We start from the raw sequence: 144,179 nt of genomic DNA, 5'->3' as shown, positions 1-144,179 counted from the left end.
TCCTATGATGGCTTTCCATGTAAAAGCAAATTTTAAAGAACTGCAGTGTGACAGGCTATCTTTTTTCCCCCTCCAAGTACAAATCTTTATGCCAACTTATCTTATACCCCGCCGTTCCCTGGGGAACTTGGGTTCACTTAAATATTGCTGGACAAGAGATAAAAAGGATCTGTTGAACACATGTAGAGCAGCTGCTTAGGGAGAAAAACAATCTTCTTGTTCAATGGCTGTATTACTCATTTCCGCTGTCTCACTGTCCACGCAAGCACTGACCTATATGGAGCTAGTCTTTGGGATTTTCTCATGTCAGCAGCAAAAAGCCCACCCAGGAGATCATTGCTGTAAACATTCATGTGTCAAAGAAGTTGACACCTGCTTCCATATAGAAAGAGGGCTATGCAGAGAAACAAAATGTGAATAGAATCAAACAGTGAAAGGGGTCAATCCTGCAAGATACAGAATAGGGTGTGCGGCAGCACAGAGGTGAAAGGAGCACAGTTGCTCAGCACCAACATTGGCTCAGAAGGGCGCTCGGTGTGGTATGCATCTAGGTGCACCTTGCTGAGCAAGACTTGCTGTTGCTTACTGCTACACAGGAGAGTACAGGGTTGCTCAGCAGCCAAAGTGGACATTCCAGTGGGTGGAGTTGGGAAAGGGTTAGGAGTCACATACTTATGTGATGATCTTAGGCATGCATGTAAGGTGCTTAGCATTGGCCTAAAAATAACTTATTTTTTCAATGCACAGTGACTTCTTAGGCAAGTGTCCTCAGCTACAGGACTTAGTGATTCTGAAGAGCACAGGCAATACTTCCTCACAGAAAAAAGTAATTAGGATGTGAAATACCTGAAGGTTAGTGAGGGATTGTCAAGTGGGAGGGGGTCTTCTTGCTTGGTATTATGAGGGAGGAAGTATACTGCTAGATACAGTTTTGTAGTTTGCCTCAAGGTCCTTATTTGAGAGGCCAACTGCAGCATCTGTGGCTCTTTAATAGCTATCTCAGTAGGGCGTAGATGGTGGAACAAAACTGCTGTGCATTGGTATATGGAAACATGGATTACAATTGGTTATGAGGACTGTGATCTCTGGGGTAATAAAGATGAGGCGAGAAGGCAGGAAGAAATTTTATGAGGCATAAATGAAGACTGAGATCTTGCATTTTGATTACATTGGTTTCATCTGTACACTCCTGCAATAATGACTGAAAAGCAGAGTTTGGCCAATTTCTGCTGCTAATTAACATATAGAAAACAATATTTAATTTATTGTGCCACCTCAGCCAAAGCAGCAAATACTCTCTCCACTGCAAAGCACTATAGTATCAAAAACTAAATCCAAATGAAAACACAACCCACTGTTACATATCATTGGTTCCTAGGCACAACTCACACACCTAATCAGTGGAGCAAACAGTCAAACCAAAAAGATGGCGAAGAAGCCGAACCACTACCTAAAATAGCAATATATGAATCACTTGGAAGAACTAATCAAAAACATCAACGAGTAGACTGCTATAGATCCCACTGCAAAACTATCGTATTAGCAGACTACTGACCAGAGTGGAATATGCAAAACTAAGGTTCTAACCAAATACAGAACCTGGGAGGCACAAAGCAAAGATTAAATCCAGGAAAAGTAACTATCTACTCAATGTGACAAAGGAGACTATACAAATGAGGTCTCAAAGACTCAAGTATGAAGTCACCTGATTTCTCTCAGGAGGGCGAGATGTTAGTGGACAAGATATCTGGTCTTTGGTCCATGTTGGTAAATGTAAGGTTACTAGTTAATTTTATTTAACCATGATTTTATTTAAAGGCAAGACCCTTAATTCTGCAAATATAACCAAGATCTAATTGGATAGCACTATGGTATGAGGTTTGGCACCATTGCCCCAGCCGGGTATTTGTGCAGCATGATACATAGAAGCCATGTGACTCCTGCCCCAAAGATAGATCTAATAAAGTGTCTGTGTTGTGTTTATCTTGTATGTGAATAGTCCTGTTAAGTATGTGAGTAATCCATAAAGGTTTAGTAGGACTACTTTGTCCTCAGCAATTGACACAATGGACAGCTTTTTCCCCTGACGTAGCTTTCACAGTTCATCCTGACTCATGGATGACCTATGGCAGCTGAAGCAAGCTGAAAGATGGCTGGATAGCTGGTAGCTAAATTTTTGTGTTGAAGCTGATTGATGGTAGCACAATTATTTCTTGAGGAGTTATGCTGCCTAAAGAGGTAAGGAAAAGTTCTGGATCCTTTTCTGGTGGGGGTTGCCAATGCCTGTTTGAAGGAGAGTAGTGTCCCGGTTAGGTTTGAGGAAGTACTTGTTTGGTCTTTACTTTGCAGTTAATAACTTGTCCAGTTTTTGCCCTATCTCTAATACTGTATTATATTTTTGGTTACAATGATAGAGAAGGATGAGTCAAGACAGCTTCCTCAATATTTGCATACCTTGGAATTCCATGACCCATGTCAATCTGGGTTCAGGTTTGCGTAACTCACACAGACTGCACTTCTTGTGGAGCTTGAGAGACGCTTTCTGCCAATGGATAATCAGATGTCCGTACTGTAACTGTTAGCTCTATCTGCTGACTTTGTTATTGAAGGTCACAAGATGGTGTTGACTTATAGTGATCTAGATGGGAATAAGTGAGAATACTTTCAGGCAGTTGCATTCCTCTCTTTCTGAGATATCCTAAAAAGTAATGTTGGATTGCAGGTCTCCTATCCCAGTCATGTTCTCATGTGCCACTAGATTCCATCTTGTTGCCAAAAGGGCCATGTTAGGTGCTGAAGAGTTCTGGGGAGAGGGAAAGTCCTGGCCATATTTCCTTTCCCCAGTGACAAAGGCAGCAGGGAGAGGCATTAGCACGTAAGGTGCTTTGCCGGCACAAAATCCTTAGAAGATCCCTTTGTGCTCATGTGGCCAGTTACCCAAGCTTTCTAGCTACCTTGCACTAGCAGCACCTTGCAAAGAGGTCTCAATGCAGGGGAAGTTTTGGGTCATATATTTTGCATGCAAACAGCATTTTAAATAACGCACCAGCAGATCAGGTAGCTGTCTTAGTCAATTAGCTTGTCAGAATAGTAGTTGACATGTGCAATTTTTGCTTTTTGTGGGCACAAATATGGACAAAATTGCAGGCATAAGTGACAGTCCTTCAAAGTGTGACCATAGTAATCTGGTGTATTCAGTAGCAGTGAAATAATTTAAAAAGCTGTATGTCTTCAGATGAATGATGTAGTCCAACAAATATGCCATACTGCATGGCTGAACATCATATTTTATTGCTTCCTGTTAAGTGACTTACATTTGCTTGTCTCAAGAAAATGAAATGTATAGTAGCTATAATGTTGTGATGAAGATCTTAAATATAATATGAATAGTTCCCAAATCAAGTGACCAAATGGCAAAATAGTCCAGGTTCAGACATGAACACATTACTGATGACTTTGGTATCTTTTTCTCTCCTTCCCTCACTGGCACTGAAATTGCTTACTGCTTATCACTGAAAATGTTAGTTACTAAGTTTAGTTTATTTCCTAAAACCATTTCAAAAATAAACTTGTTTGTTTCTACAGACATCTCTACATCACTGGCTATCAACCTTTTCAGACTAATGTACACCTTTCAGGAGTCTGATTTGTCTTGCTTAGCCCCAAGTTACACCAGACTTAAACTATGTGCTTACAAAATCAGACCTAAAAATACAAAAGTGTCCCAGCACACTGTTACTGAAAAATTGCTTACTTTCTCCTTTTTACCATATAATTATAAAATCATGTGGAATATAAATATTATACTTACATTTCAGTGTATAGTATACAGAGCAGTATAAAGAAGTCATTGTATGAAATTTTAGTTTGTATTGAATTCACTAGTGCTTTTTATGTAGCCTGTTGTAAAATTAGACAAATATCTAGATGAGTTGATGTACCCCTAGGGGTCTGCGTATGCCTGGTTGAGAACCACTGGTAAAAGAAAATAATAGTAAGGAGATAATGACAACTGCAACAGACATGGCTAACGAAAATGGAAAGAAAAGCTGTAATATGTCAAGAAACACAGGTTGCAACACCCACATTTTGTTGAACACAAAGGAACCTTATAAACTCATGGCATAGATGTATATACATGTGCATTTTTCTGAAGACACTTGCATGGAATAAATAACATGGTCAAGTGGCTTTACTTTTTTAATAGTTTCCAAAACGATTGCTATTTTAGAGAGAATAGTTCCACTTAAGTCCCAAGTTTCCTGTTTTTATTATCCACACTTCACATGGTGGTTTAAAGTAAATTACCCATTGCAGACTTTGGAAAGCATTCTCTTCAGCCCAGTGTAGTGTATTGCTACTTTTCATAGAAATCTCTCTGGGTTTACATTTTGAGAGCAGTTATTTAGAAACATAGGTTTTAAATCAGTCTGTTCTTCTGTGCATATACATTCAGATGCTGCTTTTTGCTACATCCTGGAATCGTAGAGCTATTCATTTCATAATGTCTAATTCAGCTTTGTTTTCAAAAAGAAAGTAACCTCAAGCACAATCATTTGAATACAGAACTTGGTCCAGATTGAACAAGGTACTTAAAAGAATACGCCTAACTTTAAGCATACGACTATTCTCCTTGACTTCAATGGGGGTACTCACATGCTTAAAGTTAGACATATTCTTAAGACCAGAATTGGGGACCTCTGTTGTGTTCCTAGACATTTAACAAACTTCATATGCTACAAAATTTTCAGATATTTAATATCAGTTATTCTTTTCTATGGTTACGAGTACTCATATATCACCTACCTTTTTATAGTATATTAGTTAATTTAATGCAATGAAAATATATATCTCAAAGAACCCTGTTCATACACAGGGATTCTAGACAGTCAATATTTTTAGTACATTGTGGGGGGGGGGGAAAGAGGAGGTTAGCATAATTTCCTTTGTTCTTTCCTGCACTCCTGCTGTATTGTAAGTGGATAGTAATGCACGTTAAAAATGTAAAAAGAAAAGGAGTACTTGTGGCACGTTAGAGACTAACAAATTTATTTGAGCATAAGCTTTTGTGAGCTACAGCTCACTTGATTGAATGCATCCGATGAAGTGAGCTGTAGCTCACGAAAGCTTATGCTCAAATAAATGTGTTCGTCTCTAAGGTGCCACAAGTCCTCCTTTTCTTTTTGCGAAAACAGACTAACACGGCTGCTACTCTGAAACCTGTTTAAAATGTAGGAATTGTTAGAGATCTGAATATATTTTCTTTAGTATGGCTGTGAAAATCCCTCCCTCACCACCCTCTTACCTCAAGGATTAAAAAAAGGTTAATCTGAACCTAAAAATCTAAATGAGATTAAAAGAAAGAGATGGATTATCCTATCATCTACAAAAGCACTACAATATGTGAGCTGTTATGCCGTTTAACGGGAATGCTGTGGAAATGATAATGTGTGCCATCAAACACTGAACACAGATGGTCATCAGTATTTTTTTTCCACAATGAGATGGTGAACTATCAATGACTTTTACACATTTGATGTTCGTGCTTAGGTAGGGCTGAGACTGAATTTTCTGTATGCATTTTGTCTTCCCATTTCTTATTGTTTTTGTTCAGTAACAAGTGAGGCGTCCTTGTTTTAATAGGTAACAAAAAGAGAAATGGCACAGAATAAGATAAAACCCATTTTTAGACTCGTTTTATTTCTAAGTCTCTTAACATAAAAATTTTTCTCAAATTTATACCCCTCTTGTATGGCCATCCCAAATTTGGTTTATTTAGTGAATGTTCTTCAGCTATCATGCCCTTTCTCTTCAAGAACCTCTGCTCATTTTCTCTTGAGACCCAGTTCTCTGTTTTCTGGGTGATGTCTCTCTCTCTCCTCCTCCTCCTTCTCCTCTCCTTTCAGGTTATTGTCTCTTTATTTCCTTCTCTTTCTGACTCAGTCCCAGATGGTGGTTCCAGTCTTGCCTTTCTTTTCCCCAATGAAGACTCTCCATTCAGCCATGAGAGGATGTATCTTGTTAACCTTAGTTTGCTGCTAGGTTTTAGTGAAAGTAGCATGGCTTTAATGGTATGATGGAACCTCTCAAATGATGTGATCATATAATCTATAGACTGAGCATTTCAAAGTCATAGCGCCAAATTGTGCTCTCAGTTGCCCCCATGGTTTGTCAAGTCAGTGGGGTTAAATAAATGCAGCAGGGGGAAGGATTTGGCCCAAAACATTTTATGTGGGTGCACAATGTACTACTATTCTGACATCCTTGTGTTTTATACAACAGTCTGTACCATTCCGTAGTGCAATAACAGTGTATAATTACCTACACTAATATAATTCTTGGGGTCTAGATCAAGTAATGATTTATCTTTCTCTTGATGGTTAAAAATCCTTATCATACACCTCAGCATATGGTAATATTCTTCCCAGATTCTCTTACACGTTTTCTTTTCATGCATTTATCATAGTATTATACATATATTCTTACAACAGGTATTACTCTTAAAAATAATTTCAACTCCAGCCAAGGGTGTCCCTCTCCTCCTGTATATATTTCCATCTACTTGTTACACACATAGAAGTGCTCATTGGTTCTTCACCAAATTTTGATTTCACATCAGATTACATAAGCAATGTGAAATCTCGTCCATTTCGGGGGTTAGGGTATATTTAACAACAAAAATCACAAACTGGATAAATGTAGCAGTTTACATTAATTTAATATCTGAATTTAATCATTTAATTTAATATCTGGGGCTGTCTCCTGATTGGCAAAAATGTTAATCTTCATCTGTATACATTCACACCAACTTAAATCTAGAGTTGGTAGAAATTTTGTGAATTTCAAAATTTCAGTGAAAAATTTTATCCATGTTTTAATGAAAAAATGACAAGAGTTTAATACAATTTTCTCAGGCCTCTCTATATGTTCGACCAGTTCTACGTAAATCTTCTCCACCTCCGTTCAAAACTGTCACCGGATGTCTGCTATCTGAACAAGACAGAAGGAGGGAATTTAAGACCACTTTTCATCCAGACTTGTATATGGTATTCCATTGTACAAATGTGCATGCATTGGCACAATGCAAATTTATGTCACAGAGAAGGTGATGTAATATGTGGAAATGTAACTTAGTTTATATATTCGTAAGTGATCTCAGTATATGCTGCGATTTTGGTAGCCCTGCTAAATATCCTGCAGTCATATTCTTGATATAATAGAGACCGGTGAAGTGCATTAAAAGGGAGGTGGACATTTTCATTAATAACATTTGTCTTTATAACGTAACTTTCGGGTTTGAAAGAAAAGCACTGAATCTTTTTCATCTTATTAGTCTTTGTAGTAAGCTTTGCTGTCAAAATTGTTCAATTTTGAATTTTATTTTTTAAATGGGCTGTTTGCCTTCAGTCCAGATATTAAATATAGCTTGATCAAACTCTTGTTAAGTATGTGTCTCAAAAATAGTTCTCTGCTTGCTTTATATTAGCATATAGAGACATGTCTCCCCAAGTAAGCCCAGACACAGTCATAGAAAGCTCTATATTATACCAGGATTTGACTTACTAGGAGAACGACGTTATTAATAGAAATAGAAGAAAAATGAGGGGGACAAGCTATGCTTCTAATGGACAGAAGAAGAAAGAAAGAGAACTTTGATTTAATCTATTGATTTGATGTTAAGTAACAGAACAGATGTTTTCTGTTATGTCCCTGGCTAAAATTCAGTAGGTGCCAGTAATACTTTTGGACTGGTGGCTTCTGATAAGACTGAAAATTGACATCTGTTCTATTGTTACTAAATGGATATGGCAGGTTACTCTGCTGTAGGTGGCTCATTTCATGGTATTTTTAATAAAGAAACAATATCTCTCTTTTCCTAGACCAAGACAAAACCAAAAAATATTTAGCCAGGAGTTTTTTCACTCCAAAGACATGTCAGACAGGATTTGAAGTCTTCCCATGAAAAGTTTAACATTTACAGTATGTAGTTTCACGCACAAATTTGTTTTGCTCTAAGGCTGCATCATTCCTGGTGCCTAGAGAAAGAATAGCTTATCTTTGTTTGCCTTATTTCTACCTGTCAGCTACCTCTTTGAATGTCAAATTCAATAATTATCTATAGTGGTTCTCAAGGTTCCATGATTGAAATGCTAAGGTGTTAGAATGAGGTTGTATTAACATTGTCTTAGTTTAACCAACTTCCTCTCCTTCCTTCATACCCAAACATTAACCAGATCACCATTTAATGGAAGTTCAAAGGCTTCCCCAAAAGGTTCGGAAGGCTCTGTGATCTCTAAAAATACATGAGTTTTGTTCACCTTGGAAACCACTTGAAGCAACGTAATTCCAGAACTGACTGTTTCCTGGTGCTTATGTTTGGGCCTGATGTAATGGGCTTTAGACTGAGCCCTATGGGGAAAAAATTAAGCTGAATCATCCATGTACACATGAATGAGACACAGAATACAAATGCTTATATATATTTACACATATAATTGATACAAAGAAGATGAATTTGTGTTTTAAGTGCAAAATACAACTCAGTCATAACTCCATCATTCCAGTCTGTCAATATGTACCTAGTGTGGGTAACCTTGCTGAGGTGTCACAAGTGACTCTATAATGAATATATATATATATATATTTATATATATATATATATATATATATAATTAATATAATACAAAAGCAACCTTAAAGCAGGATTAAAATTCCTGTTTCGTGTATTGATGACAAAAATTAGCTCCCACATTTGGTAAACTTTCATAGGTAAACTGAATTTTCGCTGTAACTCTTTAGTAAAGAATTTTCTAACTTTTTTCAGAGGAAACATTTGAACATATTCCCAGTGTTAAGTTTGGCCCCATTTTCATCACTTTTTCTTTGAGTTCCTGTTGCTAAACAGTCCCACTCCCCAGAAATTGCAAATTTTAAAACACACATTCTTGTATCACTTAGGAAATTGGCCACTTTTGAAATTTTGAACTTAAATGCATAAAGAATTATGCTCCTCATTCATGATAACCTAAATGAGCTATGTAAAGAATATCCTTGAGAATAGCTGATAAAACTAGAACTCGAAGAGGAGTGAAATAGTGAGGTGGTTTGCTCCCGTAGCACAAAGGGGCATAAAGCTGCCCTCAGTGGGCTGCTGCTGGTTCCCCTGCTGGCATTCCCTGACTGATACAAGGCTAGGATATCCAGCTCTGCATGACTGGGGAATTGTATAGTTGAGGATAAACTGAGTTTAACCACTTCTGATTTGGGGAATATGGAGTTTAGTTTTTTTAAAACCACTATGTGACTGGATCGCTACTTTACTCCAGCACTCCCAAATTTACATAATGGTCCTTTGAGGGCCTTTATTAACTGTCATACTTTAGAATAGCCCTGGACTTGCTCTAACTTACGTTGAGGGCAGAACCAGTCTATGAATATCATGGGGATCAGGGAAGCTCTTTCCATCCAATAGGCCCTCAAAACCTATTCCCCATCACTTCTATCTTGTTGCTTTCTTTCAGGGAAGGACTAGAGGCCCACTTCTCCTTCGTTGATGTTAGGTGAGTGTCCCACTTCCCATACCTGTCAGAGCAAGACAGGAGGAGGGGAAGATTTGTGCCTTAGATGGGAGTCTCTAAGTCACAATGCCTCCCAAGGCTACTCCAGAGTCAATGCAGCGTATACACCAGCAATTGCTCAGGGCTGTGCACAATCAAGGCACAATCAAACCTTGTATCTAGGTAAAAGGCAACACATAAAATCACATTGTGAGGCAAACCTTGAGACATGGTAAGAATGGCAACGGAAGGAGTTAATTTTGAACTAAACGAGGAGGAACCACTTGGGCAACCTTGTCTGTGCAAAGCTGGAATTTGAATAAATTCAAATGCAAATTCAAGCAATTCTAATTTCACCGAGATTAAAAAGTTAGTCTATGAAAGAGCCCCAAAGTACTACAATTAGATTTCTAATAAATATCAGAAATTTTCATTTTTTAAAGGAAACTAAATTTATCCCTGATTTTAGCTGAAACAACCCAGTTAAATCTTGGAGTGCTGACACCTGGGATTTTTCCACACTGTACTATCACCATCTATAATGTTACAAAAATTTAAGAGGAAAAACTATGCATAAAACAGTGGTATTTCACCTATTTTTTTAACATACTGTGGGTTGTCTGATTCTCAATATGGAAAATAAGCATGTTGTGTAATGTCTTTTGTGGTATTGGAAAGAACAGATTTTTCCCAGATGTGGTGATGTGTAGCAAGCAATTAATAGGCTCCCTATTTTACATGTTATCATAAGGTCATTTTGTCCTATGCTGAAAGCACAGCTAATTCCATATATTGTACTATATTCAGAAAAAAACTCAGGATGATGAAGAACTTAGCAATAAGAACTGGGCTAAAATACAAATACTATACTTGGAATGCAGCCTTGACACTGTAGTTACTCCCTGTGGGTGAAGTTCATGGCAGTGCAGACAGCTCGTGAAAGGTCCTGCACACTACCTTAACCCCTTGATGGAGGATTTAAGTGGCAAGACAAGAACTACTTTCCATTCTTGGAAAGAAGAAAAGAGACTGCAAGCAGAACAGTACAACTTTTGAAACCGTAGCTTGTTCATGATCTTGTTTGTGTAACCATCACTGATGATGCATTAGGGCAAAAATTATTTGGCCTCCTATGCCATATTATTGGGCCCACCTGAGTTGCCCCATTTAAGTCACTGAGATTAGTGAATGGAGATCTATATTGCTAGATTTCAAGGCCAGAAGGAAACTACTGTGGTGATCTTGTCTAATTTTATCCATAATTCAGGCCACACAATTTCACCCAGTAATTAGTGCATTTAACTCAGCTCTTGTTGAGCCAGACCGTATCTTTAAAGAAGATATCCAATCTTGATTTAAAGACTTCAAATTATGGAGAATCCATCACATCCTTAGAATAGTTGTTGTACTTGTTAACCCTCACTGTTAAAAATTTGGCATCTTATATCTAGTCTGAATTTGTCTATCTTCAGCTTCCAGTCACTGAATTTCGTTATGCTGTCATCTGCTAGATTAAACAGACCTATTCTATCAGAACTCATTTCCCCATGTAGGTATTTATAAACCAGGATTAAAACATCTCTAATCTTCTTAGTAAATAGACTAAGCATTTTAAATCTCCAGTGGTAAGGCTGGACTTCCAGACCTTGAACATTTCTTGTAGCTCTATTCTCTATTCTTTCCCGTTTTTCAATACTTACATATACTTAAGTGCTTTTCTGAATTGGAGCCATTCTGCCTAATCTGAATCAGCAAACTTTCTAAAATGGTAGCACCCTATCAAGCCTCAGAATGTTCAAAAATTTGATTTGGCTAAGAACCCAAAAGTCTGGTTTCTTAATCAACCTTATCCAAACTTTCCACGCATTTTAAGTCTGGAAAGCCAGGCTAGAAATGCTCAAGTGAACAGATTTTTTTTTTTTAACATAAGATTTGTGATGCTTCAGGGGAGACCTTGGAAAATGTCAATGGAAAATGTTATGGGAGAAAAATAAATATATCAGAATGTCTAAAGTCACACACATACATCCTCTTTTTGTAAAAGAATAAATTAAGGTTCCTGCCCTAGATGTGGTTTAAATCCCATCAACTTTCATTGACATCAGGAGAGATTGAGGGCATACAGCAGCTTGCAAACTGTGCCCTAGGACAGCAACAGATCTAAAAGAAAAAGTGGTTGCTTTAAGGACTGGGATAGGAATCCATTAAAAATGTGCATGCTAATCTGTAAGCATTTGTTTACTACTATATCTGTGTAAACAATATTGCTGAAATGAACTCAGTCACGTAACTTTGTTTTGGTATGCAAGGTTAACGTGGGACAAATCGAACTATCATCATCCAGATTCCAGAATGGAGATTTCAACATGCAGACATCCAGGCAATCCTTACTATCTTTAGAGTTTTTTCCGTGGAGGTCACTTAGACAATTTATATCAGATTTTCACTAGGCACTAGTTGAACTGACTCTGCATGGTAGAAATATAAATAGATTATCATCAAGGCTATTAATGTTCCAACCAATGGTCACAATTATAGATTTGCTCATCTGACCAGCTGAGGGTCATCTTTAAATCAGTATCAACCTGGTATATTCCTTGGGACAGCTACAAAAATATACAGTGGTGATTCACCTAACCTACCACTGGATGTCAGTGTTTACTGTACACAAATACAAGTGTATTAAAGTCTACAGTCTGGCAGTAAAAAAATGAACTCTTAAAGAAATCAGCTGAAATGTTAAAGTTTAATTCATTTAGTCGGTGGTAAGAATTTGATACTTTCATGATGATTAAGATCAGACCTTATGGTAGTGCTTTGTGTCAGAGTAGCATCATCTGTGATGCATGCAAGGTGAACATAAATCTCCCTATCCCGTTATTCCTCGCATGAAAAGCTGCAGATCCATGTCATCAAATCAAAGAGTCACATTATAATGATGTCATCATGACATAATGATGGTTGGTAGTGTGATGTTGCATCAGCAACAACTCAATATTGTCTCACGCTGATTGAGCCTTAAGCATCAGAATGCAGATACCAAAGGGACAAAGCCTTTGAAATATCTAAAGATGTTTAGGTAGATAATGTTAGGAAGTTGTGCCATGACTGTTTTGTAGCTCTAGGTCCAGGACAATATCTCCCACCCTCTCTCCCCATCTTTCCTACTCCTCCTAGCTTCTGGGAGGGAATTAGGGGAGGTGTTTCTTTTCTGTCTTCCTTCTGCTTTTCCCATCTCCTTAATTAGCTGCTGGGAAAGATAAGAAGGGTTTCTGGATGTTCTACTCTTTTTTTACTCAGCACTTCTTTCACAGCCAGGCAAATCAAGAGTAGCTCTTTTTGGATCCACAGATTCATGAAAATGGCACCTGAGACCTCAGCGAGCTACATGGCCAGCTCTACAGTCAACAGGTTGAGTATTGAAGCTCTAGCAAACGTACTGGCCTATAACTTATTTTTGTTTAATTCATTCTATAAACGTCTGGAGACAAAATCTGCAATGATTTTAGAAAGATTACAGAATGACAATATTCTGCTGGGAAATTAAGAGGCTCAATTCCATGAATGCTCTCTTTGATTGAAGAAAAATCTTAAATTGGGGTGGAATGAATCATTTAGGAAAAACAAGTCCAGTGGCAGTCATCTAGTTTGAGACTGACGAATCCCTGAAGAGGACTCAAAGAATTACTGTGTATAAGCTAGACTGGGAACATACTACCCTAATGAAGTATTTACAGACTCCCTAACATTTAGTTGGTGATTTTAAAACACAATCTTTAATTTCTTGATTTTTATGTATTTTGGTTTTAATTAAAATGTTGTTTTACCAGAAATCTATACAAAAACTTCTTAACTATCTTAAAGTTCTTACTCTGGGAATTTCTGTATTGTTTCCAAAAAGGAAAGTAAACCATAAAATGTTTTATTTATATGTCTGATCATGGAATGCTGGATACGGTAACCTTAACTACAGTCTGTACTATAGCTCATGTTTATTTTTTACCATTAGTTTCATGGTATAAACCATTAAGAGTTTATTAATGCCCATTTTGCACTTGATGACATAGTTTGTAATTTTTCATAGGGAGAAGCCCCCTTTGGTTTATGTGAACAATAAGTTATATGTGTGCATTTTTCAATAAAATTATCATTTCAATTCCCCCTTTAAGACAATCCAGGAACTTTTTGGAAAGTGTATGGGACAATTTCCTGGTGCAAGTGCTGGAGGAATCAACTAGGAGCAGAGCTCTTCTTGACCTGCTGCTCACAAACCAGGGGAGCTGAAGTGGATGGGAACCTGGGAGGCAGCGACCATGAGAAGGTCGAGTTCAGGATCCTGACACGGGGAAGAAAGTAGAGCAGCAAATACAGACACTGGACTTCAGAAAAGCAGACTTTGCCTCCGTCAGGGAACTGATGGGCAGGATCCCCTGGCAGAATAACATGAGGGGGAAAGGAGTCCAGGAGAGCTGGCTGTGTTTTAAAGAATCCTTATTGAGGTTACAGGGACAAACCATCCTGATGTGTAGAAAGAATAGTAAATATGGCAGGGAACCAGCTTGGCTCAACAGTGAAATCCTTGCTGATCTTAAAACAAAAAAGAAGCTTACAAGAAGTGGAAGATTGGACAAATGACCAGGGAAGAGTATAAAAATACTGCTCAGGCATGCAGGAGTGAAATCAGGAAGGCCAAATCACACTTGGAGTTGCAGCTAGCAAGAGATGTTAAGAGTAACAAGAAGGGCTTCTTCAGGTATGTTAGCAACAAGAAGGTCAAGAAAAGTGTGGGCCCCTTACTGAATGAGGGAGGCAACCTAGTGACAGAGGATGTGGAAAAAGCTAATGTACTCAATGCTTTTTTTGCCTCTGTCTTCATGAACAAGGTCAGCTCCCAGACTACTGCACTGGGCAGCACAGCATGGGGAGGAGGTGGCCAGTCCTCTATGGAGAAAGAAGTGGTTCGGGACTATTTAGAAAAGCTAGACAAGTAAAAGTCCCTGGGGCCGGATGCACTGCATCTGAGAGTGCTAAAAAGGAGTTGGCGGATGTGATTGCAGAACCATTGGCCATTATCTTTGAAAACTCATGGCAATCCAGGGAAGTCCCGGACGACTGGAAAAAGGCTAATGTAGTGCCCATCTTTAAAAAAGGGAAGAAGGAGGATCCTGGGAACTACAGGCCAGTCAACCTCACCTCAGTCCCTGGAAAAATCATGGAGCAGGTCCTCAAGGAATCAATTCTGAGCCTCTTAGAGGAGAGGAAAGTGATCAGGAACAGTCAGCATGGATTCACCAAGGGCAAGTTATGTCTGACTAATCTAATTGCCTTCTATGACGAGATAACTGGCTCTGTGGATGAGGGGAAAGCAGTGGATGTGTTCCTTGACTTTAGCAAAGCTTTTGACACTGTCTCCCACAGTATTCTTGCCAGCAAGTTAAAGTATGGGCTGGATGAATGGACTATAAGGTGGATAGAAAGTTAGCTAGATTGTCGGGCTCAACGGGTAGTGATCAATGGCTCCATGTCTAGTTGGCAGCCGGTATCAAGTGGAGTGCCCCAAGAGTCGGTCCTGGGGCTGGTTTTGTTCAATATCTTCATAAATGATCTGGAGGATGGTGTGGATTGCACCCTCAGCAAGTTTGCAGATGACACTAAACTGGGAGGAGAGGTAGATACGCTGGAGGGATAGGATAGAGAGGGTCCTAGACAAATTAGAGGATTGGGCCAAAAGAAATCTGATGAGGTTCAACAAGGACAATTCCAGTGTCCTGCACTTAGGATGGAAGACTCCCATGCACTGCTACAGACTAGGGACCGAATGGCTCGGCAGCAGTTCTGCAGAAAAGGACCTAGGTGTTATAGTGGACGAGAAGCTGGATATGAGTCAACAGTGTCCCCTTGTTCCCAAGAAGGCCAATGGCATTTTGGGATGTATATGTAGGGGCATTGCCAGCAGGTCGAGGGACGTGATCATTCCCCTCTATTCGACAATGGTGAGGCCTCATCTGGAGTACTGTGTCCAGTTTTGGGCCCCACACTACAAGAAGGATGTGGAAAAATTGGAAAGCGTCCAGCAGAGGGCAACAAAATGATTAGGGGACTGGAACGTACGACTTATGAGGAGAGGCTGAGGGAACTGGGATTGTTTAGTCTGCGGAAGAGAAGAATGAGGGAGGATTTGATAGCTGCTTTCAACTACCTGAAAGGGGATTCCAAAGAGGATGGATCTGTACTGTTCTCAGTGGTAGCTGATGACAGAACAAGGAGTAATGGTCTCAAGTTGCAATGGGGGGAGGTTTAGGTTGGATATTAGGAAACATTTTTTCACTAGGAGGGTGGTGAAACACTGGAATGCGTTACCTTGGGAGGTGGTGGAATCTCCTTCCTTAGATATTTTTAAGGTTAGGCTTGACAAAGCCCTGGCTGGGATGATTTAGTTGGGGATTTGTCCTGCTTTGAGCAGAGGGTTGGACTTGATGACCTCCTGAGGTCCCTTCCAACCCTGATATTCTATGATTCTATTATTTGGCTGTTCCTTACTGGGACAGTGTGTACATGTCCCAAAAATGTAACTGAGCATGCTGATTTTAGGTGTAAAATTGCACAAGTATTTTTGCATGTGCACCTTGGGCCTTTCTGAAAATTTGAACTGCTTTATTCAGAATTTAGCTGGCAATTTTGCTGGGGTGATATACAAGGTAGAATAAAATTCAGTTATCTTTTTCATACCTGTATTTACACTTCAGGGCTAAAGTTAGTAAAAATACTTAGCTCCTAACAGGTAGGGCCCTACCAATTTCACAGATGTTGAAATAAGCCCTTCCCTATGAAATCCGATGTCCCTTTGTTCCTAGTAGCGCCCAAGCAAAGGAGGGGAGGGATAGGACTTGTCTATCTCCTACACTGCTACTCTGGAGGGACGGAGGAAGGAGATCAGACCCACTTCCATCTCCAGGAACCTCCTGCGGCTGCAGGAAGCTCTGCGGTTGCTGCTTTCGGAGTCCCGCTCTGAAGGCAGCACAGAAGTCAGGGTGGCAATTCCATGACTCCCCTACAAAGGTTTGCAACACCCCACCCACCCTCAATCCCCTTTTATATGGGACCCCCATGGTTACAACAATGAGAAATTTCAGAATTAAACATCTGAAAATGTGAAATTTACCAATTTTCAAATCCTATGGACATGAAATTGATCATAGTGGACCATGAATTTGGTAGGGCTGTGTCTCTGAACTGACTTCTTGTCAGCAACATAAGAAAATATGAGTAGAAGACATACGAAAAGCAGATGTGCTAAATATTAAAGTGCCAATTTTACACAGACATTTTCCTGACCATAACACACTAGAAAAATATTTAACGCATTGAGTTTGTGGGGAAAACTTTTCAAAAAGAATGCAGAACATATACTGACAAATTTAGAAGGCTGGCTAAAGCTGCTTTGAAAATTTGGCCCACAATCTTTTTTGAAATCAAAGTGGGATATTTCTATTTGCTTTAATTTCAAAATCCCCAAGATACTTAAAATATAAAAATAAATCTTTTCCCTCTTCCATTTTTAAATTCCATATTGAATCAATTTTAGTTAGTTGCAAAATCTTATAAGGAGGATGTCCTTAGATCTCCCTTGAATTAGTTAACATGTGAATCATGCCAACATTTGGTTTCAGTTGTGTAAGCCATTTGATGAAAGCTAATGAGTAAAAGGAGAAAACTGAAAATTCAGATGCATTTCTTAACACTATTGTGAGTAATTAAAACTGGCAATAAAGTAATGATTATCATGAGAATCAAATGCTCAGAAACAGTTTATTCTCTTTGTACTTTTGAGCACTCAGTAAATTAAATGATACATTCCATTTTAATATGCATTTAATTTAGTTGCAGTTCACACTTGTAATAAAAATATTTGAAATTGAACTAAATGTTTTTGTTGTCTCATCACCTCTATAGATTTGTTATGTCTGAGTGAAAGACTGTCATGTTGCACGGTTTGCCTTAGCCTGTTCTAACCAACATATGTGTGATTCATTTAGGGTCCAATCCAAGTAGGGTAGTAAGTAAGAATAGATAAACTATTTGGATAAAATAAGAATCCATCCTACCCTTAACTTTTGTTGAAAACCTCTCTGAGGCTTTTTGAGTGTCAAAAAATTGGCTCTCTTCCTAATACAAATTTTTAGCAATACTTAAATAATAAACCATTTGTTCATACAACTCTTATTAACTCATCCTTAACTAAAGAGGTAAGATATATTAAATACACCTGTCTAATGCCAGAATTTATTTAATGGATAACAAAATTATTACCACTGATATATGCATGGGAACCTTATTGAGGGACTATCATAAATCACATCTTAAAGGATGGTATGGCCTACACAGTTCCCATACACACTGGCCTTTTAGGGGAGATATGATTCTTCGTTGCTCCTTCCTGGTCCAGGGGTTAAATTACATACTTTGGTCCATTGTGACCATGGTTGCTGGGAGACACCACTCTGAGAATGCCCAATCAGGGCAAACTGCCAAAATAGGGCAGATGATCCCCAAAAATGGTGGTTTATTCTATAATTAGATTCACCAAGCCAGTAACAAAACAGCTTCTGGAATACCTTACTGGTTACCGAGAAGTTAAAATACAGTTCCCATTAAGCAATCCAGCCTTTGGCTACCATCCAGACAGCCAGTCTAATATAGTGAGGATTACTTAAAATCTTATTTATCATATATAAAATTTGATCAGTCTCAAGAGATCAGACACATTACCCACCAGATCAATGAATATTTTGGATCTTACCCGAATACAGACTTACAGCCAATTCTTATTAACTAATTTAAGTTTTATTTTAAAAAGGAAAGAGTTACTATGGTTAAAAGATCATTATACATACAGGTATGAATAAAGTTCTTGGATCAGTTCCTAACAGAGATGGTGAACTGATTTTATAAAAGTCCTTTCAGAATCAGCTTCACAGGTTATAGTCCATGTGAAGAGTTTATTCAAATTCTTCCATGAGAAATAGCAGGGATACTCCACATGGACCTGCAGACCTCAGTCTTGCGGCTTGAACTTCCCCTGACAAAATTTAAGCAGATATGAGATAAAAAAGGATCAGGCCCTTTATAGTTCTTAAGCAAGCTATGCTAGCCTCTCGACAACAGACATCACAGCAGGCATTCCTTGGATGAAGACTAGGTAACCTACATTGTTGCTTTGAAGTAAATCTCTGTTTCCTAGGCACACACCAGTATCTAGCTGCATTCATTAGCATATGGTAATTAACCATTCAAGTGGTTCATAGAGAGTTTACTACAAACTTCAAAGAGAAAAATAGACAATGATATTATTACATCCCAAGTTTCATCAAGATGTTAATATTCCCTTTTGATCTCTGAATCAGAATATAGTAACAGGAACAGAAGTTTATCAATGCAATCTAACAGATATAGGTAAACACAGACAAATACAATTAGTATCTACTTGTTGTTCTCTGACAATACAGGTTTAGATTTCAAAGAATGTAGTGTACTTAATATGGCTTCAATAACTCTACTAGAAATGGTCCTGTTTACCATTTCAATACTTCTCTAATATGTCTTTAAAGGTTGATTTTGGGTCACTTAGCCTGCTGGCTCAATGTCACACCTATAATGGAGCATACTGTTAGAGCCAGTAAAATCAGAGCTCTATAGAAGGTAGACTCTTTAAAGGAACCCACCGTTGATGCTTCAATACCATTGTGAAGGGCACTGTAGAAGAGGCAAGATAGACAGGCATGGCACTGCTAAAGATGCACATTCTTAATTGGCCATGTTAGGATCTGAAACTGCTGACACATGTTACTAGTTTCATTCTTTATTATTTCTACTGAAAACAATAGCTTCTAATTACCACAGCATGAAATATCATGTAACATCTTGTGCCAGCTCAGATTAGTTATGGAAAGGGGATCAAATAAAGAGAGAGTACATAGTTCAGTCAACAACATTTGATGTTATTAGTCTCTCTTAATTCTTCACTCATCTTTGTTTCTCTTCTCTTTCGTTGTCATTTGGAAGTGGTACTGAATGCTGATAAGACCATTTATTTTGCTTTGTCAAATCCCAGCCAATCATTTTTAGGCAATTAATTTAGTTACCAAGTATTTTCTGAGGTACCAGATGTTAGCTGCCAATAGGACAATAACAGATTACAAGGCTGGGTGCTATTTCCTTCCTGCTGTGTGAGGTTGGGCAAGTCACTGTGTGCCTCTTTCTCGCTCTCTCATGTCTAAACTGCAAGTTCTTCAGGGCACGATTTATGTCTTTATTGTATAGTTTGTTCAGGGCCTAATGCAATGAGGTCCGGACCTTGACTGGAGTCTCTAGGTGTTAAAATAATACAAATAATAATAATTACTTACATGTATTCTATTTTTGACTCTAGCCCATATTGAATTATTGATCCTTTAGCGATCATCAGTTTGACTGACGTATATCAGCTTTGTTCTGATAGGAATTTCAGTGCAGGCTTGTTATTTTAAGTATCTTCATTGAGTTTCAGTTTCCAAAACATCATTACAAGTGCATTTAGTCACCCACCTCTTGCTGTACTTACATGTTTCTTAGCCTTCTGTATGGCTGAATATATTTTTCAGGACCACATAAAAATGCTACTGTAAACTCATTTGCCCTTCAGCTCACAGTTTATGCAGACTAAGCAAGACTTAAGGCATCCAGAGTGTTGAGGTGGGTTTTTCGAAAGCATTTTTTAAACATTCAAGTACTGTTCCATCTTTAGCTCTGTTAGAGACAGCATGTTGTTTAAATAAAACAGACAAATTTAGAAAGTGGGATTTTTGCTCTGGAGAGAGCTAATTTGATCAGACAGCTTCGCATATTGTAATCGGTATTCAGTTTTTCCAACTGTCAGACATGTTATCCCTTTGAATTAAACCTAAATTTAAAGATATTTTTTCCAAAATTAAGAATACCAAAATAGCTAAATTTCTGAATTAAGTCTTATAGAACCTTAAGCATAAAAGGAGAGTGATAGGATGTCGTGCATGAAGTTATTTCCTAATGAAAGACACATTGCTTGTATGATGGAGTGATGGTTAACGTTTAAGACAATTTAATATTTCTGTTACTAACAAGTACCACCTATACCAATTACATTAGTTTGATCCCCTAGCTTACTATTAATTGTACTGTTTAGCCACAGTGTCAATGTACAAATTACTAATACTCTGAATTTCAGTCTAGTCTTAAATGTTTGGATCTGGAATTTTGATTCTGCCTCATAAAAAGCCCATAGGCAAACTTTCGATCTGTTGCAGGTTCAGATGTAGAACACTTGATGTAGGATTTAAATTTGGGCCTGTCTCTATTTATTTGGGCCAAATCTAATTAACTGTAGCATATACTATCTGTTTGAAGTGAATAGAAAAAAATGCTATAAAACTGCTTAAATCAACCTACCAGTGATTTTTTCAGCTGTGTGTATAGGCTGACTGAGTCTGGAGAATGATTCCAATATAGACAAATTCACATTGCTCTCCCTCCCATTAATTTATGAGAATTTAAGATTTTATTTAGCTTTTCTCTACACATCAAAATTAATTTTATTGTGAAGTGGTCCCCTGGATTAACTCTGCCAATGACATCCACCTTGATCGCCCATTTTCCCCACAAGCATCTGAGTGCTTTTTCCTATGCCAGCCCCTCTGGGAGAAAGTAAAAAGCTGCTTTTGGTACAAGTCCTTTTTGATTTTGCTTATTGAAATTAGACAGTTTTATTTGGAAATAACTGTCCACACAGACACTTTCAGTAAGATAACAAAAGATGTGGATGAAATCTGATTTAGATATTTCAGTGCGAATTTGCGTGTGGACCAGCCTTGAATATGTTGAGACTTGGTTACCTCAGAAGCCACCTCATTCCTTGAGTAAAGTGGCTGCTATTGTGATGTCAGGATGAAGGTGTGGTTGAAAAGACCAAAGACCAACCTCCATTTTGGAAGGTGGGCTCTAAACTACAGGGAGCCCTACAGTCAACACGAGGCTCTGGTTGCTGTTATGTTATATAATATTTAAATAAAAGTAATTTAGGTGCTAAATACAAGGTCTCCCTACGTTAATATGAATAGCAATACACTCTTTGTATGATGATGAGGAAGCTTGAGATCATCTCCAGTGCTGAGCTAATCAGGAGGGGGCTGGAAGCAGGACATACTCAGTGAGGAGGCCTTTAGTTGTGGAAATTGCATCATTCATCATTTTGTCAAAGCCCATGTTGTCCTTTGGGTCACTGCAAGGCCAATTTGTTATCCAAAGCTTTTCCTGGAAGGGAAAACATAGTTACATTTTGAATGTGGAGATGTGGTAGATTTCAGAGGGTTACATTGGTTACTGATTGGACGTAGCTATTTATAATTTATATTTATAGTGAATACACTCAGAACTCCTAACTGGACACACATTTATAAACTGAAATAAATATGCTTCTATTTCCTTAACATAGGAAATCTCTGTTTTAGCCCTAAGAACTTCTTCATCAGAAGGTTTGCAACAGCATGCATGCTCTCTCCCTCCCCAAACCTAAGGGCTTGTCTCCACAGCGATTTAGTGGAGCAAGCGGGTGTGCTATTTGAAACCGGAGTACATCAAAGTGCACTACAGAATTTTTAATGCACTGTAGCAGTGTCCACATGTTGAGTTAGCATATGGCAAGCTAGTGCACTGTACAATTATACTCTGGCTTGTCATGCACTAACAGTAACCTGATGTGTAAACAAGCCCTAAGAAGGCTTTTCTCGTGTATATCATGAGACACCTATGGAATTAGTGGCAGCTTTGCTTATAGACGTGTTATTTCACATATATAGAAATTTCCTCCATGAGCCCTATATGCCTTTTTCTGGCTTCACCATTGCCTCCTGGATATTGAGCTGAAACATATGAAATGTAACTAGATGTGGCATTTTATTTCTAAATATATATAACTATATTGGTCACACTTTATCTTAAGGTTCCATGCATCAACAGTTTATAAAGGATTTATAAATGGTTAATCAATTGTTATAGATTCTAGCAAGTCAATAGGTTGTTTATAACCATAGTTTATAATCATCTATAGCAGTGGTTCTCAACCTTTCCAGACTACTGTACCCCTTTCAGGAGGCTGATTTGTCTTGCATACCCTAAGTTTCTCCTCACTTAAAAAAGACTTGCTTACAAAATCAGCTATAAAAATACAAGTGTCACAGCACACTATTACTGAAAAATTGCTTACTTTCTCATTTTTATCATATAATTATAAAATAAATCATGAACCCACCCCAGGTTGACAAAGACTGATAGAGCATTGACAAAACGTATCATTGTATGAAATTTTAGTTTGTACTGATTTCACTAGTGCTTTTCATGTAGCCTGTTGTAAAACCAGGCAAATATCTAGATGAGTTGACATACCCCATGGAAGACCTCTGTGTACCCACAGTGTACACATACCCCAGTTGAGAACCACTGATCTATAGCACCTTTAACTGATCTACTTCTAACCATCTGTAATACATACTACTCATGTCAATAACATGCTTAAAACAGCTGTTGATAATTTATTAATTAATTTATAAACCATTTATTAATGGAACTTAATATGAAGTTTGGCTGATATATAATTATAGCTGCATCATTTATATTAAATCATAGTGTTTATATGTTGAACTTTATGAGCTATTGTCTATATTGTGTCTTGTAAGAATTCAGTAAAAATACTATTAAAAATAAGGCTATTGCAGTATGGATAAGTTTTGTTGCAGAAATATATAGGGGATGCTTGACTGGCATCTCAGTCACATCATGTGCTCTGAAATCAGTCTTTGAATGGACAATCAGTGGGTCCAATAGTTTCTGAACAACAAACCACAGTGATGGAGAATGGGGAGTATTTGGCCTGTCAAATATTTTCTCAATGAATGTCAAGCAAAGGTATTCTTAATCCCATTCTTCAGCTATCACCACTTAACAGGTGTTGCAGAGAATTAGAATGACTGTATATAGCAGCATGTTTGTTCATTTATGCCCAGATGCTATATTCACACACTATATGCAATGGCAAAACTCCAGTTGGCTTCAGCAGAAAGGGATCAGGGCTATATTACCATTAATTCTACAGACAAACACTTTACCTTAGGCCAGATTTTATCCATATATCTGGATGTGATTTGAGGCCTGTAATTGGTGCTATGAAAGTTTATACATTAAAGGCAAATAATATTTATTATGTGAGTAGCTGAATGAATGAATTTTGTTATGCAACATAATGTGTACTGGGTATGTTCTTTTGCTGGCTCCATTTTGACAGAGGTATAATGAGTCAGGGAACTCTGTTAGATAGAGTGCAGCACTGTTTAGTGATATTGAAGATTTAGGATTTGATCTTGCATTGAGAACTGTGCTGACATATCTCTGTGCCCACTTAGTTCTCAATGCTGGATAGAGGCCTATAGACAGTACTTGATTACATAATTATCCATTAAGTCACATGAAAGGCATTTTATGATACTGGAAAATGAGAAGACTGAAATCATTTATCCTAAATTAATGTTTTGTACCAGCTCGGTCCTGCAAAGTACGGAGAACTCTGGTCCCAACTGACCAAAGCACTTAAGTATGAGTTTAGCTTTAAGTACGCTGGCTCTGCCTAGGCATACCCTGTGCCTGTTCAGATGCCCATTGAAGTCCACAGAACACCACACGAGTGCAGCCGTACACCAGCATGAAGATCATTGCAAGATCCAGATGTAAATCTAAAGAAACCAAGCTAAGTTCATGTTCCATGCTTCAGAAATGTTGTCCTTATACCCCCCAAGCAAGTGTGTTACCCTTGTCTTCAAGCAGGAATTTTCATTTTGAGAGAGCTGAAAGAGATGATTGTACTTCTCCGGCATATTTTCCCCAAATGCCATGCTAGGAATGTATTAATATCTCTTTGATACCACAGAGGAATGTGGAATGTGAATTCTGACAGGATTTCCTGTGCTCATTGGAGGAGAGGGCAAATGGGGAGAGAAGCTGGAGTGATGGAATCTCTGCTCCCTGTGGGAAGTAGAAATGGAATTTACTTCATGCCACTCTTTCATGCTGGGACTCCTCACAGTTCTGCCAGTGGCATCACGGCATGATATTAAATCATCTGTTCCTAACCATAAGCCAATGCTCACATCTTTCAAATGACCTTGGGACAGTTATGAGTAAAAGACAACCAGGATTTGAAGATATGATGCTCATAATAAATAATAAAAATAGAGCAAATATCACATCAGTTTGGGGTTAGTATTAGGTATGTTCATTTTAACTGTGAGGTTAGCTTTCATCTAATCTTGCTTAAAACCTCATTGTATGATCACATTTTCTTACTGGTAATTTTGAGCTTCTTAAATATTATGGTCCAGCTAATCATATCAATTATATGCCACTGCAAAACCCAAAGGTTTCCATTTTTGCCAAAGGAAAATTCAAGTTGTGCTTTGTAATCATGACCCTTTATGACTGGCAAAATAGGAGAAACAGAGATTTTATGACTGCCTGAGTTGCAGAGGTATTGACCGTTGACCTCAGTGGGAGCTGAGGTACCAGTGCCTTTGAAAATCAGGTTATTTTAAAATGTGTATCTCTTATTTTGCTGACTGTGGCAATCCTTGAATTTCAGTTGGGTGAGTGCTATGGGATGAAAGGTCCTATAAAAGTTTGATTATTATTATTTTGTTTATTATGACTGTCACACAACTGGACAATTTAGCAATTACCTTAATTCTTGCCCTTTCCTTCCCAGGACCCTCTTGTGCTCTCATTCCTTCTTTGTGTATCCTTCTCTACTCCCAGGGTAAACTCACATGCGTATGCACAAATACACACATATACAAACACATATGCATGCTCTCTCTTTCTATCTAGCTTTATTAACACTTACCAAGTACTGACATTTCTATTTATAAGAATCAATCTCTGTGACTATGTTTATAGTCTCCATTAATTCTAGCTCTTGGTGCTTGTCCTTTGCTTCTTTCTTTAGTGTACAGACACTAGTAAATTAATACTCTTCCTATTCTTTCTCTTTTGTTTCATATGTGGCTCTGTGCTGTACCTTATTTTGTATGTTGAAAGCATGTATTAGTTTTGAGTGAAGTGAAAGCTCCCTTTTCCCTTCTTTCCTACTTAAACAACCCATTTCAGTTTTAGATAATGACAGGTTTCAGAGTAGCGGCCATGTTAGTCTGTATCCGCAAAAAGCTGTAGCTCATGAAAGCTTGTGCTCAGATAAATTTATAGTCTCTAAGGTGCCACAAGCACTCCTTTTCTTTTTCCAGTTTTAGTATAATTCTAGATCCTTCTGCTTCGGTGGAGTCTGTCTCTGAGATGAAGACGTATCTGTACATACAATAAGAAATAACTAGGGTGCCTTAGTAGTTATGTCATGCTCACTGTCAGTAAATATTTACTTTTTAATGTAGATAAATAATACAGCAGGGGAGATGGCTTTTCAATATATGTAAACATGTAACAGTGTAGATGGCATCACTCATGACTAGATGCAGACACATTTGTCTTTGCCAGAGGGCTTCCACTAGAACCCATCTTAAATACTGTGGAAACCTCTTAAAATGAATTTTAATGGAGTTCCCATTAGCAATATCATTGTGGCCCCATTTCAGCCAGGCACTTAAATGCATGCTTAATTTTAAATAATGGGGTTATCCATGTGCTTACTGATGTCAGTGGGACTGCTTGCGTGCTTAAAGATAAACATATGCTTAAATGCCTTGCTGAACTTGGGCCTAAATCTGGGGATTTGTTGCAGTATAACTCTGAAGAGGAATGGTTTTTACACTTCATTTTAAAACATGAGAAAAACATAACAGATTCATGAGCCCATATGCAGTATTTGGTTTGCTGGAGTCTGTCCCCAGACTTTCCTGAGCGGCAGTGCACTTTTTCCAGTAATAATATATCAGCTGAAGCCTTTACTAAAACCTTTCCTCAGGTAAAATCCCATTGACATCAATGGGATTTTTTCATTTAAAAGGAATTTTCAGGATGTGGCCTTATGACAGTATTTGTGAACCAGTGGTCCCTTTATTCCAAACTTGAATGCTGCCTAATTTCATAATTTTCATTCTCCTCTGAGAATAATGGGTACTAGAAACTTTATATACTGTTATAATATAATTTATCCAAAATTTTGGACGGTCACAAACCTTGTGAAGCCAATTCAGTATCCCATCTTTCCGCAACATGACTTTGATGCTATTACTCTCATGTTATTACCTTTCAGCATAACTCAAGCTCCTTAATGCACCTGCCCCTCTCTGCTTTTTGGAACACACCTCAACTCCTCAGACCTGTGAGTCCCTCCATCCCACCTACCTTGGAAGAGCTGCTTTGAAATACATTTTCTACATTCTGGCCTGTTCTGGGGCTTCCAGGCTGAGATGTCTCCCCCGACTACACTACTACATACAAAGTTGAAATTTGAAAATTGTAGTTCCCAAGAACCCAGGAGAAGGCAGCCAGATTGTGAAATGGATCCTCAAGTATAGAAGCTACAAGCTTTAGGTAGGCCTGGTCAAAATTTTTCCATCTAAAACTGTTTGACAGAAAATTGGGTTTTCGGATGAATGATAGATGGCATGTTAGAGGGATTGTCTGACGGAGAAGCAACCCACAGCGTAGCTGAGAAGAACTTTTTGTTCTCTGGGGAAGGAGGCTTGGGGCTGGGTTGTTGTGGCAAGAAACTCTCAGCATGTTGAGAAGTCACATGATAGGAAGCTGGCACATAGACAAGTTCTCCTTGACCAAACTGGCCCTTAGGAAGGTTTGATTTGGAGAAAGAAATGAGGTTTGAGCTAGCTACTGTATGATAACAGATTAGCTATCCTTAGAATTCTTTTCCCTTCTCCTGCCATGGGAGAGGGGTTGGTGAGGGGGGAGAGACAAAGGCAGCATTTTCCTTTTAAGTTTGAAATTATAAAAGAAACTTTTGAATGAGGAATTTTAAGCTGTTGGCTTCCCCCACATTAGTGGTACAGGAGACATAACTGTAAGTGACTGCTGGCCAGCTGAATGCTGTTTGTTTGTTTTTACAGCACTGGAAGCTCTTTGAAAACTCTAGGAGTAGGGATGTTTCTGAAGTTTTATTTCATTGTTTAGCTATCTATCTGTCATCCAGAAGTGCAGTGTTTACTTAAACATTACAAGTTCAGTGTTGTAAATTAACAAATCCTGTTGTAAATTAGAAGTCTTGGCTTTAAACTGTTGGACTATTAATATTATAATTGAAAACAGCTCAACAAATGTTTAGCTTTTGAGAACTAACTTTACAGAAATACCTATGCTTTATAAAAGAAATATGTTCCAAAGGAAGTTTTCAAAGTGTGTAAAACCATATATATTTATATATATATATATATATACATATATATATAGTCCCTCTAGCCAAGTATGCTGTCTTCCAACAGTGGCCAGTGCAAGATGCTTCAGAGGGAATGAACAGAACAGAGCAATTTATTTAGGGATCCATCCCTGCTGTCCAGTGCCAGCTACTTTAGTGATCAGAGAAATTTGCCACGTAAAGGTTTGGGATATCCAGAAAATCAAGGCTTTGATGTCAATCATCCTCTTGAGCTTCTGTCTATGCTGCTCAAACATAGGGTTTTGTTAATACTATTAAATGTTGACATGTTTCCAAGAATTAGACTGCAATTTACAGAGTATAGTTAAAACATATTCTCTGCTCCAAGAAGCTTATGAGGAAGGCAGATTAATTGTGTGCTAGTCCTCAAGAGCTGGGCAGGGATTTAATGGTCACTCTGACAGTCACAGTTCAGGTCACATTTCTCCCTTGTTCCATGAGAGAAGAGCCCAATCTAAATAAGACAAGGCAAACTCATGGAATGTCAATTTGGGAACAACAGGTCTTGGGTTAACCAGTACAGAGAAGAAGGGAGGAGGGACTTTCTGAAAAGGTTTTTTAAAAGCAGGGACTTGAAGGAGGAGAGGGCGCTTGGCAGATCAGAACAGTGAGACTGTTCCAGGCATTATAATAGAGGGCACTTGAAGAGCGGAGACAAAAAAAAAATGACTAGGGTAAGAAGATTGGGAAATGCTTAGGAAGTGGGAGAGGAATAATGGGAAATGAGTAGGAATTTAGACGTAAATGAGCTTATGTATTGATGTATGGATGAGCAGTTTTATGCATAACCAATAGAGGGATTTATGGAGGGTGGTAATGAAGTATGGAGCAATGAGAATATGGAGCAATGAGAGTGAAAATGATATTAGCAGTAGCAGGACACACAGGAGTTTCACCACGTGGACACCTCTGCTGCAGTACAGACGGAGTAGCAGCTGTTAAGAACTGACACTTCAGGCAGGCGGTTATCAGGGGATGCAATGAGTCCATCATACATGAAGAATAATACCTCAAAACAGGTACCTCCTCCATCCTGTTGCGCAGGTCACTTAAACAAGCAGCATCACTGCTAGGTAGGTCTTGTTAGGGAGAAGGGACTCCTCTAGGTATATGTCTGATGGGGTTGACAGACCCCATACTAAGATAAATGGGGTGGTGGAACAGTGTGGGGCCAAGAAGGCCCTGCCCCTCAGCAGCTGCCAGGCATGCTCTCTATGGAGGGCCTGCTTAAAAGGAACTCTGGCAGTCTTGTGGGAGGAGCATGGAGGAGATAGTGGCTGCAAGAAGGCAGGCAGCACAGTCTACAGAGGAAGTATTGGGACTGTAAGTAAGGCTTGGCTGGTATCCCCCCTTGCACCTGACTAAGGGAGTTTGGGAAAATGGACACGGAGGGTGGGTAGGTAAGCATTCTTCACCCCAGCTGAAGCCCTGAACTACTGAGACTGTGTAAGCAGAAGGCTCAGGCCACTCCCCAAACTGAAGGGAAACAGGGAAGATAGGAAGTGGCTCAGGAGAGGCTGATCTGGAATGGCAGCCACAAGGGACTGAGCTACCCCGTTGCCTCTCGCTTCTTGAGCTGTGGGCTGAAAGTCAGAGGGCAGGGAGGGCCTGGATCTCCATATCCTTCCCCTTTTCCCCCAACCTACTGAGAGATTCTAAAGGACTCCACGGGGGCAATGAACGATGGACTGGCTGCCAGGGCTCCGAACTGCCCAGAAGAGCGGTGTCCAAGCCCAGAGACAGTATTGGGCTGTGGCCTGACCACGAGGCATGCTGGCCCCGGAGCAAAGCTTGCAACAGGTGGGTTTTATATTTTATCCTTTCCTCCTGAAGAAATGAGTTCCATATCCATGGCCCCATGTGCTCTGTGGCAAGCTGGAGGTAAGTTCTGGGGCAAGAGTCCGAGCTTCTAGTATTGTCAACCGGAACATCTGCAACATCAAAAATCATGAGATAGACCAAAAAAAATGTTTTAAAATCCCATTACTTTTTGGTTAGTTTTTTGATATTTGAACTCTCAGGGGGAATTGACTCTTTTTTGGGGGTAGGGGGAGGATGTATTTCAAGAAACTCAACCAGAAATGTATAAAACATACACATAGGGTGTGAGGGGGATCACCTCTTTTTTTACTTTTCACCGATGGGAAGGACACTTTCCCAGCACCTCCCAGGGTCTAACACCTCTCTTCTGGCTGCATCTCAGTCACTGTCCCCACCTTCCATGCTTGAAACCTGGGTAGTTGCTGTCAGTCTCAGAGCAGGAAGTGGCTTTTGATATAGGTCAGGCCAAATCCACTGATGGTTTTGAACGTTGGGATCAGGACTTGGACACAATTGGCACAGATATTGCCTAACTATAGCAGGAAAAAATGGTTCTCACTAAACGTTGGCAAATGTTGATTTTTTTTAATGGTGAATATTTGCACATTGGAAATTCTGATTCATGACTATAAATAAATAACAATAACTACAAATAACCAATTTTTCAATTTGGTTTGGTGCAAAGCAATATTTTTGAACTTTTTGGTGAAAAGCAAAAGTAAAAAATAAATTCATTTTAGATCAAATGTAACATTTAGTTCAATCCAAAACGAAACATTTCATTTTGATTTTGAAATTTTAAAAAGTTATTTATTTATTTTAATAAAATCAAGGGGAATTCCCAAGTGAAATATGTTTCAACTTTTCATTTTTCAAAAGATTTGAGCATTTCTGATTTTTTTTCCCAACTGAAACAATTTGTCAAAATTGACCCAAATTCACGACCTGTTTCAGTTAAGCCAAATCTTCCATTTTCAGTGCAAAAAGTATTTACACACAAATTTTTTCCTGGTTCTACTGAGGACCTCAAAGTGATACAGAATTTTTATACTGTTCCCAAGCAAGCTACTCTTACATCATTTCTGACTTTCTTGTTTTTCTTTGTGTCGTGCTTGGGCCTTAGGAGACTGAGAAATTCAGTTTTCAAAAGCTGTTCATTGTACTGTGGTTTGATATATTATGCAGCATTTATGTGACCTCTTACATTAATAGATCTGCTGGTGACTTTATTCCACGGCCAAGGACGCTTTTAACTTCTTGGATGCTAGTGTTTACACCACGGTTGACCTTTTTAGACCACCATAAACATTTCCATTGCCTTAATTCTGGTTAGCAAAAGGGGATAGCATGTTATGGAATAGATTAAAGGGCAAGAGTATGAATTTTGCTCAACCTGAGTCTAAACTTTAATTAGGTAGAAAGATTACGACCATTATAAAGCTGTTACACTGTTCTTAGTATTTTAAGGGTTTATTTTAATTGCTTTTGACTTTTCTGAGCCAGTGTTGTAAGTAGCCCTCTTGCTAAAAAATGATGTCATTGCAGTAAGGGACACTAGTAATCAAGTGAATCTGCTTTTAATGTTTTAATAGTGAGAAAAAAACATTTAAATATTATACATGTTGATTGTTAAATCCTTACTAAAGCAGGTTGGAAAACTGTTTGTAATGCTGGCTCCACAAACTTAGATTTCCTTATTCTCATACTAGGCTAACAAACACTACAGAATGAATTTTTAAAAAGTGTTTCTTACTGTATGGGCTGCTTTGCTGATCAAAATGGGTTTTATTTTCCTATACTCAGTTACTGAAATATATGCACTGTTGATATACATGCCCAGATTGATTGTACTTGAGGCCTGATCTAGAAAAACACTGTATGTGCTTATCTGTGGTCAATGGGATTACTCGTGTGCTTTAATTTGAGCCTGTGCTTAAATGCTTTACTGGATCAGGGTTTTAGAGCCTGAATTTCAGAAGTACTGAGCACTCACCACACTAATTGAAGTCAATGGGAGTGGTGGTTGCTGATCACCTAGAGTTTCATCCTGCAAGGTGTGCCTTTTGGGAGGCGCTGAGCATCAAAACGTCACAATACTCTCAGACCTGCTTTCGGGCCCTGATCCTGGAAAGCACATGGGTTTTGATTCAGCATGTGCTTTGCTGAATCAGCGCCATAAATCAAGTAATAGCATTCTGTGCATTGACACTTCATTTTTCTTAACCACGTACACGCTCAAAGCTGTAACACACTGAATGCCCTGGCAGCGACTGTCACCCTCATCTCTCAATGACTCCAAGGATCTGCTCCTGGAATAGGTAGTACCTGTCTCACTAGGAATGACTAGGATACCGTTTTCCAGTGTTATTGGTGGCTGAGCTCGTGACAGTACTTACACCTTACAGTGAGTGAGTGTAGCACTTTAAATTGATCTGCAGGCCCCCCACCCACCCTCACCTTGTGTGCATCTTTCTGATTTGACTTTTCTGTCTTATATCAGGCTCATGTAGATCTTGAAATTTAAGTGAGACACATTACAGACACCCTCTGTTATTGTACGTTGCAATAATATAGGTGGGCACTTGATTTATAGTTCTGGTGCACCTCTACTCTACTGTTTTGAGCTGTTGGTTTACTAGTGTTTGTACTTTTATCTAAGGGTTAGAAAGTTCATGTATATTTTGTTGAAAAAAACCTAGTTTCTAACCTAATACTAGGTATTGACATTGACCATTTCAGCTCTTTGACATTGCCCAGCTTTGTTTATAGCTGAGGAACAGCCTATGTATGGGTGGAGGATCTTACATTTCTGAATGCTTATATTAACCATTGTCTCCAAATCAGGAAACATGTGAACAACATTTTCTAAATCTGATCAACTGCAGACGCATAAGTTCATGTCACTTACATGAACATTCTTCCATTTAAACTTAGTTCTCCCTCTTGTGAGTCAGGATCTATAAGATATCATAACCTTCTAGCATTTGTATATTTATGATATTAAAGAGATTTGGGACTGCTTAGGGTACAGATGGTCTCAGACCAGCTCAGGAGATCCCAGCCTGTCCAACCCATGAACAATGAGGGCATTCAAATCACGAGATGAACTTTGTGGTTGGGATCACTTTATAGTAGGCTGAACTAGATCATCCCTGCTATTTTGGATAACTCAAGCCCATCTCTAGTTTAAAGAACTATGGAAAACTTTATAAATTCTTCTCTGTAGAGTCAGTTCTCCTTAGATATCTTACTTCTTGTACTTTCTGGATCTCTCTCCATTTATTACTAGAAATGTCTTCATGGAAACAGGATCTTTGTGTCTTCAGGTGAGGACTAAACAGAAGGAAAAGAACTTTGAAGTCATAACCCTCTCTACAGCAGCTAGTAGTGATTTCACAAAAAGTTATACGGCTTCATGTGAGGAAAAAGCCAGTGAAAGCAACAAACTTTTAAACCAAACAAAAAATGTAGAGCCCAGATATTGCTTGGGTATAATGTGGGTGGATGTGCCAGGGGAGCAAGGACACAAGTCCCTCTGCCACCCATCCATCCCATGAAGAGCAGCTGGGCACAGCTGCAGTCACTTTTTGTGCTCTCAGAGTATAAGACATCCCAAAGGAGACTGAGAGAGGCAGAGTCAAGGCAGAACTAGCCAGAGGTACAGATGTGAATGCTGCATTCTCCCAAAGGGATGATGTAGTGGGTGCGCTTCCCCTGTAAGCCAGAGACAAAGCCCCCTTGGGTAGCATGGCTCTGCACTGCCCTCCATGTGGGCCAGTCGCTAACATTCACAACAGAAACTATAACATACAGTCAAATGCTTTTTTAATTTTTCAAATTCTCCAGAAGGTGTTGGCTGCTCTTTTAGCTCAAACAATATTGACAGGTCAGTAATGAGAGACAAAGGACAAATTCCTTTAAAAAAAAATCCAGATAATTTAATACAAATAAAGAACCAGAAACATCAGAGCAAGCTGTATACATTGCACAAAGCATCAGGAGTTTCTGGTCTCTTTTCAGAATTTTGACACGTTATATAGTTCGGTTACAGCTATTAAGAAAATACAGTGCAGAGATATTTCCAAGCAGTCCTCTTGCCATTTAAGACAATCATTTATGTCTTTTTGAAGCTGCACATGCACATGCAGCATGGGTCTCAGTACAGGTAGGAAGGATGCTTCTGCCTTGTACTAGATTACACTAAGTAATAGTGAGGCTACCTCTGAGGACTAGGCACGGACTAGACATAGGTGCAGCGAGAACTTTGTGTATGTAGTAAACTTTCTATTTCTAATTCAGTATGCCTAAAACTGAGAGAAAAACACATTGACTGATAATAACAATGGAAAAGAACTAGAACTTATTTCAAAAACAAAATGATGGAAACAAACACAGGATCATAGGTAGGGCTGGGAATAGTTCTAGGAAGTCACAGGTGCATAATCAGGCTGTTCTGTGATTATGTATGTTAAGGTAAGAGCTTAATTCAGGTATATTCTTGGAGGCTTGTTGTCTAGAAAGTATGGAAAGGCCTGTAGTTATGTGGTATATTGCTTTAAAGCTGGTAGTATAAAATAATATACATTCTATGACAATCACTTGGACTCCATATCTTGGATGCAATTTTTTCTCATTTGTCACAAACATTTCAATTAACATTTCAAGAAGGCATTTTATGTTTTTTCATATGAGACAGAGTCATATTTTAATTTTTAGCTTGGCTGTCAGAAGCTAATTTGAGTCTGATGTATTGTACAGTTTTCTGAGCCAATCAAGAGAAACCAGGATAAGATTTAGACTTTCTGTATCTTTGTTGGTTTCAATAGACTATTAATGCATTTATTGATTCTTTATATACAGAAATGTAGTGTTTTGTATGAGTTTATCACAAAATACTGAACAAGTGCCATTGATGTTTACTCTGAGTAACAGAGTAACTTTCATAGTCCCAGTGTTTCTCTTCACTCCAGATACTGTTCATCACACTGAACACTCATTCCACTGAATGTATAGGCCAGAACATATGATCATTTAACTTAAACCTGCAAAATAAAGCTTTCCTGGGATTTAAGTGATGCATAGGACTTCTGCTTAACATGCATGAAAGAAAACTGTCTGTGAGAGTAAAGAAAGAAAATGTTTCTTTGTAAATATGCACCTCTTCAATTTTTAGAAATGTGTTTAAAATTCTTCATATGACAAGGTGCAGTTGCTAATTAGTCACTAAAGGGCATTTGACTGTCTTGTAACTAAAGCTGTGGAAGGTCTAGCTAAAGTGAATGCAGCAGAGAAGGCTGACGTAGCTGCATTGTAATCAAGAAATGTTAGAATTACACTGTTTATGATCCTAACTCACTCACTTGGCATACCATACAGTGGAAGGGAGCTTCAGCCCAAACTCATTGGTGAGGCAGAGAGGTATTCTTTGTAATTCATTCGGAATTCATTTTCTCCAGGTCTTCATTGCACATCAGTTTTTCTTAATGTTTTTGAGATCTTTCAAAGCAAAACAGATGCCATACTGATCCCCGTCCCTATGAAAGCTGCCAAAACAAGCAGCCCAGCTATTATGAAATATCAAGCATTTCTATTTGTAACCACTTAATCTTATACACATGTTAAATGAAATTAGTTCTTGAACAGTTATTTTAGATTTAGTTATTTTAGATTTCCATTTTCCATAGGCAACAGAGCCTAGAGAACTTGTTTATTTTTAATATAATAACTATTCCACTTCTATAGTGCTTTAAAATATACAGGTATGCTTGTCTAATGCTACTGTCTTCACCTGCTCTGGAAACAAGCAAGAAATTCTCCGCATTTAAAGTATTTTCTCTGCTTTCATTTGCCAAAAGCTTTTGGGATTAAAAAATTTAAATACCAGCATGGATTTCTTTTTCCAGTTTTCTGTTACATTCAGGCATAGTATGAGAAAATGCATCAGTCATTTATAAATATCTAACATCCTAATATAACCTCCAACAAGAACACTCCGATACTACCATGATTGGTACAGCATAAAAAAGAGAATGGAATAGAATCAAAGATTCCAGATTTCCTTGAATTGAAAGTTCTGGGTCAAATGAAGAGGTGATTAATCCAAACTCTCATTGATGTTAATAGGATTTACCCAAGCTTTGGTATTTTATATTTTTAAATCACCGTCATAATATATGTTGAGGTTAGTCTCAATTACATTCTAGTTCCACCAGTTTCATCTAAAATACTGTGCTGGAAAACACTTGGATGACCTTGCAAGCCCATGGCAGCTCCAGCTACAATGGAAATTCTGTGTTGCTAGTGTACTTTTGGACTAGGCAGTGTAGAACCCATGCAGAGGGACTCGATGCCTTGGATGATGTCACATCTCTTCTTAGTTTGTAAAGAGGCATGGAGTGAAATGACTGTATGTAAAGTTGTCCATGATGGATGAGTGGCCAGTTAGTCATGGCATTTTTATATTATCCAAGAACCACCCAAAAAAAAAAAGTTTGACAAATACCTAAATAAGTAGGAGTACAATTTTTTCAAATTCTGATATTTCAAAGGATAATTCTTTTTGAGTACTGGATAACATCTTAGGCATAGTTTTTATAAAAGAGCTTATAATGCAAGTGCCTGCTCAACTCGTCCATAATAATTATTAAAGCTAACAAAAAGAGTATTGGAAAGGAGATAAAGCCTTATGTTTTAAGGCTTAAGACAAACTCCATTAGGATTTAGGATGAGAGATTCATGGGACAGAACACCCCAAATCTGCCTAAAAAGGGGTTTCTTGCATCTTTCTCTGAAGCATCTGGTGCTGGCCGCTCTGGGAGGCAGGATACTAGACTAGATGGACCTTGCGTCTGATCCAGTCTGAAATTACTGTGTTCCTATATTGCATTGCTAGATGAGAACTAACTGTGTTAAATTTACAAAGGCAAATGTATAGACTGTACCTTTTCTAGCTACCTACCTTTAGATTACAGTTGCTCATCTTGGAGATACAAAGCCTGATCTTGCAATCCTTGCCCACTTTAAACTTCCACTAACATCTCAATGGGAGTTTTGAGTACCAAAGGAATATCTGTTTAAACACACAAATCTTTTTACCTGTTTAAAGATTAATATAATAAAGGTTCATAGGTTTTTAAAAGAGTGTTATCATAGTGGACCTTTATGATAAATGGCCAAATACAAGGGTCTACTCCATTCTACTCCTCCTTGACTTCTCGGTTTCTTCTGATGATCTCAATCACACACTCCTTAAAATATTGTCTTTTCTTGGCTTTTGTGACTCCATCCTCTCCTGTCTCTCTTCCTACTCCTTTGAATGCTACCTCTGCATCTCTATCAATCATTTCTTTTTCTCCTCTCTCCTATTTAGTTATTGACTCTCTCCTTGAGTCCTTACTTGCCTTCTTCCATTTCTTCCTTTACAATCTCATCTAACATTTCTACTCCCATGACCCACAAATCTACCTCTCCATTCTTGACCTCCATCCACTATCCATTCTCTCCATACAATCCTCCATCTCAGCTAAACTCTCTGGCATCTCTTCCTGGATGCCTTACTAGAGACTCAAACCTTAGATGCAATGATTGTTGACAACATTATGAAACGCATTGGTGCAGCCAGCCATGGCTTTGGAGAACTTCAGCATTGACACAGTGTTCATTCCAGAAACAGACAGAAAACAAAAATTGATGTTTACCATGCCATTGTTATAACCACACTCCTCTAAGATGGTGATATGTGGACTACTGACCAATGCCACATAGAGTGCTTGGACCAATTCCACCTGTGATGTCTATGGTGGATAAAGGGAATTAAATGGCAAGATTTTGTTCCGAACACAGTGGTCCTTATTGATGCACCATCACAGGCATTGACACTTTTACAGTGAGCGTGCAGCTGAGATGGTGCAGTCATGTGGTCTGTATGTCTGAGAGTAGCATACCAGAGGTCGTCTCTTTTTATGGAGAATTGAGGGCTGGAATTGCTTTAGGGGCAGACCAAGAAAACATCATAAACTCAACACCTGGGAGTTCCTAGCCTGTGACAAGATCCAATGGCGGCAGCTCTGCCATCTTGGAGTGAAAGATTTTGAGAACTTGTACATTCTTGTAATCAAGAAGATATGTGAGGTGTAAAGCTAAACCCAGTGCACATTCATCTACAATTGTCTTTACTCATGGCACTTGCAGATGGGGCTGCAAGTCCAAAATTTGTCTTTGGTCTCATCTCAAGACTCAGAATAAGTGATTGACTGTAGATTATCTGTTGAACTCAATGGGTTACTCCATCATCAAACCTTACAAAACTAAAATCCTATTCTTTCCTCTAACACACTTTTTACTCCCCCATTCTCTGCCACTTATGAAAACACCATCTTCTCTCAGGCATGTTAACTAGGATTTACTTTTGATTCCTTCCTCTCTTTTGTTCCACACATCCAGGCTGTGTGTAAATCTTTCCAATTCTCTTTCTCTGTAACATTTCTATGAGCTATCCTTTTTACTTTCTCTATGGGGAGTCAAAACTCTTGTCCAGACACTCATTGCTTCCCATTTTGATTAACATAACCTCTTCCTCTCTGGCATCCTTCACAAGCACATTCCCCTTTTACTCCAGTTGAAACACAGCTGCTAAGGGCATCATCCTTGCTTGCCTCTCTGATCACATCACTGCCCACATTGAATCTTTCCACTTTCCCCTCCCCTCCCAAGTTACACCACATCAAGTTCAAGCTCCTTGTCTGGACCTTCAAAGCCTTTGCTTTGCCTCCCCCCCCCCGTACTTTTCTGCTCATGTATCTTCTGTGTTTCCCAGACCCCACCTCCTCTGTTCCACCAATGGTGCAAGCCTTATCCATCCATTTGATGGCTTCTCACACAACCTTCTCTGTGCTTTCTTCTGTGCGGCCTCATATACATGAATTTCCTTCCCTGACCTGATACCTGTAGGGCCATTACCTTCTTCTCCTTTAAATCTCTCCTCAAGACTCACCTCTGCCACAATGCCTATAAAAATCAGATAATTAATGAGGGTGAGCCTTAGAGGCAGATGGGAATAGATGATACTTTGTCTATTTATTATCCTTTAAAAAACTGAAAATGAATATCTAAGAAAAATGACTATATATGATTGTATCCCCTCCCCCATCTTTCTTGTGTCATTTGTCTTTTTAAGCTTTGCAAGCTCCTTGGGAAAGAGACTGTGTTTCTATATGTGCCGACCACAAGCGGGGCCCCGTCCTGATTGACACTTGTGGACACCATGGCAATATGAATATTAAATAATCTGATACAGAAGACAAAGATTTTTGTTAGGCCACATCTCAGAAGTGTTTGTAAAATTCATTCACTAAATTAAATCCTTTGAAAAAATTACTTGACAAGTCTTGCTTGTATTGAAAAGGAAAACAGCTGTTTTTAAAGCTGAAACCCTTCAAAACCATATTCTATGGCAAACAATTACATTGAGGGACATGACACCAACCTTCTCCCGAAGTCACTTGATAAACCCAACAAACTGAAATTTGTTCAATCAGGATTAAGCAGACAGACTTCCTTCTACAGAGAAAAAAAACAAACTTGGGGTATTGAACTAACAAGATTTTTTTTTAGATTGTTTTCTTTATTTAAAAATACATCTGATATTCAAGTTTGGTGGCTTAAGACCACAATAAAAGTCAGGGTGGGCTTCATTAGAAAGTCACATTTCACAGAACATTTGTTATTGATATGTTGGAAAAGTGTCAGACTTGTGAGGGGATGGGAGAGGACTTGCATGATCTAGTAATAAGAAACAGTTTAGTGTACTAGATTACTAAAGCATGGTTAATTTTGAAGCCAAAACCCAAACATTCTTAACTGTGTTTCTCTGCTTTAGAGCCAGTATCTGCATACACTGTACAGGATTATTCTTTGAAAGCAAACCCAGTGTTTAGCAAATCTGAAATTGAACGAACAGCACAATATATTGTTTTAAGTGGTAATATAGCAGAATCATAGAATCACAGAAGATTAGGGTTGGAAGAGACCTCAGAAGATCTAGTCCAAAACAGGTTATATGTATTCTTGCTTTAAAGTTCTGCATTACTTGGATGTTTAATTTGTCTTGGGAAGTTCAAGGTCTCTCAAACTGACAGGAGTTATATTAAAGATCCTTTGGAGCTCTGACAATGACGAATGTACTGTGTTCTCTCCCAGTTTACATTCTTCCCAGAGATCTGCTTTTGCGAGTGAAGTTTTGATAATCTCAAGAACATCCCTGAAAGGACAAGTTAATTTCTATGAACTCCATATAGTTGAACTCAAACTGCTCTACAACATTCCAAGTTATCATTCTTGCCTTCCAGAAACATTCATCATCTTCCTATATATTAAAAAGAACAGTAGTACAATACATAAAATTGGGTGGGTCAGAGAGGGTGCTATCCAGAGGTAATTGTAATTGGGGTTGAGTAGTTTTCCTATGTATTCCCAGTTATTCCCAGTACAGAATACAGTAATATACTTCTGTTCTGCTCTGTCTAAATGGGCTGTCGCATTCTGTTCCAGATGAAGCTTTTGGATGGCTTTCAAAGTTAGCTATGAATGGATCAGATTGCAGAAGTTAAGCCTTGAGATGTCAAAGATATGGGTTACCATAGTATAGTACTTCATAACTGAGAGGCGTTAGGAAGGAATAGTAGTTGCATAACACTACTTTCTGTGACGTCTCTAAAAGGAACAGGAGAAAACACTTTAAGGCAAGTCGTTCCAACCCACTACTGTCAAGTAAGTAACAGCAGATGTTCCAGGGCACTGAAGGTTGCACGTAGATGTAGCAATATCAGCCTAGATGACTGATCTCTATGCATTGTCCTGAGTATGTCAACAACCACCAAAATAATGCATCTTCCATGTCATAGCCTGATTGAAATCTGAGTGACTGGAACATAAAAATTTGAGGATATCAGATGTTGTAATTAACTAGCCACCAATTTCTCAGTGATCATCCCCAAAATGGTAAGGTTAAAAACTGAGTAGCAATGTAATGAATTTGTTAAAGTCAAGCATTTTCTACAGCCTGTTATATAGGAAGTCAGCCCAGATGATCACATATGTCCCCTGGTCTTGGAATTTATGAAAAAAGACAGTCATTACTTTTTTTTCCCCCCTGAGGGTCTTGACTCTTGGCCTTCTCTCAGTGAGACACTTTTTATCTCCCTTAATAATGAATGCAGACAATATCGAATGGCTTTAACTACAAGAAGCTGAGCTCTACCTCTTCGATACCTGCATAGAAATCTCCCTGTGCATATAGAATCTTTTGATGACTGTGAAATTGGGCAAAAGGAGGAAGGTGCATTTGTTCTTTTCTATGGTAGTGTTGCCTCCATTGGTCCAGTGAGATTTTTTCTAAATCTCACCAATCTCCTCTTTTTTTTTTTTTTTCATTTTTACACTCAGCTCTGGAACTGAGATGGTCTGGAACCTTATGGTAGATGGTCCACCACTCTCAAGAGTTTACTGGTTAAGAAAATAAACCTCTCTTAGTCTTCACTACAGCCACAAATAGCTTCACAAAAAACTCCATGCAGGGAAGTAAATTCAAATCTTCAGCAGTCCACCACCATGAACACTCTCCTTTCCTTTCCTCTCAGTAGTTGATAGTCATTTGTAAACTTGGGTATGGTCATCTGTAAGGGGATGGTGAGAAGGAAAGGGTTCTGGAACAGCCTTCCAAGGGAAGCAGTGGGGGCAAAAAACCTATCTGGCTTCAAGATTAAACTCGATAAGTTTATGGAGGAGATGGTATGATGGGATAACATGATTTTGGCAATTAATTGATATTTAACTATTCATGGTAAATAGGCCCAATGGCCTGTGATAGGATGTTAGATGGGGTGGGATCTGAGTTACTACAGGGAATTCTTTCCTGGGTATCTGGCTGGTGAATCTTGCCCACATGCTCAGGGTTCAGTTGATCGCCATATTTGGGGTCGGGAAGGAATTTTCCTCCAGGGCAGATTGGAAGATGTCCTGGGGTTTTTTCGCCTTCCTCTGCAGCATGGGGCACGGGTCACTTGCTGCAGGATTCTCTGCACCTTGAAGTCTGTAAACCATGATTTGAGGACTTCAATAGCTCAGACATAGGTGAGAGTGGATGGGTGAGATTCTGTGGCCTGCATTGTGCAGGAAGTCAGACTAGATGTTCATAATGGTCACTTCTGACCTTAATATCTAGGAGTCTATGAATCTAGGGGAAAGGGCATATACGATTTGATGAATAGGCTCTGTAAAAAGAAGACAAATACTGGTAAGCAAATATTAGAGCAGTAAACATCCTTTTTATTTCCTTTAGGGCCAATGTAGAAAAACTAAGTCTTTTTCAGGTAAAGCAATACAGTTAAAATGGAATGATACACATTTGTGATACTTAAGGATGATACATGTATATAGGACTCTGACAGGCTAGACTGGGCTCTGAGGCCCCCTGCTAGAGGCCTTGTGGCCCTGCCACACCCTGCTTCAGAAAAGGGCAGTAGAGAGGTCCTCCAAGCTGCCTAAAGTGGCTGTGTGGGAAGCAACCAATCAGGGCCCAGCAGGCTAGTATAAGAAGAACTGTAGGGCCAGACTGAAATCAGTTCCCTGCTAGAGCTGGAGGAGAGTGGATGGTGCTGTGGGCTGGCTGCTAGGACTCAACTGGACAAGGCCCTGAGGTAAGGGTGAAGAATGTGTTAGAGCCACGGGGAAGTGGCCCAGGGAATTGTAGCAGCAACACAGTTTATTTAAAGGGATATGGCAGACAGCTATATCCATAGGGCCCCTGGGCTGGGACCAAGAGTAAAGGATGGGCCTGGTTGCCCCCTCTCTGCCACTAGGAAAGTGATTGGACCTTGGATGCATCCCAGAAAGGGGACTGAACTCTTTTAGTGGCCCAGCTGAAGAGCTGTGACCAGAAAGGCTCAGAGGGAAATGGTCTCCAGGGAGGGAGCACTGGGGAATATGCCCCATACTAGGACTACTTGAAGAGCAGGGGCAGTTTAAGAAGGCCCAGAAGGGGCTGAGACAGTTCAAATAAGGGTACTGTGATAGGCCCTTCTGGACTGATTGAGGAGTAAGCTCAAAGATAGGGCTGTAGATCAAGAGACATTACTGACATAGGCCCAGTTGGACTTGTACCCTGGAAGGGGTTTGCTTTGTTTGTATTTCACATACAGACTGTGTGTGACTTGGCCAGAGGGCCGAGTCAGCAAAGACCCTCCACAAACAGGTAGAGAGTCTGCAGGCCCACAGTCTTAGCCAGGGGGCACTCACAAGATGTGAGTGCAACCCCATTAGGAAGACTTTTGATGTAATTTACAAGGAATTGCAAAATTGTCAAACATCATTTATCTACAATAGGAAACGGATCACACTCAGTCTTTCTTCTTTCTTTGCAATATTTCAGTATCGGTGACCCTTTATCCTCAATCTGCAAGAAATTCTTTGAGTTAATGGCAGAAGAAACATGAAAGACCATTCTAATGGTATATCACCAACAACTTATTTACATATAGTTGGGGTGAAAGTAATATAAAATTCTTACTGGTACAGGGGCCCAAAGCAGGCCCCTGGAAGGGGTGGGGCCTCGAGTGGAAGTGGCGGGGCTGGGGATCTGCATCCCCCAGCCAGCCTATTCGCGCTGTCTGGTCCGCACTGCCCGTGGCTCCGGCTTCAATTTTAAAAGGGCCTGGGGCTGCTGCCACAGTAGCAGTGGCCTGGAGCCCCAGGTCCTTTTAAATCGCCGGCCCTGGGGGCAGCTGCCCCTTTTATGTCCCCTCCTTCCCCCCCCCAAGTCAGCGGCCCTGCTGGTAGGAACCCTACCAGCAGGCTGCCGACTTGTGGGGGGGCGGGGGCAAAAGGGGCAGCGAGGTTATCGGCCGCGTATGGGCCAGTACTGGTTTTTTACCGGTACACTGTACCGGCCCACTTTCACCCCTGCATATAGTCAATAAAACATTGGGTGGATTCTATGGTTCAGGTGTGTGTGTATGTCTGTGTTAAAAAATGAAAGTGCTAAATGCTCTTCATATATTGGCGGCCAAGGCTCAGTTCGAATAGTGAGCTATCAACATTTTGGAAAAAAACAACCACAACCACCAAGGGTAATACTTGGCATCTAAAAGGGATCAGATCTGGCTTGTGAAAATGTTCAGAGTTTTGTCTGGGTTTTTTTAAATTGTAAAGCCTAATAGATAATTAAATACCCCTCCCCAATTCTTATTACAATATTTTTTCTTTTTTTTCCTGTGCTGTTTATCTTATTTCTTGATGTATATTTGTTCATCAAAATCCTTAATTTTTTTGCTCCCAGGATTTTCTTTCTCCATTCTTGGGGCTTTATAATTGTGTAGGTAGGTAACAAAGCTCTAATGCCTTGCTAGTGCCAGATACTTCTGTGATGATTCAAAGTCAACCAGGGTTGAAATGAATTGGATAGTCTGAGTGATTTGAGTGCCTACCCTTTGAGTGCCTACCCTACCAAGTTAATTTTTTGGACTTTGAACTAAAGTTCCAAAACTTCAGGGAAGCTAAAGAAGATCTAGCAGGAGCTGAAAGAATCAAAAACATAAACTGGAAATAGTCTTTAAAACTAATTTCAATGTTTTCATTAACACATTATTTTGCTTTAAAAAAAATTAGAAAATCAAAGTCAAAGATCAAAGTCTCCATAGCCATCTAAACAAAAGTTAACATTTCTTCTAGATTAAACGTGTAAATATACTTGCACTTTCTCCTAGGACTAAAAAGCATGGGTCAAATGATGGAAATAAAGGGAAAAACATGTAAATCTGTTTGTTCTGCATTTCTTGGCAGCTGTAATGTTTCAGTATTCTGGTACTTGTTAGGCAGAAGCATGGAGCTGCCCATGGTGATATTAGTGAAAAAGGCAAGGGACCAAATGCACCCTGTTGTAATTCCACTGATTTCAGTGGAGTTCTCCAGGGATGAATTTGGAAGAGCTCTTCCATCAAGTGACCCTGGGAGAGAAGGAAACTGGGCAGGGGAAGAGGGGGGGAGGGCGGCGGAGAGGAGAGAAGGGACTGGATAAACAAATCAGATGAGATATAGCAATTGCACCTTCCCCACCTCTTAGACTAGCCAGGCATTAGCTAACCCTGTTTGAAAGACAAGCTCTTCTCCTTACTGCCCTCCCATCCACAGCCACAGGGTGATACAGACAGAAGAAAGTAGCTGTGGAAATAGTGGGGAATGGAGCAGAAATAGCTCATTGTGTTGGTATCCTGTATTTGGACCCTCTGCCTAGAAGATAAAAACAATCTAAAAACAAACAATCTAAAGTAAGACCAAAGTTGGAATTTTTGGACCCCCTTTTACTTGCTTCATCTGGACACTGCAGATAAATCCGTTAAAAATATATATATAGTTTGACATTACTGTCTGGTGCCCTCTTGTAACTGCCCATCTTGCTGACTTTCAAGGAAGGATGAAAGAAGTTTTTGGGTTGAATGAGAACCAGCTTGAACCTTCTCCACAATCTTGAACCAAACCCAAACTGAGCCATTGTTCATACTTCTATTTTTCTTGGTTTCATTGTGAACAATTATGTTTCTTTTTCCTCATTCACATCAAACAAGTTCGTCCACAGTGACCCGATCTACACCTATATGGGTCTCACAAGGCAGTCTAACAAATTATAAATAACAAGTAGTTTTAGCAAATCTAGTATAGAGATTAAATATCTGCATGGGATGGATGGATTAAACCTATTTTATCTATTTAATGAGCTCATGACTGTAGTATCTACTCACCAAGGAATTTTCACACTTTGCTTTTGATTTCATTAAAATATATTTAATGTGAAAACATGTTAACACATTTTAGATAGTTACGCTCACTACAATATCAATTTAGTCCTATCTTTAAAGAAAAATAGGAAACAGAATTGAGCATGATCATGCAGAAAGACTAGAGAACTGCATGGCAAAAAAGAGACACTGCTAGATCTCTATACCTGAGATGTTTCCAGATTACACACTCTTTAGATATAATGTACTACGTCCAAAAATTGCTGCAATTTATTTCAAAGCCTTGTCAGAGTTTTGAATGCTGGGCTTTTAACCTAGTATTTTTCATTCATTTTATATTTCCTAGTTTCAGCTTGGAGAGGATGGGGAAGAGCCAAAAATCCTAAGGATGACATTATCTCTCTACCTCCCCGAAGTCCCTCCTTAAGTCCTAAGAACCAAAAATAGGACTTAAATGGTGCATAGATAAACCTTGTGCTGGCTTTCTGGACAACAGCAAGTTTATCCCTATAAGAATGGCTGTCCTTACAGTATTGTTGGCCTTCCAAGTACAAGAAATAGTGGAAACATCATAGGAGAACCTATTTTCATAGCCTTGTTTTGCAGAACTCAGGACAGTCTGGTTAGGTGTAAATAAGCATTTACACGTTTTTCAGAACCTTTTTGAGATGGCAGCACAACTTTTAAGTCAATTTTTCTGATGTGCCCTGGGCAGTCCTACTTTCCTATTTGCTCTGAACTGTTAATCCCCACCCCTGAGTTCTGGCTTCTGGATTTGTTCTTGAAACTGACTTGACATCTTACTGCATTCAGTAGTTCTGTGAAAATATTGGGGGACTATTTTTTTCACTGTTAATTTTTTTCCCCCCTATTTTCACATTTTGCATTTGACTCCCAAAATTATATAAAGAAAAATCTTTTGCCCCATCTAGTTTTAGGTAGAAAACATAATGACCTTATGAGTTTACTTGATGTAAAAATGTTCAGATCTGATTCCACATATATCAGAAAGTGTGAAAATAACAGTTTTCTTAGTTTGTATTATAGCTAATTTCCTTCTAACCCCTGTTTTCCACCCCTCATAACTTTCTGAAGTTTTCATCCTTGAGGTTTGAGTTTTATTTAAGGTTATTTTTCTTTGGGAATTTTGAGCGAAAATGGTTTAGCTGCTTGAGTATAAGGAAAGTTGGGGTATCTAGACTTTCCCAACTATAAATAATTATTCAAACTTTTTTTAGCAACTTTGCAGCTGGGGATAGACAGTTACCTTTTGGTGAGGAAACAGTCATTGTTGAGAAGTGGCTTTGAGTGTTACAGCAAAATTAAGTTTTGGTTTGACTGTTATGATCTTTGAAAATTGCATGTGGCACATAAATACCATATTTTGCTGTTAAAGTGATGCTCAGGCATTCTCTGAGCTCAGAAGAACATCGGTTCAGCCATAGTCCTGCAGAGGGGCTTCTGTAAGGTCAGGGGAGGAGCAGAACATGCCACAGAACCACTGCTTCTTCCCTTCTGCTGTTCCTGGTCCTAGTCTGTTGCCTCTTTCTTCTCTCTCCAATAGAGATAGATGAGAGAATCCACTCTATGGTGATTCCAAGAGACCAAGGATGAATTTCTGACCCCACTGAAGTCAATGGGAGTTTTGCCATTTACTCAGAGCCAGGATTTCATCTCAAGTTTATCCCAAGTTTTTATCCCAAGTTTAAGTATTTAGGCTGGGATCCATCAACATGCTTCAGCTGCCACCAGGTCAGCAATGCCAAACAGCTGTAAACATGGCTGACTGGTCAATTTAGCCAGATTTATAGATTTTTTTTATTATTATTTTCAGGCCAGAAAGTACTACTGTGATGACTAGCCTGACCTCTGTATGGTTACTTTCCATCACTGGTACAGCATAAAGCAAAAAAACTGGTCCTTTAATAGTGAGAAATACACGTTCTGCATCAAATTCATCCCTGATGTAACTCTGTGGACTTCAGCGGAGTTGTAATTATTTGACTTGTAACAATATTGCCTGATCTTTACATTTAATTACCATAACATAGTTTTCTTTGCCACACAGTACAATAAACTTTTAGGGAATAGAAACCTTTCTTTTTCTCTGACTGGTTATGTCACTAAATAAAAGTGACTGAATCTTCCTTTCATGTAAATTATAAACTTCTACTGACCAAGTTCACCTTTGGCTGATCAAAATGCCAAATCTTAAATAGTTTCCATGTATGAGTAATGCTTGTCCTGGAAAAGATCAATGATAGCCACAGGGTGGACATTAACACACCCTTTTATCTGCTGCTTTCTTCTGATACCTAATGATTACCGTTAGAGTAAATAAGACCTTTCAGTTTTGCATCCCCAACAATGGAATGGAACTAGCTTGTTCTGTACCAAAATCTTTCCTTTTGGTTCCTCATGCTCTCTGATAGGATCTGAGATAAACAAAGTAGTGGAAAGGGTAATCAATGCAACTTGGATTCCACTTTTAATTCAATGAATGGGTGAAAGTATATTTAAGAATATTTTGGGATAATTTTATTTAAATTAATTGGGAACCCAATTTTAGTTTCTGAAAGCAATATTTGTCGATACTGATCATTTCTTTTGTGTGTGGGATGGGGTATAGTTAGAAGCATTTCCTTGTGATTAGTCATAGATTCATGGTTTGTGACCAGGAATGATAATACTCCATGACTGGCTTAATTGTCCTGACCTTCCTTTCATGTAAATTATAAACTTCTACTGACCAAGTTCACCTTTGGCTGATCAAAATGCCAAATCTTAAATAGTTTCCATGTATGAGTAATGCTTGTCCTGGAAAAGATCAGTGATAGCCACAGGGTGGACATTAACACACCCTGTTTCTGGCATATTCCTGGCCAACAATTTTTGCCCCAGGGAAATTGTGATTCCCAACCCTGAAAGGTTAACAACTATTAACAAATGAGCTATGTAAATCCTGAATTGTGATTGGCCAAGCCTGTCAGGCTACCATGCAGTTAGTTAATACTGCTACACTGTTCTGTACTGTTTTTAATCAAGGAGGTGAACTCATGTAATGACCAACAAGAATAAAACTCAGAACACACCGTCTGAATAAGTCAACATGGATTTTTAACCCATTTTATAAATTACTGCATCCTTTGCCTCCATTCCGATGTGGAATGAGGTGCTAGAAATTAGGCAGAACTATCAGAGAACATGACATCTCCTGTTCCTTTTCCAGGAGCTACATTCTGTAGCTAGGGCACTCTTGTGGCAAAGAGGGGAATGGAACTAGGATCTCCCACAACCCATGTGCATGCTCTGACTACAGGGCTAAAAGTTAAAAGGCATGAGCTGCCGCCGCCTCCTCCTCCTTTTACTGCCTTTTGAATAGGCCCTGACCTAATAGGCATATGCTAAGCACACCTATTGGATTAGGCCCTAGAGGCAAGATAGGTGTTACCCCACCTACCTTCACCTAGTTTGAGGATTCCTGATGTAGGGTTGGTCTGGAGTCTCCGGGAGTTAATCTTTAATTCCAAGACTGTCATGTGACTAACTCTCCAGGAATATGTCCAACCAAAATTGGCAACCCTACTCTGAAGGGCAGTCCTGTAATAGGTCTCCAGACACCTATTATGTACAGGCAGAAACATAGGCACTTTTACAGCAACACTTTAGCTGCAGGGTAACGTTAGGTGACAGCCAAGCGGGGGTTTTGTGAATTGCAGTGGTATCTGTGATTTAGGTGCCTGTGTCCTGTCTCTGGATCTGAGCCCCAGTTCTATAAGCACTGAGGGCCCAATTCAAAGCTTACTGAAGATGGTGGGAGTTTTTCCATTGACTTCAGTGGACTTTGGATCAGACCCTTCATGCTAGTCTGCCATGAGTATTTCTATTGGCGTTTATATAGAAAGTGAAAGTGCACAGCTATGTTCAAGTATAAAATGTTCCTAGGCAGCAAAGGTGCTAAGGCAGCAGGGGCATTTGGAAGTCAGTTTATTTTCCTTCCTTTTTGGTATCCAAGTATTACTTCTTACTTAACACTCTTCAGTGAGTCCAAACAAAACTGGGAACTGCTTAATGACCATGATTGTCTTTTTCAGTAAGAAATTAAACTGCTGAGTTGGCCCTAGTGGGAGTGCTAAGGGAGGCACTGGCTATATCTGGGCTGCGAGAGCTGTTGCATGGAGTGGTGGAAATTCAGTGCAGCTGGAGAATCTAAAAAAAAAGCACAAACAATACACCTTTATTTTATATAATGTCTTTCATATAATCTGTATCCCACAATGCTTTACACAGAATTAAAAGCAGATTAGAACAGGTAATTTTGTTTGTTTAAGGGAAATAAAAACCTAGGACCGGAAACTGAACTCAAGCTGGTATAAATCAGGAATAGCTCAATTCAAGTCAATTGAGTTATGGTGTAACTAGTGTAAAATGTGAGATTAGAATCTGGCCTGTAATATTTTTCACATATAGGTTGTTACCTTTGCCAGTTAAATGCTCTTTGAGATCCGTTCACTCAAAAAGTTTGCAACATCCTTGAAAGAGCTATTTTCCACTTTTGAACTAATATATATCAGAAAAGACTACATCAGCTGTCAAAATATGGACCAAATATTAGTACCTGTAACTAAGCAAAATGAGTGTTTAAAAACTTTTCCCTTTTGTCATTGAGTAAAATGATTTCCAGGATTTTTTTTTAAATTTTCCTTCCTTCTTTCCAATTTTCCTTCTGCCAGTCTAACTTTTTCAGAACATCCTCATCTCTTAGTTTCAGAGTGACAAAAGGAAAAATGAAAAGGAAAGACATGGAAAAAGTGGACAAACAAATTGGCCATAATTAATGCATTCTGTGACACAAAGAGGGAGAAGGAGGGGGGAATTCAAAATTATGAAAAACTAACATTTTAAAATACATATAGTTGAAAATTCATTTCTTTGAAGTTTTGGGGAAAAAAATCATAAAACTGGACTCTTTTTTCCAAGTTTCTAGGTTTTAAAAAAAGCCCATTTGTTGGTAGGGGAAAAATGTGTTGAATGAAAAATACACGACCAGCTGTAATTAAAGAAAACACCCTGATATATTTCTAGAACAAGTCTAAAGTATTTATTTTTTTGTGCAACAGTATGTTTAAAAACCTTCATACAACTAAAATGGCTTCCTAGTACCCAGAGAATGAGAGGCTCAGTGAAAGTTGCAAACGTTAATGTCCAGAGACAAACTTGAGGGATAAATCCATCAAGGAGATACCTTCATACTTCTTTAGAAATAAGAGCTTTAGTTAATCACATTTCAACTTCTGAAGCTGTCCTCTTCCCAGAGGGGAAAATGGAAGCTTACTTTCCCCTCACTACTGTTTTATTTTTGTTTGCTTGTTTTTTGTTTTAAGGTTTGCTGACTGAATCGAAAAGCAAAACGTGTGTTTCGGATCAGCCCAAAACAAAGTGTTTGCTTTCTTGGTGAAACAAGAACATTCACGGGGCAAGAGAAAAAGTGAGAATGACTCCATAGCCTGATCCATTAGGGAACTCCAAATTTTCTGTGGAAAATAGAAATGGTGAAAAAAATTATTTGAAAATCCAATTTACTGTCAAAAATAGCTTTGGAAAAATTTTGACCAGCCCTATTGTTACCTCTCAGCCTAACTTGCATCTTGCTGGGATTCACTATTTGAGTTTTCAGCTGTTTCTGTGTAGAGCAATATTCTTAGTATTATAGGTGGCACTAGCAGCCTATACTTAATGTTCTCCCAACACTTTCCATTGTGAAACCCAATTTCAGTTGCTTATAAGTTTGCCCCATTTGGGCAGAAATTTTCCATGACCTGTTTGCTGCATGCTGATTTAGTTTTTTGTGTGGAGGAGTGTAAGATAAATCAGTTCAACTGTTTAGAAAATACATTGTTTTCTGCATGTTTTTAAAACAAAAAGTACAACTGTTTAATTGAGAAGCTTTAGCACCTCCATGCTTTGAGCAGGGACTTGACAGGGGTATGTGGGAAGTGGCATGTCAGAAGGGTTCCTTTTGCTGTCCCTGTGAAAATTTCCTCAAATTTGGTCAAGGTATAAGCTTTTGAAAAATCTGTTTGCACATGCTCAGTAGAGATCTTAGTTTGGCTTGTAAATTATCTGAAGATTCCATTCATATTGAGCGTGCCCCATCCTCTGACTAGACTGTATATGTACCATCCCCAGAGAGCAAGTGAGCATGCTCTAGCCTCTGCATGCAGGGGCTGAACAGAGCTTTCCCTGCAGTTGTTCCTCCTGTCTGCTGTAGCAAGATGCTGGAACTCTGCAGGAAGATTGCAGCCTCCCCACCCCCTGCTGCACTGCTGCAGCAACCAGCTGTACTGAATGCAGTGGAGGAAGGAATGAAGTGGCGAGATCAATGCAGGAGCCAGAGGATGAGGGAGACAGCAGGTGAGGGGGCAGGAGACTGTATGTGGGGTGGATATAAGCAGAGGAGGCTGGAGATGGTGAATAAGTGCAGATGGTGAGTGAAACAGGAATTGGTGCGCTTGGAGAGGGGAGGGAGAAAGGACCTGGGACAGGAGCTCTGGGAAGGGTGGGGTAGGAGCAAAAGATGCACCTTGAGCAAGTGGAGAAATCCTTAGCCCTCCTGCACTTATAGTGAAACCCAGAACTTGCATCTTCAGTCCTCAAGGAGAAAATCAAATGTCAAGGAGACAATGCAGACCTTTTCTCCAAATCCTGCAAGGCAATCCTCACTCCAAAGAATCTCATGTAAGAAACATATCATAAAATAGGTTCTAGCCTTTTGGACTGCTGGATTCTCAGTTGGTTTCCCCCATCCTCTGAGCAATGCTTATTCTAGGTCACATTTATTTCTGATTCATCCCTCCACTGAACTCCACCAAATACATCCTATTACCATTCTACTATCTATTGTATCACCTTTGGACCCCCACATTTTTCTCTCCTTTGAACCTATACCCAGGGGCATAGAAGCTACTGGGAATTTTGTCCCGTGGTTTGTGTTCAGGCTATGTACATGATGTATGCTTTTTTTTTTTAATTTAAGGACAAATCATCAGATTTAGAGTGCAATCCAGCTAGGTGCTCAGTGCCTCCTCTGAGATGTTCAGCACCCTCAATGGCCACTGATTTCAGTGAGAGCTGTTGTTGCTTGGAACAGGTCATTAGATTGTAGCTTTTATTTTCATGGACTCTCTCTGTATTTCTCTCTCTCAGCCACTGTTTTATAATCCCAAACAGACTTGCTCATCATTGATTTGTCTATTTCTGTTGATCTTTACTTCAAATAAATGGAAAATGTATTTTTAAAAACATAAATATTAGTGAGTGCTAATATGGGGTTTGATCCTGCCGCCCTAGCTCAGCCAAAAAATCAGGTTGAAGTCAGTGGGAATGTTTCCTAATTGAGGACAACAGAACCAGATCCACAGACCCAATAAATTCTTGTAGGGCCTCATTCTCTTCCCTCTGAAGTTAGAAGGCAAACTCACATGTACTTCAATGGGAGAAGGTTCTGACTCTTATTGAGTGCTTGCAGTGTGTTCTTAGTTATACAAAGCATAGAGGAGACACTGTCCCTAAAGGTACTTATGAAATAATTAAACTGTCAATGAAGGATCACATTTTCCATCCCACATAGCTGTCTAGTATAATCACCCACAGCTTTCTGATCAATAAGCCAAAAATCTGGTCGAAGTTGTGCCATCAATTTAAGTAAGGGGGGAGAAGGTTTGTTTACCTAAGCAGAGTACTAAACTGATCTTGTATACCATGGGGGAGTGATAACTGAGATGGGAAGCAGAGCCTGCAAAACCTTGCCACTTTATCCTTCTGCTCCTTTATCACAAGCCAGTGAGCGCTGCACACTGAGGCTAAGGGAAGGCTGCTTTGTGAAATCCACTGTGAAGACTGGAAAGAGACGTGATTTCCATGGTAGTAGTTCTCTGTAATACCTCAGCTCCTGGCACACTCGTTTGAGAACTCTTCTGACTACAGGAAAGAAACGCAGGACGTCTCTCACTGCAGCGATAAACCAGTGAGCTGCGTGTCTGTCCATCTCAGTACGATTTATGTTTGAATTTGGTGGCTGGTGTGCCTGTGTGTGCCTCCAGGGGTATCAGAGCTGATTGGGTGTTTCTACCTGGCAGTGTTGTAGGGATCTTTCTGTGTGCAGTCTGTTCAGATCTCACTTCACTAGTTTTCTGTGAAGTTCAAGTGATCTAAAATTATTACGGAGAAGGATCTTTTCAACACATTAAATTGCCACCGAGTTCCCAGTCAGACTGGTGGTGGTATAAGTGAAAGGCTCATCCATATGTGAACTGATGAGAGGTAGCCTTTTGCTTTTGTCCTGATAGATGATTGCCCTTGCTTTCTCTCACAGGTTTCTGATGAACCAGATCACATGGGGGAAAGGTGTGTGAACAAAAGCAGGTGGGTGGGGGAGATTATTTTCTCCTTCCTAAGGAAATTTCAAAGCACTTTCCTGTAGAAATGCCTTCCATGATTATACACAGATGCAAATGCAAAAACCATCCTTCATTTCCTAACCTGATCCTGGCTCCACAAAGGGGCAAAAGACAAATGCTGTTAGCAAGAAAAACTGTCAGATTGTCAATGAAGTTTCATTTCACATTCATTCCCTCTCTGCTCAAAGGCTAGCATAGGAAAAATGTGAAATTATAAACCTTTGTACTGACCATAATAAAGTCAATTTCATCTTTAAAACAAGGACTTATCTGACCCTGAAATCAGACTCTAAACTACTCAACATAATTTATTTTAGGACCCTATGGATTTAAGATCCAAGCTCTATAGTTGATCTGCCACTTCTGAGAAATGAAACTAATTTTAAATCCATCCATACTAAAAATGAGAACTGAAGCTGATAACCTCCTTGGATAAGAAAAAAGAGATTTTTAAAGAATTCCTCCATGTAAAATTGGGTTTTAAAAAAAAATATCAAAGGCTTGAGTCGAACTTTTTATAGGTTCACTTCCCCGTTACCAGGAGCTCCTTCTAGATTACCACAAAGCCTAAAATTGTGACACGTTGACAGAAACAGTCCTCTGTGTTCTTTTAAAAGACTGTAAAAGGCAATGTTTCATATGAGGTCATTGCTGGAGACACAGCTCCGTATCTCCTTAAAAAGGATCTAGCCAGGCAAGAGAGCTCACAGAATCTAGCTTCGCAGCCAGGCAAGAGAGCTCACAGAATCAGAAGAATAAAGGATGCTGGTTCAAGGGGCTTTTGTCTCTCTGCCCTCCCTCCTCCGTGCATGCCTTAGTGATTTCCTCTCGCACAACTGCTGATTTAACAGGGAAAAGGGAAATGAAGTTTAATTTATTCCTCCCCATTACCCATGTAAAGGGCTATAATAAGTGGAAGTGATTGATTCTATTTCAGATGAGTAGCCCTGTGGAAGGAAAAGAACCCATGAAGACCCAGTTACTGAACTCCTCACCTCCCAAAATGTTGTTGCTTACACTTAAGTGTGTAAATAAGCAACTTATAAGAAACTGTTCTCTCCCCTCCTGTCACTCACTATACATACATACATACATACACACACTCACTAAGGAATCAAGGGTTTGTAACTAGTCTGCAGCAGTACAGACACTGACCCAGGGTGAGCCTTTTGCAGTGAGTCCCTTGCAGTTAATAGGTAAAAGCCAGATCTAGACAGATCCTGCCAGATCTTGCTGATTTTTGCCCCCAAGTCCCCAGTTCCATTGCCTGTCTCCAGTTGTTTGCAGTGCTGAGATGTGCCATGCACCTTTTTTAGCACACTGGTAGCAGTTGGATGGGTTCTTAGGTGGTGGGATTTGGAGAAGCAGCATGCCAAAATTACTGGAATCCACATCCCAGATCCAGAAGTTTGTGGCACTGCAGTACCAAGATGTGCTGTATTCAGGACTTTTTTTGGTATACTGATAGTAGTTGGATGTGTTCTTTATTTGGATAATGGAATTTAGAGGCTTGGGCACAAAAATTGGTGGGATATAGAAGGATTCATGTCCTGGATCTGTGTTTTTGTGGAGCTACAGTGCCAAGATGTCTCATTGTGGAATTTTTCTGCACACTACTAATGATTGGACATTTTTTATTTAGACAGTGGAATTGTGGGGGCCTGGGTATAAACATTGGCAGGATCTAGCAGAATGCACTATTTTCTGGCAGGATCCAACTTTTACTCTCATCCTAGATAATTAAAGCTACTATTTATTTATTTATTTATTTTATGTAAATTTCACAGCAGAGGTGGGTGGAGGAAGTCACAGAATGGTCACCCAATGACCCTCCTAGAGCCCTTGAGGGAGCCTCTCCCACCAGCCTGACCCTGCTGGAGCCCTAGCCCATCTTCCCTACAGCTCCTTACCAGCAAGAACAAGACCTCAAGTAACTGGTCCATCCTGTATCCCAGACCTGGCTGGTCCCTGGTGCCAAGAGGAGCTACTTCTGCAGTTCCAGCTGCTGGCAGTTGAGTTCTGCTGCACAGTGCAGAGCAGGACATGGCCAGCATGTTACACACAGTAGGACCTGGGTGCGGGCTGGCTGGCTGGACTACGCTGCAGCATATATATATATATATATATATAATTTTTTTTTCTTGTCCAGGTTTTTATAAGTGGGGCGCATGGCCCCTTGCCCCCTCATCTCTGTCTCAAGTGCCATGGAGCTAGGCCCAAACCTGCAGGAGGGAGCCACCACTGCAGCACAAACTCATCATGGACTTCATTGAAATTCCTGATTTATTCTGAACACCATACCTTGGTGCCAACATCTGAGCCTTACAGATAGTCCAGTGAAAAGGGATATGTGTCCTTGAGTATGCTGATTCCTGAAACACTGAGTGTATGTACATGTGTTCAGGAGGTGTGCTGGTCACTCAGGGGGACACAGACACACACAGCCCCTGTGTTCCTAAAGACAGGGGATACTTCCATCTCCCAGCCAAAATGGGAAGAAAGATCTGCTGTTGGGAAGGTGGGTGCAAGGGGGGAATGAGAAGAGTCAGTTTCACTCTTTGTCACTCTGAACTGGGGGCGGAGGAAAGAGAAATCCATTGTGGAAAGCTATAAAAAGTAAAGGGGCCAGTGGGAGACGAGAGCAAAGTGAGAGACTGTCAGAGAACAGTGAGTGTGTAGAGATCTGTGCTAAGGAGTTTGTCAGTGAGTTTGTCTAGATGTCTGTCTGTTTCTGCCTGTGTGATCCTTACTCCAGGTCTTCAGTCCCCAGGACTCGCCTTGTCTGCCGGATGCCTGGAGCCCCTCACCCCAGCACCAGCTCGTCTGTAGGAGGAGAACGTGTCCTTTTCACAAACACTGGCTACAGAGACTGAGGCAAAAAGAAAGAAGGGAGGGGAATAAAAAGGAGGGAGAGAGAAACAAAACTAATCCCAGCCCTTGACAGTGCTGCTTGGATTGGATCTGGTTTGAGTTTTCTCCCTGCTGACTTGTGTAGCAAGAGAGGAGGAGTGGGGGAAAATAAGTAACTGACTCTTCGTCTGAAGTTTGAGCAAACCTGCAGGGTGACTCCACTGGTGGGAAGCTTTCCTGGGTGCAATTGCCTCAGTTTATTGCTCCCAGTCACTAAAAAATTTCCTGAACTTCTCAAGAATCTGGAGAAAAAAGCCATCACTTCACTTGATCTGAATGTTGCTCATTTCTTTTAGACTGTACTTTTTTTAGGGGATTCTTTTTCCTGTCTCTCCCAGGACAGCAGTTTCCTGAGCGTGTGGCATTGAAATCTATTGAGTTGTTTTGTTAACAAACTTTGGGAGAATTTTTTTTTCTTTTTATCCCTCTGCTGTTTTTTAAATCCCTTTTTTGGTGGGGAGGGGGAGATGATGCTGCTGATATGGAATAAGTGCTCCTGCTGTCTCCTCTTACTAGCTGTGATCCTGATGGTGGAGAGCTCCCAGCTAGACAGCTCCAGCTCCAAGGTGAACTCGATCAAGTCCACCCTGATGGGGGAGGCTCCAACGCAGGCAACCAACAGATCTGCAGGCATCCACCAGGGACTGGCACTTGGGAGCAGTAAGAAGGGCAAAATCCAAGGGCAGATGGGAAAACCTCCAAAGCACCATCATCGGCAAGGAGAGGTAGGACACAGTTCATATACACATCTCTTTTTCTCTCCCTAATGTGTAAATGATGATTTTTTTATGTGATCTCTCTCCCTCCCTACTTCACATAGGTCTAAAATTCAACTTTATTATATTTAAAAAAGTCAGATTTGTAGTCCCTCTCTTCTTGACAGAGCTTTCCTTCCAAAATGAAATGAATTCACTTCTCCAAGACTCTCAAAGACAACACTGTTTTTAGAGGAGTAGATGTAAGGGGGATTGATATGGTTTTAAACCTTAAGAAAAATAAACTATCAAAAATTGACTGAGGGAGTCAGTAATCTTAAACGATTGCCTTGTGCATTTCTCTGCTGGATTTGCTCATAAAGATGGCTGGAAATAAAACCATTATTATTAATAATAATAAATGATTTAATGAATAAAGGATGTAGCTGCTTGCTATTTATTTTAGTTAGTCAAGTTTGAACAGAAGACAAATTGGAGCTCAAAGTGAAAACAATGTTGCTAGTGATAAAATGAAACCCTTCATAAAAATCACAAGTAGGAGACTGAGCAGGAGAAATCCTCTTGTGTGAAAGTGTACTAATGAGGGTCAGAAGGCTTGCTAGTCCAATATTTTAGTAAAATTCTTGCACATAGTTTTGTGCTGAGAGTGAAGTAGGAAAAGATTTGCATATTTCACTCTGGGACACCCAACAATGTTTGCAGATGTTTTCTTTGGTCATGGCCATGCTAGGCTGGGGTCAGAATGACAGCCCTCAGGATGGGGAGGGCAAAGTTGAGCTGAAATAAAAAGGAGTTACAGTTAAAGTAGGAAGGGAACCTGATTTGGCTGTGAACAACAACTCCTTCCTCCCCCTGCTTTGGAGATTACACACACACACACACACACACACAAGTCATCAGCCCTCTATCATCTCTTAGGTCTCCACTTGAATGGCACATTATAGTGATTGTATAAATGACATAGCTAGAACATGCATTATTCTGCTTTGGAAAATATTGGTTTTCATACAATCAGACACTAGTAGCACCTCCAGATACAGCTGCTTTTCATAAGCAACAGACAGTGTTGCGGCAAGGGAGCTGCCAACATTCAGGCACTCAGTATGTTTCCTTTCCAGTGCTGAAGGGTCCCTGTCCTGTTCACATCTTTCTTTAAAGCAAGGAAGAAGCTGCAAATTCAAGTGATTCATTGAATTATTTCACTGCAGCTTCCTAATAACTGCATGTAGCTATTTTGTTCTGAGTGCATGCAAAACTAGCAATATGTGATTAGGGTTTTATTTTAAGCTAATTGTATGATTTTTGAATCTCTGTAGCTTCTCTTCTCAGACCCCACAATTGTTTTATAATTCACACAGAATTCCTTACCTCTGAGCAAAAGTTTAATAGCAGGTGCTGTAGCAAAGTCTCATATTACTAAGATTATTGCATTCTTTTACTACTTTTACATTTACTAGGAAACTATGGAGTATGACTTATAACTCGCCATTGACAAAATAAAGGAGCAATGTACATTTTTATTCATTCGCCTTGCTTTCTTCACTGTGTTTAATCACAAAGTCAAATTTTGCCACCCATGCTCGCACCCCATAATATCTTGCTCTCTGAGCAGTCCCTTAATTTCTGTGCTGCTGCTCCCACAGTAATGTACTATACAACAAGAGTATGGAAGACAGAATCTGGCTATTTGGTATTAACATGGCCAACCTTATTCAGGATAAGATGTCTTTAGCGCTAAAGACATGATGATACAATTCACTTAATCCCAGTGAAGTCAGTGGAACTACTCAGGAGTAAGATTTGCAGGAGTGGGCCCTTATTTGCTAATTTGAACTATTCATTAATTTATAATGGCTCTCACTCACTAGCACGAATTAATGATGCTCTACTGCAAAGCACACTGAGACATCTATATATAATTATAAATGTCCTTAGTGGGAAAGAAGATGCCACTTAGTTTACAGATCCTGTTTTCATATAATTTGCACTACAAATATCACTTCAGCCAAAATCCTGCTCAGTTTACTAGTGTGAATAGTGTCAATATTTAATGGATTACATGGCTGAGAAAGGCAAACAAGATTTAGCTCAAGGAGCCCCATTCCTGCACTCTTTACTCAAGAAAAACTCCCATTAGAATCAATGGCTGTTTATCCTGAGCAGGGAATACAGGATTGGCTCCTGTTGAGAGGATAATGTATTCATTATATTCTCATTAATGAAGCTTCATCTTCATTTGTGGCTACATTGTTAGGTGTGGGGTTGGATAGCCATGAAAATAGCTGAGATTTACAACCAATAATTCTTAGACATTATTTTTCTCTCATTCTTCAAGATAATTAACACAACACTTCAGTAAAAAAAAAAAAAACAAATCTTGTCATGATCATTTTTTGTTGACATGTATGGTTTCAGAGTTGGTAAGCTGCTGAATTTCTAAACAGTGGTATCATATATCACAAACCAATTAAGACATTTTAATAATTTTCATAAAATAGAGCTTTATTAAATTAGTACTCTTCCTTGATTTGTTTAGACAATCGGACATTGTAGTGGGAACTTGATATGTATGTTAAAAGAGCATCGCTTCCTACATCTTTCTCGCTGATGTTTTTTCCATAGCGGGATTGTTAGTCTGATAAAATTAGCAGTACCTTTTAATACCAAAGAAATAAAATGTTGAGACTTCTATTTTACGTAGAAATAGAAAATGGCTTCCCTAATAATTAGGGCATAAAGTGGGGAAAAAAAACCTAATAAAATTTACCTTCAGAGCTAAACTGAAGTCAACAGAACTCTTCCAGCTAAGAATTTGGTTCATGCTGAACAAGAGAACGATAGCCAACAATTAGTTTTGTGGGTGGGTATGTGGTTTTGTGTTAGACCAGTATGCTGTTGGTGCATTTCTTACATTTATTTACATCCTATGATGATCTGCAACATCAAGATTACGGTTGACTCTAATTTAGTCAATTAAAGAAATGGATATTAATTCATGATTTCTCTGGAATATTGATATGTTTTCTCTAGCAATTGACACTTCATAATGCTTTCATTTTGAAAGGGATGATCTTGCACATCCTTCTCAGGCAAAGCTCCTATTGAAGTCCATGGGAATATTTGTATGAGTAAGGCAAGCAGAATCGGGTCTCGGATTACATTTACGCAGCAACTAAATACCTACAGCTGGCCTGGGTTCGCTGACTTGGGCTCGCAGGGCTTCGGCTGCGGGGCTGTAAAATTGCGGTATAGATGTTCGGGCTCGGCTAGATCTCTTGCTCTGGACCCCAGGAACGAGGAGGATCCCAGAGCCTGGGCTCCAGCCTGAGACAGCAATTTTTATCCTGCACAGCGAAGCCCTGAGAGCCCACGTCAGCTGACCCAGGCCAGTCCTGGGTATGCCTCAGGTCTTTTACTCCAGTGTAGACATACACATACAGGGGCAGTCAGGAGGAATACGATTTTGAATACTACTTGAACACAAGTGTGCCTATACAATAAGCATTATTTCTTTAAAAATTTAGCAGTTTTTCAATAGCCAAGAGCAAGTATTCATAGAATTGCTAAATTATTTGGATTTTGGCTGTCCCTTCATCCCTGTCACTCCTTCTCATTTTATGGTTGTTTATCCACTTCTACAAAAATGTAAAATGTACTAGCAGTCACACTAGGGAAAATATATACACCTATGGGGCCATACGCGCCTCCATTTACTCAGTAAGGGCCTGATTCTGTGTTACTGACTTACATAAGTAATCCCACAAGGAAAGGTGGCAGAATCAGGCCCCAGGTTAGTTGCTGCTCCATGAGGCTCAGTGAAATCAATGGACTCTTTTCCTGAGCAGGAATAGTGTAAGAATGTGCTATTCTAAGAGGGCCTTGACATGCCATCACTCCTCTCACTTTTCTTTCTAATTTTGATTTAGATGTGTGAATTCTAGGAACAGCTACTATTTTGGCCTCTTGAGAGAATGATTATGGATTTAGAATCTTTAAAAACAAAACAAAGAAACCATTTAAGGTTAATGAAAAATGCCAGATTAGCAGTACTGCCAACTGAATTTTTCTAGCCACGTATCATGCGTAGTTTACACAGTGGCCGGGCAAGCTTTCCTTTGTCCCCCACTGTTCTAAAATTATCACTTCTATGGGCAAAATTCTTACTCCTGGTTGAAAGTAATGAAGATTCCCTTGAATTCAGTGAGACTATTTGTATGCTGCTTCCATACCTCACTTCACCACAATTTGCATTTACCCCTCTGTTTCCTGGAGACTCTCCACTCTCTGGGCTTCAGCCTTGCTGAGTACTACCCACTACTGTAGGTAAAGGTCCTTCCCATCTTCTGACTCTATCCTCTCTGCTGTGCTCTATCCACCTACTAGCTCCAACTACTTTCCTTTATTAATGCATGGGTCTTAGTAGCCCCCCCACAACTTTTCCCTAACCCCAGCTACAGGTCCCTCCTTCCTTCCTACTTCTACCGAGTCCAGTCACTTCCCCCACTGCAGATGGCCAAAAGAGCAGATGCTGAGAAGCTGAACTGGATCGCCATTCTTCAATGGACCTAACCTTTCGTGGTGGTGGTGGGAGTTGTTGAGGGAGTGGGCAATAGCTCTGAGCTGGGGAAGAGAAAAGAACCAAGGGGTTAAGAGGTTAGAGGAAAGAGCAAGTGAGAAACTGAGAGGGTAAAAAAGGCTAGTTAAGGGAGAAACAGGCGAGGAAAGTGGAGAAGAGGTTGAAACCAAGCAAACCTTTGAGTTCAGATGGTGGGTTTTTTGTGTGTGTTTTGACTATATAAGCATTATGTGAGCTGAATCAAAATGGCAGAGCTTTGCACACCTCTAATATTCACCAGCTCATTTACATACTAGTGTTTCCCAACTGGACATAATTACCAGCATTAACACTGTGACATCCTAGAAAATGCTAAGATGAGATTTTTTTTTTTAGTAGCAGGCAAGTAAAACAGCATGAGATTCAGTAATTGACCACAGTATCCTAAGAACACAGCAATAAAAGGTACCAAACACACCAAAAATGTAACCACAGTCTCTTGAATTGCTAACAAGCAAGACAGCACCAATTATTTAACCACAGGATCAAGAATAATTTAACTACAGTACCCAGAACTATATCCAGCCACAATAATTTTATGTAAGTAACCAGAATTGCTAGCATCTATAAAGGCCACCAAAAAAATTATTTGCCCTCCTCTTTAGCTGTCTGGAATGTGGACACTTAGATTGTTAGCAATCTTGTTAAGTGGCTGAGGAAACTTTCTTTCTTTTCCTGTTAGAGAACTGGGCGGGAATTATTTCCTTTCAGTGTCTCACTTTGAGTCCACTTTAATGTTTTTTCTTAACATCTTACTATTTTATGGGAGTTCTTCTCTAAATTATTTATATTTATTACAATTTATGACTGTTCATATAACAGTAGCATCTAGAGGCCTTCAGCTGAAATTGGAGTGCCACTGTGCTGAAGCTGTATAAACACATCTCAAAGGCTATCCCTATCCTGAAGATCTAACAGTCTCAGTAGACTACACAGACAAATGGTGGAGAAAGCATTTGATAACATTTTTTCCCTCTGAAAATGTTTTTTTAGCACCTACCTGAGCTCAGTTAAGCTGAAGCTTTGTATGTGCAAATGATGTACAGTTTTAATTTTAGATAAAACTAAGCATTTGTGTCTGTTGGCCGTATGCTACATCTCTATCATATTCTGTTAGTTGATTAAGCATTCTGGGTCTTATTACTGACTGACTTACAACTACGCATCCCAGGACATATAGTACAGTAGGTATTTAATTCTGCCCAAAAGGGGCCCCTTGAAACCAGTTCCTGAGTTTGTTTTTTCATGTGTCCCTTTATTATTTTAAGCTTTGCCACATCAAGAATTAAGGTTTTATCCAAAAGATTTTTTTTTAAAGGCAGAGGCCTGGCCTCCTCTGTGTGGACATTAAAGATCTCTGGCCAGATCCCAGTGCACTCTTTATAAGTAGGCTTTGCCCTGGTGACCTTCACCAAACTTTCCTGATCCCACAGTAAGTGTACCATTTGGTTGGTGCTTTACACGCCTAATACTGTGCTTCATGTCCATGGCAGAAGTGTCAGATGTGTAGAGATTGTAAATTGTCTAAGGATCCTTAAGCATGAAAGGAACTATCGAAGAAAGTAAAGTCCTGTGTACATTTAAACTGTTAATCCTAAAGCCTCATGGGGTCCTTTGAAAATTCTTTAAGGGCTAGATTGTGCCTTTGGCACCCTTCAGTTGAAGCTAGCTTCACTGAGCTGTGACTCCAGTGACATGGAAAGCTCCACACAGCAGCCAAAGTCCTTAGGAGAAAAACTTTCATAATTTTGTTCCAGGTGATGTTTTGTCTGCAAAATTTGCCTTTAACTTTTACAGTGAAAACATGAAGTTTCATGTCTTCATTGCAGATCCATCCTTGATCAAAAATTGGCTTAATTTTCCTCAATGACACCTGCTTTGAACGAAATTTTATTAGGTCTGTAGATTGGAATTTACTTACACGATTAACTCAAAAAAATGAACTGCAATTTAAAAAAATTAATTGATTAATTGCACAGTTAAACAATAGAATACCAATTGAAATGTATTAAATATTTTTGGATATTCTACATTTTCAAATATGTTGATGACTATTACAACACAGAATACAAAGTGTACAGTGCTTACTTTATATTTATCACTTTTACAGTGCAAATATTTGTAATAAAAAGAAATAGTATTTTTCAATTCCCCTCATACAAGTACTGTAGTGCAATCTCGTCATCATGAAAGTATAACTTACAAACATAGATTTTTGTTACATAACTGCACTCAAAAACAACACAGTGTAAAACTTTAGCGCCTATAAGTCCAATCAGTCCTACTGCTTGTTCAGCTAATTGCTAAAACAAACAAGTTTGTTTACATTTACAGGAGATACTACTGACTGCTTCTTATTTACAATGTCACCTGAAAGTGAGAACAGGCTCACACGGCACTTTTGTAGCCAGCATTGCAAGGTATTTACATGTCAGATGCTAAACATTCATATGCTAAACATTCATGTCCCTTCATGCTTTGGCCACTATTCCAGAGGACATGCTTCCACGCTGATGATGCTTGTTAAAAAAAAAAATAGTGTTAATTACATTTGTGACTGAAGTCTTTGGGGGCGAATTGTAGTCTCCTGTTTTTTTTACCCACATTCTGCCATATACTTCATGTTATAGCAGTCTTGGATGATGACCCAGCACACTTTTTAAGAACACTTTCATAGCAGATTTAACAAAATGCAAAGAAGGTACCAATGTGAGATTTCTAAGGATAGATACAGCACTTGACCCAAGGCTTAAGAATCTGAAGTGCCTTCCAAAATCTGAGAGGGACGAGGTGTGGAGAATGCTTTCAGATGTCTTAAGAGCAACACTCCGATATGGAAACTACAGAACCTGAACTACCAGAAAAGAAAATCAACCTTCTGATGGTGGCATCTGATTCAGATGATGGAAATGAACATGTGTCAGGCTGCTCTGCTTTGGATCGTTCTCGAGCAGAACCCATCATCGGCATGGACACATGTCTTCTGGAGTGGCGGTTGAAGCATGAAGGGACATATGAATCTTTAATGATCAGGCACGTAAATATCTTGCGATGCCAGCTACAACAGTGACTTGTGAACACCTATTCTCACTTTCAGGTGACATTGTAAACAAGACGTGGGCAGCATTATTTCCTGCAAATTGTAACCGAACTTGTTTGTCTGAGCAATTTGGCTGAAGTAGGACTGAGTGGACTTGTAGGTTCTAAAGTTTTACATAGTTTTATTTTTAATACAGGTTTTTTGTACATAATTCTACATTTGTAAGTTCAACTTTGTTTTTTACAGTGCACATATTTGTAATAAATATAAAGTGAGCACCTTACATTTTATATTCTGTGTTGTAATCGAAATTACTACATTTGAAAATGTAGAAAGCATCCAAAAATATTTAAATAAATGGTATTCTATTGTTTAACCATGCAATTAATCAGAATTTTTTTTAATCACTTGACAGCCCTAAATGTTCTCTCTTTGCTGCAAATGAAGATCCACTTTCCCTCAAAATTTCATGAAAACAGAGCCGTTTTCAAAATGAAACTTGAAAACAATGGCATTTCAGGTTTTCAGCTTCACAGTGAAAATTCCACACAGCTCTAGAACTAGCTACAAAAATTCATGTTACAAATACAAATGTGTCCTTACATTCTACCTTGGGGAAGGAGACATAAATGGACATATACAATTATACCAAATGGCCGAAGTACAAATCAACAGTGATTTCATAGTTATGGTTCTCACAATAATCATTGTTCTTGTGGCAAGCCCCATACCCATCTATGATTTATTAGTTCCTTTAGGCAAATAGACACAGAAGTCATTGATTCTGAAATAAGCATATCTAAAATCATGAATGAAAATAAAAAGCTTCCTCATTTAACAACTGCTTTGGACTTCCTATGAGTAAAGACTGGAGGAAAGGAAGATAACATTGTTTAAGCCCTTTGTCAAGAAATCACTTAAGCACTTGCTTCAGTCCCATGGGATTTGCCTTCAGTCTTTGATATGATAGTGTTCATATGACAGTTATTAATCTTTGAAAACTGCACTTTGCACATATGTAGTGCAAATAGTACAACTTTTAATACATTTTAGTACATGACAAAGGTGGACTGTTCTGCAAATGCTCAGGGTATGAGGTGTTACTCAACTCCACAGGAATTCTGCTTCATTCTCTCCACATAATGTAAGTGTTAACCAGTCTGTGTGTGTTTTTACAAGTAGACACATCAGTCCAGTGAATGAAAGTATAGGCTTCAGTTCCATGCACTTTATAAAGTTTGCATTGAATGAGCCAGTCGTCTGCAGGGCTTGTGACTGCCGAACTGACATTTTGACTTTTTTTTTTAAGTAGGGATATTTTTAAATGGAATGATAAAGAATACCAGTGGGGGGTGTGTGTGTGTATATATGTATATACATACTCTGAACTGCAGTAGCCAGCTTACATCCCTAAAACCTCATATTCATCCATGCTGTTTCCTGTATATCATTAGGATCACAACCCTGGAAGTAACAAACCTTATGGGAAAAGATTCCTTAGATGATGCTCTTTTTGACACAGAATTCTGAGCAGGGTAGTCTCCAGCCACCCTTCTTTTAATACATCGTGTTAGACTTTGACGGTTTCCCCAATTCTATTCAGTTTAATGAAATTCCCAAAGAAACTAAAATTACATGGGTTGAACGGACTGCACAAATCTCATCTGCCACTTGTCTTCTCCTCTTCTGGGTTGAAGATTGGGGAGAACATGCCAGTTTCTATCCAGCTTCTCTTCATTATGGGGATAGGGAAATGAAGAGGCTCTCACGTTTTCTCTTGACAGAGTGGTGAAAGGCACGTTATTAGAAAAGCTAGTTTCCCTCCCACTTCTCTTCATGTGGGGGGAAGACTCCATGGAGTAAATATTGAGCCAAGATCATCATGTTTCCTCTCTTCATAATGGGTAGAATCAGGCTTAGTAAATCTGCTGTTCCCTCCTCACCCACCTCTCTACAGACTGCTTCTCTTCATGAGAGTAGTGCTAAAGGAATTGGCGGCTGTGATTGCAGAGCCATTGGCCATTATCTTTGAAAACTCGTGGCGAACGGGGGAAGTCCCGGATGACTGGAAAAAGGCTAATGTAGTGCCCATCTTTAAAAAAGGGAAGAAGGAGGATCCTGGGAACTACAGGCCAGTCAGCCTCACCTCAGTCCCTGGAAAAATCATGGAGCAGGTCCTCAAAGAATCAATCCTGAAGCGCTTACATGAGAGGAAAGTGATCAGGAACAGTCAGCATGGATTCACCAAGGGAAGGTCATGCCTGACTAATCTAATCACCTTCTATGATGAGATTACTGGCTCTGTGGATGAAGGGAAAGCAGTGGAGGTATTGTTTCTTGACTTTAGCAAAGCTTTTGACACGGTCTTCCACAGTATTCTTGTCAGCAAGCTAAAGAAGTATGGGCTGGATGAATGCACTATAAGGTGGGTAGAAAGTTGGCTAGATTGTCAGGCTCAACGGGTAGTGATCAATGGCTCCATGTCTAGTTGGCAGCCGGTGTCAAGTGGAGTGCCCCAAGGGTCGGTCCTGGGGCCGGTTTTGTTCAATATCTTCATAAATGATCTGGAGGATGGTGTGGATTGCACTCTCAGCAAATTTGCGGATGATACTAAACTGGGAGGAGTGGTAGATACGCTGGAGGGCAGGGATAGGATACAGAGGGACCTAGACAAATTGGAGCATTGGGCCAAAAGAAATCTGATGAGGTTCAATAAGGATAAGTGCAGGGTCCTGCACTTTGGACGGAAGAACCCAATGGACCTCTACAGACTAGGGACCGAATGGCTAGGCAGCAGTTCTGCGGAAAAGGACCTAGGGGTGATAGTGTACGAGAAGCTGGATATGAGTCAGCAGTGTGCCCTTGTTGCCAAGAAGGCCAATGGCATTTTGGGATGTATAAGTAGGGGCATAGCGAGCAGATCGAGGGACGTGATCGCTCCCCTCTATTTGACATTGGTGAGGCCTCATCTGGAGTACTGTGTCCAGTTTTGGGCCCCACACTACAAGAAGGATGTGGATAAATTGGAGAGAGTCCAGCAAAGGGCAACAAAAATGATTAGGGGTCTGGAACACATGACTTATGAGGAGAGGCTGAGGGAACTGGGATTGTTTAGTCTGCGGAAGAGAAGAATGAGGGAGGATTTGATAGCTGCTTTCAACTACCTGAGAGGTGGTTCCAGAGAGGATGGTTCTAGACTATTCTCAGTGGTAGAAGAGGACAGGACAAGGAGTAATGGTCTCAAGTTGCAGTGGGGGAGGTTTAGGTTGGATATTAGGAAAAACTTTTTCACTAGGAGGCTGGTGAAACACTGGAATGCGTTACCTAGGGAGGTGGTAGAATCTCCTTCCTTAGAAGTTTTTAAGGTCAGGCTTGACAAAGCCCTGGCTGGGATGATTTAATTGGGGATTGGTCCTGCTTTGAGCAGGGGGTTGGACTAGATGACCTCCTGAGGTCCCTTCCAACCCTGATATTCTATGATTCTATGATCAGATGGAGAGAATCTGGTGTCAGTCCAGTCTTCTTTAGGGGGAGTGGCTCTGAGGACAGGACTGTGAGTTTACTCTCCTCCTGGTTCTCCTTGTTGTGGAAGTGTAAATGATTAGATAGTGGATTCTGCCTTCTTTCCAATTGGGCAAAGGGGTTAGGTTTTTGGGAGGTCATTCACATGCATTTCCTTCACATGAAGAGTCAGTGCCCCATCCATCTCTCAGAGGGGAGATGATAGCTCATGGAGTGAGGAGAGAGTTGTCCCTTGGATAGGGGGATCTTGCAAGGAAGGATGCTTGTCTCATGTACGGAAGGGAGCACACTGAAGTGACTTAGAGAGGGGAAGAGTAAATTGTGCATTGCAAAGGAGGTAACCCACATGGGAACTGTGTACTTCACCAGTGGAAGAGGTCTCTGTCTTGGGTCAGAAAATACATTCACCCCAATTATGTATCTGGGGCATGGTTATAGGGTGACATACATGGGAGGCAGGCCTCTTGCAGGAGAAAGAAGGTAGTATTGGTAGAGATAAATAGTATTAAACAAGGTCATTCAGAAGTAAACAGACCAACTTCATTGTACTACTGTACCTGAGGTCATATTAGTTATTTGTGAATATGTGGTTGGCCACTAAGTAGAAGTAGCAATTACTCTGGAATCCTAGACGTTTCCACATTTTAGCACAGACAGTCTGAAAAGCCATATTGGAGTGGTATGCAGTGTTGGTGAAGCTGTGTGGGTCCCAGGATATTAGAGATATGGTGAGAGCTAATATTTTTTTTTATTGGACCAACTTCTGTTGGTGGTTGAGACAAGCTTTCAAACTTTCACAGAGCTGTTCTTCAGGTCTGTGTAAACTTGAAAGCTTGTCTCTCTCACCAACAGAAGTTGGTCCAATAAAATATATTACCTCACCCATCTGGTCTCTCTCGTATTGGAGTTTTGTCATTCTTTCTCTTCAGTTTATCACCCAGTCAGGGCGCAGGAATGATACTATGAGTTTTACGTAACCAAACACATGGTGCAGAATGAAGTAAACAGTTTGTGATCAGCTAATGGAGCTGAAATTGTTCATCCAGACTACTGAATGAATACTTATGAATAACAAACAAATTAGTAGCAATCAGGATCAGTTTATGAATGAGTCAAAGAATATTATTCACCATGAAATAACTCAGCCAGCTCTTGTGAGGGAGCCAAGACTGGGCAACACATGGGAGTTGTATCTGTATGGAAACAGTGCATTCTGATGTCTCTGGAAGGGGCCAGGGAAAAAAGGTGGGCTGCTATTCTCTCTCCCAACAAACTCCAAAGCAGAGCTGGGTGGCATACACAACATCATGTGCATCTTGTTAAGGATAATGTGTTCACTGAGGCCAAAGTTCTGTCAAAACTTATTTTTAAAAATCCACTTTTAATATAAAGTTTTAGTGGAAGGGTTAAACTGTTTAACTTGGTAAAAATGTATCTGCAATTGTTTAAATTAATACAGTGCTTTCAAAATGCTTTTCAGGAATGCTTGTAAATTTCTGTGCTTGCTTTTTCCCCCCCCCCCCTCCCTATTGCTATCTTCCAGAACCCCCTTCACAAGGAAATGGCTTTTTAACAAGAAGAATCCTCTTGAAATTACATTTCCAAGGGGGTCCTTGCCACAGCAGCTGCAACAAATTGCAACTGAACTTTAGTCTCCGTTGGTTCTCGTTGTTAAAAAGATAGGTGACCAAACAAATATTTGTATTATAACTTATTTATTAAGCAATGTTTTGCGCGATGCCAAATTAATTGTCTAACCAGAAAATCAAGCTTTCTGCACAAAAATAAGTATTTCCAAGCCCTTACACCAGTGTTTGAATTGAAGGGACCTGAGAAAATATTCCTGACACTAATTTTATTTGGTTCTGTTTGATTTAGGTTCTTATATCATGGCCATCAATTACTGTGGCATCTGAGTGCCTTTCCGGGGCCAGATTCCCATACCCATACTCATGCTGGTGCAGCATCTTATTCCTTGAGTATTTCCATCCATTTCGGAGGGGCGGGGGCTGTCTGAGAGGTAAGATACAACTCCGCATGAGTAAGGGTGGCACAAACCGTCCCAGAGTGAGGAAACAAAAGACTGTCTATCATTCAGCTCCCCACTGCTGAACCATCCCAGCCAGGGAAAATTATAAGAGCAAGATGCTTCTGAAAAGCAACGCTTTTACCTTTGGGATACCAAATTACATTAAATGGGAAGCATTTTCAGAACACTTTTTCCAGGATCCCCTACAAAAGTTTTATGCCTTGTCTTCGTGTTGCTCTGTTAGAATACTTACATGGAAATTTTCTTCCTTTTTGAGCTTCCCAGAACACTTTGCATTCACAAGCTAATTAAGCCTCACAAATGCCTGTGAGAGGGGTAACCCCCATTGTTCCTATTATGCAGGTGGGAGAGATCCTTAATCTTATTGACCCTCAGTTTCCCCATATGTACTTTAGTTTCTTCCCAGGGATGTTGTAAGAGTAAATTTTTATGAGGACTAGATACTGGCATTTAGATTCTGCCCTATTCATGTCTGTCACATTGCCCCAGGGGACCTCAAGAAAATACTGTGGAAAACCTTGGATTGATACAGGCTGATTCCCCAGTGCTCCTAGCCAGTTCTGTTACCTGGTATGTGGATAGAGCCATGGCAGAGCCTGCTTCTCCTCCCTGCTACCACCCCCACCCCACCTGCCCCCAATTTTGGGGCAATTTACATATATGAGTCACAAGGCAGGAACAACCCCTGTGCTTCCCTAAGGCATGTGATTGACTTGGCCCTTGCACGGAGTGCACAAGGGATGGGGGAGAAGAGCGCTTGCTAGAACTAGGGACCATGTGAACTATAAACATTTGAGTTGCTCAAAGGGATAAAAGGTACTACATAGGACAAAGCATTATTATTGTTTCAGGTGGAGCTGTGGATATGTAAAACTCTCAAAACGACTTATTTAGTTGCCTAAATCCACATAAGTGTCTAACATTAGGCACCCAAGTTTGAAACTGTTGGTCTAGTTACCATCCTCCCCATGTCAGTAGCAAAGCCAGAAATAACCCCCCAAATTGCTGCACAGCTGTTGCCGGTCAGAATTTAATTGGCAGAACTGTATATGAAGGAAGCCTACATTTTATATACCTAAATCCGTTTCACACTTTAAAATAAAATATATAATCCTAAATTAAAAGACAACATAATAAATATAGAACAATATAAGAGTTTTCTTTATCACTGGATTACAGTTCAAAAATAGGAGAAACAAACTATGGAATGCTGAGGGGCAGACAGTTTCTGGTGGTTAAAGAAGGAATGAGTAGGTAAGGCTCCTGGGTTCTTTTTCCCACTCAGCTCTTTTTTGCTGTGAAACTTTAGGTATATCAGGAAATCATGCTTTGTCTCAGTTTACTCCTCTGTAAAATGGATATAATCATTTTTACTTGGCAGAGATGTTGTAAGGCTTAATTAATATTTGTAATGTGCTTGTAGAGACTCATGGGAAAGGCACCTTGTAAATAGAAAGTCTTATTTTGAAATGTACATTAATTGCTTTACTGAAGACAGCTAAATAGGAGTTTACACACCATAATTCAAAACTAGAGATTCCCATTAACAGTGGGGAAGTTTTTAATCTGTATCCAAACTTTGCAGCTCAGGCCCATCTCTACTTGCAACATGTTTGCTTTAAAAATAATGCTCTTATGATATTACAGTGAAAAGGACAAGTGCCTTTGTATAAACACTGTTCTCATTAGTTATCAATGAGGGATTGATAGGAGAGTCTTTAACAGAGGCAGACATGTGCATTGCAGGTGTGAAGGGAATGCTCAAACTGTTTATGAGCACACAAGTCCTATGAACAAAAAGGGCTGAAAAGGATGTTGTAATTTTAAGGGGAAATATGTTTTAAGGGCCCATTAAAAATAAAGTGAAAAGGGAATAGCAAATGAGCTGCAGATTGTCTCTGTAACAGGGATTGTCATTAAGAAAATCCTTTATTATTTTAAACAGACATGTGCTAGAGAGAGGTCAAAATAGTTTAGATACCATTGGACACTGGGGTATCCACTAAGTCATTCAGCCTGTTGTCTGAACTGAAGCAGTTACTCATAACATTCCCATTGAAATAAACAGAGACAGTGTAAGATAATACTGTCCTAACACTTCTAAACTGTGTGTGTGTATATACATACATATGTGTATATATATATTTATATATACACATAAAAAATGGGATCCAACATACAAACAGGTACCCAGAGGTACATAGTCTCCACATATAGGGTGAAACCCTGGCCACATTGAAGTCAATGGGAATTTTGCCATTGACTTCAGTGAGCCCAGGATTTCACCCCTGACATTTGGCCTCATTTTAAAAAAAAGCAAAAGCAGGCATAATGCTTCCAGGCATAAACGTAAATGTCAAGAAATTAAGGTAAATTTCTGATATTTGAAGAATTTCGGATATGTTCACCCTGATTACAGTTTACTTTCACAATATGTTTCACCACAAACATTTGGCAGAGCAAAATAACCCAGACATTTCCTTCTTCCTTCCTGTCTGTCTCAAGTGCCCTATGTAACAGTGTTTTAAGGTTTACCCTTAATCATAACCCCAAAGGGATCATTAGGTCTGGCAAGAAAGATGACCCTGCAAATGGCAGATTATAACCACAGTGAACCAAAACATTTTTATCTCTGGAAAACTGTTTGCCACAACTCTACAAAATACTAATGTCAATGGAACCAGAATGCAAATGCTAAAACTAATAATGAGGGCCTTAATTTAGCAAGTGTAAAGTTAAGCATTTGCCTAACTTTAAGCATGACCATAGTCTCACTTACTTCAGTGGGAATATTCATTTGCTTGGAGTTAGGCATGTTCTCAAGTAGTTTGCTGAACTGAAGCCTAGGATGTTGGTATCCTGTTATATGAATATTTTGATATCAAGTCCATTTGGGGCCTGCTCTCACTTCCATTGAAATCAATGACAAAACTCTCATGGACTTCAGTAGGGGCTTGTTATCCAAAGAGGCTGCTTAGCTCCTAAATGAGATAAGATTACTGCAGGGGATGGGAAAAATGAGCGTGGCTCAAAAAAAAAAAAAAATCAGTGGAAAGAGAGAGAAACAGAGTAATAGGTTTAGGGCCAAATTTGCAGAAGCGTACAGCACACACAGCTGGGACTGGGTCTTCAGAAGAGTTCTGCTCCTCTGTAGGCAGTTAAGGAAATGATAAGATTTTCAAAAGCACTCAGGTTTTCAAGTCATTCAACGATGGGAGCTGTAGTCTTTTAAAAATCTCTCCCTGCAACTTCCTGTGATGTTCGATTTAAGTAGTGAAGCTCTTCCTCCCAAAAAATTCCCGTAATAATTTCTGATTATAGGTGAGGATAAATAAACTTTCACAAAATAAAAAGATCATAAACAGGTCCTGTAACTTTCATTCCGAGCATGCACAGTAAATTATTTGCTGCTCTGAGATGCAGCTATTAAGCCTTTTTTTGCCCCCAGAAAAGATTTCACATTCTTTGTGCGGCTCTTGCAGCCCTTATATGTACATAACTCCCTTTGAAGTCATTCAGAGTTCTCCATGGACAATAGCTGCAAAATCAGGCCTTACAGCAGAATAAGCATAGTTTACTTATATGTAAATAGTAGAGGTGGTTAGCACTTTCCCCTGTTTTTGATGACCCAACCAGTAGCTATGAAACATTTTTGAGGAAATGTTTGTAAAGTAGTACACATTTCATTCACCCATTCACTGACTACCATATTAGTGCAAATTATGTTTCTTTACCACTTCTCTTTTGCAACCAGTTTGTCCCCAATATAAACAATATACACCATTGTTTAATTCACTGCTTAATTTGACCCAGATACTCCCTGGGTGTTGCACCCACTTAACCCAGGGATGAATTTGGGTCATTATCCCATTTTTCAGAGGGAAGAAAAGAGAGACTGAGAACAGAGGCCAGATAGCAATTCAGTATCAGAGTCAGGAATAGAACTCAAGGGGGCTTTCTTCCAGACTCATATTAAATTTACTAGATGAGGGACTGAGGGAACCTAATAAAAGTTACTTTGTATTTTAAATGAGGTCTTTGCCCATTTTGATGTTGACTCAGGTAAGTCCCCTTCCAACACTGTGTGCAGGCAAGAGATTGCATGTGATCTGAAAAATATTGTGTTCCCTTTGCACCCTCTCCCAGCTGCAGTTTCCTGTTACACGTTATTTAATAAATATATTTAATAATAAAAATATTTCCCCCCCTTTGCCTTACCCTTCCAGCTGTAAACTCCCACCCTGTTTGGAGCCATGGTGAATACATATGTTTAAAATATTAAAAGCAAAACAAAAAATAATCTTCTGCCCCCCGTCTTCTACCTCCCAGCAGCCATTTCTCAGCCCCATGGCAGTTTCTCAGCCCTTGGATTGCAGAAATACTTCATTGAGAAGTCCAAACTGTACCAGTGCTTCTCCCAAGTTGACTGCTGTTGCTTCCGTACACTGCTTCCAACTGCTTCCAAAATAAACCAGCTGTGAAAAATGATGAAGACAATGAGTCAAAGGGAGCCTGATGGAGCAGTTTAAACTGGGTGCAAGTGTAATGGGAAAACTGATTTGAAAGTAATCCTCTAATGAGCCTGGCTGTATTTTTGTCACAGGCTCTGACAAATGTGACAAAACCCATGACTTCTAGGTTGTTTGATCAAAATCCATGATGTCTGTCACCCCATCTGGCTTGCTTTGAAGACATTAAGCTCTGGGTTCCCCGCCCCCACAGCACAGTGAAGAGCATGCCAGCTGGCTTAGCAGACCAACCAGCCATTTGTTGGGGCTCTGCTCCAGAGCACGTCGAACACTCTGTGACTTGGTGATTTACCTGGTGATTATTAGAAGGCTCTCAGAATAATCCATGATTCTTGATAAAAAGTGACAGAAACATATATACAGCCTTCTCTATGGCATAGATTTAAAGGAGCTTGTCTCCAGAGCTGGACTGTCTAGTGAATGGCTCCTAGCAGCCCTACTTTTACCATGTGCTGAAACACTGACAAATGATGTGTGTGTTTTCTGCTGCTTTTTCATTAAATGTATTGATGACCATAGCTTAACTCCCTCTTCTCTCCCCGCCCCCCCGAGCCTTCCTTTTCTCTGGCATGCCATACCATATGGACACAGACTAAGATTTAACAAAATGGGTGCCTAAATTTAGGTTCATAAGTCCATATTGGGACAACTAAATAAGTGGCCTGATTTTCAGAATGAGCTCCCTGCAGCTTCCAGTGACTTCAGTGTTTTTTTAGGTGCCTAGCTAAGGACTTAGGAGCCTAAGGCTATGTCTACACTACAGTGGAGATCTTGCGGTGGCACAGCTGTACCGCTGCTGCTGCGCTGCTGTAAGGTCTCCCATGTAGCCGCTCTACGGTGATGCAAGAGACCTCTCCTACTGCCGGCATAATTAAACCACCACCGCCAACAAGTGGCGGTAGCTGTGTTGGTGGGAGAGCATCTTCCGCCAACATACCACTGTCCACACTGGTGTTTTTGTTGGTGAAACTTTTATGTCTGTCAGGGGGTGGTTTTTTTCAGCCCCCCGACCGTCAAAAGTTTTACCGACAAAAGTACTAGTGTAAACAAAGCCTAACTTCAGGCACCTGTGTTCAAAATCTCAGCCATACATCAGCACTCACCATGAGAGCCTCAGAAGCAACATTTACTAAGTTCTTTTCTTGTGATGAGTTATACTAAACTGAGCTACAGAATGGCTTAGAGGCGTGAGAGTTCTAACTGTAAAATACTAAGGACATCACATTATCTCCACAGTAAGGTGGGACACTGTTAGCTGCAGGGGCATATCAAAGCTGGATCTTATCTGACTGTGCAGCCCAGCCCAAAATGGTGCAGACGGAACTGTGAGTGAGAGTCAGTAGCCCGCAGTAGTTCAGCCCACAGCTGATTGTTGCTGGCCGACTGCAGGCCAGGCTGCCTGGGAGACAGATCAAGGACTCAGAAGTGGGAGGAAGACAAAAATCCATCTCAGAGATATGGGGGTAGCTTAGAAGAGACGTCTGTCTGGGGTGGGAACCAGAATTCTTAAGGATTCAGGCTCCATTTAGCCTTCATCCAGTCCAATTAGCTGTGTGGTTCATTTCTCATTTTTGAAGGGATTTCTTGCTTGTGCTCTCAATGGATTTTTAAATCTATAGATCTATAAATGTACAGTTCCAAATAAGAACAGTGGCCTAAACCTATCCCCGTGTAACTCCACTGTCTTCAGTGGTGTTACACAAGGGATGAATACGGCCCAGTATTTTTTTAAAAAGTCACAATTGTTGCCAAATAAATTACAAAATTAGTCTGCTGGCTATTTTCACTGACCAAGGCCACAGAATCGCAGTCAGGAGGTAAGGCATTCAAGAAAAACAGCACCAGTGACAGGCCCATTAAATCCATTATCCTATGTCAAACCCTTTTCCCTCTTTGCACTAGTTAGCAAATTAAAATGATAGAGCTGGTTTGAATTTTCAGGATTTTGTGTGGATCAGAGATTGGCTTGAATACCTCAATATGGCAGTTTGCGTGGGGTGCACATGAAGAAAGTAAACACAATTCCAACTGGTGAGCAAAGGAAATAGCCACATTTGAAAAACAAATAAATTTCTAAAAAGGTTCTCCTTTAGTTATATCTAATACAGTGAAACTTGCACCAAGGGCCTGTTTTAAGTGATCACTTTAAAAGTAGCACTTTAACTAAAGACCACTTGACTAGGCATTTAATGTTTGCTGGTCTCTTAGGTGAGCTGTTAAGATAGATTTTACCATATTAATTCCAGTAATTGGTTATGTTATCCTTACCTGATGTTCTTCAGCAACGCAAACAATTATCACCCAGTAAGATTGCATGTATTGTAACGCTATACATATTATACTATACCTTGCTATTTCCATGTGTATTATATATATTATAATATTGTAAGCAATCTTCTTGTTCTCACGGTAGTGCCTAGAGGCCTCCACTTAGGTTGGGGCCCTATTGTGCCATGAAGAGTTTACATTCCAAAGCCCATTGAAGAATTTGAGACTCCTTCCATTGATTTCAGTGGGCTCTGGATAAGGCCCAAATAAACTAGACAGACAAAGAGTGAGAGAAAGGAAGTATTGTCATCATTTTACCCATGGGGAACTGAGGCACAGAAATACTAAGTGACTTACCTGAGGTTACACAGGAAATTGGTTACAGACCCAGCAGATAAACCACATTTCTTGAGTTTTAGTCCAGTGTTTTAACCACAAGACCATCTTTCCTCTCAGTTCTAGACATAAGGAGATATGCTACTATATAATAGTGATTTTACATCTCCAGACAGCTAGTGTATTATGGCTGCAATTTTTTTCTGCATGACAATTATGGGATTTTTTTTCTTTTTTGGATATGAAATAAATATTAGGAGGATAATAAAAGAGAAGATCAAACTGGAGAGATATAGGAAAAGACTGGAGTAGAATCAGAGAGGATTCAAGTGAAAAAATATACAGAAAATGAGCTGTTTGAAAATTATTTGTATGCATTTTTTTTAACAGTGCGATTTTTCCTAAATGATCGACTTATATTTTTGGATTTTTCTATGGGAAAACAAAACCAAATATAATTTCAATTTTTGAACCCATTTTTGTCAAACCTCTCCCCCCCCCGAACACCACCACCACCACCATTTTTAAACAAAGATTTAGTTTTCAAATACCAAAACCCCCGTAGTTTAACCAAAAACAAAAAGTAGTAACTGAAAAATTTTACTGCAAATTTCAGTTTTCAGACCAGAAAAATTTAACCAAAATGAAAATTTTCCACACAAATTTATTGTGATTCAAAGCCATTTTCATCAACAAAATGTTTTGATGGAAAACTTTTGTCCTCATCTGCTTCCTATAGCCTTGTAAATCACCCTATAGAATTCTGTAGGAAGAATATCATTCTTCTCTGTTAACTATGTGGTATATTATGGATTAAAAATATTGTAGAAAGAGTATCACTTTGTATTTACTTTCTAATCAATTCCCTAGTCCTCCTGTACATGCACAATTAACATTCTCCATCTTGTTAGTTTGGCTCAAGCCACAATAGAGAATCCAACATGTATCCTGAATAATTTTTGAAATGTCCATGCAATAGCTGTGATCAATCCGAAGCGGGTGAGCATCAATTTGAGGAGGATCAGAGCCATAGTTTGAGCCCTAAGTGTGTGCAAAACACATTATAAGAACCATAAAATTTTCATATCACATGATATTTTTAGATGGGGGCTATGTCTCAGGAACCCTCTGCTCAGACCTCAAATTTGGACCCTAACCCTACCATGGGCCCCAGAAAGTACAGCAGTTTTCAAGACAATCTGAATAAGTATGTGGATTTAAACAGTAAGCTAGTCTCAACTTTTATATTATTATAGTGCTATGCTACCACACTGTTACAATTTTATTGTATGGAGGGCAGTTCTGTCCCTTATACAAAAACACCATTTTTTTTTAAAAAAAGTGCCATTATAAGGCAGCTGTTGATGCTGATTTCAATTAACTTATATTTTAAGTATTAGGGGATAGTTTAATTCAATGCTACTGCTATTGTTCCTTTTAAAAAAAGCATGACGTGATTTAATAGGCAAACAAGGAGTTTGTTAATTTTTTCCTTGTCTACAGAGATGTGCATGTTGTATAACCCTTGAGGATTTTTCCACTTTAACCCCGTTTCCTCACATTAACACTCTCCCCAGTGTGTTACCACTGCCTCACTAAGCAAGATATCCTTTGCATCCCATTGACAATACAGCACCAGGACAGACTGCTGTTCCGTGACACAAGGCTCTTCTTTTCCACTAGGGCCTGAGTGGATATTTTGACTCCACAGATTTCAAACCTCTGTCACCCCAGGACTTGGAATCAAATTCAGGACTCCTCTGTCACAGGATGCATTGGAATGAACTGGAGAGAGTTGAGAAACTATGTGGGACTTGTATTGCTTTCTGAGAAGTAAATCTAGTTACAACCTCTACATAGCCCTTCACTAGAGTACCACGCCTGAGCAAGAAACTCCAGCTAACGTTTTCAAAAGCACCCAAGACCCGTTTTCAAAAGTGAGGTAGGCACGTAGGAGTCTAAATCACACTGACTTTCAATTAGACTTGGGTTCCTAAGTGCCTAACTGCCTTTTCAGAATGGAAGTTAGGCTTACAAGTCATTTTAGAAAATTTTACCCTCATTCTTGCCTTAACATCCATAAAGACACACATATTTGCTGACCAGTTGCTTTTTTGGCAGTATAAGTCACTTAACCTTTAAATCAGAAGCATGTGATTACTCCTCTAGCAGACAAAGATTTTCCATCAACTTTTTGAAGAGAATAAAAACCTAAATAAATAACCTCCAAGGTTGAAAAGAATCTATACACCAAAGATTGGTAAAGTCATTCCACAGTAAAATAAATGTTCAGCAAAGGGATCTTTCATTTGAAAATTGGATCCAGATTTTGCATACTGGGAAGGGTGAGCAACTGTGTCAAACGCAGGGGCAGCACTCTAGGTCTGCAAGCAGCATTGTCACAAAGTGATACTTAGTGTTCTGAACATGCAGCAACCCAGTCCTGAAAAAATTAAGCAATCTGTTTGTATATCAAAATTGTGGTATTATATAAAATATAGCGTCTTCCAGCTAGTTCAGAATGATATAATTCAGGACAGATTTATTTGGCAACACATGGTTTTGAAATTGAAGATTTCTTTGCTTTGAAGAAAGATGGAAAAGTCATTATGGACCAAGTGCATAAAATTAAGCACGCAATGAGATTTTCATGAAATCAGACATTCTGTTCCCTGTGTATCTTTTATTCTAACATCACTTTTGCTTCACTGAATTCACTATTTTATTTCTTGTAAATTGAATTTTCATGTTGAAAAGCATTTGCTTCTAAAAGGAATCCAAGCTTCTTTATACTAATTTCTATTCCTGACATAGTATCCAGTCTAGAGGAAAGGAAGGAAATGTAGAGTGTTCTTTTATAACTGTAAAACCAAATGTAGTGGATAATAAACAATTAAAAACCAATGGTAAACCAGGTGCAGGAAGAACATTCAAGCACACGTATCTATTTTAAAGCTATGTATCCATATATCTAAATCGCCAAAAACAAAGTTACATTATTGAAAATCAAAGGATCTGATTCCTTCTGATTTATGCCAGTTTCATTCCAGTGTGAGTCTACTGATTTCAAAAGCGTAATTCTCAGTTTATACCACGTAAGTGAAAAATGGTTGAATATGAGCAAACAAATATACATTTGGAATTAGTGAAATTCCTAAGAACTGAATCCAATCCTTGATGCTTCAGATTGAGGTGAATTACATATTGAAATAGAGTTAGCAAATGTTCATTTAAACTGCAGAATGATAGATAGAAGAAGAGACAAATAAATTCCTGATTAGAAAAGTATTCAATGTTTATGAAGAGGGAGAAAATAACTTAAGAGTAGGCATGAGGGGAGAATTTTCCCACTACAGTAACTCACCTTTTTTTCAGTCTAAATTCTTTTGTATTAATAATGACACATGCACCATAATTTCAGCCAAAGAATTTACATTTTATCTGGCTTACAAAACTCTAATCCTAGTATGTAAGTAGATCTACATCGTTTGATTTTAATTGGCTTACAAGGTGATTAAGAAATTTGTCTGAGCTCCCTGTTGAGACATATTTCACTTACCAATATGTTGTACTTTTAATATTGTATTTCAAAATATCTTTGGAAGGGAATTTAGAACTTTAGCATTATAATACAACTATATTCTGAATAGGACTTTGTAAAAATGGCATCCTGGGTTTTCATGTTTATTGTCTTTCAGTCACTCCATATAAAATGTGCTCAGTTTACAAATAAAGAGATGCTAAATCTAACTGCTGGAGCTTCACATTCACCCTGGGAACAGAAAGTCAAGCTGCATTCATTTTGGCTCACACATCATCACCAGTAATAAAGATTCTACAGTTGGAATTTGGTCAACAATTCTGTTGATGATGCACAAGTCGGAAGAGAATCCAGTTCACTCTATCTGTATCCAGCTGTATTGGCTCTGCTGAGCTAACAGGAGTAAAAAGTAGTAAAACATTTATTTTAGTCAGAAAAGTCCAGAATCCATATGATTCCAGACACAGGGAGCAGATCTATTGAGTATGCATCTGACACATCTATACAATCACTTGTCTCAGCAATCCACAGTTTCAGATAGACAGACTGAATAGTACTGAAGTCTGTGTAGCAGAAAACAGTTGCTCCTCAGGTTGAAAATTTTTTAGCAATTACTTTTTCAACTCATGAGGCAATAGGTTTTCCTTTAAATTGAAAACTCCTGTTCTTATCATCCCTCTTTCAAATCCAAGAATGAAGCAAAACACCTCCCTTAAGCAAATATTTTTCTCTTTTGCTGGCTCTTCCATTTGATTTGTGCTGAACTGTTTGTACAAAGTGGAGTTTCTGCTGGGCCCCAAGTAGCATCTTCAAGGCTATGAGGCATCCCAGGGCTTTCTTTGGCAGCAGCAAAAGGTTTCCATATGAAGTGCCACTTAACCAGTATCCTCAGGGGTCAGAGGTCATGCTGCCATTTAGTCTCCCTTGAAGAACAACCGAAGCAGGAAAAGAAGATCTTGGGGCAATGCTGAGACAGAATATGCCTGTTACGGTACCTGTAGCTCAGCAGGCTATCTACTTCAGAGGAGCAAGACTAGCACATATTAGACAGAAATAACTACCAAGGCACAGAGAGAGTCTGAGTCAAAGCCCATTGAAGTCAGTGGGAGTCTTTCCGTTGACTTCAATGGGTTTTGCATTAGGCTCCAAAACAGAAGTAATAATAATAATAATAATTCATAATATAATACATAGAGCTTTGTACTAGTATACCTATAAACAAATACTACTTCACTCTTAGGGCAAGATACTCGGCTGGTGTAAGCTGGCATAGTTCTATTGAAGTCAGTGATACTTTGCCAGTTTCCACCAGCAGAGAATCTGGCCCTAAATATATAACTTTAACTTCCCTTCTTGCTCCCCAGCTTAAATTAAAAAATGAACTACTCTGTCACAACCTCAACCCATCTAAGCTGTTTTAAATTTAAAAACTCAATAAAATATCAATTATCGTAGAGCAACATAGGTCCTCAGATAGTATAAGTTTAGGCTGTACATGGAAAGATGCCCACTGACTTCAATGGGCTTTGAATCAGACCCTTTCTGTATAAGGCTGTACAAGTAGATAAATAGACACACAATTGTAATCAATGGTACCCACCAAGCTTCAGTGACGAGTTTAATAAAATTGGAGGTGGAGGTCTGTTGAAATTTGCCTTAAGTATATTCTCCCACAAACAAACTTTGGAGCCAAATTTTGAAATCAGGATATAATGGATGTGCTTATAAAAACGCAACTGCGCATCTCAGCCTAACCTGTTGCTAAATTTGTGAGTGCAAATGCCCCATGTTTGAAAATGTGGCCCTCAATTACAATACCTCTTCCCTATCATCTTCCTATTCAATAAGACAAGGATGGCAACAGTCTAACGGTTACAGAAAAGTGTCTAGGCCTGCTCTTATCTTTTTTTTTCATGGTCATTCATAGTACGTTGTTGTAACCCAGGGATCGGCAACCTTTGGCATGCGACGCATCAGGGAAATCTACTGGTGGGCCGGGACGATTTGTTTATCTGGAGCATCCGCAAGTTCGGCCGATCGCAGCTCCCACTGGCCGTGGTTTGCCATTCCAGGCTGATGGGGGCTGCAGGAAGCAGTGGCCAGCACATTCCTTAGCCCTTGCCACTTCCCGCAGCCCCCATTGACCTGGAACAGCGAACTGCGGCCAGTGGGAGCTGCAATCGGCCGAACCTGCGGACGCTGCAGGTAAACGAACTATCCCGGCCCGCCAGCGGATTTCCCAGATGGGCCGCATGCTAAAGGTTGCCAATCCCTGTTGTAACCAAATGACCAAATCTATGCAGAATATCGCATGCAGTTTTTAAAAATAATTTAAGGAGGTAGTCATCTGTACAGCGTCTTTTGTGACACTAGAATAATTTGATAAACAACTGTGGGGAAATATTCTTCCAGGAGAAATCAAAGATCCTATTTTCCAGTGGTGTGAATGCTACTATATTTGGAGAGTAAAACAGTATAGATTATAGTGCATATGGTAGAGATCTGAAGAAAAAAATGGCTAATTTCTTCTGTGGAAATGGAGGACAGCTTGAGTTATTGTGGGGCGCAGAAGGAAATCATGACCTTTTACAGGGACACTTTAAAATCCCTACACCATTTGCTAGTTTTCTCCTGTCGCACCTACTTAAATTTTCAAAAAGGCTTTTTAATGTATTGAGTGTGCTCTGGATCATACTTTTTCTTGAGCACTTTTGACAGCTTTCAGAGATTGCTGGTGGCTCCCAGCAGATTGTAATTCTAGAAACAGGAGCCTGATGCTAAGCATCCCCACCTGTTCTCCATTATTTTTCTTCAGAAGAAAACAATGCTTGGATAAGATTACATACTAATGGAACCCATTTTCACTAAATAGGTACATTTGGTCATATGTAATTTGGTGAACCATAAAAGAAATATATATATATAGTAAGCTGTTTTCAAAAGAGAGAAGCAAATAAAATGAAAAGTTTCCTAACTAAACATGTTAGATCAAACCAAGTCTTATGTGCAGTGTATACAGATGTGCAGTACATACAGATCCCCTGCTGGAATAAATGAATTTTCAGTCTGATGCATTGACATATCCTGGAAAGACCTTGGTTGGACCCAGTTCATCTCTGTGTAAATCCACTGCAATCAATGGACTTCTATATCAGAGATGGATGTGACCTCTTCAGGCACTTAATGGAAAATACTGAAATACATGTTTGTACAATGCCTAGACAATGCAGCCCTCTTCCATCCTGGGGCTCTTAGGCTAAAAGACAAATATTAATAGAATCATAATACTAGTTAGAAACAAATATACCCTTGTGATATATGTATTGTTCTTCAGGATTATTTGTTATTTCTAATATGCCAGTACAGCGTAGCATGATTATATGACACTTTAGTATAAAACAATGGTAAGTAACAAGGTGTCAGAAATTTTTAATATCAATGGTAAGAGTCTGTATTGTTTTCAGCGTCCCCGCACATACACACACAATCTGTAGGAGATCAATTTTCAGATATGGGCACAAAGAGCATGCCCAGAAAAATAAATCACTATATTACTCTGTGATGTTTTGAGGTTCACGCAGGCCAGTAAGGGTTTCGGTCAACATCTGCAACTCTGGGTGTCTGGTGGCTATGAAGCTTTGCCTCATCCCAACTTGGATAGTCTTTGCAGTCTGACCTTCGTACCCTTCCAGTCCCCTTCCAGTCCCGATCATTGGACCCTCCCAGAAAAAGTATTAGGTTCACTGCCTATATACAAACAGTATAACACTGTAACATATTAGCTTACTAGATGCCCACACTTTACTTAACTTATCCAGCACTGATAAGTTATCATGAAAGCAAAACAAGTGTATTAAAAAAAGAGTGAGGATTAAGTGATACCAAGTAAAAGAAATAAAGGTAGCGATGGTTAACAAGCAAATAAAAAGTGAAAACATACATCTAAAAGTCTAGAACTTAATCTAGCAAGGTACAGTCTTTGTTCAAGATGGTTTTTCTATCACCAACAGTCTTCTTTCCAGCTTTTTACTGGCCAGCCGGGCTCACAGAAATCAAATTGCTTGGTTCCTTTGTCTTCTTAAGGTAAAGTGTAACTTAGGGGTTCACTTTGCCTATCTTTATGGTTCAGTGAACCTTCGAATACATTCTTCTGAAGGGTACCTTTTATCAACTTCCCCTGACATGCCCAGTTTATACACCTTTTAGTCACAGGGCTAGTCTACACTAGAAGGCTACATCTGCACCGCTGTGATGTGTCTGGTGAAGACATTCTAAGTCGATGGAAGAGAGCTCTCCCATCAACTTATTTACTCCACCTCTGTGAGAGGTGGTGGCTATGTCAGTGGGAGAAGCTCTCCTGCCGACATAGTGCTGTCCATACTGGTGCTTGGGTCAGTGTAATTTACGTCACTCAAGGGTGTGGATTATTTGCACCCCGAGTGATATATATTATACCAAAAAGAAAAGGAGTACTTGTGGCACCTTAGAGAGTAACAAATTTATTTGAGCATGAGCTTTCGTGAGCTACAGCTCACTTCATCAGATGCATTTTCCACTGAATGCATCCGATGAAGTGAGCTGTAGCTCACGAAAGCTTATACTCAAATAAATTTGTTAGTCCCTAAGGTGCCACAAGTACTCCTTTTCTTTTTGCAAATACAGACTAACACGGCTGCTACTCTGAAACCTGTCATATTATACCAAAGTAAGTAGTAGTGTAGACAAGCTCACAGACTTTAAAACATAATATTAGTGAGTGTCCATAATTTCACATACATATGTTTTTACACATATTTTACAATGATAATATTGACCAGTGTGGTGTTAGTTTTCAGATGATACCTCACAAGGCATATTTTGTACAAAAATCACTGCAGTGGTGTGTAGGGGTGTCTAGAGTCATATACTCAGGACCCGCTTATGAGCGCCTCACTCACATTAAATAGCACTTTACTCAGCGAGTAATCCCATTGTGGTCAATGGGACTACTGATGGATTAAGACTTTAATAAACATGATACAAGAGGTATCAGAATCTGGGCTTAATTGTGTTTTTCCTCCCCTCAGTATGTTATCACTAGGTCTGGTTGCATAGAAGTAGGATCTTTGTCTGAAACAATTAATCTGCTCCTGATGCTTATTGGTTCTACTGTAAGATACCACAACACACTTGCCATACTCTCAGTCTGTGAGCAATGCTGTTTATTAGTTGTCTCTGGGACAAGCACTGAAGCTTCTGTTGTTACTGTTTGTCAAAAAAGTACAAAAAAGTAGCTGTTCCAAAAAACGCTAATAAAATAAAAAGTATTGATACTTCCAAAAACGTATTGAAATCCTGAGCATTGAAAATGAAAAGAAAATAATAGTCTTCCTAATAAATTCTTTAAAATGAAATTACCATTTCCCCATCACTCCCAATACTCAACTACACAAAGACAAACAAAGTCTGCTGAATTGTAATAGTGGCCATGTCTTTGATGAGACTGAGGTTATTTATGTTTATCAGCCCCTGTCTGGTTTGTAAAGCATTGGGGATGGTATGTTAGTGATGTGCCTCATTAAGGTGACCATATGAATGCCACAGAGAACCCCAGCATGGCGAACATGTAGTTTTGTATGTGAGTTGTTGAGGTATGGAGCTTGCTACTAGAGTGCTGTTATTAACATCCAGGTTTTTTCTGGCTCACATTTATGGCCTGATTTTCAAAAGTGCTGAGTTCCCAATATCTCCTATTTAGGGTCCAGATCCATTAAAGCACATAAGTGCATGAATAGTCCCATTGAAGTCAGTGGGTTCATTCATATACTTAAAGCTAAGTATGTGCCTAAATTCTTTACTGGAATAGGTCATAGTGGAGGGGTGGGCAAACTTTTTGGCCCGAGGGCCACATCTGGGAATAGAAATTGTATGGCTGGCCATGAATACCCACAAAATTGGGGTTGAGGTGCGGGAGGGGGTGAGGGCTCTGGTTGGGGGTATCGGCTCCAGGGGCCAGAAATGAGGAGTTCAGGGTGCGAGAGTGGGCTCCAGGCTGGGGCAGGGAAATAGGATGCAGGGTGGGGAGGTGGGCTTGGGGATGGGGGCTGGGAATGAGGAGTTTGGGGTGTAGGAGGGTGCTCCAGGCTGGGACTGAGAGGTTCGGAGGGCGGGAGGGGCATCAGGGCTGCAGCAGGGGGTTGGGGCACAGGGAGAGGCTCAGGGGTGCAAGCGCCAGGTGGAGCTTACCTCAGTTGGCTCCCAGAAGCAGCAGCCATGTCCTTACTCCAGCTCCTATGCAGAGCCACAGCCAGGTGGCTCTGCGCGCTGCCCCATCTGTAGGCGCCACGCCTGCAGCTCCCATTGGCCGCAGTTTCCAGCCAATGGAAGTTGCGGAGGTGGCACTTGGGGCGGGGGCAGTGTGCAGAGTAGAGCCTCCTGGCTGCCCCTACACATAGGAGCTGGAGCGGTCCATGACCCTGCTCCCTGCCTGGAGTGCTGGAGCGGGGCAAGCCCCAAACCCCCCTCGAGGGCTGGCTTAAAATTACTGGTGGGCCAGATTCGCCCTGCAGGCCATAGTTTGCCCACTCCTGTCATAATGCCTAAATATGGATTTGGAGGCTAACCTTAAGCACCCTTTTTTGAAAATGTTGGCCACAAATACCCCACAATAAAAAGATTCAGGGGTCAGAATATAGTTAACGATTCAGTGGATGATGCATGATCCAAAATTGCTCCATCTCACTCTCAGTTGTGTTTACTCCGCAGTACTAAATAGGAGAAAAGTAGGAACACTTCAGTCTGAAATAAAGGTAGATCTATGCTGAATATACATGTGGAGCAGTTCCAGTGAGTCTGAAGGTGCCGTTCGGACAGTGACTTTCCTGAATGCAATCACACTTTAAAAAACATTTGTAGAGTTATAAATATCAGTTCTTAAATGTTTATAAACCCAGTTGAGTTACAGAAGTGACTGCTTTTTTAGCTCTGGAAGGTTTATTTTGGATGGAAGAGATGGGCTTGTTCTGATGGTATCAGATTATGAATGACAGCTCTGTAGCTTCCCCTGCTGTATGCAGTAGGACCCAGCCCTTTTGCAGAGATTAATGGATGTGTTATTTCAGAGAAATTAATTGTTAGGAGCAAGTTTTCCTGTACACAGAACTGCTTCTAAAGAGAATGTTGTTCAGTGTTTTCCATGAGTCATCTACTGTTCTGAAATAACTCCTTAGAACTGAACTGTTCCAACCAGTAAATAAGGTTAATAATTTCCTGGCATTCTTACGTTGCAGCATAATCTACGCTATAGGCCTTTGCTCATGTGAAAGATCTTTACAGGGTAAATCCATTGAGACTCCCATTGAAGCCAGTGGGATTCTTTACATCAGTTAGAGCAATTCACATGAGTAAGGGATTGCAATATCTTGCCTTTAGCCTTTTTATTTTCAAAATAAATTCATATTTTTGTTCTGATTCTGGCTGGGGAAAATGCTTTGTTGGCCTGATAGAGTAGGATTAGCCTAAGGACAACTCACTGCTCTGTGGAAGGGTGCGGGGGAGTATAGAAGGAGGGGCAAAAAAGCCCAGGAGCTCAGAGGGGTGAGATTTCTCCCCACCTCTCACCCTGTGCCTAGCAAGTAGGTTAAAACTTGGGGAAAGCTTTATGCTGTGGGGACATAAACTTGTCGAAGACCTTGTAAATAAAGTACACTGTATTGAACCTACACGGGAGTGTGTGAGGACTGCTTGCAAAGTGAAACACATGGGGAGGGGGAACCCACCCTGTGACAGCTGGGCAGCCACAAAATTTCCATTCATTTGTATCAATTTTCTCCAAACAGGACGGATAACAGTAGTGCTGGATATAACATCTAAAATAAGCCATTTTCCCAGAGTTTCGGCATTTATCCACAAAAAGAAAAGGAGGACTTGTGGCGCCTTAGAGACTAACAAATTTATTTGAGCGTAAGTCTTTGTGAGCTACACGAAGGCTTATGCTCAAATAAATTTGCTAGTCTCTAAGGTGCCACAAGTCCTCCTGTTCTTTTTGTGGATACAGACTAACACAGCTGCTACTCTGAAACCTGGCATTTACCCAGTCATTAAGTAGTGAATAACTTTACTATTATTCATGAAGCACGATAAAAAAAAACAATGATTTGGAAGACTTATGAACAAAGTTTAAGTCTAATGGATTATCATTAAAACAATTGTTTGTTGCTCTTCTTTAGAACTTTCCAAAAGCCTTCCTTGAGTTACATCTGATATAACTGATAAGGGTAATACTGCACATTCCTCAGTAAATCTGTAACAGACAGCTGTGTGTGTGTGTGTGTGTGTGGAGAGCATTTGAAATAAATGGATAGGTCCTTAAATATTGTGGTTCAGGCTCATTTCTGTTAGAAAATCATAGTATTTGAAATTGTAACAGGAGAAAAAAGAGAAAACACATGGGGTTCGTGTGTGTACATACAGACAAGGTATTACGAGAGAACATGAAAACCAGGAGTGAAATCCTGGAACCACTGAAGTCAATGGCAAAACTCCCGTTGACTTTCAACTGAGCCAGGATTTCACCATAGGTCTGTATAAATGACAGAAAGAAGACAGAACTGCATCCAGTCATTTCTGTTTTGTTACCAGACCACCATATCCTCAGTCCCATTATTCTACATAGTAGGTCAGTGTTCTTGGTGTGATATAGTACTGCCAGTCATACTGCCAAAAGTCAGCAGTACTATATATATCTACGTCTATATCTATATTTAATACTATTCACAGGGTTTCCTAACTAGGTCCTAAAAATACACCCAGCAGGGGAAATAATATTCAGGTTAATGATTTTGAGGCCTTTGTTTTTATCTTTTTTTTGTCTTTCCTATGCCAGTATTTACTAGTCTATAATGTCAATTAATACTTTTAGGATTTCTGGAGAAACATAAAATTAAGTTATTTCATTTAGGGCCAGATTCTGTTACCCTTATTCACACTGTAGTATCCCATGCCGTGAAAAAGTCCCACGGATTTCCATGTGAATTCTCATGGAGAAAAGTATTACTCTATGTATGCCTTTAGAAAATGTGGACCTGACTCTCCACTACCTTGCAACTTGTGTAGTCATTTAGGTCTATTCACATGCTACCATCCTGGTCTGGTAATGTTTTGCATCCCCTTTGCACAATTGCAAACGACTATACAAGGTGAATGGCAGCAAGGAATCAGGTCCTTGCTTTTCTGCTCATACTATCAAATTTCACACAGATTAGTATGCAAGATTCATGTGTCCATCTGGCAAAATAATTAACATAACATAGAGCTGTTAAATTCTGTTGGGTCTGAAGAACAATATCAAATATAGTATCACAGTTTAATATCTAATATGTCATCTTGGGGGACTTTGTCTGGTATTTTCAAACTAGGCAGCCTGGGCATCCTCAGTGCTACTCTGACGTGAGTAAGGGTTTGCAGGATGAAGATCAGTGTTTGTAATGCACCGTGTAAACGTATGATACAATATAAATGTTTTGCAATAAAAATTAGTAATGGAATATGGTATCAGAAATGCCACGTGGAGAAAAAGGATTTGAGACACTATTCTCAGCAGTACCTTTCTGCACTAGGAAGTCCGATTTTGTAGGGACTCTTCTCTTTCATGGAGGCATCACAAAGGGGGAATATTCCTGCTTCCTTTGGACTTTATGTGCATATTTATAGGATGCAGAATTAGCACAAAGTAGGTTACAGTCTGAATTTGTGCTGTCATGACTGAGGGTGAAATATTAATGTGTCCCCAGGGTTCCCATGAATCAACTCAAGTCATGTTCAGTTGTATCAGAAAAGCCTCCCCTGTAACAAAAGTAAGATACATGGGAGGGCTGGTAGGAGACTGGCCCATAAAGCCATGGGGGTGCACTGGATTTTCAAAAATGCCTAAGAAAGTTTGGCACCTAACGTCCATTGATTTACTTGACCCTCCGATATGGGCAGAGGGCGGGGGGGAGAAAGCCATGAGCAGAGGACCTCCTCCACACACAGGTTTGGAGGTATGATGCTAGGACTGTGTTGCTATATATGGTAGTTTAGGATTGCAGGAGCACACACTGTACCCGCTGTGTGACATTTACTATGCTAGATTCACTCAAAGGTTTTACTGTATCCATTTTGTAATACTCCATTTGTTTGAATGCAAATTATCCTGTGGTTTTTGTATTCACCTGGGCTATTTCATGGGCACATGTAAGAAAGAGAACTGGTTGAGATGGAGAAATATCATTCTCATAGCTGAGGAAAGGCATCTATCATTTCTTCACTGCTCCTCACTGAAAGGCTAATGTCATTTCAGTCCTCATCTGTCCCCTTTCTTTGCCTCCTTACAATGTAATTACAGGGAAATAGTCCATCTCTCCAAAAGGTAGACTATAGAGTACAATGTAATACTGTAATAAAAGATTACTATTACAAAGATTATTATTACTGTAATAAAAGATTACTTTTATTGTAATAAAAGATTATGAACAGATTTATGCTATGATCCAGTACATAAGTTCATGTTTAACTTTAAGCATGCAAATAGTTCCATTGCACTCAAATGTTTACGTGCTTTGGTGGATTGGACGCTTATTGTAAAACACATATTTCCTTTTTGCATGTATGGAAAAATATTTTATTTTTAAGAGCAATCTAATTTACGTATATAAAGTCTTGTCAACATTAGGATTTCTAGCTATTCAAGTTTTAACAATTACAGCATGGTATGGGGACAGCGAACACATTATTAGAACATACTGTATAGACCACAGCACAGGTTTGTCCAGCAGGATTGTGAAATGCAAGAAATGACACCCCCACTCTATGGTATGCTACAACCATGATTGCAACAAGTATCTAAGCTCTGCTTGCCATGCATAGTGCTCCCGGAGCCATGGTTGACAGCTGTTTTTGAACAGGCTTACCTAACACAATGTAAGCAATTTAATAATACTTGTTTTCTCCTTCCTTGTCTATTCTGTTTTAAACTGTTTGGGGCAGAGATGGTCTCTTACTTTGTGCATGTGCAGCCCCTAGCACTAGGCACTGCTATACTACAAATAATAATCATCATTATTATTTATGGTTATTAATAGGAGTTTAAATATGGATTTGCTGCAGGTGCCAACATTAAGGCACCCAAGTTTGGAAAAAATTGCATTAAATGTTTGCTAACGTATATGGTGTACTCGAGAATTTGATACTTGCAGAATAGCAGTTGTCAAGGAGGGGGTGCACTATTACCATAGTTCCTGATTCTTGTAGGATCTAACTCGTATTAGAGAGGATTAAACGTTTCATTACAGAAGATTTACATGGGCTAAAAAAGTCAGTACCAGGTTGCTGCATTTGGCTTAGTTTCAGAAGTAGAAAATATACTAATGGGAATAACGACTAGGCCACCCACTATAAAATGTGGGTGACCTGTAGTACGTAAAAACAACAACAAATCTTCAATGATATTTACGCCAAAAGAGGCCACAGAGAAACTGCTCACAGGCTGATATTTTGCCAAGCATAGGGGATTAAACACTGTAATTAACTTATGTGGATTAGCATCCAAGACACCCAGAAACAAAGAAGAGATTTTTTTTAACTGAAGAGATCAAGAATATTGTTTTCAGACGGGTTGTAAAAATGGATCAAATGAATATTGTAAAATATGTCAGGGAAAAGGATAGAGAGAAGTATTAGCAGAACTTGAGGTTAAGGGTGAGTCATCATATAGTATAGGTACAGTAATGTCACTGTTGTGTAAAAGGGCAGCTTTCTATGTATTTGCACACCAACTGTCATTGGGTTACAGTGTAACAGCCGTGTTGGTCTGTATTCGCAAAAAGAAAAGGAGTACTTGTGGCACCTTAGAGACTAACCAATTTATTTGAGCATAAGCTTTCGTGAGCTACAGCTCACTTCATCGGATGCGTACTGTGGAAAATACAGAAGATGTTCTTATACATACAAACCATGAAAAAATGGGTGTTTACCACTACAAAAGGTTTTCTCTTCCCCCATCCCACTCTCCTGTTGGTAATAGCTTATCTAAAGTGATCACTCTCCTTACAATGTGTCATTGGGTTAGAACAGAGCACATGCTTGGCTTCCCAAATGCATATGGTTTCTCTCTCCCCTTGACATATATTTTGCAAGGTTCTTTCTGGAGTTACAGATTCTGGGTCTGGTTTGCATTCTGGTCCCTTTTGACCATTCCTATGGCATTAAACAAGCCAGAGAGCATTGAGATCTCCCTGTCAGGCAGTGTAGGACTGTCCATTCCTTTTCCTTTAGACTCTAGTGTAGGGGGATGCTAGGACAAGCCTGAAAGTGGGAGGGGACCTGTCAGAGGGAGAAGAGGGTATGGCCAGAGCTCATCCTGAGAGGTGCAGCTCAGAATCAGGTCCAAGCTTTGCCTGAGTCTATAATAAGTCTGCAAAATGCCATATAAATATGTTAGTGTTCATCTGTTTTTATTCACATTTTTGCCTTGCTGTATTATTTTTGTTTTCTTGTTTATACAAAACTAAACAAGAACAATTTAAAAGAAAAAAAAATGAAAAGTTTATACATTGTTGAAAAAATTAAGAGCTATATTGTTTACCACAGGCTGGAATAGTTCGGGCAGTTCCAGGTTAGTCATACAACACCATCATCGTGGTTTTTCTGTTGCTGTGAAGGGTCCAGGCTTTTTGGTATAGTGCCCCGTTAGTCTTAATTGGCCTCGGGTAGAGATTGATTATTGTCCTTAACGTTGTAGTACTGTGACATGGACTTCACTGATGTTAGTGCTGAATGAACCAGAGACCGAGGTGATACCATCATGTGACATTTCAAGGGCCTCTACCTTCAACTCTTACCTACATATAGTCCTTCTTCATGCAGGTAGTCCTGTTTGAAGTCAGTGGGACTATCCATGCCTAAGTATTGCTGCATTGGGCCCCAATATTATACTTCACACTGTAGTAATAAAAATGAAAGCCCAAAGTTGCAGTCAGTGACTTAATTTTGAGTTCCATTCTGCAACCCTTACTCGTGATGACCAACACTGACTCACTTGTAAGGACTGCAGAAGTGGGATCTGTTTTAACATATATTGAAGTCCCCATCTATGTCTAGATCCTGAATTCTGCAGTGATTGTGCAACAAACTGCTAATTCTTTGATATCTTGCTTGAAGTATAAAAATTGGTATTTTAGTAATCATAAACATGAAAATGATTAATACAATCTGTGTAAGTGCCCTATGTTATTTATTTTAATATTAAAATAAGACTGATTCCTGCTGTCCAGTGTTTTCAGTTTTTGATACACATCTGTGCTTTGGAGATTAATATCGGAGATTCAGTCCTGACAACTCTCTAGCCAGAAGAATAGTACAGATTTCACATAATAGATTTTGCACTGTAAAGTAGAATGTAACAGAGAAGGTGAAGGATTTTGAAACCTTGGGTGATGACAGTTGTGGCCTTTGACACCTGGGAAAGCACTTTGGGATTGTGATGTAAGCATGTTAGTCAGCTGTTCCTGCTAAAATGTTCAGCAGGGAAGTAAATAACAATGCTTCCATATATTGACATCTTTATGTTTCAGAGTTAACAGCCAATTGAGATAAATAGCACAGGTCATGCCTTTCAGTGCTGTTGTTTCTGGCTGTCTCAGTTTGATACTGAGTTCACATTTTCAAGAAACATGTATGAAACTTGTAAACATGAGGGCTAGAAATGTATTTTTAAAAAAAGAAATTATAGATGCGGTAGCATAATTCTGCAGCAATTTGTAGTAAAGGGATGGCGTCCATGGTCAAGTCCACAGACATGGAATTGCAGAATATGTGGAGCCTTGCATCTCTTTTTATAAACGTGCAGCATTCTCTATAGGTAAAATCCTGGCTTCATTTAAATCAGTGGGAGGTTTACCAATGACTTCAGTGGAGCCAGGATTTCACCCTATTAATTAATTGCTTTCTCTATGTTTTTGTGGACTTCTTAGTACAAAGTAGGTGCATTGCTTGAGCAGCAGTTTGAACCCACAGGGAAAGGCTATAACCGCCTCTTGTTTCCATGTTCTTGGTGCATTTATAATTTCTCCTGGTCATGACTGCTGATGACTATTATGTAGAGAAGGGATCAAACCAAAACCCCAGATCAAAATACCATCTTACTTCAGGAAAGTTCAGATCTGGATCCAACCTTTGTGACTTGGGCCCATTTCTACCACTATGAGATATTCTGTTTGGACAGGGTAAATTAAATATTGCAAGAAATGACCGGATCTATTTAGGGCTGGCGCCAGTACCACTCTCTCATTAATCATTTGCAAGGGGGATGCCCCCAGACTGAAGATGCTGTCACAGATTACAGATGAGATAGTTCAGTACCATGACACCAAGCTTCCAGAAATCCATCTAAAAGATAAAATGGCAGTGATTTCACTCTGTTGTATATTCACCTCAAATAGACACTGACACAGGAGTAACCGCTGGTCAAAAATGTTCCAAATTTAAAATTTTTCATAGAAATTTCCAATTTTGACTTTGAAAAAAGAGAGGGGGGATTTTTTTCAACATTTCCCCCCTGATTTTTGACCTTCTCTACATTGTGAGTAAAGATTTAGATAATACTTTCCCCTGCACTCATGGCAGGACTCTGAACTAGATGACCTCTTGAGGTCCCTTCCAGTCATATGATTCTATGATTTTCCAAAAACTTTCATCCTTAATTCTAGAGAGGGATGAGAATATTGAGTGATAGGGGATGGGATGGAGAAGCAATAGGAAATGTGTTGAAACATTAACTTCTTCCCAGTTTCCTGTCTACATTAATAAACTCCTTACTATAATGTGTGAGTACCTACCTGAAGTTTAATTCCTGGTGCTCTGTGTGCCATAGACTCTGCTACCTATTTCCATCTGGATAGTATTCTTAAATAAAAAAATGCATACTTCCAGCGTTAATAGATCATGTATGAACATTATTTTTGGGAACCCACTGTTCAGCCATACCAGTTAATGTGCTGATCAAAAAGCCAGAAAGATCTTATTCTGGAACAGATTATAAATAGCCAATTAGAGACCAGATTGAAAAGTAAAACCAGCAGAAATGGGTGAGAAGAAAGGAGAGATAAAAGGACAAACAGACTGTTGAAAGGGTTGGATTCATCTTCATCTTTCAAGAAGTCTTTGGTGAGGCCTTCCAAAGATGACTTAAAATCAAGAGGTAGAAGCTTTTAGTCACAACTGATTTAGTTCTGTATGGCTGCTTTCAAAAATTATCTCATGTTACTTTGGTGCCCTCCATTATAATGCTGCTGCTGGTAGTTCATCAACCAATATGAGCCACTCAGGGGAAGCTAAAGCCAGTAAAGGTTGGGTCACTCTGACTGCTCTCCAATCTTGGAACATTTTTAACCTGTCTCATCAAACATATTAATTTTAAAGTGCAATAAGGGACCTGCATTCAAAATCGATGCACACAAATTAAGCCTGGATCCAGGGATTCACAGATCCAGGCCCTGAGCTTGGAGGGTGCCATGGACCCACAAAATTTACACCCAAAGTTTGAAAGGGAGGCATTGCCATATAGTGCTGGGGACCACCAGGCGAGATGGAGCCAGGAATGCCACAAAGTGCTTTTGTTGTGTGCGCTCTTTTGTTGGATTCGATCTGGAGCCCACTGGATGTATTTAGCTACTAATAGACCAACGCAGCACTGAAGCTTTTAAGAAAGCATCCTTTTTTCCCCGGAGGTATCATATATATAAACTCAGGAGATTATTGTTAAATATGCAGAATAGCTAAAAGAGACTAGTTATTTATTTATAGTCTAATGGCTAGAATTTGTCACAAGGATACACGGGATACAAAGTGCCGGCCAGTAGCTGCATTCCACTGGGAACCACAGTTCCTTCCCTGCTCCCTAGCGATAGTATTTTAGGACTGGCCTATAATACCAGCATAAAATTGTTACCTTCCGCCCTGCCTGCCGGCTCAGATGCACTGGCCTCTCGGTAGTGTAGGGGTGAAAACAAAGTTCCATCCATTCCCTGCCCTTCCTGTCCGCTCCTCATCCACTTACTCCAGGGAAAGAGTAAATGTGTATGTGGTCTGCTTATCCTTATCCATCCAGCCCAAAGGTCCAGAGAGTAATGTAGGGAGGGTCCTTATATTCTCTCACACCTCTGGATAGGTGTGTAATCGAAACCCTAACAAGCCAGTTGAAACATGACACCTAACCTAGGGCCAGAAAATGAGCTGGTGTGCAAAGGGAGAAAGCACTAGGAGCCCATTCTTCCAAAATGAAGCAGGGACTGGTCACAATCGCTGTCCCTATGCATGGCGGATGCACACTGCACCCAATTCTTGGTAATGTAAATGATACCACCCCTTCTTGTTCCTGAGGCCTCCTGAGACACAGTGTCTCCAATAGCCACCTAAACGGCATTGGCTACACACTGCTCCTACCAAAAAGAAAAGGAGGACTTGTGGCACCTTAGAGACTAACCAATTTATTTGAGCATGAGCTTTCGTGAGCTACAGCTCACTTCTCACGAAAGCTCATGCTCAAATAAATTGGTTAGTCTCTAAGGTGCCACAAGTCCTCCTTTTCTTTTTGCGAATACAGACTAACACGGCTGCTACTCTGAAAACTGCTCCTACCACAACTCACATGTAGTGTTGCCCATAGCATTATAGTAAGAACTGGGAAAACCTGGTTTGTCAAATTCAGAATCCACTGAATACTTATATACTCTAGATTCAGAAGAGAGCTCAAAACTTTTACAGTCCGAGTTTTATTTGGCTCTGGCAAAGCATGAGGTCTGGACTGCTGCATATTTTTAAAATTTTATTCCCCTGGTAGTCCTAGAAACAAGCTGAGAATTACTCTCAAACATGAATATTTATTTTCTGCTTAACACAGGTTTTCATTTAGTAAGAAATACATTGTTTTAAAAATTAAGTTTCCCTGGGCTAAAAAATGCTTTAAATTAAGGGGAAGAAGGTTTTATGTAACTCAATAAGTTTCATGAAACCCAAAACTTTTTTTGAAAAGTTCTAGAGGTTTCATGTAACTCCTTTCCCCAATTTGGAGCAATTTTTTTTCTAATTTATAATCATGAACCTCATTATCAGGAAGCTATTCACCCACAGAAGTAGATACATTCATATAAGTCCCATTTAATGCTAATGATAATTAAACAACTACAGTGATTTCCATTCACAGCACAGCAGGAATGTGATTTTTCCCTGTACATAGAACAGGAAATGACTGTAGTTTATCAGATACTCTGGTGTCTTGTGATATGGACAAATGTCCACTAGGGATTAAGCTGAGATCACCAAACTCATTTTCACTTGTGACCTAATCAAGATTTTAACCCTGGTCTCCAGAGCTGAAGCCCTAGTGCAACACCTGCATACAGCTCTGTCCATGCATAGCATGCAATTTGTTAGTTTGTTAAGATTATCTTGAGCGATGGGCAAATTTGTGCTCTTGAAAGTTCAACTCAAAGCCAAATGCTATTGTGCACATGTTCTGCTTAGAAAAGGCAGTGAAAAAAGGAGAAGAAAAGGGGGAAAGAATAACTATAAAGATGCTACCTCGGATACACTGGGTAGCACAGGCTTCCCTTTAGCCAAAAAAAGCATAGGTGTTTTTGTGTTTAATTAACCATGAAAAATGAAGATTAGAATGTGACTGGACTGCACATCCACATGGGGGACTGTGAGGAGGTATGAACAATCACACCTGTGTGAGAGCTACCTTAACATTGGAGTCTGGGGCACAGAGTTAAGAAAGTGCATAGCTCTCCCCTGAAGTAGGTGAGTGAGGAGGGATGAGGAATTAGTGGACACTTGGCTCCAACCCCCCCACCCCCCATCATATCAGCCAATACACGAGGTGCCATTATCAGAATAAGACAGAAGTAAATTACTGTTCCCTGGGGCAAGGAGAAAGCCAGGGGGGAAATTGTGCCTCAGAGGGCTGTCTCTGAAACACAATGCCTGCTGAGGCTATTCTTGAGTCACTGCAGTTTATTCACAATCCCTTGCTAAGGTCCAAATCTAACCCTAATTGTTTACATTACAGGTGAAATATGGGTTGAGGACGTGGAACTAATTTTGTGAACCCAGAGAATAATTTGAGAAGTTTGAAAAACCTCAAACTCAAGTACATTTACTCATATATAATTATCTGTAATGAAAATGTCTTCAAGGACAATAAAACTGCTAATTTTACAGTGCAGTATTGCTGTACTTTAACAGAAACATTCACACAGATAACAGAGAGAGAGAGAGAGGTAACCTGCAGTCCACGTAATCAGTGAGTTACTGGTATGTGCCAGTTTTGGATTCAGTTACCGTCAGCTCGCCCCTCCAACCTTGTAACTCACTATTTATTTCTTACTAGGATTGAATCCAGGAAAGAGCCAGTTGCTGCTTCTACTACTACTGAATACTCTGGTATGGAGTTGCTGTGGTGTGTCACTTGAAATCAGTATGACAGAACAGTAGTTGGAGAGGGGGAAAAAAAACACCAGGGATGGTTAGACTTTTAGGATTCTTTCCTGCAATATTAGAGATGGAACAGAGTCAAAATTTGCACCAGTCCATGAGGAAGATTTGAGAATATATAGGGGCAATCCAACTTGCTTGGTATCAAAAAAGCTTGGTTACACAGGCAGTTTGCTTGAATGACTTTTGGGGCGTGCCTTCTACACTAATGCCATAGCAAGGAGCCGGGAAAGCAGAAAACTGAAGGGAAAAGGAGATACAAGTGGACTAGTGTGGTGGAAACAGATGCTGCATTGTTTGATGACCGTATTGTCTGACAGGAAGACCGTCTCCCCGAAAACACAGGCAGATGGGGACGAATTATATCCTGCTAGCTCACTTCCCCCAAAACTGGCTTGCTTGCTGATATGGTACCTTTCTCCAGAACTGAGTGAGAAAATGCTGTGAATGGAATCAGACAGTGCAGACAGGAGCATCATGTTCACAGCTGCCAGCAAGTTGTGCACAGTTGTTGGGTTTTTTTATTTTTTATTCTTGTTATCTTAAAAGAAATCCTAGATAGCAGATCAAGTTGGCAACTAGTGTACTACGTGCCCATGAAGGAGAGTAAGGGTATGGGGAGGGGATAAGAACCCACTTATTCTCCCACATGGGCTACATGGAGTTGCGGCCTCGCTTACAGTCCCTTCACCCAGAATGGATGGGCAGAGAGTAGGTGGGGAAGGATGAGAAATAAGGAGAGTTTTGGCTCCACCCCTCAGCACACTGTCCAACACAGCTGAGCTAGTGTGGAGGGCTGGGGGAGGGGAGGTTGCAATATTCTGGCCCAGCAATGGGGTGGGGGAACAGGGAGGAACTGTGACTTAGATGGTTGTCTGTGAGGCACAAGGCTTGTGGGGTTATGGGTTGGAGGCAGCATCTGCCCTCACTCAGGGATACATCAACACACACAATCTGGCCCTCTATGTGTTGGCTGTACTGCCATTTTCACAGCATTATAAACAGCTGCAGAGAGGGCAAGCTGAAAAGTTAAGGGGGTTATTGGTGCAGGAAAAGAATGAGAGCAAGTGCCCCACTTCGTGGCGTAGCACACTCAGCCCCCTTGGCTGAAGGGGGCTTGCTTCTGCTGGCCCATCTCTTAATCCTGACAACACTGCAGAGAGGTGGGTAAGTGTTGTTACACCATTTTACAAACTGGGGAAGAGAGGCTACGTGGCTGAGCTTGTGACTACTCACCAAAGGTCCAATCTGGCTTCCACTGAAGTCAGTGAGTGTTCTGCTTCAGTGAGAGCAGTAATGGTCAATTCCGCAGCCAAGATTAGCGCTCGAGAAATTCCTGGCTACACCCAGCCTCTCACTGAACCCATGGCTTCTCTCTTTCTCTCACTTTCAAATTAAGGAAGAAAATGAGAGCTGAACAAATGATTCGCAGCCAATAATTTTCTCAGTGGAATAAGCCTCATTTTCTTCTTGCAAACATCTGAGAGCAAATCATGATTTCCACAGTGGAGGAGCTGATTCCTTGTCTGCTTGCACACACCACTCAGCTTTAGCAGAAGCGTCAACTCTAGCATTGTTCACCAGCAACTGTGCTTATGTGAAGTTGAGAACTGGTAGTACAGTGAAGAAGCTGCATTGTCAATGAAGAGTTGTGACAAGCTCCTCTCTCATCCACAGATTTTGTGGCCTCAGACAATAGGGAACACTAAGGAAAGCGGTACATAATGGCCATTTCCCACCTGTATCCCGTTTCTCATGTGGCCCAGCCTGTTAGCCAGTGCCTAATTTGAAATGAAAGAAGTGCTGGGGCTCAAGCAATTTTTTTACTTTCATAACTGATACAAGCCTAGAGGTGCCAGGGCAATGAACTACCAAGCCTAGAGGTGCCAAGGCTCAGCCCTGGCACAAATTAAGCACTGCTGTTAGCAATAGTTATTCCACAGCAATGAGAATACTCTCAACCCACTCTGGCCACTTCAGCTAGCTTCATACAGTTTTCTTAAGGAACTTCAAGTGGAGGATCTGCTTACTGCCCTCAGAGGAAGCAGCAAATAGTGATATAATGGAATTCCACATATGATATGCTGGATTAACTCTATGAGCAGCATGTAGCCACACGGTAGTCCTACCTGCAATGCTCCATTCATTCCTAGAAAGACAGCAGCTTGAACTTGACAGGGGCAGAGTGGCTGCTTATTTGCCTCTTGTTTGAGCTTCCTTCACACACAGGAACTCACATTCATTTAGCGGTAAGGAAGGAGTTGGGCAGAGAGGGGGCAGTTCAGGGCAAAACTGTTCAGAAAAATATATGTCCTCTAAAGGTATTTCTTATTGGTTGTGTGATGGGGTGTTCACCCCATACCAGTCCTGAAGAGGTTCAGGTCGCAGGGTAGGCAAATTAACCATATAGGCGCACCATCTGGAAAGACAGTCTTTGCTCACCCAACTGGCAGAGCAATGTAAGAGCCTGCAAGGCTTTATAAAGGAGCAATTGCACACGAAGGAGCAGCTGCTCCTAAGTATGGTGAGTCCTGTGACAGGGAACCAGTCACCAGCCACAGGGAACACATAAGACAGGCCCTGTGGATGATCCACATGCATTCATAGGCAGCTTTTGAGAGGGTAGCTGTGGGTGCGGGCTGGGACAAGGAGACCTGGGCCCAATGTCTAGTCCCCTATTTGACTGGGAAGGCACCGGTGGCCTATGTGGCTTTAACAAATGTGCAAGTGAGAGACTGAGTTGGTAAAGGTGGCCATCTTGGATGGGATGGGCCAACCCACTGAAGAATAGATGGATGTGGGAGTCCAACTCTGGGCTTTTGCCCAGAGACTGCGGGACTGGACTACCCATTGGCTGAGGGAGATTGTGGACACTCTGATCCTTGAACAGTTTCTACAGAGCCTCCCCAAGAACACGCAAGTATGGGTCAGATGACATCAGCCTGCCACACTGGACATGGCTGTTAAACTGACAGAAGAATGCATAGAGGTGGACCTCCCCAGGAAAGATGGCTCACCCTCTATAGGGGGTCAAACCAGGATAGTAGAGAGACTGCATCAACTTGTGACATTGGGCACAGATTGGAGCCCGTTGCAATTTGAGATGCGGTCTGGTACCAGGGGGCCCAAGCAGTGGAAAATGTAACCCAAGCTGGAGGAAATAAAAGCTGAGGGGGGGAATACTGAAACTGGAAGGATATGGATTGGTAAACACTGTACCTAGGATAAGAAGCCATCAGGAAGGGAAAGAAAGTGGAGTCTCCTGAGAAACAGGGGAAGGATAAGAAAAATGTGGAAATAGAGGCAGAAGAAACAAATACCTCAAGCCTGGTAGCCAGGGTCGAGAAGTCATCAGGTCCTCCCCCCTGCCACACACACACCAGAAGGAAAGAGACAAGACATAAATTGAAGGGTTGGGAGAAACAGGGATCCTGAGCAACCAGGTGGAGGAAGGTAGGCTCTATGCCCCACCACAAAGTAAAGAGGTTGAGAATAGAGAGGCTGATCCCATAGTTTGCCCAATGATCCGACAGGACCTATGGGCAGAAGCAGAATTGTGCGGGTGACCTCTGCCCATCAAATAAAATTTCTGTTCGTGAAGAATGGCTGGATTCCACAAAGGGACCCCAGATGACCATCCTGGGAGTGAGTAGAGACTCCGGCAGAGTAACACCTCAGGCAAGGGAGAAAGACCTGAGGAAAGAAAAAGACAGTGCCAGCAGGCAAGAAGGGAAGAGCAGTGACAGAGAGTTGAGAACTAACAACTAAGTCAGCATTCTTGTCACTTGAACACCAATTAATTCCCCTCAGGCTGGACCTGACCAGGCCTAATTAGTGGATTAGAATGGACTGGGAGAGCACTAGTGAGCAAATTGCCCCATTAACGAAGGAAGGAAGCACAAAGAAGAGAGGCAAGCTAGTAGAACCAGAGCTAGGAAGGATCTCTGGGGTAGAGAGAGATCTTTTCCCTCTCCCTTGGCAGAGAACTGAGGAAAAATTGAAACTGTAAATGCCTATGGTGTATGAATCAGTAAGGTGGTGGCATGTTTAACAATTGAAGGTCTCTGAGTCTGTGTACACAGAGCAGAAGATAGAAGAGGGACATTGCCCTGTCACAGCTTGTACAAAAAGTGGAAAAATAAGGATTAGTTTTGCCGCAGACTATGTCCTGATGCTTTCAGCCAATACTGCTGATGTTTTCAAAACTAAAAATAATCCACTTTTGAGGTTTTATTCCATGGCTGCTTTGTGATTTCCCCTGAATATTCCCATGACTCATTCACAGCCCTTGGCATTAGGAGTGCACAAAATCACTGTTTCAGGGGGGTCTCTTTTTAGAGTTTACATCCATACCTCTCCATGACTTGGCTGAAACAGGATAGCCTTTGAGGACTGATCCACCTGAATGCCATGACACAAACTGAGAGATGTACTTTCCAGAGACACCCCTTGGAAAGCAAAATTCAAACTATCTTGTTGCAGAGTCCTCTACCCCAGCAGTAATTTAACAAGTCTTTGAAATGTGTTTTCTTGCCACCAAAATCAGCAATATCTATTATGAATTGGCTCACAGCAGACTGAAACTAGGGGCAGGGGTGGAGCAGCAAACCGTGTAAAAACAAAGGATCTCTTATTAGATTTAATAATGCAATTTGAGCTTCCAACTCCGTGTCATAGATCCGATCTGCATTATTCTATAGTTTTATTGAAATGACCAAGTCTAATTTTGGGCTGAAGACATGAAATGAGTGTATCTAAATGAAGCTGCAGTGAGTGCTAAATATTATCTTTCAGTTTCATTGAGGTTCCTTTATAAGCAGAGCTGTGCTTAGTGGATAAACAGTTAGAGCCACTGAGAGCGACATGTTACCCCATGGCTGAGGAGTCTCAAGAGCTCTTTGTGCAGCGGTCCTCTCTCTGCTGGCCTCATTAGAGAAGGAAGACTTGAAGGGTGAATTATGGCCCTGCCTCTTCCCTGACCCTTTTGGATTAATTTACACCCCCAAGGATGCGTGGGGGAAGCAGTCCTTCCAGCTCCCCAAATGCAGGAGCTGTGCTCGTCCCATGTCCTTGTGTGGTGTGGAAGGATCCTGGCTGTCTGCCCCCTGCATGCCCATGCAAGGACAGGTACAGGCAATCTACCCCTGAACTGTTACTTGGTTACCTAATCCCAGCAGTCAGTGTAGTGAACCATACTCAAGCTCCGTCAAGATCACAACTTGAATAAGTTTAAGCCTTTACATTTTCCACAACAAATGAACTCAGCACGGGATAGTAGAGCAGCTGTGCTAATTTTTACTGTGTGAAAAAATACATTTGCCATGATTTGTACAATTTGATGGTTTAAAGCTTTATTTATAAACTGGCTCAGCCACTGTTGATAATGGTACATTTCGTAACACAGTGAAAAATTCCATCTCAGGCTTTAAATTATTCCCACTCGTTTGACACATCACTGGTGAACAGCTGGCTCTCTCAAAACCAGTATCTACAGGCAGATTGTTACAATGAAGACAAAACTCTACTCATAGAAAAGGATAAGGCTGTGAAGTGAAGCAAACCAACAGAACCTGGATGTGGAAAATTGGAAAGCGTCCAGCGGAGGGCAACAGAAATGATTAGGAGACTGGAACACATGACTTACGAGAAGAGGCTGAGGGAAATAGGATTATTTAGTCTGCAGAAGAGAAGAATGAGGGGGGATTGATAGCTGCTTTCAACTACCTGAAAGGGGGTTCCAAAGAGGATGGATCTAGACTGTTCTCAGTGGTAGCAGAGGACAGAACAAGGAGTAATGGTCTCAAGTTGCAGTAGGGGAGTTTTACGTCGGATATTAGGAAAAACTTTTTCACTAGGAGGGTGGTGAAGTGCTGGAATGTGTTGCCTAGGGAGGTGGTGGAATCTCCTTCTTTTGAGGTTTTTAAGGTCAGGCTTGATAAAGCCCTGGCTGGGAAGATTTAGTTGGGGATTGGTCCTGCTTTGAGCAGGGGGTTGGACTAGATGACCTCCTGAGGTCCCTTCCAACCCTAATATTCTATGATTCTATGAACCCAGGAAACTGAAAGCTGAGGCTGATGCTCTGTTCATTTCCCCCACTGTTATATTTAAAAAAAAAATTAGACGCAAAAAGTTTTGGTTAACTTTTTAATTAAAAAGTTACTCTTTGGATTACCTTTGCACTCCATAGTGGCATTTCCTGATTAACTGAAATCAGGAAGTACCCAATTGGAAATCTCACAAGAAAACCAGTTAGTTCTTTAGGGCTGTCAAGATTCCTTCCCCACTCTGAACTCTAGGGTACAGATGTGGGGACCTGCATGAAAAAACCCCTAAGCTTATTTTTACCAGCTTAGGTTAAAACTTCCCCAAGGTACAAACTATTTTACCTTTTGCCTTTGGACTTTATTGCTGCCACCATCAAGCGTCTAACAAATATAGAACAGGGAAAAAGCCCATTTGGAAACGTCTTTCCCCCCAAAATCCTCCCAAACCCTACACCCCCTTTCCTGGGGAAGGCTTGATAAAAATCCTCACCAACTTGCATAGGCGAACAAAGACCCAAACCCTTGGATCTTAAGAACAATGAAGAAGCAATCAGGTTCTTAAAAGAAGAATTTTAATTGAAGAAAAGTAAAAGAATCACCTCTGTAAAATCAGGATGGTAAATACCTTACAGGGTAATCAGATTCAAAACAAAGAGCATCCCTCTAGGCAAAATCTTAAGTTACAAAAAGACACAAAAACAGGAATATACATTGCATTCAGCACCGCTTATTTTATCAGCCATTTAAACAAAACAGAATCTAATGCATATCTAGCTAGATTACTTACTAAGTTCTAAGACTCCATTCCTTTTCTGTTCCCAGCGAAAGCATCACACAGACAGAGAGAGCCTTTGTTTCTCTCCCCCTCCAGCTTTGAAAGTATCTTGTCTCCTCATTGGTCATTTTGGTCAGGTGCCAGCGAGGTTATCCTGGCTTCTTAACACTTTACAGGTGAAAGGGTTTTTCCTGTGGCCAGGAGGGATTTAAAGGTGTTTACCCTTCCCTTTATATTTGTGACAAGGGCTTTCTAGCCAAATTCCTAGATCAAAGGGGCTGGGATAACTTCAGATAAGTACTTAGACTTTATTAAGTTTTGCCAAACCAAATCATGACATTGCCTGGCGGAGGGGCTGATTTATGGGGGAATTATAGCATGATTAAGCAATGACTAAAGGGAGCATAATTGTTTACAAATACTGAAGAGGGTAGACACCAAAGGAGAGATTTTCCCTAGTCCTTGAGTAGGAAAGTGGACACAAAGGAATCCTCTACTTTCTTCTGCAATTCCCATGGAAAGGCAATGGACAGTTGCAGTTCCAGTGCTCAATAAGCATGATCCAGAATCCACTGAGGTCAAGTTGGAGTTTTCCATGACTTAATAGGCATTGGATTATATCCAGTAAGCCCAGAGATTGCTCTCCTCATATATCCTTAAAAACAAGTGTGTGGAGATAAGAAGGGGGCTATGGCTCCATCCCCCTCATTGCACCAGCTTGTAGAGCTAGATATGCTTATTGCAGTATAGGCTGCATACTTCTCCTGCATGCTGGGATCTCCGAGAGGGATTGTGCTCCTTGAGATTCCTATGCACTTGAAAGCCAAGGCAGGTTGGTTTAGGTAAATCAGATGTAGATACCCCATACGGTAAGGTGTAGGATGAGGACGCTCCTGATTAAATTCATCCTCCTCATTTAAATTACCAAATTCCAGTCAGCCAAACCACCTTCTCTCCCTCCACTATCCATGAGGCAGCAGTGTCAGCTTCTGAGGCAACTACAAAGGAGAAGGAGTAAATGCCACTGAGTGAAGACTGGTAAATTTAAATTTTCAAAAATAGCCAAGTGTTTATTTGTATTACTGCATGTTCATATGTGAGAAAATGGCTTTTTTAAATACTGCATATTGTGCAGGGAGCAAATTCTTTGGTTAGGAAACAGGCTTTGGGAATGTCTACACTGAAATCAAAGGTGTGATTTGCAGCTCAGGTAGGCATAACTGAGCTAGCCGTAATCTAGCTAGTATGGCTAAAAATAGCAATGAAAACAGCTACACAAGCCCAACAAGGCCCTCTGTGGTAAACAAATAATTCCATTAATCATTTTGACTGTTTTCAGTAACAATTTTGGGGGGGCAATTATGTAAAAAATTCCTCAACATTTTTTGACAGTTGTTGGGAAACTAATTTTTCTCTCAGCACTAGTTCTGAGAGACATGTTAGCATCCCAAATCCAAAAAGTTAAATAGAAAACTAAATAAAACACTGAATATAATTTTAAAGCACGTGTGTGGAAAGTCTTGAATTAATTAATGTGAGATAACATAACAATATATATTTGCTTGTGTAAGTGAAAGGATAATTTAATATGCACTAGTCAAATACAGCAGTGATGCACAATTACAGCTGCTTGGGAGCCAGTGGTAGGATTTCGGGAATGATCTGGGGTCCTTATGTGGATCTCATGGAAGCATTATGTCTGATCTGGAAGGACAAAGCCTCTTTTTCTCTCTCCTTAGGGCCATCTTCTGCTATTCGCACATGAAAAAGGGAGGTCTTAGTGGAAGAGAATTGTGGTTTTGATGAATACAGGAGTGTTCCATGTGTTCCTTCCTTAGTGGCAGTAAGGCTAGGAGGATGTTGATACTGTTTGCTTTCAAAGGATCCCACTGATAGGTGTCAGTGGGAACAGTGTGCATGCAAAAGAAGAATTTGTACCAATGTGGGAGTATTCAGTGTAAATATCATGGGCTAATGGGAAAGGTCTCTTCATCCATGTTCTTGACATGAATTTGGAACCTTTCAAAGTAAAGATGCCACCTAAGTATTTAGCCCATTTTTAGACAAGATCCAGTGCAGACACTTCGGGAGTTTTACTCACTTCCAGATAGATCTCCACCAAAGATAAAACTGCTCATTCCTTACTTTGGATTACTGAGGTTTTATGTATTAATTACTTGGAATGCGTTAAAAAATACAGGCCAGATTCTCTCTTGCACCAAGATATGCTTGATATAAGGAAGAATAAGGCTATTAAGGATCTGGTTATGGCTTCCTGATTCTTAAGTTGCCACAGCTCCAACATCAGCTAGAGCAGCCTATGGGCTGCTCGAACTTATGAAAGCTGGCCATAGTCCCTGAATGACCTCTCTGGCAACTGTAAATTGAGAAGCACACCTTAATTTCACCCCCTTGTGGCCCCTTCTTGGATCTGATAAATTCTTCCCCCTTCCCTCTGAACATACCTCTCACATTTTGTTTTTCTTGTTTTGGTTTTGCTAATACGATGTGAACTATATGAATTAAGAATTATTGTGCATTACTACTTTATTTTAAATCCTTCTTTTTCTTGACCAGGCATACCCTTGCACTAATGATAAAGAATGTGAAGTTGGGAGATACTGCCATAGTCCTCATCAAGCTACTTCTGCCTGCATGATCTGCAGAAGGAAAAAGAAGCGTTGCCACAGAGACGGCATGTGCTGCCCTGGGAACCGCTGTAACAATGGTACTTAAGCAACTCTTCTTGTTTTCCTTTTATATATGACAGTGACTGGTTTAATGGTATATATTGAGAATATATGTAAGCAGAGGACATGTGTAGTAGTATTTCTGTTTGGGTTACCACAATTCCTTCTTCAGAGGAAACATCTCAAAAAACTTATAGCACAGGGATTGTATAAGTATGTCATATTCTTTCTTCCTTATGATTAGAAGAGATTCTGTGATTTTGCTCTGCTAGTAAGAAACATGATTTTCAAAACTGTGTAGGCAACTGTATGCCTTATTTGTGGGTGCAGTCATTTTGATTGCATGCTCAAACTGTATTTGCATGTGGCAATAGGAAGTTCGATGCATAACTAACCATTTAGAGTGTAGTCATGCAGTGACTGGTCAGATTCGTGACTCTTGTGTTAATGCAGTGCAGTTGTGTTTCACACTAATACAATGTCAAACACACCAGGGGAATGTTTACTATTTTTTTAAATCCCCCTTTTCATTGAATTTTCTGCAACATCATAGTACATTTCTGTTCATTTAAGGTACTGCAGTTGTGTTTCACACTAATACAATGTCAAACACACCAGGGGAATGTTTACTATTTTTTTAAATCCCCCTTTTCATTGAATTTTCTGCAACATCATAGTACATTTCTGTTCATTTAAGGTACTGTGAACCACCTCTCTGACTCCCCCATTCTTTTAGGTGTTTAGGTTTTTTTTAACAAAACCTGTATTTCATGATTAAACTATGGGTGGCTGACAGATTACTTAAAATATGGATTAATTCACTGATTCAATAGCAAATTGGACAACCATTCTTTTTCAATAAATGTAAAGAACCAAATTCATCCTGGTCTTACTCCACTAAAATGACGCCTTGGAAGTTATAACTTATTCTTGTTATTGTTTATATTGCTGATGCCCCACCTGAGATTGAAGCTCCTGTTATAAGAGGATTTGGAGTCCCTGCTCCAAAGTGCCTTGAATCCAAATAAACAAGACAGACATATGGTGGGAGGGGAAATACACAGGCACAGAGAGATGCAGTGATTTGCTCAAGGTCATTAGCAGAGCCGTGAATAGAACCCAGGCCTCCTGAATTTCAGTTCAGTTCCCTATTGACTGGACAACACTGCCTCTCAGCCTCTACCACAACCTTCAAATAGGCCTTCCCATTTCTAACATCTCATTCCCATAGGTATTTGCATACCAGTAACTGAAAGCATCCTTACTCCACACATCCCTGCGCTGGAAGGACCACGCAACAAAAAAAACGGTCTTTATTCTAGCAAGGACTTGGGATGGCAGAATCTAGGGAGACCACAGTCCAAGCTGTCACACATAAAAGGTAGGATTGCTTTTGCAATATAGTCCAGTTCATTCACCTCGCTGTAGAAAGACAAGATACAGCAACGCAGACCAGGCTGACTTACAGTAATCTGCTATGAAATGTTGGGAGGTCTGGAATTGTCATCATCTGTATATCTCAGGAATTCACAGACCACAAATCAGTTATACTAATTTGCTTGTATATGTCACTCATAGCCTCTGTGCTTGGAATAGCATTTGTTCCTTTACTGTAAGCCATGTGTCAGATGTGGTGTGAAAGTGTATTTTCCAGTTGTGCAATCTTTGCAGGCCACACCTTACTTATCTTGTAATGGTCATGCAATATGTAACACATGCCTTTGTGACCATGAGACTTCATTAGTTGAACTTCTCCTTATTAGGCCTTACAGTAGATTGTATTGATATCCTCCTTGCATCTAACTCCCGCCACGCATTGGTGTTTATGCACTTCAAATACCAGCCGATGAGTATCATATCCTCTGTTTCTTAGTCAGCGTCGAGCCAGACCATTCTGAATCTATACTTCCACTCTGTCTCAGGCACTGAAATATTTTGGTTGCTTTTCTTAGGGCATGAAGGAGACCCCTGCTTACGATCATCAGACTGCATTGAGGGGTACTGCTGTGCTCGCCATTTCTGGACCAAAATTTGCAAACCTGTGTTGCATCAGGGGGAGGTGTGTACAAAACAGCGCAAGAAAGGCTCTCATGGCTTGGAGATTTTCCAGCGATGTGACTGTGCTAAAGGGCTGTCTTGCAAAGTATGGAAAGATGCCACTTATTCTTCTAAATCAAGACTTCATGTATGTCAAAAAATCTGAATGAGGATTGGAAAAATGTTACGAACAGACTGTGAATTTGTGTATTTGCATTGCAGCATGGTCGGAAATGAGGACTGTAAATAAACACAGAATGGTTAAAGTAATGACTGTGGTAGGAATAGAAATCACCCCAAACTGCATTTGTTTTGAACGGGAGGTGAATGCGATGGCGGCGGTAGTTTTTCCATTATGCAACTTCTTTGTGTAAATAATTTTGACAGTTTGTGGAAAATGCTATTATAAAAAAGCACAATGGAAATTATTGACATTTATCAAGCTGCATGGTCCCATGACTTTTCAAGAGTTCAGTGTTAGGCGTGGGATAGGTTTCCACCATGGTAATAGACTGTTAAATAAATTGTATACAGCATATTCCAACACAAAGCAGTGCTTTACAGGAAGACTTTTTCTGTCAACACATTATTGGCTACTAAAATATTAGTGATAAATCGCAGCTGTTAGAGATGGGAATAAAAGTTACTGTGAATGTCCACACACCTTGTTAATCAGGGCTGTCACTTGAAAAAGGAAAGCACTCCTGCAGGGCAAGAGCGCTGGATTTTGCAGGCCCCAGTGGGAGTGGCAAAATCTCACCACATAGTGATTTCAAAACACCAGTGGCAGCTCTTCTGATCAGAGGCATTTAAACAGGGTTTTTTGTTTGAAATATATATATATAATTCTATAAATATTTAAACTGAAATGCCTTAATCGGTTCGTCTTCAGTTACTATAATTAATAGCTTGTATTCGTCTCAGTATACTGCTAGCATACATGGGCTGAGCAGAAAAAGCAAAATATGTGCATGATGCATCCAGAATGATACCCATTCAGTTGCTCATTGAGCTACTAAATATAGTTTTCTTCTCAGAACATGCCTGCATTATAGATAGTTCCATAAAGATGATATTTGGAAAAGTTATGAACATCTGAATATGGAAGGTGATAACAGAAATTGTTTTGCAACCTTAATTATAAGAGATGCTGCATGCATCTGCTACAATTAGATTGCATGCTAATAAATTAAAAGTTTTATACTATAACAGTAACAATAGGCTGTTATTGTAAATCTGGTTCTTCTATGGTTTGGAGAGGCTAAAATGGATTGGATTCACCTTACACAATCAGCAAAAAAATTAAAAAGTTGACTTTTGCAAGCATCTCATCACCTCTCCTAAAGAACAGACAGTGACATGTGATGCTATCATCTATGACATGCTGCGAATCATCATGAGATCTGACACAACAGCTCAGACTGAAAAGAGAACAGGTTCTGGTTGAATGCATGCTAACAGTTTGGATATTGTTGTGAACAGTGGATTCACATTGACTACAATGGCTAAAGAAATCTGTTAACATAACTACCCTGTTCGTGAACTGGCTAAAACGAAGGATGTCCACCATCTGACTTCTCTCTTAATGCCTTTGCACCTCCTCTTACTTTGCTCACTTATTTTAAAGAATGTTATCTGTGTAAATGTAAGTAAAGAGACCAGAATTTCTTTTAAAAACATCTGATTATATAATTAACTTACTGAAATATCTGTTTCCACATTTTATAAGACAATGGCTCTCCCCTTTGGTTAATCAGTTCCAAACAGCTTGGGTACAGCAGAGTACTTGACTTTAATTGTGAAGACCAACTTTTGACCCCTCCCCCCCGCCCTTTATGGCACCTTTCCCCACCCTTGCATTTCTGCACCTGTGCCTTTTGTACAAATAATGGTTCAGATACATCTTCTGACTCAAACTTTCTTACTGGAAATCAGATCTGAACTACACTTCCTGTATCTCTGATAAGAATCTAAATTCCGACGTATATACCGGATTAAAGAGAATGATTTATAGGATAATATTTTTCATATGCAAGCCAGTTTTTATTGTTATAAAGGGAATGGTCTGTAGAAATAGGCTCTCATATTCCTTAAAAAGTGATGATCTGATTCCAATCTCACTGTCACAAGTGCTATATTACTGCAACTCCAGTGACTTCAATGGAGTTACTTCAGTGCAACTGAGAACAGAAATAAGGTCTGTAAAGTGAATCATTTCAGCAGAACAACTGAAATATAGAGGTCAATTCTGAAACCCGTACACCATAACAGCACATACATATAAGAGCAGTCTCACTCACTTCAGTGTGTCTACTCAATGTGAGTAGGAGGTTGCGGAATTGGCCTCCCCAGTGATTTGCAGCTTATGTCCTGACTTCTGCATAACCTCCCCTTCTCGCCACAAAACTTAGTATTTGGAGTAATTTATTTACAGGAAATGTTTAATGAGATGTATTTTCTTATAGAGATATTTCTTACAAAAAGCTTTGTAGCAGAATATATGTGCTGCCTGATGACTTTGTAATTTAGAAAAATAATGTATAATAAGATGAAATATATTAAATGTCCTTTTTCCCAAAAATATTTACCCACATTCCTTGCCTGCTGTTTAAGTGTAGGTCTTTATTGAATGGGGTGGATTGAAAGATATACTTAGTATTGCCAAGACATCATGAGTCAGGCTGCAAAATAAGTAGATTGGCTTAAAAATCATTAGATATTTTTTAAAAATTGGGATTCTTTTGAGTTGCCATCTGGCTTCTGGATTTTTAGGGTGCTTTTGTTTCATATTTTCATATTTTTTACAGCACTGAGAGGGCTAGAAATTTTTTTTAAAAGCTGAGGTTTTCAGGCAGTCTCTTGACTGTAGGGGTTTTTAAAAAAACACAAGAAAAAAAGCCTACCAAATATTATGAAACTTTCCATAAAAATCACAAGAGTTGGCAACACTGTATACTGTACAGGCTGGATGTTGAAGTCAATAGGAGTTTTGCCATTTACTTTAATACATGTGCCTAAAAAACAAAAAAACATTTATTTTAGCTGCTCATTCAGGAAGCAGAGATACTTTTCAGTTAACGGTATCTGTTCACTATGATATGGTGGAACCTGTAGTCAATTTCCTCTCAGATATCTGTAGTGTCATTTATGCAACACTGACTTAAATGAGAACTGTGTATATGCAACTGAGAGGAGAATTTTCCCCATTGGTTTTCAAGAATAACTATTTTTAAAATAAAAATACCCCCATCTGCATGCATATAATATTCAGAGTCTAGGAAATCAAATAGAACAGCTGTTCAGATACCCAATGGTAAGAGAACACAGATAGAAAATAGCCAGAGATTGTACTCAAACAATATGGCATATTTATATTAATCACAGCATGTAAGTGCTGGTTAACTGAAATGTAGTCACAAAGATAGGCAACATCTTAGACCAGTCAAATGCTACCATAATGAAACAACAGATATGACAAAATCAAAGACTTCTACTGACAAATTGCTAATAAAGGGTCAAAGCCTGCTCTCAGGCAGAGCTGGTCAAATACTGCAAATGCCATGTCTGTGAACGTTTGTTCCAGTTTTGAACAGCTGATCAGTTCCACTATGTCTGTATCCCTTTTATTTGTTATTTGCAACCATTTGTGTGAATGGGTTTTCATTCACATGAATTCTTGGAGAATGGAATGTTCTCTTGTGAACAGTGGTGTACGTACAAAACCAAAAGGATTTGCTATCTATTATTTGCTATTAATTGTCTGGTATATGCCCTTTGTTAAACTCTTATTGAAAAAAGATTCATGGCCTGCTTTTCAAGACTCTGAACATCTGCTGCTCCCCATTACTTAAGTGGGAGTTGGCTTGCTCAATACAAGCCATCAATCATCCAATCAGGGAGCAGAAACACTGGCCACAGAAAACCATCACATACCACAAATAATAAATAGCATATAGCTGAAGTGAACAGCATGCGAAGAGCTCATAGGCTAAAATTTGTTTGTATAGAAACTGTTCAGTCAATATTTTGAATCAGAAATAAATGTTCTGAAATCAAAATTGGGTTGTGAACATTTAGAAAAAGAAGAAGAAGAAGAAAGAACTGACTTTATTGAGTTGCTACCGGAATAAACTGAAGGCTGAATTTGGCTCCACCATGACATTTCAAAAGCCTAACATCATGAAACAAGAGTTGAAGAAACTGTTGCTAAGCAACTGGGGTGTTCTAGTTATTGCCCCCAAATAGCTGCAGAGATGCAATCTCCTTTCAGAAATACTCATTAACTTCTCTAAAATGAATACATTTTTACCACATAATGGCATAACAGCATAGAAACATACATCACATCATATTACATACATAGTATATGAATTGTTGCATCACCCACCTTTGTCTTGAGTGCATTGTATTGCATCCTATGGTATTTATGGATTTTAAACATTTTAAATGACAGCAATTAAAATATTTCTATGCACTTATCCCCATAACTTCTGATATTGCAATATGGAGCACAGACCCTCCAAATGTGGCATCTGACTCCTAAAACATGGGTCAACATTTCACCCTGGTTTCTTATGTCCCTTACCATCCTCTTTCTATCCTGCCTTCCCTGCTCTTCACCTCACCTGCAAAAACTGCAAAATTTTGTTTTTCAGGTTTTCAAGATTTTTTTCTTGAAAACCTAAAAAACCTGTGTGGAAAAAAGTACAGAAAACAGACATTTACCAAGGAAAGTTCTGTTTCAGCAAAAAAAAAAAAAACATTTTCCATCAAATTTTTTTGTTGATTCTTTTTTTTCACCAGCTCTAGTCAGCAGATGAGGTTGGGAGAAGGGAAAAAATTTTCCTCAACAGTTTTGCTCTTTTCTGTTGGCCATTGTCACAGTTGCTGAGTAGCAGAATATTTCCTCTCATTCTCCTTGTGCCCTCTCACTGCTCTGCCAGTCGGCTGCTTACCTGCTCAGTGCAGCATAGTAGGAGATGAGAGAGAGGCATAGGGAGTGATTGAAGGGAGGAGGGACAGGACAGAGGTTATCAGGTGCTTGGGGTATGGATTCCTCTGCTGACACTCCCTACGCAAAGGCCTAAGGACAGGGGAGAAAGGGAGCTGCTCTGGTTGCAAAGCCCCAGTCTCAACTCCACCCTCCGGGAATGGGCAGAAGAGAATCTGCTGTGTGAGATCCCTGCAGATTACCCTTAAGGGCTTTCAATACAACACGAATGAAGTGGGATGGAAGTAAAGCCCAGAGAGGGAAACAGCGATTTCCTGGGTGGGAGGCACAAACTAGGAAAAAATCGTTTTAAAAATGTAAAGTCGACATTTCCCCCCAGCAGCACCAGGCATGGCTTTCTGGCCTATTCAAACCTCAGTGTTTCTACAGGTCTTGGATGTGTCAAAACTTTTAAGAAAAACACTCCATTTGGGCCGTTAGCATAGACAACAGCCTGTTGGTGACCTGAGATTCCCAGTCCACCTCCTTCTGCTGAAAGGCAGCTGCAAAGGAAGGAAGAGAAGAAAGCAGGAGGTGGCTGCTGCTGCGCTGCAGAACTCCATCTGTTCCCTTCGTTATTACTCTCAGCACCACTGCTGTGACTGACCCTGTTGGAGATGAACGTACGGTGGATCTCATTGGAAACTTGTTTACGCTGGCAGTTCTGTGTTATTTTTGGAGCTGCTATTGTTGTTGCACAAGTGTCAATGACTTATTTGCAAATGTCTGGTACAAATAAACTTCTTGTTGTGTACAGTACCAGCTTGCTCTATGGCTGTTTAGAAGTTTGGTGCATGATGCATTTCCAGCTTGCTCTATGACTGTTTAGAAGTTTGGTGCATGATGCATTTCCTAAAGCAGAGGAATGAATCTTTAAGTAGAAATTAACCTTTTGAAATGTACCAAGATCATTTTTAAAGAAAAAGACAATTTAGAAACTTAGATGCTAGCAAAAAATCCCCTACCCCACAATTAACTGTAAAAATACTTTTCAAAATGATAGGCAGATTACAAATGTTAGTCCTGGGCTCCCAGGTACACAAATTCCCCATTGTTATTGTCAAAACAGCTCAAATGGTGATTAACAAACCAAAAATGTTATGAATTTAGGCCCCCCTTTTTTTCTGGTGATCAATTCACAAAGCCTTTCTGAGATTGTATATGTTTTTCATCCATATTTGCTGACTAGTTTGGGCTAGTGATTTTTACACTGTGGATGGTTTGCAAACAGATTGGTAACTGTTCACGACAACTAACCAGAAATCACAAATTGTGAATAGCCTGGTACTGGTTCTGCTCCCTAACTGAGTGACTGACATTTTCACAGGAGAATAACAAATGTAAACAGTCATGAATAACACACTATACACACAACACAAATAATTCATGAATGCCAATGACAGGTCAAATATTTGGAAATAACAACCCCATGAGTGGCAGCAAATTCAGATCAAGCCATCTAGTTGCAAATATGTTTAAACCTATTTTCCTCATTATTTGAGCAGTTCTAGCTATTGTAGTAATATAGTTATATTTAAGATGGAATAAAAAATTCAATGTATGTGCTTTAAAAATGTGTTCAGTCCATTTGTTGGGGGGAAGATGAAAAGTGGCTGAATTTTAACCTTTCAAATATGGCATGCAGCTAGCCAATTGTCAGGGAGGAAGAGTTGTTTTGCGTGGTCCAATAAACTAGTGGTTTAAGCCATTTAAAAGTTATTATTGTTTGACAGTCAGTGCTGATTACCATTGCTACTGAATATAATGGCCATGCCTTTAAACTGGGTGGGGATGGGTGTTCATACAAAAAGTGATGTAAAGGACAATAAATCCTATGAGTTCACTAAAGACAATGAAATTACACTAATTTGTGTGTGTGTAATTCAGTGGAGAATGAAATGAGCATATGTGCTCTAACAGAGGTTTTCCTTAGGTAAAAGACTGTAGCTCTGGAGCAGGAAAATCTGATTTCTGTCCCCCTGCTGCTATGAAGTTCTGAGTGACCACAGCATGCATCATACTGACAGTCTTGATCTAGGGATTTGTCAGGTTGTTTTTAATTTCAGTGCATTTCTGGACTTTCTTGTTCTGGCCAGGGTTGGAAATGGGAGCACCAAAATAGCATGAGCAAGGCTGTTCTCATAGTACTGACAGGAAGTAGAATCTTAGTACAAAAATTCCCACTAGCGAGCCTGTTTTCATCAGATTTCCAGTTCAAAATTTGCACTCAGAAGGTTCAGTACTTTAGAGAAGTATACAGAATTCTGGAAATTTATCCAAATCAAACTCCTACTGTCAAACCTTTTGAGGTTTTCCCATCACAAAGCCTCTACAGGATATGCATTGTTATACAATTTTGATTATACATGCAGCATAGTATGCCTCCAAAACCTGAAAGTTAAAAATATATAATGCTGGTAGTAAAAGTTAGAATTGACATGTAACCATTTGGCAATGTGAACTGGTATTGTTTTCACAGTCAGTGCATAATTTATCCAGTCAAGGAAAAAAAACACCCTTAGTGTAAACAGGCACAACTCTAGCACAACCTAACCAAGTTCTTCAGTGACACCTAGACTACACAAACATTCCAGCACCATCTGTATATATGCTGTACTGTAGTATACCATTCATCATCCACAACTAATGCAATATGCCTTTTGTGTGTTTGTGGGGGTGGACTATTTCTTGAAGATAGATATTTGCAAAGAGGCAATTTGTCTCATGACACCATAAACCTGTGCTTGTGATATCATAATTTCTGTGCCAGGAATGGTTTTGTTACCATCATCAGGGAAATAATTTCTTTGAACAAGCAAACAGAAGGAGGCTCTTAATGAAGAGATTTTTCAGTACATACAAAGATTTAAATAAATTAGTAATTGATTTTAATGTAGGCTTAAAAATGGTTTTTGAAGGGTTATTAAAACTCATGCTCCAAGACTTCAGCCAATCTAGCTATAAGGTGTTAAGATTCATAGAAGGCAAATTATCCCACAACTGCCTACTGTAGGGTTTCTTGCACGGTCTTCTGAAGCATTTGGTGCTAGCCACAGAGAGAGAGGATAGTGGACTAGATGGAACTTGTGTCTGACCCAGCATGGCAATTCGTATGTTCCGATGTGCTCTGTGGCAAGCTGGAAGGATCTAAATTATAGAACAGGGGTGGCCAAACAGTGGCTCCTGAGCCGCATGTGGCTTTTTTTACAGTTAAAAGTGCAGCTCATGGAGCCCCTTCCCCCCATTCTCCACCTACCAGACCTACCTACCCGGGGGAGGTACCTGCCAGAGACCCCGCTCCCCTCAGGACAGAATCCCTGAGCCCCAGTACCTTGCCACAGGGCAGAAGTCCCGAGACTCAGCTGGCACGCCCAGCTATTGAACTTCTGAAGATTATTGTATATGGCTTGGAAGGTCAGTAAATTTAGCAATATCCCCTGGTTTTTGTTACACCTCAGTGCAGCAAACTGAAAATGTTATGATGGCTTTGGGTTTATTGAATTAAATAGCAAAAGGAATAATACAAGTAGTACCTATCAATTGTTATTTATTTTGATATCACATTCAAGTTATATTACAATGCCCCCCAGTTTTCATTGCGCCACAGATTTTTTTTCAACTAGAACACGTAACCGCTGTACGGGATACCACACACCCATCCCTGAAGCGGTTAAAGGTGGCTAAGTGGGCCAATTAACCACTTAAGCTGCACCTGGAGGAGGAGCCAGCGAGCAACTAATTAAAGGATTAAGCTCAGCTGGGTAGGAACAGGCAGAGCTTGTGAAAAACAGATAGCTGAGAGCAGGCAGGGCCTAGAGGAAGGAGATCTGCAGTCACTCTCTCTGTGGCTGGGGATCGTAGGAACAGGAAGCAGTCTAGGGAAACAGCTGCAAAGGGAGGATAGTGCAGACCTTAGCTGCTGGTTATGGGGGTCCCTGGGCTGGAACTTGGAGAAGAGAGGGCCTGGGATCCCCTAACAGCTAGTGGAGAAGTAACACTATGGAGATGCAGTGAATTGGAAGCCTGTGTGGAATGGCTGGTACAGAAAGACTTTGGTACACAAACCCCCATCCCCAGAAGGGGAAAACTGCAGTGACCTGTCTAGAAGACAGGGTTTGAGCCTTGTGAGGGAAAGAGACAGAGTGAGCACCTGCAGGAAGGGGCATCACACTGAATGACCTTCTCCCCAGCTGTGGCTATAAGGGGAGGGTTTCTGGTTGTGAGTATGGCTCCTTGTGACTCCATGTTCTAGAAGTTGCTAGAAGGGGAGCTGGAGGTTTTGAAAGCACCGCAGGGAACATTCTGGTCGTCTCACATGTTTGGGATAAATACATTAAATGCTAAACTGATCAGCAGTGAAATACTCAAGTTAGCATTGTTATTTAAATTCACGGTAGAGACAGTGTGTTGAATGCTGTCGTTCACTGCTCTCTGAGCTAAAGCTGCTCAAAAATCAGTGACTATTTTGCAGTGACTTTTTTTAAAAAAAATTTGTTTTCCATTTTATTTTTAAAAAATCATTTCATGAGCTTTGATTTTTATTTAAATTTTAACCAGCTCTCTTGGTTGAAAAATACATTTTAAATTAAAAATTCTTTGGGTCCACTTCTGGATTTTTTTTTTTTTTTGGGTCAAAGTAGAGTTTTTGGACAAAACATTGATTGAAAATTTGAAATTCTGGAAGTTTCCTCCAGCTGTATTCAAAACTATTGTTTCAGACTGCAGGCAGACTTAGGGAGACAACACTGGTGTATGCTTTGCTTAATATTTTCAAGGCTACCCTCACAAGCACTAGAAGCCACTTTTAAAAAATAAAAAGGTTCTGGAGCAAAACTCTGCTGCAATGAATGGATTCTAATATAGAAAAAAATGGTGTCTGTATATATTACACTTAGTGCTACTAGGAGTTTAAGTTTGTACTGCAGTGTTACAGTAGTTATTTTTCAAATGTTTCATAAAATGAACATTGTGAGGGAGCTGAAGGAAAGGTAGATGCACAGAAAGGAGACTGTTCTAAGAAGTATAAGGGGTATCCTGGAAGATGGCATGAGCAGGAGAGTGGGGAAAATATTAGGCAGGAATAACCGCACTGCAATGCAAATAAGTTTGTAATAACAAACGCAAGGCAGGCGCTGCTAAGTATGGAGTGGTATCATTCAATTAATCTCGTCACAAAGACAGTGGCCAGATCCTCAAGGTACCTAGGTGCTGTTCTGCTCAGCACTGCAATATTTTTCACCTAGATGGCCTGCCAGTTAGTGCAATCCTCATCCCAGAGCTAGGCAATCAGGATCCCTAATTCATGGGGATAGTTAGGAGCCTAAGAAAGGGATCCTCAAAGCCAACAAGCTGAGCAGGGAGCCAGCGAAGCCAGCCAGGAGAGAGGCAGAGAGAAGAGAGAGGCTTCGTCACTAAGTGGCTGACCTAGTGTGCCAGGCTGACAGGCCTGACAGAGGCACCTCAGCCACAAACCCTCTTCTGGAATTGGGCACCTAAACCAGGTCAGCCACTTAAGTGGTCTGTGCCCTAATAGCTGAAACTCTTTCTCCTGCTGCTGTTCAATACCTCTCTCTCTCATGCTACTTTTCCCTGTGCCCCCAGATATCTCTTGTGGGTTTGCTGTGCTACCCCTGCATCCCCATCTACTGGTGACTTGCATCCAGCCCTTCTGCTGCAGGGACTAATAGGTCTCAGGTCTGAGACATACTCAGAGCATACCTACAGGATTGGGCCCTGTCAAGGTTCCTCCCCCACTCTGAACTCTAGGGTACAGATGTGGGGACCTGCATGAAAAACCTCCTAAGCTTATCTTTACCAGCTTAGGTCAAAACTTCCCCACAGTACAAAATATTCCACCCTTTGTCCTTGGATTGGCCGCTACCACCACCAAACTAATACTGGTTACTGGGGAAGAGCTGTTTTGAAACGTCTTTCCCCACAAAATACTTCCCAAAACCTTGCACCCCACTTCCTGGACAAGGTTTGGTAAAAAGCCTCACCAATTTGCCTAGGTGACTACAGACCCAGACCCTTGGATCTTAAGAACAATGAACAATTCTCCCAACACTTGCACCCCCCCTTTCCTGGGAAATGTTGGATAAAAAGCCTCACCAATTTGCATAGGTGACCACAGACCCAAACCCTTGGATCTGAGAACAATGAAAAAGCATTCAGTTTTCTTACAAGAAGACTTTTAATAAAAATAGAAGTAAATAGAAATAAAGAAATCCCCCCTGTAAAATCAGGATGGTAGATACCTTACAGGGTAATTAGATTCAAAACATAGAGAACCCCTCTAGGCAAAACCTTAAGTTACAAAAAAGATACACAGACAGAAATAGTTATTCTATTCAGCACAGTTCTTTTCTCAGCCATTTAAAGAAATCATAATCTAACACGTACCTAGCTAGATTACTTACTAAAAGTTCTAAGACTCCATTCCTGGTCTATCCCCGGCAAAGACAGAATATAGACAGACACAGAGACCCTTTGTTTCTCTCCCTCCTCCCAGCTTTTGAAAGTATCTTGTCTCCTCATTGGTCATTTTGGTCAGGTGCCAGCGAGGTTACCTTTAGCTTCTTAACCCTTTACAGGTAAGAGGAGCTTTCCCCTGGCCAGGAGGGATTTCAAAGGAGTTTACCCTTCCCTTTATATTTATGACAGGCCCCAATGGTGAGATAAGCATCCCCACACCTAGTTTGAGAATCCCACTTCAGGGCCTCTGGGGCTTTGGTTTGAGTTAGGATTCCAAACAGCTTAAGAGCTGTGGGGTCAGGGTGAGCCGCAAGTGCAGAAACTTGGGTCCCTAGCAAGACGTAGGCACCTGCATGGTTAGGCAGCAGCGGAGTGACAGGTTTTTGAAAATGGCAGTGGCACCTAAATACATTTGAGGAGCTGGGCCTGTGTCCCTGTCTCCTAGTAAAACAAAGAGCAGGAGAACCTCATACTCCTGGTTTAAATGAGGGCCTGATCCACAGCGGTCAATAGAAAGACTTTGTCCATTAACTTAGATAACCCACTGAAGCCCTAAATATCTTACAAGCCACGTAACTCGAGAATGAAGTGGAGAGATGGTGATAATCCTTCAATCAAACAGTAAAGAAAGGAGGCAAAACACTGTGAGTGGTAGAACCACTGACTACTTTCTTTTGGCTATATGTAGCCTTAACAGTAACATTTTCAGGTGTATCTCACTTGACAGCAGTTAACTGTCAGTTAACAGAGATCCTACTAGATTTGCCATTCCTATCTTGTGAAACCAGATGCCTTTGGTATAGCTAGGATTACAAAATGCTCCTAAAGCAATATGGTAATTTAAATTACATTTTGCAGACAAGTGAGGTGAATATGCTGTAGATGGAGATCTCAGTCAGCATTTTTTTTTAAATAAATGATTTGTGACAGTCGTGCTAAAGATGTTTTTCAGTTTCAAGTTTTAATCTATTGTGTGGAAAATGCAGCAGTCTAACTCAGACCTGTTGAACAGAGACCATGAGGATGTGAATTTAAAATTGTCTGTCACAAGGGGGGTGGGGACAGACGCATACTTGGCTGGCTGGCCAAGTGAGGAGCAGGGAGCTAGTTAATAGTTCTGTCTAGATTTCTTTCATAATAAAGAAGGGAGAAGGAATAGAGCTCTTTGTCAACTTAATTTTCAGTCTCTGACCTTTCACCTGAATCACCCTGGTTTGAATCCAGCGTCACCAAAAGGACTGGAACTTATTCTGATGATGTGACAGTAACATTTTCTTCATGTGCTGAGTTTGGCAGTATTGGCTTCAGTCCCAAAGAACTAGAGCTTCTAGCACAAATCAGTTTTGGTCCAACTGGCAGTATTTGCTCTCTCAGAAAGAGGCCCAATGTGGAAATAAACCAAAGAGAACTTTTTTTTTCCTATTGACACGTAGGCTCTCCAAGGGCCTGGTCACACACAGTGAAATTAATGAGAGCTTTGCCATTGACCTCAATAGGAACAGGATCAAACCCAAGTAAAATGGCAAGATACATGGTGGTAAGGTATGTGGGGAAGCCTGTAGTGTTCTGCACTCCACTTGACCTGTGACAGGAGGAGGATTGACACTTTTAGCCTTATCAAAGCATAAAACAAGCTTTCAGAAACACGACATTTTTCATCTAGCAAAGCAGAATGATTTCATTTGTGGCCACCACAACACAGTCCACAAGGAGACGTGATGAATAAGCTGAGAGATTCTGTTCAGCAGACCTGTTGACTTTTCATATGTGGGGAAGAGTGAACTGTTCTAGTGTTTGTTAGAAATTTATGTATTTGCATGTTTCCAGACAGCCTGCTGTAATATCCTCTAACCCATGATGATACAATTTCAGCACAATGCCCTAGAGGCCTGATGCACAGGATCCTGTTTATGCTAAACCAACTCACACATTTGATTCCCTGCATGCCCAGCTGAAGATTTACAGTAGTGACTGACCTATGTGCTCATTGTGGCTATGAAAGAAAGTGGAAGAAACGGCAATAGACACACTAAGGTCTGCAACTTAGGAAATCACGAAATGCTATGAAATATTTGAGGGAGATTTTCAAAACTAACCTCCATTTGGCACACACAAATTCAGGGCACCCTGCATTATGGCCTTTGAGCCTAGGTTGGGGTGATACATTTCCACGGGTGCTATTTCTATTGATCACTTCACTTCAGCCCATCACTGTAATAGTGGAGTGCCTTCCGCAGAGAACTAGCGACTTCATTATTGCGATCAGAAGAGTTTATGGACTTTCTAGCCCTTTTTGAAGTAAAATCTCTGCTTGGGAGTAGGATTTTAATATTTTGTTTTAATTTTATTAATTTACTTTTAAGTGTTTTCAGATTGGGTTTTTTTTGTTTGTTTTCGGGTCATTTCTTTTCCTGTTGGTTGGCTGGGGCTTTGGGGCTCAAGGGGAGGTCTGGTGTGTGAGCGTCATTCTTGCACTGTAAAGCCCATTTGCCTACTCTCCTCCTGAAACTTTTTCTTGTATTTCTTCAAGTTCTGCACTTTGGGACAAACTCTGCTTCCAGTTATGCTCAGGCAGTTTCATGGCACTCCATGCAGTTGTCTATAGCAGTGGTTCTCAACAAGGGGTACATGTACCCCTGGGGGTATGCAGAGGTCTTCTGGGGATACAGTAACTCATCTAGATATTTGCTTAGTTTTACAACAGGCAATTGCACTGTCAGTGCAACTAAAATTTCATACAGACAATGGCTTTAGACTGCTCTATATACTATACACTGAAATGTACGTACAATATTTATATCCCAGTTGATTTATTTCATAATGACATGGTAAAAATGACTCAGTAATTTTTCAGTAACGGTGGGCTGTGCCACTTGTATTTTTATGTCTGATTGTGTAAGCAAGCACTTTTTAAGTGCGGTGAAACTTGGGGGTACGCAAGACAAATCAGGCTCCTGAAAGGGGTATCATAGTCTGAAAAAGTTGAGAGCCACTGGTCTATTGTATAAGAACAGACCTTGGATATATCTACACTGCAGCTGGGAGGTGTGATTCTCAGCTCAGGTAGATATATATAGATGCACAGATAGTAGTGTGGCCATAGCAGTGTAGCTGGTGGCTCAGGCTAGCTACCCAAGTACAGTTCTGTCCAACCCCTGATCTCATACTGCCTGGGTCACCACCCATGCCACCATAACCATACTACTATTTTTAGTTCACTACTTACATGCACCAGCTCTGTTTGATGTCTACCTCAGCTGGATATCACACCTCTCAGCTGCAGTGTATACATACCCTTTGTCCTGTGTGTACAACCTAGTTTAGAAGGCTTTTGTTTGTTCAGTGGATTAATGAAATCTTCCAAATTTGGGGGAGGAATACAATTTCTGTGACCCCCTAGTATCAATTCCTGAAAGGCTTTTAAATACCCATTAAATCTATAATTTCCCAGGATCAGATCTATGCTAGCATCCTTTGTTTTTAATAATCCATGCCAACTTGCTCTCAGTGATAATGAGAGAACTTTCCCCACAAAATCCTTTAGTAAATCTAAATTCAGATTTTTAATTTCTAACAAGCAGGTATCGCTTGTTAAATACTATCTTTAAAACAAGATTTGTAAGGATAATCTTTACATTGATCTTTCCAGAGTCTCATCTGACTTTGTACACTGTTTGTTTGCCATAGCTTCCACCATGAAGATGTAGATATAAATTTGCTCCATAGTACTTTTATCCATAAAGAACAGTAATCATTTCTTGCATCACATTTTTGTCCTGCAGTAGAATGCTATTCACTAATCATGTCCGTGTACTAGGTTTAGGGAGATCAAAGGAGGAATTCCATAATGAGTGCTTGATCAAAGAGTGTAACATAACCTATTTTGTAATCAGTTTTATTTTGGGGGAGGTCTAGTCTAGTAAAAAATACATTCTAGAATGACTGGTAATAAAACAGAATAAAAAGAGATCTCTGAAATGGTTTGCTCTTTCCAGGTGTTGCATGTGTCTTTCGTCTCCTTCAATACACTGAAGATGCCTACAGAAGAAACAAATCTACAGTATCTTCTGAATACATGTGGTTCAGCATATTCTCCAACAAATAGCACAGCATGAACTTTTTCAACAAATTCAAATGAAATAGAGCTTGCATATAACATAGCAAGGGTTAAGTCCCCAGTTTCTTCCATAACTTAAATTAACTAGCTTTCCTTTTGTATTTGAATGGGATTTGAATAAGATGTTGACCTATTTGAATTCGGAATTCTAGGAAGAGAAACTTCTCCAGAGCAACCTGATTTAAAATATTAATGCTCCTTTGCTGCAAAATGAGCTTCTTAACAGACACAGTTTAAATTAGGGCCAGATTTTCAGAAGTGATCAGCTCCTGCTCCAAAAATGCCATGTACTTTGAATGACAATGTGAATCTGGCCATTTGATTTAGGTGTGTAAATTAGATCTGGCTGGAGCTGAGATTTTCTCAAAATCTAGCCTTTAAGCTTTTGTTCTTTCCCTTTAATAAGGCGATTCAGCCATTTTATTAAACAAGATACCCCTGTAATTGATTGTGGTTGTCCATGACAGAGACTTTTTGTAACTGTTTTGAATTTGTCTAAATGCTGGTATACTAATTTACTGGGTAAACCAAACCATCCATCTAACTTTAAAAAATGCTCATTTCTCTTACAATAAAAACATGAGTTGCCAATGCATACGAATAGACTAACAAAATATAGTATGTAAAATGGATAAGAAAATCAAAATACGTCACACAGTATAACACTGGATTTCAAAAGCAATCTACTAGCAGGCGCTACAGGAAAAAAGGAATAAAAGCAACAAATGAATGGCTTAATCTAAAGGCTATTGAAGTCAGTGGGAGTCCAAAAGGCTTTCGATCAAACCACAAAACAAACTAACTAGAGTAATTGAAAAGAAAGATAATATAAATTGGAGCGCCATGTGATAAAGCACTGACTTGTAGTTTGACTAGCCCCTGGTAATGAGGCCATCTTATATTTATGCCCATAAATCCTTTATTATATCACAGATTCATTAAAGTACAACTTTGCATGTATTGTATGCCAAATATTCAAGCTGGCAGAACAGCTGTAGGAGCAATTTATTCAGGGACTGCTGCATTAGGAAGGGAGAGGTCAAAGGAGATCCTGCTGCTGTGGCCAACCCTCTCCTTGCAGCATCTCCCAGACCCAGAGATGTGCAAAACACTCCTCTGTCCCCTGCCATGTGGCTTTAAGAAAAGAAACTGCAAGGAAGCACCAGCTAGAAGCCAAACCCAGCAGAGAAGCATCTAAAGCTGGGACTGATGGACACTGAAAGGATTTTCCACAATTTTTACTGGATTGTCTCTGCCCTGTGCTGACTGGTAGTTTGCTCCAATCCCATACTGCCCTGTCTCAATCTCTTCACCTCAGTCTCACTCCACATTTGCCTGCCACTCATATCTTCCTCTTCACCCCTGCTCTGACCCCTCACTCTCTCCTTTTCCTTGCCTTGTCTTTCTGTGTAGCTAATCTTCTAACACATCCACTCTCCCACCCTCAAAAATGGCAGAACTAACATGCCCATTGTCACCATCACATTGATTGCTCTGCTTATGTGTTCTTATCCTTTCCCCTACTCCCTGCCTCTCTTGTCTATTTAGAATGTAAGCTCTTCAGGGTAGGGACTCTATTACTAGTGTTTGTACAGGACTAACACAATGGGACCATAATATTGGTTGGTCCATTGACACTACAACAAATAACATGCCTTACAATTATCTATCAGAGGAAACTCTGCAAGAAGAAACTCACAGGGGGCTTCCTTTTCATGGACCGCCTCCCACCGGACTTTCTGTGGAAGGGATGATCTCATCATGGTGAGATCTATTAAAAGAACAAACATCTCACAAGATCAGTGGTGTAAATCTCATATCTTCAGCCATTTAAGCTGTACAAATAGCTTAGAGTGCAGTCCTTCATTGGTAGTGAACTAGATGACCTAATAAGTTGTTTCCATTTCTAATGTCTAAAATCCTTTGATTTGCCTCACCTAGAAATTCAGAAAGTGCAGTGGCAATATTCAATCTCTTGCAGACATAGCAAGTGGAAGACAGAATCCAGACTTGGATAGAATCTCCTACTTTTGGCTGTTTAATGTTGCTTAAACTGAATTGTTCCATAAATGGTTAGACACTCTTAATAATGTGACTATAGCGATGGATCTTGGACATATAAAGTGTCACAGATATCCTCATTTAAATGCATGTCTGCCAAGAGTCAGTGACCCATTCCTTAAAATGTGATATAAAGTCAAAAATCACCAAAATTCAAAAATCTTTGAAAACATCTGCAGAATTTGCCAGACCTTTCTGCACACTTCTAATTGACCTGCAATTACTTAGTATAATTTTCCATTATGCACTTTTTAAAAACTTACTATGTAGTCTAAAGTGCTTCTGCCATATTCTTTGGAAACATTGAAACATTGAAACATTGGAATATTCCCCATAATTCTCTTTAAAATCAGAATTTCCCAACATCATTTACCAAGTTTTGCAATATTTTCCCAGTGATCTTACCCATTAACTTCTTATTGCTCACTTACAGCTTTTCAGGACTCTCACTTGTACCGATCATCATTCTTCCATAAATTCCTGTGCAGCAAAGACCAAGGCTTCTGATTGTATCAGGAAATCTCTGTGCATATCCTTTCTGCTGTTGGAACACTGCACCATTCCTAAGCCACTAATAAAACTTGTAGTAGAATCCTCTTCTGCAAGTCCATTTAATTTCATGTTCTCGGTCTTCAGGTTTCTTGATTTATCCTTCCTTGGACTGTTTCTTTCTCCTTCATATGAAGACAGCCCTTTTGATGTTACCCGCAATATCCACAGACTCTATGGGTTTTAATCTCTTGTCTTGCTTCAGGTTTCAGAGCTTCCCTCCCTTTTGCCCCCCACACATTGATCAAGAGCTCCCTAGTGAAAGATCTAGATGCCTGTTTAACTACCGTACTCAGTGTTTCAAAATCGTTTGTCAGAACTTGGATTGTGGCCATCAGAATATGGATATTTTGGGTCACGCAGTTACTCCCATACTTTCTTCACCCCCGCATCTGGAAGACAGATAAATCCTCCAGTATCTTGTTTAATCTTATCTCATATTAATTTTAGTTATGAGGATAAGTTAAGAGCTGATTCCTGGCTATTAAGCTGAGCGAAGCTGAACTGGATTCAGGGGTCTGTGACATGTTGCGTTACCACAAAATGGCATTTGAGCAACATGTCCTGAGATTGGTGGGATGGTAAACTGTGCTATCAAGATCTTTACTATATTCTAAACTTCCTTGACTCATAGTAGGCTTGGCCATTGTCATTCTAATAAGTTAGCCCTGTGCCTGTCTATATTAGCTCTTAGTCAAATGCATTAGCCATTTGCATGATTGTCAGTGCAAACTTCCATTACTAAAACCCATTAAATCCCAAGGCTTTCATTGTCATAAATGACAGCTGCATTGTCCTAAATATGCATCCTGTGCTGCTGAGTAGCCCAACTGTTAGACTCCTCTGTAGGCCCTGTGCGTTCAACTCATCGCTATTAATTCACTGGGCTCCTTCCCTTCATTTCACATTATTAGCACAATTCACTGAATGTAACTATGTTACATTCAAACAATTAAACCCTTTTGAAAGGGGGGGATGTGGTGGTGTTGCAGATGCCTACATCTGCTCATATTCAGGTTTTTATCTCCACACAATTTTATCTCCATCCTTGTTTTGGGGGTTGTTATTTTTTTTAAAGTGCACAGGGCCAGAGCCTAAGCTGCTGTAAATCAGTGTAGCTTCATTGACTTCATTGGATTTAAACAGGCTGTCAGTCTAGCCCATAATATCCTCCTGAGAATGGTGGAACTAAGGGGGATGAGTGTCCCAAAAATGTAGTCAACATGTAGTCAACAAGTGAATACTTAGGAGCAGAATGAAAATATTCTACTTGTCTATTCTGTTAATTAGCTATGATGAAATAGCTCACATGTATCTTCTGCCATATGATGCAAACAGTGCTTTAATTGCCTGACAACAGGTAAGCTACTGAACCCAGTGGCAGTTGTCAGAGGACCGAGATGTGTAGGGTGGAGTCCAGAAGGTGACAAAAAGACAGTGGAGAAGCAAGACGGCCAATAAGGGCTGAGCAAAGAGAAAATGGTGAAGGAAAGGAAGGGTGACAGAAAATGGAAGGAAAGGGGACAGAAGCAGAGAACAGCACATGGGAAAGAAAGATGGGAGAGCTAGAGACAAATGTAGGACCTCCTGCCTGAAATAGGACCTCTTGTCAGTTTGTTTTGGGAAGAAAGGAATAGAAATTGAATAAGAACTCAACCGCAATAAAAATGGTAGGAAACCGTACAGCTTAAATGAGCCACCGAAGAAAGGCTATTCGTTTCCATTAGTGGAAGGGAAACATAGTGACAAAGGAAAGAAAATATTGATGTGTAGTTATGTATGATGTGGGTACACAGAATCACTGGTAAACAAAATGCTAGTCTCAAACTATCCTAAATTTAGTGAGATGCAAACTCAGTGTTATGTATCATGCTTTGCTCATTCAACAACAAAATCTTTAAATAGTTTTAATTAAACTTAGCATTTTGGGATGTTTAAAACACTCATCCATTTGAAAGAAAAAAATGGGAAAATAACATAGGGTGAACTCCTGGACCTATTGGCGTCGATGGGAGTTTAAAATTCCTTTGAAATAAAGGGGAAGAGACTTTATGCACTACATAGTCTCTGGTTATGATGATTTTTAGTGTAGTATTTGACACCAGGGGGCATCCATTAATGAAATTTTTAAAAATATTGAATTACAACTTTTTTTTTAAGCGCTATAAAGTTAAAAACTAATGCCTCTATCCTGGAGGTTACTCTGTAGTTTTGGATCATTGTGATCCCCCTCCCACCCCGCCAATGGGCAGTGGGATAAGGGAGAGGGGACTTCACAGAATTGTGACAAATTGCGATGACAAGGCCAAGTGAGTAGCTTGTAATTCAGAGGAATGAAGTGAAATCATTGGGAGGGCAAAAAAGACAGTGGTTATACAATTGCTGTGTTTGTATAAACATACATCTCCAAGGTGGCTGTATGATTTCATTTCGAGATGGGGAACAACTCCTTGGGTCATCCCATCTCTGTTTTTCATAATACTTCTACTAGTGTTTTGTCCGGTCTAGTTTTAAATGTGTCACTTGGAGGGACTTTCTAACCCTTTATTTAGGAGAATATCCCATGAGCTTATAAATCAATGTGAGGTAGTTTTTCCTGGTACTCAGACAGTCTTAATTTTATTCTGTTTTCACTTACATCCTTTTGTATTCTTCAAATATTTCTTTTCCTTGGTGATATGAATACCCATCAAATATTTGTAGGTTGTCACCCATAGTCATCACTGAACCAGTCTACATTTATTTTAATCTCTCCTCATGTAGTAAGTGACTCCCTACTGCCCCTCAAACATTTTGAATGTTCATTAAACTCATTCCAACTTGTCAATCTTTCTAGAGGTGTCCAGAAATGAACAGAAAACAGAAAGAAAGACATGATCATATAAATATTCTTGGATCTGATTCTTCCTCATGTATAATAGAGTAATTCTTGCTAACCATGATACGAGTCAATCTTATTTTGGAAAGGGAGTTTCATTAATTTATTTAACTGAAAGCATGTTAAATTTTCACCATGAATCTCTCCTAATGGCTCTTCAAAATTCAGTAATGAAAACTTGGAGCAAAAACCAGGCATTAGTTGTAACAATAGAGAAATATAAGTAAATGCAGCATTTTGCCCCAAAAGTTTACAATCTAAATTAGTCATACCATATACTAGGTAAGTGTTCAAAAAAGTAAAGGGGTGTAGACACCATTATTTCCATTACTGTAGCATCTAGGAGTCTTAGTCAAGGACTAGGACCCCACTGTGCTAGGTGCACTCCAAAGACAAGAACAAAAGGTGGTCCCTGCCCCAAAAAGCTTACAATCTAAGTATCCGACAAGTAACTACTGATACAGACAGGCAGATGGGTAGAGTAAAGGAAACGATGAGTCTTTATTGGCCATCCTGATTGGCAGTGGTCTCAGCACACTGGCACCTAACTGTTGCCAAGGTTTTTTTGGTAAGCATTATGGCAAAGGAGGGTTTTAAAGAGAAATGTGTAGAAGGATAACATGGAACTGTAGATAAGACCTGTGTTAGGAAGGGTTGCACGCGCAAGAGGAAAGATTTCTCTTGACTCATAAGAAATGGGAGGGAATGCCAAACATGGGCTGGCATGCTAACACCTGGGTGAGAAAAGGTAGTTATATAAGAGTAGTTATATGGAGGAAGGTTCTGAGAGAGGAGCGAGTGAGCATATTCTTTAAGGGCATGATCCTAAATCCATTGATACCATTGGAAGTATTCATTAACTTTGGTGAGATTTGGATCAAGCCCTAAACACACAACTTGTATACTATGGGTGAAATTCTGGGCCCACTGAAGTCAATTGGCATTTTGCTAGAATTTCCTGCTATGTGTATATATTGTAAGTCCAATAACAAGTTGTGCCTAAAACAGCTGACTAATGTGATTAAGCACCTCCAAATACTGGGCCTGATTCTGATCTTGTCACACTGATTTTACACTAGAGTAACTCAACTGATTTTAAAAAACAAGCCTATAATTTGAAAAAAATCATTTCTTCAAAACACTTCTTTAAATGGTTACGAAGGCAACTGTGTATCAGAACCTCAATTATCAAATGTCTTTTTTCAAATATTGCTTTATCATACCACCTAAATTAAAATCTTCTGTTGAAATACCCTAAATACATTTTAGAGCCACAGTCAGTCAATAAACTGAAGTCAGTCCTCACTGAGATGGTTTGAATGTTCTGCAGTTATGCATTGAACACAAAACAACTCCATTTGGCACAATAGTTTCACTGGATTCCTCCCCAAAGGAGCAGATTCACTCTCTCTAATTCCAAAAAAAGGATGTGGTAATGAAATGAACTATCCCAGGCCAGAAAATGCAGGTGTACATTGTGCTATTGACACCCAGTGCTGAGTCCACAGAGAACTACAGCCAGAAATGTCGTCCACACCCAGAAGTCTCTCTCAAGAATTAGACAAGAACTGTACCCACTCCCCACCAAACACACACTTAAAAAAAAACTGGTTGTGTTGTTGCTTTCCCCAGTTTGTACTTTCTCTTAGGCAGCCAGTTTACCTGAATAACACAACCCTTAAACGGTTGTAAAAATCCAATTTCACAGAGGCTTCTTAAAATGTTTTTTAAGTGTTCTAGTTGGGCTACCATTTATTCCATGTGATTCTTCACACATTGCTTGTCCCAGACTAAGACAAACCAAAAGAGTCGCTGGGACAAGAATCTTAAAGCAATCATTTCATATATTAAAGGAAATAGCTTCTGAAGAAGCTCTCTCTCATGCATACACAACTACCATGTCCTACTTTCTCTCTGGCCTCTTTGAAGGCTAATTTGTGAACCCCTAACTCATAATAATGAGCAGTCATTCTCATAAGAAGTTTCATAGAGTCAATAGAACTACTGGGAGTAACTAGTCAAAACTATCAGTAAAATGGGTTCACAATAATGCCATTAATAGTCCTACCCACACTGGATGGGATAAAGACATACATGTTTAACTTCTGATTATACTGGATCCATGCTTCAATCTACGCACACACTTTAGCACTAGCTGGCATTCAGTTCCATGGCGCTACCTCAGGAGTCTCTTCCTTCTTTTTAAAAATAATTTCACTCTGACATATTTCAGAGTCGTAGCTGCGGTAGTATGTATCAGCAACAAGGAGTCCTTGTGGCACCTTAGAGACTAACAAATTTATTTGAGCATAAGCTTTCATGGGCTAGAACCCACTTCATCAGATGCATGGAGTGGAAAATACAGGAGCAGGTATAAATACATGAAAAGATGGGAGTTGCCTTACCAAGTGTGAAATGAGGAATTATAACATTCAAAAACAAGTAGAACACTTCAGTCTCCCTGGTCACTCAATAACAGACCTAAAGGTGGCAATTCTTCAACAAAAATACTTCAAGAAAACAGACTTCAATGTGAAACTGCAGAATTGGAATTAATTTGCAAACTGGACACCATCACATTAGGCCTGAATAAAGACTGGGACTAGTTGGGTCATAAAACCTAAACCTAATTTCCCCCTACTGTTACTCACACCTTCTTATAACTGTTTGAAATGGGCCACTCTCATTACCACTACAAAAGTTATTTTTCCTCCCTTGGTATCCTACTGTTAACTGAATTGTCACGTTAGACTGACCTCTCACTTGGTAGGGCAACTCCCATCTTTTCACGTATTTATACCTGCTCCTGTATTTTCCACTCCATGCATCTGATGAAGTGGGTTCTAGCCCATGAAAGCTTATGTCCAAATAAATTTGTTAGTCTCTAAGGTGCCACAAGGACTCCTCGTTATTTTCACTCAGTTGAGTTGTGGGTGGTAGGGGGATCACTGAAAGCTAAAACATCCATTTCCATTTTTAAAACACAAGTGATAGTAAAAAACTCTCCAAATTAAATTCACAAATCCTCATTTACAACTGATGCAACATTGATTTATTTCAATTAGGCCCCAGTTCAGCAAAGGACTTCAGCATGTAGTTTAACTTTCATGTGTAAATAGCCCAACTGAAGCCAATGGGACTGCTCATGGGCTTAAGTGATTTGCCAAATTGATGCCATAGACTGAGAACTCCCTAGGGCAGAGATTCTGTATTCAGTGGTGTGGAGTTGTCATTTTGGTTGGCATCAGAGTACAGCACAAATAGTCACAAAAAAGCCTCTACAATTGCAGGGACAAAAGGGAGAGGAGGGCAAAATGCTGAAGTTGAGGACTTTTTGTTGAACAGCAGAAAATACAATTGTCTGTCTTGAGCTACAGCATGACCACCACTATCAGATGCTGTTTCTGTGTTTCCTAGGACAACTAAAACAACATTATGCACTTCCATAGCAACACACAACTATTATGTCATGATGCAAAATACATTCAGTGCATGCAGGGGGCAAAGGTTGAAACATATCAACATTAAAGAATAAAATCTTCGTAGAGTTGGACAAAGTTTTTTCCCCCACAGTAATCTGCATACTATAAAATCATACTAGCACTGCCTGTCTGAGCCCATTGCATTGTCAGATTTAGAATGCTTCCATACACTAACCAAGACCATTGTTTGCTTTTGATTTGTGAATTTTTTGCATTGCTTGTCCTGTGCAGAATGAGAAACTGTTCTTTTCCCCCTTATATATGTGGGAGGGCATTTGTCCAGTGCTTCAGAGTAGACAAGAAACTAAGCTTGAAACTGTAGATCTATTTTGTGTTCCAGTTTAGGATCAAAGGGCTTGGAAGTAGCATGTTTAGAATAGACTACTAACTGAATTTTATTCCCAAAAGGGGACAGGGAGAGTGAAGTTCTGGAAATGGGCTTTTGTCCTGATTGCACTACCTCTGTTCAGTGAGATCTCTAATGCAATCTGAAATATCATTCGTTCCTTAGAAGATATTTCCAGTACAGGACTGTTGATCAGATGTTCGGCCCAATTTGGGACTACATTATTTGATTTTCCTTTTACAGTTTTTGCTGACTTTCACTGGTGTGTTTCATCCAGGCTGTAGCTGACAGGACTGCTATGCAATCCTACATACTCTGCAAATTACCAGACCCAGCATTATCTGTCTTTTCAGATGTGCTGCTGGCTCCAGACCTTTCTCTATTGCAAAAGAAAGGTGAAATTGGTCAGTACCAAAGGCATGTCCCTCTAATCAGTGTCTTCAGAAAGTGTCTAAAGAACATATTTCTCTATTGAAACCTAGCTTCATCTACTTTGCTTTGCATATACCTAGATTTAAATTGTTTGAGAGCCTTCCTCTAAATGCTAATACAAAATGACAATGAGTGGTGTAGATCTTCTCTCTTCCAGACCTCACTCCCATAACTTTAGTCATTCATGAATGTTTCAACTATTCTCCTCCTTCATGGGCTTGGTCTGTTGTAAATACAAATACAAAGACTCTTTTTTTTTCATTTTGGCTCATTAGGTTCATAAGCCATTTAAAAAAATCAATTTGTCTCAACCAGACAAATTATTCTAGAGCCTGGGTTGTAGATCAAAGATGTTAACATGTCGTCAGATTCTCATGATTCTTCCAAATGTACACCTTCCCATAATTGTCTAGTACATTTTCACCATTTTCTGTATAGTTTTACATGTGTAACCCTTCTGCCTGTCAGAGTTGGCAGCAACAAGGGCCAGGTTCAGTATCTAGGGGTTCCATTCCAATAACACAAAGCAAAACCGGCTCGAGCCCCCACGCAGTGACCTGGGACAAATATATACCACCCCCACTGGGCGCCTCCAGGAGGCAATACTTCCCCTCTCGCAAGCACATAGTCTGAGTGTAGCAAAAAGCCTTTTAATAACAGAGAGAAACAATGTGGCATTATGTTGGGGAAACACCACCAACAGGATTCATAACACAACCCATGAGCAAAATACCCACCCCAAGCAAATTAGGGCATGTTCTTTCCCTTCGGTTCTTGAGTCCAGCAACCCAAAATCTCCCAAAAGTCCAACAACGCAAAAGTCTCTATCCCTGGTCAGGGCAGCCCCAGAGTTCAAACGTGTATCTGCAGAGTTTAACCTCCCAACCTGGGTGGAGATGGGAGGGAGAGGGGTTAAGGGGTACCTTACATGGTCCAAAGCTGATGGCCCCACCTCTCTATGGGGCTCCGCTCTGCCAGCCGCCCCATGAGCATCTCTAGGCATCCAACAAACTGCTCTGCTCCACCAGCTGCTCTGCCATCCGTCCCGCAAACTGCAATGATCTGCTCTGCTAGCCGTCCCACAAACTGCTCTGCTCCACAAGCCGCTCAGCTCGCCATCCCACAAACTGCTCCACCATATATCTTCAGGCTCCCCCACTACTTAACACAACACTCAGTGATTTCAGCTTTTAATAAGTTTAGCTCTCTTGTGATTTCACCTTGTAATAAGGGAGCCTCAATACTAGTGCACCATTAGCTCAAAATGAATTCAGCTCAGCAGCCGGTAACTAGACTCCTAATGGAATCAAAATTAGCTCTGATATTCCACAGTGGAGAGAGGAGGAAGTGCAATTAGCATGTAAGACCCTTACCAGGGGGCTCATGCCACCAAGTATTAATACCTGTCCCCAACCTCTCTCAATTCACAGAGTTTTGGAACCCATGTCTCTTGCCTAGCGAGTGCTACTTAGTTGATGGCGAGTCCCTCCATCATAACAAAAGGCCAAGTACAGTTCCACTGTCCTTGATTCCCATAATCAGGGTAATAACAATTTATTCTTCCTGCCCCAATAACAGAGACACTGGGGATCCCACAGCAGCCAAAGTGACCATTTGGGTAGCTATGGCCTCATTCTAGGCTGGGTGGGTGTGCCTATGCAAATGAGATCAGCCCCTGAAGTTCTTTTCCACAACTTGCCACACCTCACCACCAGATGTCAGGGTGGAGCTCATCCTGACTCTGCTTACACATGGCTAGTGCATATATCATGCTTCCTCTAGGTCGGTGGTTACCAAAAAAAATCTAGAAGTTTGGTGACCTTTAGGAAATGTTTTCTGTATTTCTTGGTGGACATGTAGATCAAGTCACCAGCAAAATTGTCATTTAAATTTGTCTTCTCAAGAAGACTTGACTTAAAGCAGTCAGTAACTGAATGGTCTTGCAGGGGACATATCTAGGAAAGATTTCATTCTCCAAGAAGTGTTGTCTTCATTACAAAAATATCAAGCTATATCACAACTGGAAAAAGCACAGTTAGCTAACGTCAGATGCACTATTACTTTGAGGTTACTGTGGACCCAGACAAGTGGTGGTTAACGATCTGAGCTGTCCAGAGCTGAACAGAAGTCCTGGTATAATTTAATCAAAAGTAGCTGACATGAAACTGGACACAACTTATTCTTATATATACTGGTCACAACGCCATGGGCGTTATCATGCTAGCTAGCTCAATTCTGCAGAGTTATATTCTGATTCAATAACATACTGTAGTGAAGTCAAGCCCCAAGTCAGAATAGAGGTACATTGGTGACGCAGTGTGGGGAAACTAGCCTGGCTGACCTATCTGTGGAATACAATTATCTCATCTTTGATGGGGAAAGATCAGGGCTACAGAAATAAGTATTTACAAGTAAAAGCTATTATCTCAAGAACCTTGGGAGTTAGCTGGAGGAAAAGTACAGTCACTGGAATGAGCACTGACAAATACAATGTTTAATCCCCAAAGTTTTATTTCCCAAAACCGAACCTATTACCTTGAATACTCCATAAATAATATTAATAGAGAGATTTTGAACTGGAAATATCTAATGATATATGAGAGGAGGCTAAAACAGGTTTCACTGAGGCTCTTTTTCCATCTTGGTAATGCTATTAAACGTTGCTTTTAAAATGTAAAGCCATTTATAATCTATCTGGATCAAATCCTATAGAAGATCTTGGGTTTCAAATATATAAATGCCATCTAAAGCAACAGTTTGGGGAACAAATATTTATCACTGAACTATCAAGATTACTGAATAGAGAGATTGTTTTGGATCTGTATGCTGTGATATGGCCTGATGCTGTAGGCCGGGGTGGGCAAACATTTTGGCCTGAGGGCCACATCTGGGTGGGGAAATTGTTTTGTGGGGTTGAGGCACAGGGGTGGAGTGCGGGATGTGGGAGGGGGTTCAGTGTGCAGGGAGGGGCTCAGGGCAAGGGGTTGGGGCAGAGGAGGGGTACGGGGTGCAGGAAGGGGCTCAGGGCAAGGGGTTGGGGCAGAGGAGGGGTACGGGGTGCAGGAAGGGGCTCAGGACAAGGGGTTGGGGCAGAGGAGGGGTTTGGGGTGCAGGAGGGGGCTCAGGTCAGGGGGGTTGGGGTGCAGGAGGGGTACAGGGTAGAGGAGGAGGAGGATCAGGGCAGGGGTTGGGGTGCAGGGTGTGGCAGGGGGTTTAGGGCAAGGAGTTGGGGGGGCAGGGTGCAGGAGAGGTTCAGGCTCTGGCCCAGCACCGCTTACCTAGAGCAGCTCTGCGGTGGCAGCAGCGCAGACCGGGGCCAGGGCAGGCTCCCTGCCTGCCCTGGCCCCACGCTGCGCTGCTCCAGGAAGCGCCCGGAACCACGTCCCTGCACGGCCCGTGGGAGTGGGGGGTGCAGAGGGCTCCGCGTGTTCCCTCATCTGTGGGTACCTCCCCCGAAGCTCCCATTGCCAATGGTAACCCATTCCTGACCAATGGGAGCTTTGGGGGAGGTACCCACAGGCAAGAGCAGTGTGCGGAGCTCTCTGCTGCGCCCCCCACCCCCAGGGGCCGCAGGGATGCGATGTGGCCTTTTCCCGGAGCAGCTCAGTGCCAAGCGGGTGGCAATCCTGTGGGCCGGATCCAAAGCCCCAAGGGGCTGGATCCGGCCCATGGGCCGTAGTTTGCCTACCCCTGCTCTAGGCCAATGGATAATTGTCTCAAGCCTCAGTTGCACTTTAACAAAAAGCGCATAAGCATATGGAGGTTTTGTGAGAGAGTATGTTCAGTAGAAGTGGCTAACTGAGCCAATAACCCACATGCAAGATTGATTTAAGTGTGATTCAGTCATGTTCTAATACAATAGTATTCAATATAAGAGCAACAGTTTATAGAAATACCTAATCAAAGTTTTAATACATCTGGGATGTTAAGTATTATCAGCCTCATTTTTCAAGTTGAGAAACTGAGGTAAAAAGTTACTTGCCCAAATACACACAGGAAACTTTTTTTTGCAGGGGGGATCAGAGCTTCCTACCTCCCAATGTCATGCCTTAAACAGAAACCGCAATTCTGGAACAAAAGTAGTGAATCAGATCCTCAACTGTTATTAACCAGCATAGCTCTGACTTCAGTGAGGATTTGACCTTGTAATTTGAAACAAAAAGAACGTTTCTGTCTATTCTTGGCTCAACAGTCAATTATAAATCCTCCAGCTCTGTTGGTGGTTCATATTTAAAGATAAGATTTAGCATGATCAATATAAACAAGAGTTTTGTTGAGAGTTATTTCATATGCTGTCATTAATGTCTTAGGAAGTATGTACTTGACTGAGTTTCATATGCTGTTTCTGTCAAACATTTGTTACTCAGCTTTATAAAATATATTTGTGTTTATCTAACATACCCTATTCAGTGTACTGAATAATCTTGAATCTCAAATGTTTGCTAATTATATTTATACTCTAGCTTATCCTATGATTTATTCTTAACTTCTAAAATAAGACGTATTCTATATAATGTTTAAAGACATAATTGAAAGGAAAATAAGTTAGTGTAGAGCCTAAGACTCTTTAAATAACACATACTTAAGCATGTGTTAGAAAAGAATTGACTAGGTTGATCACTTCTTGGGGATACTTTTTGATAAACTGGAATTTATATACATAAAAGTAAATCACACACTTTAAAGCCTTATATGATCCAAGATGCAACATTTTAACCAAAAGAATTAACTCAATTAAATTTTAGATTTAATGTCCTGAATAAAGCCTTACATTAGTGGGCCATAGCTTGTCAGCTGTAGTTCAAAAGTCAACCTACAATCGATCACACATCCATTGTAAAAGCGCAAGATTGGGTAGCAGTTGGTGTCCTCTATACACCACCAAATTACAGTAGGGAACGGGCTAGGGTGACCAGATGCTAAATACAAAATATCGGGACTGCCACAGGGGGAACGCCTTTTCAGTTGTTACACTCACCCGGCACGTTTGGCAGCAGGAAATAAATCTTGCTGCCGAAGACAGAAGTACCCGCTGCCAAAATGCCGCCAAAGTTAGTCAGCGACTGAAGGACCCGCCACCAAAGTACACTTTTCAATTTTTGATTAACAAGAACATGGAGGACATGTGGGGCCTGATTCTGAACTAACTTAGATTACTAAAATCAGGAGCAATTCCACAGAAGACAATGGACTTAGTGATGTAAAGAATTTGGCACCAGTTGCATAGTTGTGGAAAAAATTTCTTGTAGAATTTCCCATTTTTTGAAGTCTTCTAATTCTCCTGCCTGCTCATCTAAGGCCTGCTCATTACTTGAGGGTTCGGACAACATTTGTGCTTTCAAGAAATCTTGCTTTTTGTTGTGCATTTTAATCAGATTTTTCTTTTCTCCATCAACTTGACAGTATATTAGATATACTTGGATTAACGGTATTGTTTACGCTTATTCGTGTAATGTTGTTTTGAGTTGGGATCTTTAGATTTCATGCTCCGTTTAGGACAACAAGGCCGCCTCTTCCTCCCCATGTGTTCACTCTTGCTAGAGCTTTAAATGTTTTGAAAATTCTTACTCTTTTGGAAAGTTTTTCTATACATTTAAGGCCTAATCCAAAGCCCATTGAAGTCAGTGGGAGTATTTCCATTGACAATAATGGGCACCCATAGTAGGTGCCCAGGGTAGAACTGGTAGAAACTTTCACACTAGTAAAACAATTTCTAATTGAGACCTCTATAACTTAAGGTACATTTTCCTGCCTTGCAAAGGACTTGTTCAAACTTGTCTAAATCATTGTAATCTTTGGCGATCACAATTTTAATAAGACCCAGGTGTATTAAACCAGATTATATGACACATGTTAAGGTTCATGTCTGATATCAAATTAAGTATCTGGATGATTTATGGAAGAGTTCACCTCCCTTTCCCCCACATGAGGTTTAATACTAATCTTCAACCAGATCTTCCAACACTTTCTGTATTTAGACCTTCCTACCTTGAAACTTTCAATGTTTTTATTATCACAAGAGACTGATATCCAACCTAGCATCTGTTGTTAGTCCCCTGTCTTTTCTCTTTGGGAGAAGGTCTGAGCCTAGTGTATATCAATGTGATTACTGGATTCTGCTAAATTCCTAGGAAAAAAGCATTGCTTTCCTCTGTCTCATAGAAGTATTAGATTACATTATTACTCTGTGTTAATGTGTTTGGCTGTAAAGGAAATTGTTGAGTAGTTTCTTAAAAAAAAAAAAAACCCAGCGCCCACCAACCTCCAACAAATTCCATAAAGCATCAGAACACTCCTCATTAGCTCATACTGACAAGGATTGGCAAGACTGCCTGTATTGGTATTGACGGATCTTTGGCTAGATTCATATTGAGGGACACAGGTGTAAATTACACCTCCTCTTGCCAGCCTTGTCCCCCACACGTTGGGATATTTCACCTCAAGAGAAGGTAGCTGGTGTTACATGCCACTCCTACGCTCTGGGGGTTTCAAGTGGTAGAAGGAAACTTTAAAACACATCAAGTGTTCATCTTAAGCTCCTATCAGTGGAGGCTGCCTTGGTAACAAGCTAAATCAGTATATAATTCCAATCTGCTTTTCTTTCCTTTTTCTCAAATCACTGCCGCTTTTTTGGATTGTGCCGAACCTTTGTGGTCCTTGGGCATCTGTGGTCTTATTTCTATATATTTCTTTTGTGCTTTTTGGGGCAGGGGTTCTTTCCTTCACTGTCTAACTTCTCCCATCTTTTAGTTATGGATTACCACTGATTTTTTTTCATTAGTATTGTTTTGACTCTATTGCCCAGTTGCTTGCAGAGGTACAGAGATAATTCACCTCCTACAGTTAGGTGCAGTGGAACCAGTTCCAACAGAACACAGAGGGAAGGGATTTTACTCCCACCATTTCCTGACCCAGAAGAAAAGCAGAGGATGGTGACCCATCCTAGACCTACAAAGACTCAACAAATTTGTACGCTCCCGAAAATTCAGGATGGTCTCATTGGGCACAATAAGACCTGCACAGGAACAAGGGAACTGGTTCTCAGCCCTCCACCAACAAGACACATACTTCGGTGTATCAATACATCCAGCGCACAGACGATTTCTACAATTCACAGTGCACACAACCACTTCCAGTACAGAGTGTTACCATTTGGTGTCTCCACAGCACTAAGAGTGTTTTCCA

The 144,179-nt window shown here is 40.1% G+C and overlaps 1 protein-coding gene across 1 annotated transcript; it reads left to right on the top strand.

Annotated features, from left to right (window-relative positions):
• Nucleotides 1-57,459: 57,459 nt before the first annotated feature.
• Nucleotides 57,460-111,831, top strand: DKK2 (dickkopf Wnt signaling pathway inhibitor 2). The gene is made up of 4 exons (XM_077814399.1): nt 57,460-57,674; nt 109,512-109,666; nt 110,860-111,009; nt 111,581-111,831. The coding sequence occupies exons 1-4, from the start codon at nt 57,460-57,462 to the stop codon at nt 111,829-111,831; spliced, it is 771 nt and encodes a 256-aa protein (XP_077670525.1).
• The last annotated feature ends 32,348 nt before the right edge of the window (nt 111,832-144,179 follow it).

This window comes from Eretmochelys imbricata, chromosome 4 (assembly GCF_965152235.1).
Source record: "Eretmochelys imbricata isolate rEreImb1 chromosome 4, rEreImb1.hap1, whole genome shotgun sequence".
Classification (NCBI taxonomy): domain Eukaryota; kingdom Metazoa; phylum Chordata; order Testudines; family Cheloniidae; genus Eretmochelys; species Eretmochelys imbricata.
Note: the sequence above shows the minus strand (reverse complement) of the source record. Positions and strands in the feature narration are given on the sequence as shown.

Excerpts from the sequence above, each read along its gene's own strand:
- DKK2 (XM_077814399.1), top strand. The coding sequence starts at position 57,460 with ATGATGCTGCTGATATGGAATAAGTGCTCCTGCTGTCTCCTCTTACTA. Across the intron at positions 109,667-110,859 it reads TGGGAACCGCTGTAACAATG|GTATTTGCATACCAGTAACT; the intron begins GTACTTAAGCAA and ends TCATTCCCATAG. Across the intron at positions 111,010-111,580 it reads CAAGCTGTCACACATAAAAG|GGCATGAAGGAGACCCCTGC; the intron begins GTAGGATTGCTT and ends TGCTTTTCTTAG.